Here is a 144,179-nt window from a genome sequence, read left to right on the forward strand (position 1 = left end):
CACTTTTAAAGTCAAGGTTGGTCAACAAATCAAAGTCAACGATTGGTTAAGAATTTGGTGATGTGAAGGCTAAAGTTTATGAAGATAATAAAGATGAAAGTTTTATAAATTTGATGGGTGTTATGATGGTTAGTGTGAAGATGCATTGTTTTGAAGATTTAATGAGTAAAAGTCAAAGGAAGTCAAAGTTGAGGAATTTTATGAAGAACTGTGGAAACTGCTTCTTTTTGCTGTCTTCAGGTATGTGTTTTAATTATATTATTGATTGTGTGTTTTGTGCAGGTAAACAGATAATAGTGTTTGATCCATTTTAGAGTAGGGTTTGGAATTGGTGAATGTATAGTTTTGAGATACTTTATTTTTTTAGGTTTTGATAAAATTGTATAGGTTCTGTTTTTTTATAGTGTATGGTATTTGTGTTAATTATCTGTTTTGTTTACGATACTATGCTTCATTCAGGTTCTAACAATTTCTTTATGTGTCCTTGCTGCTTTTACTTATTTACTTTCAAGGTTCATAGTTTCACATATTTTTGAGGTTGCAAAATGAGCGGGTTTGGGAAAGAAGTGAAAATGGTATTTTTGTGTAGATTGAAGTAAGTTGATCGAGTTGGGGCTCCCATATCATTGCAAAAGTTTTAGTGGATCAGTTGACACGTTTTACTTTATTTTGGGAGTATAATAGGGAGTAGTCAATGAGGTTAATGTGTAGATACCCGTCCTAATCCATCCAGACGAAGTCCATATCGATTATAAACGATTCACAACAGTTGATTACATCGCGAGGTACTTGACCTCTATATGATACATTTTACAAACATTGCATTCGTTTTTGAAAAGACAATCTTTCATTACATCGAAAGTTGACGACATGCATACCATTTTGTAATATATCTAACTATGAATGACTTAATAATAATCTTGATGAACTCAACGACTCGAATGCAACGTCTTTTGAAATATGTCATGAATGACTCCAAGTAATATCTCTAAAATGAGCAAATGCACAGCGGAAGATTTCTTTGGTACCTGAGAATAAACATGCTTTCAAGTGTCAACCAAAAGGTTGGTGAGTTCATTAGTTTAACATAAATAATCATTTTATAATTTTAATAGACCACAAGATTTCATATTTCCATTTCTCATAAACATACGTCCCATGCATAGAGACAAAAATATCATTCATATGGATTGAACACCTGGTAACCGACATTCACAATATGCATATAAGAATATCCCCATCATTCTGGGATCCTCCTTCGGACATGATATAAATTTCGAAGTACTAAAGCATCCGGTACTTTGGATGGGGCTTGTTGGGCCCGATAGATCTATCTTTAGGATTCGCGTCAATTAGGGTGTCTGTTCCCTAATTCTTAGATTACCAGACTTAATAAAAAGGGCATATTCGATTTCGATAATTCAACCATAGAATGTAGTTTCACGTACTTGTGTCTATTTCGTAAAACAGTTATAAAAATTGCGCATGTATTCTCAGCCCAAAAATATAAAGGGTAAAAAGGCAAATGAAACTCACCTAATGTATTTTGTAGTAAAAATACATACGACGACATTGAACAAGTAAAGGGTTGGCCTCGGATTCGCGAGCCTATATTATTCATATATTTATTAAAGCATAAACTTGAAATCGAACAATTTTATATATTACTAGTGATATAGTTGTTATATTTAATAACTTATAGGTTTTATTAATTAATTAGGTACATTTATTTTATATATACTTTATATAAATAATTATTATTTATTATAAACATATTAATATATTTATGTTATATGTATTAAATATAGTTTTTATATAACTTAATAGTTATTTTATAAAATAATATTAATGATAATAATTATAAGGTTAAAAATAATATTAATAATGATATTAATAATAAAAATGATAAACTAACCATAATAATAATAATATTAATAATTCATTTAAATTGTAACTTAAATGTAATTTTTATCATTTTCATATTAATATCCTTATTTATAATCTTTATATTTATATTCATAATAATATTAGTAATAATCTATTTTAATAATGGTAATAATGATAATAATAATAATAAGTAAAAATTCTACCTTAAAATGAAAAAGGCTTAAAGGAATGCCCCAGCCCAAGCTCGAACCCGCGACCTCCCGCTCACCCGCAAACATCTTAACCATTCTTCCATTTTCGTTTTTGTAATTATACCCCGTATTAAACCATATAATTTGTTATTGATCCGGCCCAACATTCTAAATTATGGAAGTCCAATAAGTTATTATTCAATAGCCCGCTAGATGAGTTGTTGGTTTGTGGTTTGGGATGATTTTGGTCACGACAGGAAATACAGGAAACCTAATTGATGGTTTCCTGCGTATCACTTAATATTGCAGCAGCTATTAGCAAACCCGACATCTCGGTTCACCATCGTATTTATCATCTTAGCATCTTCTAGCTTTATGTATGACCATCATCTATCTATCTATGATCTTCTCATCATGCTCGTTATCATCATTCATTAATCATCATCATCCTTCCGGCTCAATAACTAAGGGTTTGGCCCCACTCCATTATGCAAGCAAATTAGTTTAATCCACCACCTAATGTTCCTTTGGTGCTTTATCTCTTTATCCAAGTAGTGGTAGGGTTTATTTCATATTAAACAGAAATGTGGCCTAAGATGCATTCGATCGGTATCCAGCGTTTTCATAAAAAAATATATATTGTGTTTAGCTTTTGCAATCTTGACTGCCATTTAAGTTCCAAGTCTTAGTCCCACTTGAAAATGGTATACGTTCCACTTGCAAATATAAAATGATGTTCCACTTGCAATTTAAAATGATGTACGTTCCATATTTGACTCGTATGGCTTTTGTATATACCCAAAAAGCATCATCGTTTATTATTATCATTATTCGCTATCATTATCACTAAAGTGTGGATGTCGGTTGTTAAAAAAAAATATAACGGGTAGCAGTAGTAACTTGGGTTCATTGTAGGTGGTGTTTCATCGATTTGAAACAGAAAAGAAGGTGCAGCAGTAGGTGTTGGTGATGTGTGATGATGGTTTTAATGGTGGTGACGACATGGGTCATGGATAGGAATAAATACAACAACAAATGTGTTTTTGAGAGGGGTGAAGGTGGTGATGTTTGTTCTCGCTAGAAATAGAAAATATAAAGAAAATGTGGGTTAGAAAGTGGCGATTATTAATTCATGATGGTGGTGTGGATTGGTAGTTTGGGGTGGCGATGATATTGGTTTGAAGTGATGGAGTCGAGCAAGAGAAAGGAAAGAGAGAAATATAAAGTGATTGATGAATGAGGTGGTAGGGTGGTGACTTGTGGTTGATGAAAGTGGTTTTAGATGGTGTTCTACGGTGGTTAAAATATTAGAGATAGAAAACAAGGGGCGTTTATTGTGGTTATACATGTTGGTGTTTTGGGTTGAAGAGAGTAGTGGTGATGAGAGTATATATATCGTGGTGATCTAGAGGTTGAAGATGGTAATGGTGTTCGATTGATTCTTGTTGGTTGTTTATCCAAGAACAAGAAAACTGGAATGAAGATGGTTATGGTTAAAAAGTTACACGAATATAGGTTTTGAGCTGTTTCTTACTTTTCCTGCTTAATTCAATCGGATTGTAGCTTCTATCTGTAATTACAATTTCATATGCAAGTGAAAGAATTGAATGGTTTATGTCTAACGAGATAATCGTTTGTTTTATAATGAAAATGGTCGACAGAATATTAATCTAGGAAGAAGAATACAAAAAGAAAAAAAAATAATAAATAAATAAAAGAAGAAAAGACTGCTAACAGATTTTGTCTTGGTTGGTGATAATTGATTCGAGTTGTTCAAAGTTAACAGACAGATTGAGCAGCTCAGACAATGATAGGAAATTGAATACGCTTTTATCTAATTATTTATTTATGTATAAATCGTATCTACATACATACATATTTAGTTATACATGTAAATCCGTATTCTGCATTTGGATATATGTACAAGTATTTATTTATAAACTGTATATATATATGTACATATATCTGTTCTTATATCAGTATTTATATTTATAGATTATAATTTATAATTAACTTTATTGATAAATATAAATATAAATATAATTATAATAATAATACACATAATAATAATAATACAAATTCATAAAAATAATAATATTATTATTAATGATGATTATAATAATTACTATAATATGTATAACAATAATATTATTAATAATAATGATACTAATTATAATAATGCTAATTATAATAATATTAACATTAATATTATTAATGATAATAATAATATTCATAATAATATAATAATTTATACCTATCCAATTTCATATTTATATGTTACATATTTAATTCTAATTATTAATTTGTATTTTATTATTTCAACTTATTATTTATGCTTTTATTTATATTTAAATATATATATACATATATTTATTTACAACGATTGTTCGTGAATTGTCGAGAGCAGTCGAAGGTCAATTGAATGTATGACAACAATTCAAACTTTTTGAGACTTAACATAACATACTTTGCTTATCGTGTCGGAAACATAATAAGATTAAGTTTAAATTTGATCGAAAATTTTCGGGTCGTCAAATAATGTACGAAAATGAAATATTTTTATAAAAGTTAAAGACTGAAGATGGTCACTATACATATAGCTTATTCGAAGTATTTTATTATTTGGTATCCTCACTACTTCCAGAAAAATATTATAAGTCTAACAATTTTTGCAATTAGTGAATTTAATAAGGTACATTATATACTTCTTTCGTGACATATTTGTTTATGTTGTGTAGGTGACAATTTGGGTGGCAGGTGGACCTGTAACATAGAGAAATGTAAGATCTTCTTTCCAGTTGTATGGGACGCCGTCCAAGATAGTGGGACGCCATCCAACAAAGAAGGATTGGATGCCGTCTAGGAAGTTTGGACGCCGTCCAAATGATCTGGCGGGCCAGCTGTTTTACTTTTAGATATTTAAAGGGGGTAGTTTGGTCTTTTCACTTGTTGGCCGAATTTAAGGCACAAGATCAATTTTGGAGCATCATTTACTCCATCTTCAACTACCTCATCTCTTCCAAATCAATTTAGAGAGAAAGAGTTTTTAGTGTGAGAGAGCTCAAATCAAGGAGGAAGAAGGTTAATTTGGGTCAAAGCGCGAGTTTTAAAGTTGTTCATCTAGACCCTAGCTACGTTGTGATTGTGGTGGTAAGTCCTAATCTTGACTTCCTTACTTTAAATTAGTTTAAGGGTTATGGTTTGGGTTAGTGATGAACATAAAACCCATTTGTTAGTGATTTGGGGGTTTTTGGGTAAGATTGGGTCATGAGGACTCAAAGATGACTAACCTAGGGTTTTGAAATGATAAATGAGCTTATGAGTCTTAAATTGGTTAGTTGATTACTGACACATCTAGATATTAAGTAAATGGGTGTTATTTGGGTATGTTGGTGACCCAAATGGGTGTGTTAACCTTGAAATGGGTCAAATGAGTCTTGGGTGACCTAAGTTGTTTAATGAGTGTGAAGATGCCATATCCTTGTGTTAAAAAGTGTATTAAGACCATAATCAAATTGATGTTAGGGTTTTGGCATAATCCCGACCTAGTGTTAGAGTTAATGGTGCAAATGGATCACATTTGCACTATGGGTCAAAATGACACTTGGGTGGCGAGTGAGTTGGTTGACCAACTTGATGGTATGATTGATTATATGCATATTGTAATAGGTGTGTTACATTGAAGGTCTCGAGCTTGGTTTATCATTCACCGAAGGCGTTAAGGTGAGTGGAATAATTATGCATGTATGTATGTAGTGTATTTATTTGTATGTTCTGGCATGATCCACGAAGCCGGAAGTGCCATAGTATGGGCGGGTTCCATGATGTGAACCGCGAGCCGGTAACATCTTGAAATGGGGTCGATGCGAGTACCACGAGCCGGTAGCGTCAAAGTGTGAACCACGAGCCGGTAACACTAAAGTGTGAGCCACGAGTTGTAGCACTATAAAATGAAGTGTGAGCCACGAGCCGGTAGCACTATAAAATGAAGTGTGAGCCACGAGCCGGTAGCACTATAAAATGAGGTGTGAACCACGAGCCGGTAACACTAAAGTGTGAGCCACGAGCCGGTAGCACTATAAAATGAAGTGTGAACCATTGAGCCGGTAACACTATAAAAGAGTATGACTCAAATGCGTAGTGGCGTGAACCAAGAAGCCGGTAGCGTCATAGCATTTCGTATGGTGTGAACCATGAGCCGGTAGCACCATAGCGTTTATGGTTAACCATATAATTGTTTATGTGTACGTTGTAAAGTAGCATATTATATTGTTGGAGTATATGATATTGATTATGCTAGTTGCGGTAATTGGAGGTCATTAGCTTATACTTGGAGTTAGTATGCTATTTATATTGCTAGCGAATATGTGGTATGTGAGTAAGTGTTTGCAAGTAGGTATATTATATATGTATGTGTATAATTATTGCATTCACTAAGCGTTTTACTTACCCTCTCGTTGTTTACTCTTTTTAGGCTCCGGCGTGGACAAGGGAAAGGGTATTCGTTTGGATTAGTGGCCTCCCGCTTGTTTTGGATAGGGAATGCTTTTGGAGGTTTAGCTTTTGAAGTTCGACCAGGAATTGGGTAGTTTAACCCCCAAACCCCATGCTCTAGTGTCGTTTGGAATTTAAACTCATGTGGTCGAAACTTGTATTTTTGAACGAAATTCGTAAACGGTTCGATGCGGGCCCAGTGTTGTAAAACTCGGTTTTATTATGAAAACTTCTTAGTTTTACTTATTATAAAGTGTTGTGATAATTGGTTTTGTGAAAAAATGTTGGGAAGCGAGTTTTCCGTCCGCTTAAGTTGGACTGCTGGGACAGTCCCTGGTAGTTCATTTGGATGCTGTCCAGATCCTTTGGATGCCGTCCTGCCCTTCACATCTGGACGTCGTCCAGATACTGGACGCCGTCCAGATGGTATGTTTTTTAAAAAAAAAATTAAGGCGCGTTTATGGTAAAATGAGGTTGGGTCGTTACAAGTGGTATCAGAGCATGTTCTAAGGGATTTAGACGACTTGAGATAGGTGCCTAGACTTAGAATTTATTGTGTGTGCGCTTTATGCGAGACTTGTAGGATTTCGGGTCGGACCGGGTTTTGGTTAGTGCCTAGGTTTATGTGAACTATCCTTGCGCTAATAGTTTTGTGTTGTGTTTGCAATCATCGAGCGAGATAGAAGTTGTACTAGTAAGTTAATGTGACGTGCTTGTGTAACAATTACTAGCTACTGTTGTTACGAGTTCAAATCATGTCAAACAAGCGATGCACGACGATTGTTGAGCAAGATGGGGAGGTATATATATATATATATATATATATATATATATATATATATATATATATATATATATATATATATCGTTTCCTTTTCGTTTAATGGTTTAATCTATTTTATTTCTTAAGAATGAAGATGGAAGATGAATACGGAACGGAGGGGCCTACTCATGAAAGGACAAACGAGTTAACAGTAATGGTTGAAGCCGCGATTGAACAATGTGTCTCGGGTTTCACCAACGGAGTTAGTCAAGTAGTCAAGGAGTCAATCGAAGGACGAGTAACCGAGATGGTCCGAGACCAAGTTACTAAGGTCGTAAGGGAAGAGTTTGAGAAGAGGTTTTCCAAACCTCGAGGTAGTGGTGATGAAGAAGTACTTGCAAGGTTAGAGCCACATGGTGATCCGGGCAAGGGAATGTGCTACTATTGTCATAAAGAGGGGCACCAAAGGTCGGAGTATCCCTAGTTGTTTAATGATCAAGGTAAAGGTGTAATTGAGACAGCGAGTAGCATAAGGAAGGGAGTTTCGGGCTCCGGTGGGTCTAAATATTACAATCGTGGGCAACAGGGACATAAGTCTCGTGAGTGTCCGTCGGGCAAGACTGCATGTTTTTATTGTAAGAAGGAAGGGCACCAAAGGTCTGAGTGTCCTGATTTGGCTAGTAATCAGACTAAGAAGTTGGGAGGTTTTATGCCTACATGTTATAACTGTCTACAATGAGGTCATTTGGCACGGGATTGTATGGGTGTACCTTTGAACACGATCAGATGCTTTATTTTCCAGAAGGAGGGACACCGAAAGTCGGAGTGTTCTGAATTGTTTGTCGATCGGGTTAAGAGGTTAGAGCGTGACTATTTGATGGGTAGTGAAACACGGAAGTCCAACGATGCTGCTTCAGGTACTTACAGTGTAATATTGTACGATTGTTCGTTAGTAATAACATGCGGTGTATGTAAGTTTTAGCTAAACTTTATTCTCCTATGGAGATAATTCGTGGCGAGCGGGCGGTTTACGTTATGGTTTCGGGTTGCACTCGGTAGAGTGTGTAAGTAGTGTGTTGTGCCTTGACTCTATTGTGCGAGTCTTTGGGTGCTTAGGCGTTTGGTGGGTGTAGGGTCGTTAAGCTCGTTCGAGTGAGACCTTCAGGATTTCGATTGTGTTGTGCACTGTTGCTCGCGTATGAGTTTAAGAATTATTTGCGCGTGTGCTTATTGTGTTATAATTACGGGTTAAGGGATAGACGATTAGGCTTATCCATGCGGTGAGTGACTAGCTAGCTAAGATTAGTTCACTCAATGTGTGACGATCGCTCCAAATCCATATGGACGAACACGTCATTCATCGATTTCATTGCGAGGTATTTGACCTCTATATGATACGTTTATAAACATTGCATTCTTTTTAAAAGGCAAACCATATATGAATATTTAAATCAAAGATTTTCGACATCTGATGATTTCTACATATAGACAATCACCGTAAATAATAGTTTACAACAGTACTTTCGTTGACAATGCAGTCAAAATAAGATACATGGTGATGATTTGGTGAATGCAACGTTTTCTTGAAAAATATGCCATGTAAGACTCCATGCACATAGCTTGTCTATCATATAAGCAAACAGCGGAAGACTTATAGGAAACCTGAGAATAAACATGCTAACAAGTGTCAACACAAAGGTTGGTGAGTTCATAGTTTTAGTGTTTCGTATAATCTGTATATAAAAGTGGATCACAAGATTTCAGTTGTTTCATCCAGAAACGTTTATCAATAGATTCTACATAACAGAGCACCGTGGTAACTAAGCTTTAACGTTATAATGATAAATACCCCATTCGTTTTAATACACGTAAACCAACGTGTCCTAAACTCAAATAACACACGTCCGTTAAAAGGCTAGCACTCTAGCTCGGACGGGGATGTCAAGCCCTATGGATCCATATACTGTTATTCGCGCCCACCAGTCCATATCCTATGTACTGGCAGCTACTAGTTACCAAAGCTAAGAGATTTTCGGTTCAAACTCAGTGTAGAATTTAGTATGTACTTGTATCCATTGCGTTTAAAACAAATTGCATGTATTCTCAGCCCAAAAATATAGATTGCAAAAGCAATTAAAAAGGGAGCAATGAAACTCACCTTAGCAGCATATAAAGTCGTTCATCGTAATGTGATCGAAACTCGGAATATCAAATAATCGTAGATCTCAACCTAGAGAACATATGTTGGTCAATAAATATCTATCAAGCTAGGTCAGGTCATAGTGTATCAAAATCCTAATGCTCGAGATCGACATACAAAAGTTATCCAAAGTTGTTTCAAAAAGTCTATTTTGACAATAGTTCAACAAAACGAGATGTGTCTTATATAAGAATTCATTTTCTCGGCTGGTAATATTTAAAAATCCATTTTATCAATCTCGTAGACAAGCTGTTTAAATCTTAATTGCAGATTCAAAAGCAATTTCAATTAACGTCAATCATAATTCAGTTGATCATATCTTTTAATCCGTTCATCGAAATTATTCGATATCTAAATGAAAAGTTATTAATTTTTCGTCAACTTTCCAAAAACATGTATATCATATACCTTTTACCAGTAATATATGTATTTAATTCGTGATTCATTATAAACTGTTTAACGACGAAATTTAGCATACAATCATGTATAAATATATATACTCGAGCACTAGACATGGATACACAATTAATATATAAAAGATAAGATATGAATGCTCACGTATCAATATTATGATTCAATATTGCAGGAAAGTACGTAGACGTAACAGAGATGATAAACACTAGTTTTGACTTGCGAATATTACCCACGAATATTACCCATAACCTCCATAGCTATGACCCATAATTTCATTAGCTCTATCCCGCTCGAAAACCCATTTTGAAGGTGACACGCTCATAACCTCGTCGTAGTATTTTATGTACTAATACTACTAATAATAATAGGATTAATAATAATAATAATAATAATAATAATAATAATAATAATAATAATAATAATAATAATAATAATAATAATAATAATAATAATAATAATATAAATAACATAAATGATACGGAGTAAAAATGAGTGAGGAAAAGAAACTGGAACCAAATCGAGTTTTTATAGTATGTGGCCTGCTACAGTACCCCATGCGATCGCATGGGTTTTCAGTGCTTTTGACATGCGATCGCATGGGCGCCTGATCCGCTTTTGTTTGCTAGTTCGTCGACATAAAAAAACTGTAGCAAATAGTGTTTACTGTAGCAATAGTGTGTTAATGTAGCAAATAGTGTGTTACTGTAGCAAATAGTGTTTTACTGTAGCAAAGGCGTTTTCAATGTAGCACTGTAGCAAAGTCGTTTTTAATGTAGCAAATAGTGTTTTACTGTAGCAAATAGTGTTTTCATTGTAGCAGTGTAGCAAATAGTGTTTTACTGTAGCTTTTCGGGTACTGTAGCAATTCGAAAATACTGTAGTAAATTAGTGTTTTACTTGTTCATCTTAAACGTTTTAGTTAACTTATCTAAATATCAATCGAATGTTACAATCGTTTACTAAATAACTTGAAATCAAATATATCTAATTCTAACAGTTAATATTCCTTATTATTGTATGTGTCCAAATAACGTTATTTAAACAAACACTTTACCATTTATTCCGAATACTATTAAAAATGAATGATTTCCCAAATCAACGTGGACCTCATAATAGAGACCCGTAATAATATAATAATTCTTAAGAGACTCAATAAATATCCTTTCATTCAATCGTTTGGCATAATCTTTTAACTCCGTAGTTAAATATATAAATCAGATAATCAAACCAATAAGTTTAATGCACAGTATCATATACTTCACACTTTGTTACGTTTTCAAATTATAGTATATGTGTGACGACCCGGAAATTTCTGACCAAATTTAAACTTTATCTTTAAAATGATTTAATGTTTTCGACACGATAAGCAAAGTCTGTAATGATGAGTCTCAAGTTTTGGAACTATATTCATGTAATCAATTATTCTTTGACTGTTCTCGAAGATTTACGAACAATATATATATAACTTAATGTGCATATATATATATATATATATATATATATATATATATATATATATATATACATATATATATGATTTCAAGTTATTTAGTAAACGATAGTAACATTTGATTATTGATTCGATTGATATTTAGATAAGTTAACTAAAACGTTTAAGATGAACCAGTAAAACACTAATTTGCTACAGTATTTTCGAATTTCCACAGTACCCGAAAAGCTACAGTGTTTTCGAAAATCACTATTTGCTACAGTAAAAAAACTTTTCTGCAGTAACTTTGCTACAGTAAAACACTATTTTAAAATGAAAATGTATATATGTATATGTATATACTACGGGACGATGATTTATAGAAGCAAATAACCAAAACACTTAATTGATTGAAGCTACACTTCGAGTGACATAGTTTATCAATGATTAAGTTTAATTTTTGACAAAGGTACGAGTCACGAAACGTAAAGTGCGAGTTTTTTCAGCGTACGAAGGGACGTTCGAAAAAACGGAACCGTGACATAAGTCGAGGGACGACGTACGAGTCATCGGAATGAAAATTACAAGTCAACTATGTACATGAATTTCATATAATATATAATTAATTATATAAATTATATATTATATTTATATTATAAAATCATGTCGACGAGAATAAAAACAAAGGATTGTGAGCTGCAAAAGGCATCCATGCGATCACATGGAATTTGCCTTACTGAACCATGCGATCGCATGGCTGAGGAAATGAGGCCATGTCTTTAAATTCGAACGTTTTCGTTTCATTTGTGCACACACATATACATCCGATATATATTACTCCCTCTGCTCTCAATATTTTTATTATTTATATTATTATTATTATTATTATTATTATTATTATTATTATTATTATTATTATTATTATTATTATTATTATTATTATTATTATTATTATTATTATTATTAAGATTCATATTATTATTATTAGAAGTGTTATTATTATTAGTATTATTATTAGTATTATTACATAAAATACTACGTCGAGGTTCTGCTCGCATGTTTTCAAAACGGGTTTTATGAGCGGGATAAAGCTAAGGAAATTATGGGTTATAGCTATGGAGGTTATGGGTAATGTACGTGGGTATTATTGGCAAGTCAAACCTAGTGTTTATCATTTCTGTTGCGTCTACGTACTTCCCTGCAATATTGAATCACGATATTGATACGTGAGCATTCACATTTTATCTTTTATATATTAATTGTGTATCCATGTCTAGTGCTCGAGTATATATATTTATGCATGCTTGTATGCTAAATTTCGTCATTAAACAGTTTATATTGAATCATGAATTAAATACATATATCACTAGTAAAAGGTATATGATATACATGTTTTTGGAAAGCTGGCGAAAAATCAATAACTTTTCATTTAGAAATCGCGTAATTTCGATGAACGAATCAAAAGATATGATCAACTGAATTATGATTGACGTTAATTAGAATTGCTTTTGAATCTGCAATTAATATTTAAACAACTTATTTGTAAGATTGATAAATTGGATTTTTGAATATTACCAACCGAGTAAATGAATCCTTATATAAGGTACGTCTCGTTTTGTTGAACTATTGTCAAAATTGACTTTTTGAAACGACTTTGGATAACTTTTGTATGTCGATCTCGAGCATTAGGATTGTGATACATTATGATCTGACCTAGCTTGATAGACATTTATTGACCAACATATGTTCTCTAGGTTGAGATCTACGGTTATTTGGTAATCCGAGTTTCGGTCACATTTTGGTGAACGACTTTATATGCTGCTAAGGTGAGTTTCATTTGCTCCCTTTTTAAATGCTTTTGCATTATATATTTTTGGGCTAAGAATACATGAACTTTATTTTAAACACAATGGATACAAGTACATACTAAATTCTACACTGAATTTGAACCGAAAATCCCTTAGCTTTGGTAACTAGTAACTGCCAGTTATAAGAACTGGTGGGCGCGAGTAGTAGTATATGGATCCATAGGGCTTGATATCCCCGTTCGAGCTAGAGCGCTAGCCTTTTAACGGACATATGCTATTTGAGAAGCGTACACGTTGGTTTGCGTGTATTATTAAGATGATTATACAAAGGGTACAAATTATATATACGTTAAGTTTAGTTACCATGGTGCTCAATCTTGTAGAATATTTTGATAAACGTTTCTGAATGAAACAACTGAAATCTTGTGATCCACCTTTATGTACAGATTTTGCAAAACATTAAAACTATGAACTCACCAACCTTTGTGTTGACACTTGTTAGCATGTTTATTCTCAGGTTCCCTAGAAGTCTTCCGCTGTTTGCTTATATGTTAGACAAGCTATGTGCATGGAGTCTTACATGGCATATTTTTCAAAGAAATGTTGCATTCACCAAATCATCACCATGTATCTTATTTTGACTGCATTGTCAACAGAAGTACTATTGTAAACTATTATTTACGGTGATTGTCTATATGTAGAAATCATCAGATATCGAAAACCATTGATTTGAATATTCATTTATGGTGAGCCTTTTCAAAAGAATGCAATGTTTACAAAACGTATCATATAGAGGTCAAATACCTTGCAATGAAATCGATGAATGACGTGTTCGTTCATATGGATTTGGAGCGATCGTCACAGTTGGTATCAGAGCTGGTTTAAGCTGTGTCGTCGGCTTAATCGTAGAGGGGGTTCTCACAGTGTTACCTGTGACGAAGCATTGGCTCTTACTCCTCGCGGTCCGAATATGGTTGGTTTTGTCGAGAGGTGGGCCGTAAAATCAGTGTCTGAGGTACGCTCAGTGGTCACCAGGCGGTTAGCTGGGAAGGCACTGAGTGGGATGCGTCCCCAACTGAATCACAGTTGGTATCAGAGCGTTGGCCCTAGCGAACCAGGTCTTGCATGAGTGTGTCTAACTTATAGTTGTTAAGATGCATTAGTAAGTCTGGACTTTGACCGTGTCTGCATGTTAAAAGTTTTGCTTATCATTTCTTGTCAGAAATTACATGCTTATCATTCTTAAGTCTAGACACGTTTTCCTGCATTTATTGCATAAATAGTGTATAGACAAAAATTCATATATTAGCGTATCTGTTACTGTAAACTTTTCCTGACATCTTCCGAAAATTTCTCCGTGATTTATGGAATTTGGTATTATATATACATATGTAAATTATGTATTGAAGAATACCAAACTAAATTCTATAATCTAATTCATATCAAAAATCATCTCCCTAATTATACAAGATGGATCCCGTATCTAGTTCAAATTCCTTAAACTCCGACATCTATTCCGATATGGATATTTACCTGAATTCCGAAGACAGTGTAACCGGAATGGATCAACAAATCAGCCATCACCTATTCTGGATGAATTAGGGATGGGTTCGTAGCCTGCTTAGTCATTGGAGACAAGAAGAAGGTGATCCCTTCCATCCACCACATTGCCCTCTTGGCGAAGAATCTGAAGCACTTACCGGCGAACCTATTCGAGACACCATTTTCTCTCTCATTTCCAGAGTGTCTCGTCATGATTATATATTATCTCAAATTCTAGATCTTATTCGTCCACTCGTCCGAACCGAAAATCACCCCGGTGTAATAGAAGAAGTCAACGAGCTTCGCGCTCGGGTAGTGGCTTTGGAGAATGTGGTGCAAAGGTTACAAGCACCATCAGTAGCACCGGCAGCAACAGTACCACTATCAGCAACACCAACAGTACCATCACCACCACCAATAACAACATCCGCATCCCACACCTCAACATCACAATCTGTACCTCGAACATCAACGTCATACGCACCATAGATACCAAGGAATACCAACAACAATGAACGATGAAGTATTGATTCATAACTTCATCGAAGAAATATTTTGCAGAGAATATGTAGTTTCTAAAAGTTTTAGAGATTATATATTCTAGTCCTAGTTGAAAACCAGATGAGATTAATATTATGTTAACTCATTAAATCCATGATTACATCTAAGGAAAATATATATGTAGGTATATTTTCATAAAGATTGTAATTAAGAAAATTCTTTTGTACAAACTGTTAATGGTGAGAATATTTTAACGGGTAGGTAATACCCGAGAGATATATAAATTCACAATTAATATGTTACATTCTTCGATTCTGATTCAACAAATCATCAACTATACTCACTACTTTCACAACAATAAATATTCTTTTATAAAAATCAAAGCAACCATCCTCATCCAAATTTGATTACATATTTTAATTTTGACAAATCAAAATCCTTGTCAAGATTTAACAAAAGACATCATTCTTAGATTCCTACATCTTTCGAAGCTATACTTTGACTTCAAAACTGTGCTAGAACATCATAGAACCCAGAAAAGTATTTGTATCATTCAAATTCCTAGAACATCATATGAATATTAACGATTACAATCTATGTTCAAATCCCTCGAAATTCCCGAAGACACTTCAAATAATGAATCATCGAGATGATGATCCAACCACATGTTACCGCAGTCTTGTACCTGAAAAACCCTCAAAATCAAATTCATAGTTTAACACGCATCCGTGTCAGACCCTTTGGCATTTATTAGCTAAAATAACTTTTCAATCCCTTTTCAAAATAGACAGTTTTGTCACCTCTCCAGCAAAATCATCTTCAATTGTTCATTCGAATAAGCCTTATTATAACGATTACCCCTTCATCGTTGTTACCGGGGAACCTTTCGTATTCCACCACATTAGCATTAAACTTATCAACAACTTCATTGATCATTAAGCCTCTCCGAAAAATCACGATAATTATTCATTGAAACTCTATCAAGTACCCATATACAACTTGTAACAACAATTGTCATACCAACTACTGGGAATTAGCAAATCAGTATTTTGAATTTCGTAGCAATTTTTTTGCCAACAGTTATATATATACATATAACGTTTACCTTCAAGACTTACAGACTTCGAATGTGAGGTTTCTGAAAAACACCCTAAACTATGAACTAGTTCTCGAAATCTTAAAAAATGCTGATGAAGCAGCAAAAACTGTAAACGACTTTAACAGTCGAAAGTTTGATGATAAAGAGTAGTGTGTTGGAAAAGCACAGAAAAAGAGAAAATTTGGTACTGGAAAACAAGTTGAGCAAACCATGAAGGAGGCTATGGACAAATCACAAAGACTAAACCTGCCTTCAAAGAATTCAAATGATTCAGTGTCTGCTGAAGTCATTAACGAATACCTTGCTCCTGACTCTAAACTTTTACGGACAAAATCTTCTTCATCATCTTTCGATATTAGAAATTCTAAGATATCATCATATCTTTCATTATAAATATCTTCGATGTTTCTGAAGATATCTTCATAACTATTTTTATCCAAAATCATTTACTTCTTCGTGCTATCTGTGTAAAATCATAAAAGAAACTATTTTAGTTTCTAAATTCTGAAACCTTCGAGTTTAAAATATGAATGTTTCTGAAGTAGTGTTGGGAACTGAAGCATGAGTTAGTATAATATAATGACACTTGATCAACGTGATTATATTACAGTAAGTCATGCTAAGCTTCTAATGGAACGTGATAAAGGTTCACAGATCATACCCTCATCGTGAACCATGTTACATAACTCTTTCATTCTATTTAATCTCTAAATATATCAAGAAAATACTTTTCTTGATGATTTGGTCTTTCCAGATATTCTGGTAATTTGACAAATCAAGATCGTGCCATTACAATTTCTTTCTTAGAACATTAACTATGTTCATTCCGAAATGTATAGCTACGAATTCTGGACCATTATTCGCTTGACTTGAAGTCGGGAAAGAAAAACGAAAGCATGGAGCTCCTAAATATAAGGAAAAATATAAAGCCTGACAACAACACATATATTACAAATCGTGTATATCAATGCGTATAGCAAAATAAAGACACGGGAGAATGAAAAATACTATAACCCCAAGGTAATAGTAGAAGAAAATAACTTCCTCTGGTGGCAGATGAAAAAGAAGAATGACGGATACGATAGCCAAGAAAATATCAAGAATCAGAACTGGATTAAGCATTTCACAATCTTTTGGAAGTATGAAATAAGGAAGAAGTTGTAGGAGTGGTGAAAATAATGAAACGGAAGTGGTTAATTTATAGCAAAATATCAGACATAGCAATCGAGGCAGATTACGCATTTAAAGGAAATCTTAATTTCCTTAAATTTCGAAGAATCAAATCTTATTTAGATTATGAAGATTTTCTATTCCTTAAATTCCGGAAATCAATCGTAACTACGTCAAAAGTTAAGACGAATCTCTATTCTTTCATTTCACTCTTTTACGATAACTTCTCTCATACGCTTCGAGAAATCGGATTGTTTTATCCATATTATTCAACGGTGATAAAATTCTATTTACCAACTCATATTCGTCATGAAAACATTTTTATTGTTAGCCATGACGACCTCACTCAAATTTAGGGACGAAATTTCTTTAACGAGTAGGTACTGTGACGACCCGGAAATTTTTGACCAAATTTAAACTTTATCCTTAAAATAATTTAATGTTTTCAACACGATAAGCAAAGTCTGTAATGATGAGTCTCAAGTTTTGGAACTATATTCATGTAATCAATTATTCTTTGACTGTTCTCGAAGATTCACGAACAATATATATATAACTTAATGTGCACATATATATATATATATATATATATATATATATATATATATATATATATATATATATATATATATATATATATATATATATATATATATATATATATATATATATATATATATATATATATGATTTCAAGTTATTTAGTAAACGATAGTAACATTCGATTATTGATTCGATTGATATTTAGATAAGTTAACTAAAACGTTTAAGATGAACCAGTAAAACACTATTTTGCTACATTATTTTTGAATTTCTACAGTACGCGAAAAGCTACAGTGTTTTCGAAAATCACTATTTGCTACAGTAAAAAAACTTTGCTACAGTAACTTTGCTACAGTAAAACACTATTTTAAAATGAAAATGTATATATGTATATGTATATACTACGAGACGATGATTTATAGAAGCAAATAACCAAAACACTTAATTGATTGAAGCTACACTTCGAGTGACATAGTTTATCAATGATTAAGTTTAATTTTTGACAAAGGTACGAGTCACGAAACGTAAAGTGCGAGTTTTCTCAGCGTACGAAGGGACGTTCGAAAAACCGGAACCGGGACATAAGTCGAGGGACGACGTACGAGTCATCGGAATAAAAATTACAAGTCAACTATGCACATGAATTTAATATAATATACAATTAATTATATAAATTATATATTATATTTATATTATAAAATAATGTCGACGAGAATAAAAATAAAGGATTGTGAGCTGGAAAAGGCATCCATGCGATCGCATGGAATTTGCCTTACTGAACCATGCGATCGCATGGCTGAGAAAATGAGGCCATGTCTTTAAATTCGAACGTTTTCGTTTCATTTGTGCACACACGTATACATCCGATATATATTACTCCCTCTGCTCTCAATATTTTTATTATTTATATTATTATTATTATTATTATTATTATTATTATTATTAAGATTCAAATTATTATTATTATTAGTAGTGTTATTATTATTAGTATTATTACATAAAATACTACGACGAGGTTCTGCTCGCATGTTTTCAAAACGGGTTTTATGAGCGGGATAGAGCTAAAGAAATTATGGGTTATAGCTATGGAGGTTATGGGTAATGTACGTGGGTATTATTGGCAATTCAAACCTAGTGTTTATCATCTCTGTTGCATCTACGTACTTCCCTGCAATATTGAATCACGATATTGATACGTGAGCATTCATATTTTATCTTTTATATATTAATTGTGTATCCTTGTCTAGTGTTCGAGTATATATATTTATGCATGCTTGTATGCTAAATTTCATCGTTAAACAGTTTATATTGAATCACGAATTAAATACATATATTACTAGTAAAAGGTATATGATATACATGTTTTTGGAAAGCTGCCGAAAAATCAATAACTTTTCATTTAGAAATCGCGTAATTTCGATGAGCGAATCAAAATATATGATCAACTGAATTATGATTGACATTAATTAGAATTGCTTTTGAATCTACAATTAATACTTAAACAACTTATTTGTAAGATTGATAAATTAGATTTTTGAATATTACCAACCGAGTAAATGAATCCTTATATAAGGTACGTCTCGTTTTGTTGAACTATTGTCAAAATTGACTTTTTGAAATGACTTTGAATAACTTTTGTATGTCGATCTCGAGCATTAGGATTGTGATACATTATGACCTGACCTAGCTTGATAGACATTTATTGACCAACATATGTTCTCTAGGTTGAGATCTACGGTTATTTGGTAATCCGAGTTTCGGTCACATTTTGGTGAACGAATTTATATGCTGCTAAGGTGAGTTTCATTTGCTCTCTTTTTAAATGCTTTTGCATTATATATTTTTGGGCTGAGAATACATGAACTTTATTTTAAATACAATGGATACAAGTACATACTAAATTCTACACTGAATTTGAACCGAAAATCCCTTAGCTTTGGTAACTAGTAACTACCAGTTATAAGAACTGGTGGGCGCGAGTAGTAGTATATGGATCCATAGGGCTTGATATCCCCGTTCGAGCTAGAGCGCTAGCCTTTTAACGGACGTATGCTATTTGAGAAGCGTACACGTTGGTTTGTGTCATAACCCGTCCTTAACCATAAGAACGCGTTAGATAACGTATGATTTCATTGCGAGGTATTGACCTCTATATGAGACATTTTTGAAAGAAAACTGCATATATTATACATTACAAACCATAACCATTATTTTTGTTACAAGCTTAAGACAATAAAAAGAAGATTAACGTTTAGCGATAATCTTCGACTTACAAACTTTACAAATGATGACAACAACACGGTTTCTAGCATATTTTACAATACAACATCTCGGATATGCAGTTTTATTTTTGACACAAACATGCGTACGCAAGATCCTGGTTAGATCCAACATGATGCAGCGGAAGCTTTAGAAATCACCTGAGAATAGACATGTTTTAAAAAGGTCAACATAAAGTTGGTGAGATATAGGTTTAGTGCCGGCAGCAATATATATATAGACCACAAGATTTCGTATATAAACAGTTTAATAAAAGTATTCTAAGTGGTTGAGCACTTGGTAACCATACTTAACATTTTCACGTCGCATATTCCCTTTAATATGAAATCTTACTACACCGTACCAAGTGTAGTCACAAAACGAAGTACTGTGCAACCGTTGAATACTGGTCGTCCAGTCCGGTTGGGGTTGTCAGGCCCGATAGATCTATCAACAGGATTCGCGTTTACAATACCGCTGTAAATAATAGTTACCAAGCTACAGGGAAGTATGCCAGTGGTACAACTCAACGTAGAATATATTTTTCAGTTACTTGTGTCCATAACATAAAACATAAAATACATGTATTCTCATCCCGAAATACTTAGAGTTTAAAAGTGGGACTATATACTCACCCTTGTCTTGATGATATATATATTTTGACTCGGTCTTCCGGTTGATATCACGAACCTATCCATATATAATATATCAATATGTTTTCATTTTAAAACAAACGTTATATATATATATACTTGTTATACTTTTAATATTTTGAATATTTCCTTAGTCCGTAGTTAGCAGTTCGTTGTTAGTAATTCAATTTTAATGGTTCATTTTTAGATGTTTAATATACCCGCAATGAAATAAATAAAACCCCCAACGAAATAAATAAAACCCCATCGTATATGTATTGGTCGAGATTAATCTTGACCCATGGTACCGGTGTTGTCAAATGACGTGTTGCGTACATAAAGTACCGGTGTTGTCAAATGACGTGTTGCGTACAATCATGGGATCTTATGATTAATCTTCTCGTGTTGTTTACGGGTGATCCTGAACCATATGAAATTGAATTATGAGTACATATATATAAAATATCATGTTATCTTAGAAATATGTGATTTATATCTTTTTTTCCAATTGATCCCGTAGTTGAAATGATCTAGGATAACCAATTTTGTTTCGGTCATAGTTTCTTCGTTACAAGTCCGTTTTCGTTGATTCAAATTGCCATCTTCTTGGATCGAGTTCTTCTTTAAGACTATGAACTGTAAATACCTTGGTTTGTATTCAAAATCATACGGCATAAGTGAAACATTAGTGAAACATATGAAGTTAAACATTTTTGTTATAACAAAATCATTTAATGACCATTTTTCTAAAAATACTTATACTTTGAAAAACCAAGTTTTACCTTGTTAAATTAACATATAAATAAGTTATGTTACATGTCTTGAAGTATTTTAAAAGTTAAGTTAGAAGGATCTACTTAGTTTGCAAACAAGTTTGAAAACATTCAAACTATGTTCTTGTTGTTAAACTTTTGTACCACAAAATAAGATAGCTATATATATGAATTGAATAAGGTTATGAACATAGATTCTACCTCAAGTTCCTTGGATAAGTTTGCTGTAAAAGAGGAGTAAGAAGCTAGAATCAAAAGGGTGATAGAAGTGGATGAAAGATTGGAAGTAAGTTGGTGTTCTTGGAAGGTTTTCTTGAAGTGTTGTTGTAAGAGTTTTCTTATGGTGTTTTAGTATGGTTTTTATGGCTAGATCTTCTTGGTTATTTGCTGGATTGTTATGGAGTTTAGAGGGTAAGAAAGAGTGTGTGTTTTTGATAAGAAAATGGAAGTAAAAATGAAGCAAAATGATCATGTATATATATACACCAAAAACGTGTTCCATGGTGTATATGGACAAAAATTCCAAGTTATAATTTTATGTATCTAGTCCTAATTGCTTCCAAATTCAATTACCTAGCCCTCATGGCATGAATAATGGCTGGTTAGGTGGTGATTTTGATGTGTATTTACTATTAGTAAATACGTATAGGAGCTTGGTATGATACGAGTACAAATACTCTAGGTATACGTATAGAAATTTTGTGAAAAATGGAATGAGGATTCAAATATAGCTATCTTTTGTGAATACACTTATATGGTTTTATGTATTTAAGTCTTTAAAAGTGATTAAATACATTACTTATACAATATATGTATAAACATTATATGTCTTAAGTATTTATGTCAAATAACGTTACGTATAGTTATCGTTTTGAAAACTTAAGTTAGTAGTTTCAAAATACACATATAACTTGTTGTTATTAATACAAAATGAGACATTAAAACATTTATTAATCATGTTAAATATGTATATATACATTTATATACACAAACGTATAATTATCATATATTGTATAGTTCGTGATATCATTGGTCAAACTAGACGGTCAAACGTTGTGTAAAACTCTTTTCGGAAATATAAGTCTCGACAATTTGGATTGCTTATCATGTTGGCAAGGTTTAATTTATGTAAATATTAATCTTATAAGTATAGTATGATCGAAAAAGTGCGGGTCGTTACATTACCTCCCCGTTAAATAAATTTCGTCCCGAAATTTTAAAATTGTACCTATTTTGCGTCATCGAGAAAAAAATGCGGATACTTTCGTTTCATCTGATCCTCTCGTTCCCAAGTAAACTCGGGACCTCTTCTAGCATTCCAACGAACCTTAACAATCGGTATATTGCTCTGCTTGAGCTGTTTAACTTCACGGTCCATGATTTCGATTGGTTCTTCGACGAATTGTAGTTTCTCGTCGACATGGATTTCTTCAAGAGGAATGGTGAGGTCTTCCTTTGCAAGACACTTCTTAAGGTTTGAGACGTGAAAGGTATTATGTACTCCGGCGAGTTGTTGCGGTAACTCGAGTCGATAAGCTACCGGTCCAATGCGTTCGATGATCTTAAACGGGCCTACGTACCTTGGGTTCAGTTTACCCCTTTTTCCAAAACGTATCACACCTTTCCAAGGTGACACCTTTAGCATAACCATGTCCCCGACCTGAAACTCTAATGGTTTCCTTCGGACATCGGCGTAGCTCTTTTGGCGACTACGGGCTGTTTTCAATCTCTCCTTGATTTGCACTATCTTCTCAGTCGTTTCATGTATGATCTCGGGACCAGTTAATTGTCGATCTCCTACTTCATTCCAACAGATAGGAGATCTACACTTCCTTCCATACAATGCTTCGAATGGCGCAGCTCCAATGCTCGCATGATAACTATTATTATACGAGAATTCTGCTAACGGTAGATATTTATCCCATCCGTTTCCAAAATCGATCACACATGCCCTGAGCATGTCTTCGAGAGTCTGAATCGTTCTCTCACTCTGTCCATCGGTTTGTGGATGATATGCGGTACTCATATCCAACCGAGTTCCTAGTGCCTCCTGTAGTGATTGCCAGAATTTTGAGGTAAATCTACTATCACGATCGGATATAATGGAAATAGGTATTCCATGCCTTGAAACAACTTCCTTTATATACAATCGTAATAGTTTCTCCATTCTATCCGTTTCCTTTATAGGTAAGAAATGTGCAGACTTGGTGAGACGATCAACAATCACCCAAATGGTGTCGTATCCCCAGGCAGTCTTTGGTAACTTTGTGATGAAATCCATGGTAATACCATCCCATTTCCATTCTGGGATTTCTGGTTGTTGAAGTAACCCTGACGGCTTCTGGTGTTCTGCTTTGACCTTAGAACAAGTTAAACACTCCCCAACATATGTTGCAACGTCGGTCTTTAAATTAGGCCACCAATAACGTGTCTTAAGATCTTGATACATCTTTCCAACTCCAGGATGTATCGAGTATCTTGTCTTATGTGCCTCGTTCAATATTAACTTCCTTAATCCACCCAACTTCGGTACCCAAATACGATTTGCAAAATATCGAATTCCATCTTCCCGTATAACGAGTTGCTTCTCATACTTCTTCATTATTTCATTCTTTATGTTTTCTTTATTGAGTGCTTCTTGTTGAACTTCTTTGATTTGTGAGTTGAGATTCATGCGAATTTTTATGTTCATCGCTCGTACTCGAATTGGTTCTCGTTCCTTTCTGCTTAAAGCATCGGCCACCACGTTCGCCTTTCCGGGATGATAACGAATTTCACAATCATAGTCGTTTATTAACTCGACCCACCTACGTTGCCTCATGTTCAATTGTTTCTGATCAAAAATATGTTGAAGGCTTTTATGATCAGTAAACACAGTGAATTTAACCCCATACAAGTAGTGTCTCCACATCTTCAATGCAAACACGACTGCTCCCAATTCTAGATCATGCGTCGTATAATTTCGCTCGTGAATCTTCAATTGTCGGGATGCAAATGCAATAACTTTCTTCCGTTGCATAAGAACACAACCAAAACCTTGTCGCGAAGCGTCACAATATATTTCAAAATCATCGTTCCCTTCAGGTAACGATAAAATAGGCGCCGTAGTTAACTTCTTCTTCAGTAATTGAAATGCGTTCTCCTGCTCCGAGGTCCATTCGTATTTCTTCCCTTTTTGTGTTAATGCTGTCAACGGCTTAGCTATTCGGGAAAAATCTTGAATAAACCTTCTATAATAACCGGCTAAACCCAAAAATTGGCGTATCTGTGTTGGTGTCTTAGGAGTCTCCCATTTTTCAATAGCTTCAGTTTTTGCTGGATCAACCTGAATTCCTTTGCTATTAACAACGTGACCAAGAAATTGCACTTCTTTCAACCAGAAAGCACACTTAGAAAATTTAGCGTATAGCTGTTCTTTTCTCAACAACTCTAATATCAACCTTAAATGCTGCTCATGCTCTTGCTCACTCTTGGAATAGATAAGAATATCATCAATGAAAACGATAACAAACTTATCCAAATACGGACTACAAACTCGATTCATGAGGTCCATGAATACAGCTGGCGCATTCGTCAATCCAAACGGCATAACCAAAAATTCGTAATGACCATAACGTGTCCGAAAAGCAGTTTTCGGAATATCCTCTTCTTTGACGCGTAGTTGATGATAGCCCGATCTTAAGTCGATTTTCGAATAAACACATGATCCTTGCAATTGATCAAATAAGTCATCAATTCTCGGTAGTGGATACCGATTCTTGATAGTTAACTTATTTAATTCACGATAGTCTATACACATCCTAAAAGATCCATCTTTCTTCTTAACAAACAAAATTGGAGCTCCCCACGGTGAAGTACTCGGTCGTATGAATCCACGGTCCAGTAATTCTTTTAACTGACTTTGAAGTTCTTTTAACTCGGACGGTGCAAGTCTATATGGAGCACGAGCCACTGGTGCAGCTCCTGGTACTAAATCTATTTGAAATTCTACCGATCTAAATGGAGGTAATCCCGGCAATTCTTCCGGAAAAACTTCAGGAAAATCTCTTGCCACAGGCACGTCGTTGATGCACTTTTCTTTCTTTTCGACTTTATTAACATGTGCTAAAATAGCGTAACATCCCTTTTCTAAACACTTCTTGGCTTTCAAACAGCTAATGAGTTTTAGCTTTGAATTACCCTTCTCTCCATAAATCATCACCGGTATTTTATCCTTACCAGGAATACGAATTGCCTTCTTAGCACAAACAACTTCCGCTCCTATTTTGGACATCCAGTCCATGCCGACTATTACATCAAAACCTCCTAATTCTACGGGTATTAAGTCGATTTTAAACGTTTCTCCGGCTAGATTTATTTCACAATCACGACAAATTTTATCGGCTTTAATTAGTTTACCATTAGCTAACTCAATCAAGTACTTAGCATCCAGAGGTAATGATGAACAATTCAATTTAGTGTAAAAATTTATACACACGTAACTTCTATCGGCGCCAGTATCAAATAAAATAGATGCTGATAAGTTATTAATGGTAAACGTACCCGTAACAAGCTCCGGGTCTTCTCGTGCCTCTCTAGCATTAATAACAAACGCTCTTCCACGTGCAGGTCCGCCATTCTTCTCTTGATTCGGGCACTGACTCTTATAGTGACCTTTTTTTCCACACCCAAAACAAGTAATGTTAGCCAAAGCAGTTCTATTTGCGTTGGTGGCAGGAGTCTTGTTACCATTTGTAACGAGAGCCTTACAATCTTCAGCAAGATGTCCCTGTCTATTGCATTTAGTGCACAACACACTACAGTAACCAAAATGATGTTTGTGACAACGGTTGCATAAAGGACTTTGTCCTTTATAACCAAAGCTTGAACCACCACCTGCACCTTGTATGGTTTCTTGTTTCTTAAAAGATTGTTGTTGGTTACCTCGATCATAATTTCCATTCCACTTTCTTTTGTTACCTGATACCTTCACATCAGTATTGGATGCTTTCTTATCCAGAATGACCTGATCCATTAACTCGTTCGCCATGGTTATAGCTTCATGAATTGTCTTAGGTTTCGATGCTGTAACGTTTGCCTTGACCTTTTTGGGCAAACCACCTTTGTACATTTCAATCTTCCGTGCTTCGGTTGGAACCAATTCAGGACATAGTAAAACCAATTCCATGAATCGCTGATTGTAGTTGGTGATTTCAGTACCAACCACCTTCAAACTTCGTAACTCATCTTCTAACTTAATAACCTCATTCCTTGGACAATACTCGGTGATTATCATCGCTTTGAATTCTTCCCATGGAGTATCATAAGCTACATCTCCTCCTACCGCCTTCACATAATTCTTCCACCATGTGAGTGCACTATCTTGTAAAGTGCACGATGCAAACTTGGTCATGTCTTTTTCATCACAACCACTGATTTTGAACACCGTCTCCATCTTTTCTATCCATCGGGTTAAACCGATCGGTCCTTCCGTTCCACTGAATGATGATGGCTTGCAAGCTTGAAACGTCTTGTAGGAGCATCCTACACGAGGATTTGGGTTAACTGCAGCAGCTCTTGCAGCTTCGACCCATAGCATTCTATCGTTCACTCGCTGGTTGATGAGTTCCTCGAGTTCTTGTTCCGTCATTCGATTCAATCGCGCCATTTCCTAATGAAAGAAAATAATTATTCACATGGAATATTATAGATGTAGTGTGTATTTATAGTACATTTATAGCTTGTTAATAATATGAACCAGGTATTATTATAAAAGCCTTTTCTTCTTATTAGCGTTTTATAATTATATCTTGGGTAGTACCTACCCGTTAATGTTCATACTTAATAGCTTAGTACAGAATCAATTACTACAATCTAAATAATACTTAACCATGGAAAATTATTGCATTTCATACTTCGCTATTTTACATATGCTTATCTTACATCAAACTTTAAGCAAACCACACTAATAATATTATACAAAACATTATATGATTCCATGGCTTAATACGGCAGTGCATCGTTCGGTCTATTTTCTAGGGCGTTTAGTTCCAATGAATGGCCTAACGCTTATCCTAGCTGTCTGCCTACGTTTTGGCTGAGGAGCCGAAGAACTAGATGCGGGGATAGCACTAATAGGAATAGCGGGAATAGGGGTGGTAGTGTTGAGTGGAATTGGTGCTACGTCATTCTCACTAAGTTCGGGATTTGAATTTTCTAATTCATTCGCTTTTCGTTTCTTTCCTTGATCGAATTTTTCTTTCGTAATTTCTAGTATTTCTTCCTCGGGTTCACTTTCTTCTTCGGGTTCACTTTCCTCTTCGGGTTCACTTTCCTCCTCGGGTTCACTTTCCGATATTTCTATAGTTGGTTCATCCGGAAATTGTGAGTCTTCCCCAAAAATACCACTTTCGTCATCGGATATGTTAATGACTGAAACACAATCTGAAGGTTCTGATTCGGAGTCGCTGAATGTGATAATAAGTTTCGAGCCCGACATCTATCACACAACAACTAACCCATTAGTACTACATAATATTTACATATAAATTTTTAACCAACAGTGATAAGCAATGGTTTTTAAAATCAGACCCGGTCAAAGTCCAGACTTTACTAATGTATCCTAACGACTTCTTGGTTAGACACACTAATGCAAACCTGGTTCGCTAAGACCAACGCTCTGATACCACATGTCATAACCCGTCCTTAACCATAAGAACGCGTTAGATAACGTATGATTTCATTGCGAGGTATTGACCTCTATATGAGACATTTTTGAAAGAAAACTGCATATATTATACATTACAAACCATAACCATTATTTTTGTTACAAGCTTAAGACAATAAAAAGAAGATTAACGTTTAGCGATAATCTTCGACTTACAAACTTTACAAATGATGACAACAACACGGTTTCTAGCATATTTTACAATACAACATCTCGGATATGCAGTTTTATTTTTGACACAAACATGCGTACGCAAGATCCTGGTTAGATCCAACATGATGCAGCGGAAGCTTTAGAAATCACCTGAGAATAGACATGTTTTAAAAAGGTCAACATAAAGTTGGTGAGATATAGGTTTAGTGCCGGCAGCAATATATATATAGACCACAAGATTTCGTATATAAACAGTTTAATAAAAGTATTCTAAGTGGTTGAGCACTTGGTAACCATACTTAACATTTTCACGTCGCATATTCCCTTTAATATGAAATCTTACTACACCGTACCAAGTGTAGTCACAAAACGAAGTACTGTGCAACCGTTGAATACTGGTCGTCCAGTCCGGTTGGGGTTGTCAGGCCCGATAGATCTATCAACAGGATTCGCGTTTACAATACCGCTGTAAATAATAGTTACCAAGCTACAGGGAAGTATGCCAGTGGTACAACTCAACGTAGAATATATTTTTCAGTTACTTGTGTCCATAACATAAAACATAAAATACATGTATTCTCATCCCGAAATACTTAGAGTTTAAAAGTGGGACTATATACTCACCCTTGTCTTGATGATATATATATTTTGACTCGGTCTTCCGGTTGATATCACGAACCTATCCATATATAATATATCAATATGTTTTCATTTTAAAACAAACGTTATATATATATATACTTGTTATACTTTTAATATTTTGAATATTTCCTTAGTCCGTAGTTAGCAGTTCGTTGTTAGTAATTCAATTTTAATGGTTCATTTTTAGATGTTTAATATACCCGCAATGAAATAAATAAAACCCCCAACGAAATAAATAAAACCCCATCGTATATGTATTGGTCGAGATTAATCTTGACCCATGGTACCGGTGTTGTCAAATGACGTGTTGCGTACATAAAGTACCGGTGTTGTCAAATGACGTGTTGCGTACAATCATGGGATCTTATGATTAATCTTCTCGTGTTGTTTACGGGTGATCCTGAACCATATGAAATTGAATTATGAGTACATATATATAAAATATCATGTTATCTTAGAAATATGTGATTTATATCTTTTTTTCCAATTGATCCCGTAGTTGAAATGATCTAGGATAACCAATTTTGTTTCGGTCATAGTTTCTTCGTTACAAGTCCGTTTTCGTTGATTCAAATTGCCATCTTCTTGGATCGAGTTCTTCTTTAAGACTATGAACTGTAAATACCTTGGTTTGTATTCAAAATCATACGGCATAAGTGAAACATTAGTGAAACATATGAAGTTAAACATTTTTGTTATAACAAAATCATTTAATGACCATTTTTCTAAAAATACTTATACTTTGAAAAACCAAGTTTTACCTTGTTAAATTAACATATAAATAAGTTATGTTACATGTCTTGAAGTATTTTAAAAGTTAAGTTAGAAGGATCTACTTAGTTTGCAAACAAGTTTGAAAACATTCAAACTATGTTCTTGTTGTTAAACTTTTGTACCACAAAATAAGATAGCTATATATATGAATTGAATAAGGTTATGAACATAGATTCTACCTCAAGTTCCTTGGATAAGTTTGCTGTAAAAGAGGAGTAAGAAGCTAGAATCAAAAGGGTGATAGAAGTGGATGAAAGATTGGAAGTAAGTTGGTGTTCTTGGAAGGTTTTCTTGAAGTGTTGTTGTAAGAGTTTTCTTATGGTGTTTTAGTATGGTTTTTATGGCTAGATCTTCTTGGTTATTTGCTGGATTGTTATGGAGCTTAGAGGGTAAGAAAGAGTGTGTGTTTTTGATAAGAAAATGGAAGTAAAAATGAAGCAAAATGATCATGTATATATATACACCAAAAACGTGTTCCATGGTGTATATGGACAAAAATTCCAAGTTATAATTTTATGTATCTAGTCCTAATTGCTTCCAAATTCAATTACCTAGCCCTCATGGCATGAATAATGGCTGGTTAGGTGGTGATTTTGATGTGTATTTACTATTAGTAAATACGTATAGGAGCTTGGTATGATACGAGTACAAATACTCTAGGTATACGTATAGAAATTTTGTGAAAAATGGAATGAGGATTCAAATATAGCTATCTTTTGTGAATACACTTATATGGTTTTATGTATTTAAGTCTTTAAAAGTGATTAAATACATTACTTATACAATATATGTATAAACATTATATGTCTTAAGTATTTATGTCAAATAACGTTACGTATAGTTATCGTTTTGAAAACTTAAGTTAGTAGTTTCAAAATACACATATAACTTGTTGTTATTAATACAAAATGAGACATTAAAACATTTATTAATCATGTTAAATATGTATATATACATTTATATACACAAACGTATAATTATCATATATTGTATAGTTCGTGATATCATTGGTCAAACTAGACGGTCAAACGTTGTGTAAAACTCTTTTCGGAAATATAAGTCTCGACAATTTGGATTGCTTATCATGTTGGCAAGGTTTAATTTATGTAAATATTAATCTTATAAGTATAGTATGATCGAAAAAGTGCGGGTCGTTACAGTTTGCGTGTATTATTAAGATGATTATACAAAGGGTACAAATTATATATACGTTAAGTTTAGTTACCATGGTGCTCAATCTTGTAGAATATTTTGATAAACGTTTCTTGATGAAATAACTGAAATCTTGTGATCTACCTTTATGTACAGATTATGCAAAACATTAAAACTATGAACTCACCAACCTTTGTGTTGACACTTGTTAGCATGTTTATTCTTAGGTTCCCTAGAAGTCTTCCGCTGTTTGCTTATATGTTAGACAAGCTATGTGCATGGAGTCTTACATGGCATATTTTTCAAAGAAACATTGCATTCACCAAATCATCACCATGTATCTTATTTTGACTGCATTGTCAACGGAAGTATCATTGTAATCTATTATTTACGGTGATTGTCTATATGTAGAAATCATCAGATATCGAAAAGCTTTGATTTAAATATTCATTTATGGTGAGCCTTTTTAAAAGAATGCAATGTTTACAAAACGTATCATATAGAGGTCAAATACCTTGCAATGAAATCGATGAATGACGTGTTCGTCCATATGGATTTGGAGCGATCGTCACAATATGTATCTATTTACATATAATTGTTCGCGAATCATTGAGAACAATCGAAGGGTAATTGAATAGTTCAAAATTTTGAGATTCAACTTCATAGACTTTGCTTATCGTGTCGGAAACGTTAAAGATTAAGTTTAAATTTGGTCAGAAATTTCCGGGTCATCACAGTACCTCCCCGTTAAAGAAATTTCGTCCCGAAATTTGAGTGAGGTCGTCATGGCTAACAATAAAAATGTTTTCATGACGAATATGTGTTGATAAATAGAATTTTTATCACCGTTGAATAATATGGATAAAACAATTCAATTACTCGAAGCGTATGAGGGAAGTTATCGTAATAGAGTGAAATGGGGAAATAGAGTTTCGTTTTTAACTCTTGACTTAGTAACGATTGATTTCTGGAATTTAAGGAATAGAAAATCTTCATTATCTAAATAAGATTTGTTTCTTCGGAATTTGCGGAAATTAGGATTTTCTTTGATTAAATGCGTAATCTGCCTCGATTGTTATGTCTGATATTTCGCTATAAATTTACCTCTTCCGTTTCATTTATTTTCACCACTCCTATAATCTTCTTCCTTATTTAATACTTCTTAATAGATTGTGAAAATGCTTCATCCAGTTCTGATTCTTGATATACTCCTAACTTTCATATCTATCATTCTTATTTTTCATCTGCCGCCGGAGGAATCTATTCACTTTTACTATACTCTTGGCTTTATAGTGTTTTTAGTTCTCTCGTGTCTTTACGTTGCAATACTTATTGATATACATGGTTTGTAATTTATGTGTTTTTATCGGGCTTTACATTCTCCGTTATATTTCAAAGCTTCATGCTTTCGTTCTCTCTTCTCGCCTTCAAGTCAAGTGAATAATGGTCCAGAATTCATAGGTATGGATTTGAAATGAACATAGTTAATGTTCTAAGAAGGGAATTGTAATGGCGCGATCTTGATTTGTCAAATTACCAGAATATCCGAAAAAGACCGAATCATCAAGAAATATATTTTCTTGATATATTTAGAGCTTATATAGAATGAAAGAGTTATGTAACATGGTTCATGATGAGGGTATGATCCGTGAATCTTTATCACGTTCCATTAAAAACTCAGCATGACTTACTGTAATATAATCACGTTGATCAAGTGTCATTATATTATACTAACTCATGCTTCAATTCCCAACACTACTTCAAAAACATCCATTTTTCGAAATTTTCAGGATTTAGAAACTAAAATAGTTTCTTTTATGATGTAATACAGATAGCACAAAGAGATAAATGATTTCAGATAAGAATAGTTGTGAAAATATCTTCAGGAATATCGAAGATATTTATAATGAAAGATACGATGATATCTTAGAATTTCTAATATTGAAGGATGGTGAAGAAGATTTGTTCGTAAAGGTTTAGAGTCAGGAGCAAGGTATTCGTTAATGACTTCAGCAGACACTGGATCATTTGGATTCTTTGAAGGCACGTTTAGTCTTTGTGATTTTTCCACAGCCTTCTTCATAGTTTGATCAATCCGTTTTCCAGTTCCAAACCTTCTCTTTTTCCGTGCTTTTCTAACACACTACTCTTTATCATCCAACTTTCGACTGTTAAGGTCGTTTACAGTTTTGCTGCTTCTTCAGCATTTTTCCGAAATTAGGAGAACTAGTTTAGTAGTTTGGGGTGTTTTTCAGAAACTTCACATTCGAAGTATGTAAGTCTAAAAGATATGAAATGTCCCGTTCTTATTGATTAAAAACGTTCCATATTAATTGATTTCGTTGCGAGGTTTTGACCTCTATATGAGACGTTTTTCAAAGACTGCATTCATTTTTAAACAAACCATAACCTTTATTTCATCAATAAAGGTTTAAAAAGCTTTACGTAGATTATCAAATAATGATAATCTAAAATATCCTGTTTACACACGACCATTACATAATGGTTTACAATACAAATATGTTACAACAAAATAAGTTTCTTGAATGCAGTTTTTACACAATATCATACAAGCATGGACTCCAAATCTTGTCCTTATTTAAGTATGCGACAGCGGAAGCTCTTAATAATCACCTGAGAATAAACATGCTTAAAACGTCAACAAAAATGTTGGTGAGTTATAGGTTTAACCTATATATATCAAATCGTAACAATAGACCACAAGATTTCATATTTCAATACACATCCCATACATAGAGATAAAAATCATTCATATGGTGAACACCTGGTAACCGACAATAACAAGATGCATATATAAGAATATCCCCATCATTCCGGGACACCCTTCGGATATGATATAAATTTCGAAGTACTAAAGCATCCGGTACTTTGGATGGGGTTTGTTAGGCCCAATAGATCTATCTTTAGGATTCGCGTCAATTAGGGTGTCTGTTCCCTAATTCTTAGATTACCAGACTTAATAAAAAGGGGCATATTCGATTTCGATAATTCAACCATAGAATGTAGTTTCACGTACTTGTGTCTATTTTGTAAATCATTTATAAAACCTGCATGTATTCTCATCCCAAAAATATTAGATTTTAAAAGTGGGACTATAACTCACTTTCACAGATTTTTACTTCGTCGAGAAGTAAGACTTGGCCACTGGTTGATTCACGAACCTATAACAATATATACATATATATCAAAGTATGTTCAAAATATATTTACAACACTTTTAATATATTTTGATGTTTTAAGTTTATTAAGTCAGCTGTCCTCGTTAGTAACCTACAACTAGTTGTCCACAGTTAGATGTACAGAAATAAATCAATAAATATTATCTTGAATCAATCCACGACCCAGTGTATACGTATCTCAGTATTGATCACAACTCAAACTATATATATTTTGGAATCAACCTCAACCCTGTATAGCTAACTCCAACATTCACATATAGAGTGTCTATGGTTGTTCCGAAATATATATAGATGTGTCGACATGATAGGTCGAAACATTGTATACGTGTCTATGGTATCTCAAGATTACATAATATATAATACAAGTTGATTAAGTTATGGTTGGAATAGATTTGTTACCAATTTTCACGTAGCTAAAATGAGAAAAATTATCCAATCTTGTTTTACCCATAACTTCTTCATTTTAAATCCGTTTTGAGTGAATCAAATTGCTATGGTTTCATATTGAACTCTATTTTATGAATCTAAACAAAAAAAGTATAGGTTTCTAGTCGGAAAAATAAGTTACAAGTCGTTTTTGTAAAGGTAGTCATTTCAGTCGAAAGAACGACGTCTAGATGACCATTTTAGAAAACATACTTCCACTTTGAGTTTAACCATAATTTTTGGATATAGTTTCATGTTCATAATAAAAATCATTTTCTCAGAATAACAACTTTTAAATCAAAGTTTATCATAGTTTTTAATTAACTAACCCAAAACAGCCCGCGGTGTTACTACGACGGCGTAAATCCGGTTTTACGGTGTTTTTCGTGTTTCCAGGTTTTAAATCATTAAGTTAGCATATCATATAGATATAGAACATGTGTTTAGTTGATTTTAAAAGTCAAGTTAGAAGGATTAACTTTTGTTTGCGAACAAGTTTAGAATTAACTAAACTATGTTCTAGTGATTACAAGTTTAAACCTTCGAATAAGATAGCTTTATATGTATGAATCGAATGATGTTATGAACATCATTACTACCTTAAGTTCCTTGGATGAACCTACTGGAAAAGAGAAAAATGGATCTAGCTTCAATGGATCCTTGGATGGCTCAAAGTTCTTGAAGCAAAATCATGACACGAAAACAAGTTCAAGTAAGATCATCACTTGAAATAAGATTGTTATAGTTATAGAAATTGAACCAAAGTTTGAATATGATTATTACCTTGTATTAGAATGATAACCTACTGTAAGAAACAAATATTTCTTGAGGTTGGATGATCACCTTACAAGATTAGAAGTGAGCTAGCAAACTTGAAAGTATTCTTGATTTTATGAAGCTAGAACTTTTGGAATTTATGAAGAACACTTAGAACTTGAAGATAGAACTTGAGAGAGATCAATTAGATGAAGAAAATTGAAGAATGAAAGTGTTTGTAGGTGTTTTTGGTCGTTGGTGTATGGATTAGATATAAAGGATATGTAATTTTGTTTTCATGTAAATAAGTCATGAATGATTACTCATATTTTTGTAATTTTATGAGATATTTCATGCTAGTTGCCAAATGATGGTTCCCACATGTGTTAGGTGACTCACATGGGCTGCTAAGAGCTGATCATTGGAGTGTATATACCAATAGTACATACATCTAAAAGCTGTGTATTGTACGAGTACGAATACGGGTGCATACGAGTAGAATTGTTGATGAAACTGAACGAGGATGTAATTGTAAGAATTTTTGTTAAGTAGAAGTATTTTGATAAGTGTATTGAAGTCTTTCAAAAGTGTATAAATACATATTAAAACACTACATGTATATACATTTTAACTGAGTCGTTAAGTCATCGTTAGTCGTTACATGTAAGTGTTGTTTTGAAACCTTTAGGTTAACGATCTTGTTAAATGTTGTTAACCCAATGTTTATAATATCAAATGAGATTTTAAATTATTATATTATCATGATATTATCATGTATGAATATCTCTTAATATGATATATATACATTAAATGTCTTTACAACGATAATCGTTACATATATGTCTCGTTTAAAAATCATTAAGTTAGTAGTCTTGTTTTTACATATGTAGTTCATTGTTAATATACTTTATGATATGTTTTCTTATCATAGTATCATGTTAACTATATATATATCCATATATATGTCATCATATAGTTTTTACAAGTTTTAACGTTCGTGAATCACCGATCAACTTGGGTGGTCAATTGTCTATATGAAACATATTTCAATTAATCAAGTCTTAACAAGTTTGATTGCTTAACATGTTGGAAACATTTAATCATGTAAATATCAATCTCAATTAATATATATAAACATGGAAAAGTTCGGGTCACTACAGTACCTACCCGTTAAATAAATTTCGTCCCGAAATTTTAAGCTGTTGAAGGTGTTGACGAATCTTCTGGAAATAGATGCGGGTATTTCTTCTTCATCTGATCTTCACGCTCCCAGGTGAACTCGGGTCCTCTACGAGCATTCCATCGAACCTTAACAATTGGTATCTTGTTTTGCTTAAGTCTTTTAACCTCACGATCCATTATTTCGACGGGTTCTTCGATGAATTGAAGTTTTTCGTTGATTTGGATTTCATCTAACGGAATAGTGAGATCTTCTTTAGCAAAACATTTCTTTAAATTCGAGACGTGGAAAGTGTTATGTACAGCCGCGAGTTGTTGAGGTAACTCTAGTCGGTAAGCTACTGGTCCGACACGATCAATAATCTTGAATGGTCCAATATACCTTGGATTTAATTTCCCTCGTTTACCAAATCGAACAACGCCTTTCCAAGGTGCAACTTTAAGCATGACCATCTCTCCAATTTCAAATTCTATATCTTTTCTTTTAATGTCAGCGTAGCTCTTTTGTCGACTTTGGGCGGTTTTCAACCGTTGTTGAATTTGGATGATCTTCTCGGTAGTTTCTTGTATAATTTCCGGACCCGTAATCTGTCTATCCCCCACTTCACTCCAACAAATCGGAGACCTGCACTTTCTACCATAAAGTGCTTCAAACGGCGCCATCTCAATGCTTGAATGGTAGCTGTTGTTGTAGGAAAATTCTGCTAACGGTAGATGTCGATCCCAACTGTTTCCGAAATCAATAACACATGCTCGTAGCATGTCTTCAAGCGTTTGTATCGTCCTTTCGCTCTGCCCATCAGTTTGTGGATGATAGGCAGTACTCATGTCTAGACGAGTTCCTAATGCTTGCTGTAATGTCTGCCAGAATCTTGAAATAAATCTGCCATCCCTATCAGAGATAATAGAGATTGGTATTCCATGTCTGGAGACGACTTCCTTCAAATACAGTCGTGCTAACTTCTCCATCTTGTCATCTTCTCTTATTGGTAGGAAGTGTGCTGATTTGGTGAGACGATCAACTATTACCCAAATAGTATCAAAACCACTTGCAGTCCTTGGCAATTTAGTGATGAAATCCATGGTAATGTTTTCCCATTTCCATTCCGGGATTTCGGGTTGTTGAAGTAGACCTGATGGTTTCTGATGCTCAGCTTTGACCTTAGAACACGTCAAACATTCTCCTACGTATTTAGCAACATCGGCTTTCATACCCGGCCACCAAAAATGTTTCTTGAGATCCTTGTACATCTTCCCCGTTCCAGGATGTATTGAGTATCTGGTTTTATGAGCTTCTCTAAGTACCATTTCTCTCATATCTCCAAATTTTGGTACCCAAATCCTTTCAGCCCTATACCGGGTTCCATCTTCCCGAATATTAAGATGCTTCTCTGATCCTTTGGGTATTTCATCCTTTAAATTTCCCTCTTTTAAAACTCCTTGTTGCGCCTCCTTTATTTGAGTAGTAAGGTTATTATGAATCATTATATTCATAGATTTTACTCGAATGGGTTCTCTGTCCTTCCTGCTTAAGGCATCGGCTACCACATTTGCCTTCCCCGGGTGGTAACGAATCTCAAAGTCATAATCATTCAATAATTCAATCCACCTACGCTGCCTCATATTCAGTTGTTTCTGATTAAATATGTGTTGAAGACTTTTGTGGTCGGTATATATAATACTTTTGACCCCATATAAGTAGTGCCTCCAAGTCTTAAATGCAAAAACAACCGCGCCTAATTCCAAATCATGCGTCGTATAATTTTGTTCGTGAATCTTCAATTGTCTAGACGCATAAGCAATCACCTTCGTTCGTTGCATTAATACACAACCGAGACCTTGCTTTGATGCGTCACAATAAATCACAAAATCATCATTCCCTTCAGGCAATGACAATATAGGTGCCGTAGTTAGCTTTTTCTTCAATAATTGAAACGCTTTCTCTTGTTCATCATTCCATTCAAATTTCTTCCCTTTATGCGTTAATGCAGTCAAGGGTTTTGCTATTCTGGAAAAGTCTTGGATGAACCTTCTGTAGTAACCAGCTAGTCCTAAAAACTGGCGTATGTGTTTCGGAGTTTTCGGGGTTTCCCACTTTTCAACAGTTTCTATCTTTGCCGGATCCACCTTAATACCTTCTTTGTTCACTATGTGACCGAGGAATTGAACTTCTTCCAACCAAAATGCACACTTTGAAAACTTAGCGTACAATTCTTCCTTCCTCAATACTTCTAACACCTTTCTCAAATGTTCACCGTGTTCTTGGTCATTCTTTGAGTAAATAAGTATGTCATCAATGAAAACAATGACAAACTTGTCAAGGTATGGTCCACACACTCGGTTCATAAGGTCCATGAACACAGCTGGTGCATTAGTTAAACCAAACGGCATGACCATAAACTCGTAATGACCGTAACGTGTTCTGAAAGCAGTCTTTGGAATATCATCTTCTTTCACCCGCATTTGATGATACCCGGAACGTAAGTCAATCTTTGAATAAATAGACGAGCCTTGTAGTTGATCAAATAAGTCGTCGATTCTCGGTAGTGGGTAGCGGTTCTTGATGGTAAGTTTGTTCAACTCTCGGTAGTCGATACACAACCTGAATGTACCATCTTTCTTCTTGACAAACAAAACAGGAGCTCCCCACGGTGATGTGCTTGGTCGAATGAAACCACGCTCTAAAAGTTCTTGTAATTGGCTTTGCAGTTCTTTCATCTCGCTGGGTGCGAGTCTGTAAGGAGCACGAGCTATTGGTGCAGCTCCTGGTACAAGATCTATTTGAAATTCAACGGATCGATGTGGGGGTAATCCCGGTAATTCTTTCGGAAATACATCGGGAAATTCTTTTGCAATGGGAACATCATTGATGCTCTTTTCTTCAGTTTGTACTTTCTCGACGTGTGTTAGAACAGCATAGCAACCTTTTCTTATTAGTTTTTGTGCCTTCAAATTACTAATAAGATGTAGCTTCGTGTTGCCCTTTTCTCCGTACACCATTAAGGGTTTTCCTTTTTCTCGTATAATGCGAATTGCATTTTTGTAACAAACGATCTCCGCTTTCACTTCTTTCAACCAGTCCATACCGATTATCACATCAAAACTCCCTAACTCTACTGGTATCAAATCAATCTTAAATGTTTCGCTAACCAGTTTAATTTCTCGATTCCGACATATATTATCTGCTGAAATTAATTTACCATTTGCTAATTCGAGTAAAAATTTACTATCCAAAGGCGTCAATGGACAACTTAATTTAGCACAAAAATCTCTACTCATATAGCTTCTATCCGCACCCGAATCAAATAAAACGTAAGCAGATTTATTGTCAATAAGAAACGTACCTGTAACAAGCTCCGGGTCTTCCTGTGCCTCTACCGCATTAATATTGAAAACTCTTCCACGGCCTTGTCCATTCGTGTTCTCCTGGTTCGGGCAATTTCTAATAATGTGGCCTGGTTTTCCACATTTATAACAAACTACATTGGCATAACTTGCTCCGACACTACTTGCTCCGCCATTACTCGTTCCGACACCATTTGTTCCTTTCGTTCTATTAACCCCTGGTCCGTAGACCTCACACTTCGCCGCGCTATGACCATTTCTTTTACACTTGTTGCAAAATTTGGTGCAGAACCCCGAGTGATTCTTTTCACACCTTTGGCATAGCTGCTTCTGATTGTTGTTGTTGTTGCGGTTATTATTGTTGTTGGGATGATTGTTGTAGTTGCTGTTGTTGTTGTTGTTGTTGGGCCGTTTGTTGTAGTTGCGATTGATGTTGCGATTGTTGGGATAATTGTTGCGATTATTGTTGTAATTGCTGTTGTTGTTGTATTGGTGATTCTTATCACCGTTTTCCTCCCACTTTCTTTTGACTTGCTTCACATTGGCCTCTTCAGCAGTCTGTTCTTTAATTCTTTCTTCAATCTGGTTCACTAGTTTGTGAGCCATTCTACATGCCTGTTGTATGGAGGCGGGCTCGTGTGAACTTATATCTTCTTGGATTCTTTCCGGTAATCCTTTCACAAACGCGTCGATCTTCTCTTCCTCATCTTCGAATGCTCCCGGACACAATAGGCACAATTCTGTGAATCGTCTTTCGTACGTGGTAATATCAAATCCTTGGGTTCGTAACCCTCTAAGTTCTGTCTTGAGCTTATTGACCTCGGTTCTGGGACGGTACTTCTCGTTCATCAAGTGCTTGAATGCTGACCACGGTAGTGCGTGCGCATCATCTTGTCCCACTTGCTCTAGATAGGTATTCCACCATGTTAACGCAGAACCTGTGAAGGTATGCGTAGCGTACTTCACTTTGTCCTCTTCAGTACACTTACTTATGGCAAACACCGATTCAACCTTCTCGGTCCACCGTTTCAATCCGATCGGTCCTTCGGTTCCATCAAATTCCAAAGGTTTGCAGGCAGTGAATTCTTTGTAGGTGCATCCTACACGATTTCCTGTACTGCTAGATCCAAGGTTATTGTTGGTATGTAGCGCAGACTGTACTGCGGCTATGTTTGAAGCTAGAAAAGTACGGAATTCCTCTTCATTCATATTCACGGTGTGTCGAGTAGTCGGTGCCATTTCCTTCAAAATAGTTAAATGGAACAAGTTAATCATACAGAATATTAAGAGTAGTTAATAGTATTTCGTAGCATAATATGAACTCATTTATAAAAGCTTTTTCTTCATATTAGCGTTTTATAAGTTTAAATTCGGGTAGTACCTACCCGTTAAGTTCATACTTAGTAGCTAATATACAATTCAACTACTACAATTCTATATGAAAAACTGATTATAATAATATTTCGCGTTCAAACTTTTATACAATATTTTACAAACTTACAATACCGCTTATTTTACATAAAGCATGAAATATAGCACACAATAACTTTGATACAAGATAGTTGTGAAGACAATTCTAGCTAGTACACAAGTCGTTCAGCAAAGGCAATAAAGACACGTAATTCATACGTCCAGAAACAAGTCATGCATTCTGGTTTTACTAGGACTACTTCCCATCCTTGGTCTTGTGCAACATAACCGTTATGGCCGTTGATAAGACAGCGTGTTGTAACGTCATCAAAGGGATGAGGGTTACATAATGTCCAACAGTCCCGTAATAATCTAAAAACCTCATTTCTTACCCCAATTACTGACTCCGTCACTTGTGGAAACGTTTTGTTCAATAGTTGTAGCCCGATGTTCTTGTTCTCACTTTGGTGAGAAGCGAACATTACTAATCCGTAAGCATAACATGCTTCTTTATGTTGCATGTTAGCCGCTTTTTCTAAATCACGAAGTCCAATATTCGGATATATTGAGTCAAAATAATTTCTTAACCCGTTGCGTAAAATAGCATTTGGGTTCCCCGCAATATATGCGTCAAAGTAAACACATCGTAACTTATGGGTTTCCCAATGTGATATCCCCCATCTTTCAAACGAAAGTCTCTTATAAACCAAGACATTCTTGGAACGTTCTTCGAATGTCTTACAAACTGATCTCGCCTTAAATAGTTGTGCCGAAGAATTCTGGCCGACTCTAGACAAGATTTCATCAATCATGTCTCCGGGTAGGTCTCTTAAAATATTGGGTTGTCTATCCATTTTGTGTTTTTAAACTGTAAAATAGACAAGAGTTAGATTCATAAAAAAATACTTATTAATACAAGCAATTTTTACATATATCATAAAGCATAAGAACACTATATTCCATATATTACACCACACGAATACAACTATCTTATTCCGACTCGCTCGTTTCTTCTTCTTCGGTTTTGGTTCGTTTTGCCAAGTTTCTAGGGATATATGATGTTCCCCTAATACGAGCTGTCGTTGTCCACATTGGTTTAGAAAAACCTGGTGGTTTAGAGGTTCCCGGGTCATTGTTACAACTTAAGGACTTCGGGGGTTGACGATACATATAAAGTTCATCGGGGTTGGAATTAGATTTCTCTATTTTTATGCCTTTTCCCTTATTATTTTCTTTTGCCTTTTTAAATTCAGTTGGGGTAATTTCTATAACATCATCGGAATTCTCGTCGGAATCCGATTCATCGGAGAATTGGTAATCCTCCCAATATTTTGCTTCCTCGGCGGAAACACCATTGACCATAATTAACTTTGGTCGGTTGGTTGAGGATTTTCTTTTACTTAACCGTTTTATTATTTCCCCCACCGGTTCTATTTCTTCATCCGGTTCCGATTCTTCTTCCGGTTCCGATTCTTCTTCCGGTTCCGACTCTTCTTCCGGTTCCTCTTCGGGAACTTGTGAATCAGTCCACAAATCATTCCAATTTACATTTGACTCTTCATTATTATTAGGTGAGTCAATAGGACTTGTTCTAGAGGTAGACATCTATCACATAATATCAAACGCGTTAAGAGATTAATATATCACATAATATTCACATGTTAAAAATATATAGTTTCCAACAAAATTTGTTAAGCAATCATTTTTCAAGTAAACACGGTCGAAGTCCAGACTCACTAATGCATCCTAACAAACTCGATAAGACACACTAATGCAAAATTCTGGTTCTCTAAGACCAATGCTCTGATACCAACTGAAATGTCCCGTTCTTATTGATTAAAAACGTTCCATATTAATTGATTTCGTTGCGAGGTTTTGACCTCTATATGAGACGTTTTTCAAAGACTGCATTCATTTTAAAACAAACCATAACCTTTATTTCATCAATAAAGGTTTAAAAAGCTTTACGTAGATTATCAAATAATGATAATCTAAAATATCCTGTTTACACACGACCATTACATAATGGTTTACAATACAAATATGTTACAACAAAATAAGTTTCTTGAATGCAGTTTTTACACAATATCATACAAGCATGGACTCCAAATCTTGTCCTTATTTAAGTATGCGACAGCGGAAGCTCTTAATAATCACCTGAGAATAAACATGCTTAAAACGTCAACAAAAATGTTGGTGAGTTATAGGTTTAACCTATATATATCAAATCGTAACAATAGACCACAAGATTTCATATTTCAATACACATCCCATACATAGAGATAAAAATCATTCATATGGTGAACACCTGGTAACCGACAATAACAAGATGCATATATAAGAATATCCCCATCATTCCGGGACACCCTTCGGATATGATATAAATTTCGAAGTACTAAAGCATCCGGTACTTTGGATGGGGTTTGTTAGGCCCAATAGATCTATCTTTAGGATTCGCGTCAATTAGGGTGTCTGTTCCCTAATTCTTAGATTACCAGACTTAATAAAAAGGGGCATATTCGATTTCGATAATTCAACCATAGAATGTAGTTTCACGTACTTGTGTCTATTTTGTAAATCATTTATAAAACCTGCATGTATTCTCATCCCAAAAATATTAGATTTTAAAAGTGGGACTATAACTCACTTTCACAGATTTTTACTTCGTCGAGAAGTAAGACTTGGCCACTGGTTGATTCACGAACCTATAACAATATATACATATATATCAAAGTATGTTCAAAATATATTTACAACACTTTTAATATATTTTGATGTTTTAAGTTTATTAAGTCAGCTGTCCTCGTTAGTAACCTACAACTAGTTGTCCACAGTTAGATGTACAGAAATAAATCAATAAATATTATCTTGAATCAATCCACGACCCAGTGTATACGTATCTCAGTATTGATCACAACTCAAACTATATATATTTTGGAATCAACCTCAACCCTGTATAGCTAACTCCAACATTCACATATAGAGTGTCTATGGTTGTTCCGAAATATATATAGATGTGTCGACATGATAGGTCGAAACATTGTATACGTGTCTATGGTATCTCAAGATTACATAATATATAATACAAGTTGATTAAGTTATGGTTGGAATAGATTTGTTACCAATTTTCACGTAGCTAAAATGAGAAAAATTATCCAATCTTGTTTTACCCATAACTTCTTCATTTTAAATCCGTTTTGAGTGAATCAAATTGCTATGGTTTCATATTGAACTCTATTTTATGAATCTAAACAAAAAAAGTATAGGTTTCTAGGCGGAAAAATAAGTTACAAGTCGTTTTTGTAAAGGTAGTCATTTCAGTCGAAAGAACGACGTCTAGATGACCATTTTAGAAAACATACTTCCACTTTGAGTTTAACCATAATTTTTGGATATAGTTTCATGTTCATAATAAAAATCATTTTCTCAGAATAACAACTTTTAAATCAAAGTTTATCATAGTTTTTAATTAACTAACCCAAAACAGCCCGCGGTGTTACTACGACGGCGTAAATCCGGTTTTACGGTGTTTTTCGTGTTTCCAGGTTTTAAATCATTAAGTTAGCATATCATATAGATATAGAACATGTGTTTAGTTGATTTTAAAAGTCAAGTTAGAAGGATTAACTTTTGTTTGCGAACAAGTTTAGAATTAACTAAACTATGTTCTAGTAATTACAAGTTTAAACCTTCGAATAAGATAGCTTTATATGTATGAATCGAATGATGTTATGAACATCATTACTACCTTAAGTTCCTTGGATGAACCTACTGGAAAAGAGAAAAATGGATCTAGCTTCAATGGATCCTTGGATGGCTCAAAGTTCTTGAAGCAAAATCATGACACGAAAACAAGTTCAAGTAAGATCATCACTTGAAATAAGATTGTTATAGTTATAGAAATTGAACCAAAGTTTGAATATGATTATTACCTTGTATTAGAATGATAACCTACTGTAAGAAACAAATATTTCTTGAGGTTGGATGATCACCTTACAAGATTAGAAGTGAGCTAGCAAACTTGAAAGTATTCTTGATTTTATGAAGCTAGAACTTTTGGAATTTATGAAGAACACTTAGAACTTGAAGATAGAACTTGAGAGAGATCAATTAGATGAAGAAAATTGAAGAATGAAAGTGTTTGTAGGTGTTTTTGGTCGTTGGTGTATGGATTAGATATAAAGGATATGTAATTTTGTTTTCATGTAAATAAGTCATGAATGATTACTCATATTTTTGTAATTTTATGAGATATTTCATGCTAGTTGCCAAATGATGGTTCCCACATGTGTTAGGTGACTCACATGGGCTGCTAAGAGCTGATCATTGGAGTGTATATACCAATAGTACATACATCTAAAAGCTGTGTATTGTACGAGTACGAATACGGGTGCATACGAGTAGAATTGTTGATGAAACTGAACGAGGATGTAATTGTAAGAATTTTTGTTAAGTAGAAGTATTTTGATAAGTGTATTGAAGTCTTTCAAAAGTGTATAAATACATATTAAAACACTACATGTATATACATTTTAACTGAGTCGTTAAGTCATCGTTAGTCGTTACATGTAAGTGTTGTTTTGAAACCTTTAGGTTAACGATCTTGTTAAATGTTGTTAACCCAATGTTTATAATATCAAATGAGATTTTAAATTATTATATTATCATGATATTATCATGTATGAATATCTCTTAATATGATATATATACATTAAATGTCTTTACAACGATAATCGTTACATATATGTCTCGTTTAAAAATCATTAAGTTAGTAGTCTTGTTTTTACATATGTAGTTCATTGTTAATATACTTTATGATATGTTTTCTTATCATAGTATCATGTTAACTATATATATATCCATATATATGTCATCATATAGTTTTTACAAGTTTTAACGTTCGTGAATCACCGATCAACTTGGGTGGTCAATTGTCTATATGAAACATATTTCAATTAATCAAGTCTTAACAAGTTTGATTGCTTAACATGTTGGAAACATTTAATCATGTAAATATCAATCTCAATTAATATATATAAACATGGAAAAGTTCGGGTCACTACAAGATAGACATTATATGTATATATATAACTGTTGGCATAGAATTGCTGCGAAATTCGAAATACTGATTGCTAATTTCCGGTAGTTGGTATGGCAATTACCGTTACAAGATATAGATGAGTACATGATAGGGTTTTAATGAGTATAACGATTTTTCAGAAGGTCAGGGATTAATGAAGTTGTTGGTAAATTTACTGCTAATGTAGTGGAACATGAAAGGTTCCCCAGTAACAAGAACGTATATGTCAAGGTTATAATAAGGCTAATCTGAAAAGTCGAAGTTGACTGGTTGGAAGTGTGGTAAAACTGGATACTTTGAACAGGGATTGCAAGATTATTTTCAGTAATAACAATGCTAAAGGATCTTTCACAGTTTTGAAGTCAAAGTATAGCTTTGAAAAAATGTAGAGATCTAAGAATGATGTCACTTGTTAAATCTTGACTTGGATTCTGTTCTGTAATTAAATTTTAATAAGAATGGTTGTTCAGATTTCTATGAACGAATGTATAGCGTTGTGAAAGTAGTGGGAATAGTCAATAATTTTTTAATCAAAATTGAAGAATGTATAGTGCAACATATTAGTTGTGAACTTATATATTTTTCGGGTATTACCTACCCGTTAAAAATTTCACAAGTAATATTTTGTACAGAAGAATTTTACTACAGTCTTTATGAAAATATATGTATGAATATTTTCTTCAGATGTAATACAGATTTAATGAGTTAATATCATATTAAGCTCATTTGATTTTCAGCTGGAACTAGAAATGAATAATCTTTAAAACTTTAAAAATTTCGTAATCTTTGTGGATTATCTCTTCAACGTAAATGAAATTATGAATCAATACTTCGTTATTCATTTTTATTGATATTTCCTCGGCGAATGATATTAGTGCTCGTGGAATTCTTATGAACTTCATAAGATAAATGATGTTTTCTAGAAAGTTTCGAGTACATCGAAGATAAAAGTGTAAAATCAAACATGTAGTTGATTATTACACTAAGTTTATTATGAAATAGAATTCATTGAGTTGAAACAGAGATTGTAGTTAACGATTGTTAAGTCGTTAACGAAGGATGTACATCATAGCATATTAGTAATATGAATTAACCGAGTAGTACCTACTAGTTAAGATTCACACGTAATAGCTTAGTCCGAAAAGATTTATTTTGATTTGAAATTTCACATATATATATAAAATATACATATAATTTCTTTAGAGGAAATGAGTTAATACCTCATAACTCGTTAATACAATATATGCGTTGTTGATTTGTATTGATGTCCACGGTGCTTTCTTGAACTGGCGGAGCTTGTGATGTTAGAGACGATGTTGACAGCACTGACTGTGCTGGTGAGGCTAAGGGTACTGTTGATGCTGTTGGTAAAACAAGTCTAGCTTGTACCTTACACACCATTCCTGTCGGAGTTTCTATTCTCCTCTCTACTCATCTGATTTATGATTAGAACTGGGATAAATAATCTCTAAGATTTTAGAGATTACATAATCGCCGTAGAATATTTCTCCGATGAAGTTAATACTTCATCATTTATTGTTGTTGGTACCCCTTGGTACCTATGGTGCGTATGATGTTGATATCCGAGGTACAGGTTATGATGTTGAGGCGTGTGATAGGGATGTTGTTGTTGGTGGTACTGTTTATGCTGCTGGTGCTGCTGCTGGTGTTTGTAATCCTTGCACCATATTCTCCAAAGCCACTACCCAAGCGCGAAGCTCGTTGACTTCTTCTATTATACTGGGATGATTGGCGGTTCGGACAAGCGGATGAATAAGATTTAGAATATTGGATATTACGTAGTCGTTGCGAGCTGTTCTGGAAATGAGGGTGAAAATGGTGTTACGAACGGGTTCGCCGGTAAGTGCTTCAGGTTCTTCGCCAAGAGGTGAATGTAGTGGATGGAAGGGATCACCTTCTTCTTGTCTCCAACGATTAAGTAGATTACGAACCCATCCCCAATTCATCCAGAATAGATGATGGCTAATTTGTTAATCTATTCCGGTTACGCTGCTTTCGGAGCTTGAATGAAAATCCATATCGGAATAGCTATCGGAATCTGAGGAATTCGAACTAGATGCGGAATTCATCTTACACGGTTTGGATAAAGGATTTTTGATATGAAATGATTTTTAGATATCGGATGATATTCTAATTACATAGAATACCTATATATAGTACAAGGGATCCGTAAATTACGGAGGAACTTTCGAAAGCTGTCAGGCAAAGTTTACAGTAACATATACGCTAAGATATGAATTAGCAGATACGCTATGATACGAATTTTGTATATACACTATTCATGCAATCAATGCAGTAAGATGTGTCAAGACTAGGAATGATAAGCAGGTAATGTCCGACAAGAAATGATAAGCAAAACTTTTGACATGCAGACACAGTCGAAGTCCAGACTTACGAATGTATCCTAACAACTATCAGTTAGACATACTAATGCAAGACCTAGTTCACTTGGACCAATGCTCTGATACCAACTGTGACGATCGCTCCAAATCCATATAGACGAACACGTCATTCATCGATTTCATTGCGAGGTATTTGACCTCTATATGATACGTTTTATAAACATTGCATTCTTTTGAAAAGGAAAACCATATATGAATATTTAAATCAAAGGTTTTCGACATCTGATGATTTCTACATATAGACAATCACCGTAAATAATAGTTTACAACAGTACTTCCATTGACAATGCAGTCAAAATAAGATACATGGTGATGATTTGGTGAATGCAACATTTTCTTGAAAAATATGCCATGTAAGACTCCATGCACATAGCTTGTCTATCATATAAGCAAACAGCGAAAGACTTCTAGGAAACCTGAGAATAAACATGCTAACAAGTGTCAACACAAAGGTTGGTGAGTTCATAGTTTTAGTGTTTCGTATAATCTGTATATAAAAGTGGATCACAAGATTTCAGTTATTTCATCCAAAAAAGTTTATCAATAGATTTTACATAACAGAGCAACCTGGTAACTAAGCTTTAACGTTATAATGATAAATACCCCATTCGTTTTAATACACGCAAACCAACGTGTCCTAAACTCAAATAACACACGTCCGTTAAAAGGCTAGTGCTCTAGCTCGGACGGGGATGTCAAGCCCTATGGATCCATATACTGTTATTCGCGCCCACCAGTCCATATCCTATGTACTGGCAGCTACTAGTTACCAAAGCTAAGAGATTTTCGGTTCAAACTCAGTGTAGAATTTAGTATGTACTTGTATCCATTGCGTTTAAAATAAATTGCATGTATTCTCAGCCCAAAAATATAGATTGCAAAAGCAATTAAAAAGGGAGCAATGAAACTCACCTTAGCAGCATATAAAGTCGTTCATCGTAATGTGACCGAAACTCTGAATATCAGATAATCGTAGATCTCAACCTAGAGAACATATGTTGGTCAATAAATATCTATCAAGCTAGGTCAGGTCATAGTGTATCACAATTCTAATGCTCGAGATCGATATACAAAAGTTATCCAAAGTTGTTTCAAAAAGTCAATTTTGACAATAGTTCAACAAAACGAGATGTGTCTTATATAAGAATTCATTTTCTAGGCTGGTAATATTTAAAAATCCATTTTATCAATCTCGTAGACAAGCTGTTTAAATCTTAATTGCAGATTCAAAAGCAATTTCAATTAACGTCAATCATAATTCAGTTGATCATATCTTTTAATCCGTTCATCGAAATTATTCGATATCTAAATGAAAAGTTATTGATTTTTCGTCAGCTTTTCAAAAACATCTATATCATGTACCTTTTACCAGTAATATATGTATTTAATTCGTGATTCATTATAAACTGTTTAATGATGAAATTTAGCATACAATCATGTATAAATATATATACTCGAGCACTAGACATGGATACACAGTTAATATATAAAAGATAAGATATGAATGCTCACGCATCAATATTGTGATTCAATATTGCAGAAAAGTACGTAGACGTAACAGAGATGATAAACACTAGTTTTGACTTACGAATATTACTCACGAATATTACCCATAACCTCCATAGCTATGACCCATAATTTCCTTAGCTCTATCCCGCTCGAAAACCCATTTTGAAGGTGACACGCTCATAACCTCGTCATAGTATTTTATGTATTAATACTACTAATAATAATAGGATTAATAATAATATTAATCTTAATAATAATAATAATAATAATAATAATAATAATAATAATAATAATAATAATAATAATAATAATAATAATAATAATAATAATAATAATAATAATAATAACATAAATGATACGGAGTAAAAATGAGTGAGGAAAAGAAACTGGAATCAAATCGAGTTTTTATAGTATGTGGCCTGCTACAGTACCCCATGCGATCGCATGGCCTCCTGATCCACTTTTGTTTGCTAGTTCGTTGACATAAAAATACTGTAGCAAATAGTGTTTTACTGTAGCAAGTCGTTTTCACTGTAGAACTGTAGCAAAGTCATTTTTACGGTAGAAAATAGAGTTTTCACTGTAGCAAGTCATTTTTATTGTAGCAAATAGTGTTTTACTGTAGCAAATAGTGTTTTACTGTAGCAAATAGTGTTTTTTGAAAACACTGTAGCTTTTCGGGTACTGTAGCAATTCGAAAATACTTTAGTAAATTAGTGTTTTACTTGTTCATCTTAAATGTTTTAGTTAACTTATCTAAATATCAATCGAATATTACTATCGTTTACTAAATAACTTGAAATCAAATATATCTAATTCTAACAGTTAATATTCCTTATTATTGTATGAGTCCAAATAACGTTATTTAAACAAACACTTTACCATTTATTCCGAATACTATTAAAAATGAATGATTTCCCAAATCAACGTGGACCTCACAACAGAGACCCATAATAATATCATAATCCTTAAGGGACTCAATAAATATCCTTTCATTCAATCGTTTGGCATAATCTTTTAACTCCGTAGTGAAATATATAAATCAGATAATCAAACCAATAAGTTTAATGCACAGTATCATATACTCCACACATTGTTACGTTTTCAAATTATAGTATATGTATCTATTTACATATAATTGTTCGTGAATCATTGAGAACAATCGAAGGGTAATTGAATAGTTCAAAATTTTGAGATTTAACTTCATAGACTTTGCTTATCGTGTCGGAAACGTTAAAGATTAAGTTTAAATTTGGTCAGAAATTTCCGGGTCATCACACAATGAAGACTAGACTTGTAGGAGTAATCGTGAGATGTGTTTTGATTTGTTGTGTCAAGTATTATGGTGAGACCAATTAAGGCGTAACTGGAGTATAGTTGTACGTTTGACGTTATTAGCATGCTATGGTGTATATACATGATGAATGGTGGTTCAATTTCGTTGACCAATGAGCATGACGTGTTGAGTGAAGTCGTGAGATCTCCCTCTTCGCTAACCACAATGATGGTTAGTAATGTGTGGCGAGTGTTGTAAACTCTTGACGACCACACTTTTCTTTTATGTTATTGCAGGTATGCGTGGTATACCGTTCGAGAAGCATTTTCATTAACCACATGCGTGTGTGAGTAGAGTCACAAGTGTTGACCAGCTTCGAAGTGTGTTGATAACCGTGTTAACGGATGAGACGGTGCGAGTTAGGGTGTAAGTCTTGGTGTCCCCAAGCATCTCTATAATAAGTGAAAGGTCACTAGGCTCGCTTTGCGACCTAAATAGAGTGTGACCAACTGCTGACTGTTAGGGAGTTGTAGGCATTGAGCTATGAAGTTCGTTCGATTTTGAGGTATCGGGTGACGTGTTACATCGAGTGTGAATTCTAAAGGATAAGACTTAAAGTCTCAATGGTCATGGCGGGAGTTACATAACGCTGCGTCAGGTGCCCCTATATACCTGCTAGTATAATGTTAGACTCCGATGGTGTGATTGCTTTGTACTAGGGTGCCGACGGAAAACCCGAAAGCACGATGATGTTGGTGACGGTGTTTAGCGGACGCCAAAGATTAGACTTAGTTGAGACGTCGAGGTCCGAATACCTAATGAGTTGTTCGTGAAAAGGTGATGAAAGTGATCAACGTTGGAACTGTTCATTTGTAGTTTGGAAAGCTAAAATTTCGCGAGACGCTATGATCTTGGCGGTGAGGGTATGGGATTAAAGATCCTAAGTGGGGGAGTTAACTATCGAAGATCGCGATGTAGTCCCTAAATGGTGAACGTGATCGTGCGGACAAACGGAAGTCGTCCCGTAGGAGAACAATTGCGGAGCATAAAAGTGTAGAATCGACTATTGAGTTACATCTTGCGAATGCCATGTGTGAGGATAATGGTAACATGTTTGATTGAAGAGTCGATATTTACATGATTAAGCAAGCGAGTGTCGCTTAAATTGAGGATAAAGACTTTAAGAGTCCTCGGAAAAGTCTCGAGTTTGACTTTAGAGCGGATTGTGAAGTTAATTTTGCGACGATGGCTGAGATGGTGAGATCTCCAATTGTTGGTAACAGAAGATTCTAAGGATATGTCGGAATGATTCCCGAGAATTTCGTAAATGAGAGTGTGATGACGGAAATTGTGGGTGAGTTATGCTACCATTAGACGATTGTGAGTCGTAAAGTGCAAGACTGGATGCTCGGTGTCGAGGCAAACGGTCGCGGATGATTTTCTTGCGGGAGTTTGGTACGTGATGTCATTGATAAAGACCGGATGATGAAGCCACTGGAAGGACTTCATGAGTCCTACATTGAAATGTCCCGTTCATATTGATTATAAACGTTCCATATTAATTGATTTCGTTGCGAGGTTTTGACCTCTATATGAGACGTTTTTCAAAGACTGCATTCATTTTTAAAACAACCATAACCTTTATTTTATCAATAAAGGTTTCAAAAGCATTACGTAGATTATCAAATAATGATAATCTAAAATATACTGTTTACACACGACCATTACATAATGGTTTACAATAGAAATATATTACATCGACATATGTTTCTTAAATGCAGTTTTTACACAATATCATACAAACATGGACTCCAAATCTTGTCCTTATTTTAGTATGCAACAGCGAAAGCTCTTAGTATTCACCTGAGAATAAACATGCTTTAAACGTCAACAAAAATGTTGGTGAGTTATAGGTTTACCCTATATATATATCAAATCGTAACAATAGACCACAAGATTTCATATTTCAATACACATCCCATACATAGAGATAAAAGTCATTCATATGGTGAACACCTGGTAACCGACATTAACAAGATGCATATATAAGAATATCCCCATCATTCCGGGACACCCTTCGGATATGATATGAATTTCGAAGTAATAAAGCATCTGGTACTTTGGATGGGGTTTGTTAGGCCCAATAGATCTATCTTTAGGATTCACGTCAATTAGGGTGTCTGTTCCCTAATTCTTAGATTACCAGACTTAATAAAAAGGGGCATATTCGATTTCGATAATTCAACCATAGAATGTAGTTTCACGTATTTGTGTCTATTTTGTAAATCATTTATAAAACCTGCATGTATTCTCATCCCAAAAATATTAGATTTTAAAAGTGGGACTATAACTCACTTTCACAGATTTTTACTTCGTCGGGAAGTAAGACTTGGCCACTGGTCGATTCACGAACCTATAATAAATATGTACATATATATCAAAGTATATTCAAAATATATTTACAACACTTTTATTACATTTTGATGTTTTAAATTTATTAAGTCAGCTGTCCTCGTTAGTAACCTACAACTAGTTGTCCAACGTTAGATGTACAGAAAAAAAATTGATATATATTATCTTGAATCAATCCACGACCCAGTGTATACGCGTCTCAGGCTAGATCACAACTCAAAGTATGTATATTTTTGGAATCAACCTCAACCCTGTATAGCTAACTCCCACATTACTGCATATAGAGTGTCTATGGTTGTTCCAAATAATATATACACATGGGTCGATATGATATGTCAAAACATTTGCATACGTGTCTATGGTATCCAAAGATTACATAATATATTAGAATACATGTATAATACAATATAAGTTAGCTAAGATATGATTAATATAAATTTGTTACCAATTTTCACGTTGCTACAACAAGAAAAATTATCCAATCTTGTTTTACCCATAACTTCTTCATTTTAAATCCGTTTTGAGTGAATCAAATTGCTATGGTTTCATATTGAACTCTATTTTATGAATCTAAACATAAAAAAGTATAGGTTTATAGTCAGAAATATAAGTTACAAGTCGTTTTTGTAAAGGTAGTCATTTCAGTCGAAAGAACGACGTCTAGATGACCATTTTAGAAAACATACTTCCACTTTGAGTTTAATCATGATTTTTGGATATAGTTTCATGTTCATAAGAAAAATCATTTTCCCAGAAGAACAAATTTTAAATCAAAGTTTATCATAGTTTTTAATTAACTAACCCAAAACAGCCCGCGTTGTTACTACGACAGCGTATGTCCGGTTTACAGTGTTCTTCGTGTTTCCAGATTTTAAATCATTAAGTTAGCATATCATATAGATATAGAACATGTGTTTAGTTGATTTTAAAAGTCAAGTTAGAAGGATTAACTTTTGTTTGCGAACAAGTTTAGAATTAGCTAAACTATGTTATAGTGATTACAAGTTTAAACCTTCAAATAAGATAGCTTTATATGTATGAATCGAATGATGTTATGAACATCATTACTACCTCAAGTTTTCTGGATAAAGCTACTGGAAATGAGAAAAATGGATCTAGCTTCAAAGGATCCTTGGATGGCTTGAAAGTTCTTGAAGCAGAATCATGACACGAAAAACAAGTTCAAGTAAGATTTCCACTCGAAATAAGATTGTTATAGTTATAGAAATTGAATCAAAGTTTGAATATGAGTATTACCTTGTGTTAGAAAGATATCTTACTGTAAATAAGAAAGATTTCTTGAGGTTGGATGATCACTCTACAAGATTGGAAGTAAGCTAGCAAACTTGGAAGTATTCTTGATTTTATGAAACTAGAACTTGTAGAATTTATGAAGAACACTTAGAACTTGAAGATAGAACTTGAGAGAGATCAATTAAATGAAGAAAATTGAAGAATGAAAGTGTTTGTAGATGTTTTTGGTCATTGGTGTATGGATTAGATATAAAGGATATGTAATTTTGTTTTCATGTAAATAAGTCATGAATGATTACTCATATTTTTGTAATTTTATGAGATATTTCATGCTAGTTGCCAAATGATGGTTCCCACATGTGTTAGGTGACTCACATGGGCTGCCAAGAGTTGATCATTGGAGTGTATATACTAATAGTACATACATCTAAAAGCTGTGTATTGTACGAGTACGAATACGGGTGCATACGAGTAGAATTGTTGATGAAACTGAACGAGGATGTAATTGTAAGCATTTTTGTTAAGTAGAAGTATTTTGATAAGTGTCTTGAAGTATTTCAAAAGTGTATGAATACATATTAAAACACTACATGTATATACATTTTAACTGAGTCGTTAAGTCATCGTTAGTCATTACATGTAAGTGTTGTTTTGAAACCTTTAGGTTAACGATCTTGTTAAATGTTGTTAACCCAATGTTTATAATATCAAATGAGATTTTAAATTATTATATTATTATGATAATATGATGTATGAATATCTCTTAATATGATATATATACATTAAATGTCGTTACAACGATAATCGTTACATATATGTCTCGTTTCAAAATTATTAAGTTAGTAGTCTTGCTTTTACATATGTAGTTCATTGTTAATATACTTAATGATATGTTTACTTATCATAATATCATGTTAACTATATATATATATATATATATATATATATATATATATATATATATATATATATATATATATATATATATATATATATATGTATATATATATATATATATATATATATATATATATGTATATATATATATATATATATCCACATATAGGTCATCATATAGTTTTTACAAGTTTTAACGTTCGTGAATCACCGGTCAACTTAGGTGGTCAATTGTCTATATGAAACCTATTTCAATTAATCAAGTCTTAACAAGTTTGATTGCTTAACATGTTGGAAATACTTAATCATGTAAATAACAATTTCATTTAATATATATATATATAAACATGGAAAAGTTCGGGTCACTACATACATGGTGCATTCGCGTGGGGAGTTGGTGGAGAATCTCGATCGGAAGGATGTGTAAGGTATCGTTCATGATTGAATGATACATTCGTGTATAAAAAAATGAGAACAAGATCTCTAGAGTATTGAGGACTTATATGCGCGAGAAGTGACAAGATCATCCTTAAGGAACGATCGAAGTGATGTTCACGGGGTAATGGTGGACGAGTTGTGAGTCGTGCAAGGTTGCGTAGCAGTTGGAGTTATCGAAAAGCTTTCGGGAAATTCCATCACCGTGTGCGTGGTGCGGATGACCTGATTGAATTGACGGTTGGCGAGGATACTTTAAGTTGTAAATTAGAGTGTGTCAAGAAATTGTGAAGGATTGTTACATGGCGAAAACATTGCGTAACGAGGAGGTGTGACCGATAGGATGTAATGGTGGCATCAAGGAGATGTAGAGTTACGTTAGAATTCGAAATGTCGAGGAACCGATTGCCATTCTTGATGAAAAAGTTAAAATGTTGCGTAACAAAGAGGTTAGGACTTTTAAAGTCCAATGGCATCATCGGAAGGGTTTCGAGTTTACATGGGAGTCTGAAGAGTTTGTTTTGGTATATCTTCCTGCTTGTCATGCGGCTTAGATTGCGAGGACGCAATTCGGTTCAAGTGGGGGAGAGCTGTAAGATTCTGTTTCCAGTTGTATGGGACGCCGTCCAAGATGGTGGAACGCCATCCAACAAAGAAGGACTAGACGCCGTCCAGTAAGTTTGGACGCTGTCCAAATGATCTGGCGGGCTAGCTGTTTTACTTTTAGATATTTAAAGGGGGTAGTTTGGTCTTTTCACTTGTTGGCCGAATTTAAGGCACAAGATCAGTTTTGGTGCATCATTTACTCCATCTTCAACTACCTCATCTCTTCCAAATCAATTCAGAGAGAGAAAGAGTTTCTAGTGTGAGAGAGCTCAAATCAAGGAGGAAGAAGGTTGATTCGGGTTAAAGCGCTAGTTTTAAAGTTGTTCATCTAGTCCCTAGCTACGTTGTGATTGTGGTGGTAAGTCTTAATCTTGACTTTCTTACTTTAAATTAGTTTAAGGGTTAGGGTTTGGGTTAGTGATGAACATAAAACCCATTTGTTAGTAATTTGGGGGGTTTTTGGTTAAGATTGGGTCATGAGGACTCAAAGATGACTAACCTAGGTTTTTGAAATGATAAATGAGCTTATGAGTCTTAATTTAGTTAGTTGATTACTAGCATACCTAGATATTAAGCAAATGTGGTGAAGAAGTACGTTACCCCCATCGGACTACGAGTTAATTAAGGCATTGTCTGAAGATGATGATTATCCTGAAGAGCTGGAACTTCTTTTACAGAAGACCCTTTTGTTTAAGATAGATGTTAGTGGTTATAACAAAGAATGGGGAATTCGAAACTACACTGTTAAAGATGTGACCGATGACCCAACATGTTTTGAACTCTATGAGAATTTCAAGGTAACATTTAATACTGTTAGATGATTTTTTCATTTATTCAATATATAAGTTGTTTTATACGTACTCATTGTCTTTTTTTTGTATTATTATTCATTTTAACTTGCTGTTTGTATGATGTCTAAAATATCAATAATTTCTTAACCTATCTTTAATATCACTAAGGTCGGTCAATAAGTGGTTTTTGAAGATGTTGAGATTAAAGAATCATCTGAGAAACAGACTTCAGTTGAGAATGTTTGAATATAGTATATAATACTCAGTTCTAAATTATTTTCATATCACGGTCATTTTTAATAATCATTATTAAACTCCTTATAATTAACTTTGTAGTGTGCCTCTAATGCTTCTGGAAGTCAGACCGTTGATCTCGGTCATGATACCTGTTTCAGCCCACCTCTCAAAAAAATCAAACAAGAAGGAATCAAATCTCCAACATCTGTTAAGTCTTCACTAACCAAAGTTAAATCTCCGATCGTTCTAAACAATTACGCTCATCCGATTCATGATTTAAACAAGATACATTTGTTAACAATTATTTTTGGTTTTCTTCTATGGAATTCCAATGTTATGTAAACTATATAATTATGTTTTCCCTGCACTATTTCTCTTCTATATCCACCTTGATATGGATAACAATATAATTTATTTTGTTTTAATTTTATTGTGTTTTGTATTGATGTTTTTGTGTTGAGGTTTTTATTAGGATTGACCTCTTTTTATTATCCTAACACACTACCATTTTAATTAAAATGTGACTTTCCAATTTCCTTTATAAAATTAAATTTAGAAGGAAATTAAAGTTATAAATTTTGGAGCATTCATTGTAGTGCATACGTGTTAACCTACCAACTCGATTGAGTAGCCCCAAAATATACTTTAAACCCTTACTTGTCAGAAAGCAAGTTTCATTTTTCAAATACGTAAACCTCAACTTCATTTTCCATCCTTTGTTTATTTTTTTCAAATAAAACAAAAATGGATCAAGTTTCAAAGAATATTATAGATGCTCTTCCTAAAGACATACTTGGTGAAATATTGTCAAGAGTCGGTCAAGAATCATCGGTTCACTTGTCTGTTACCAGATTGGTTTGCAAAGACTTTCGTAAGCAATCCGAACATTATTTGGTTTATCGAAGGCTTTCCTTAGATCAGTGGCCTATCATAGCTTGGGGTATTCCGGAAATGGTCTATCTTCTCCATCAGTGTATGATAAATAAAAACCCTAATGCGATTTTTTGATTGGGTTTCTTAGGTTATTTCGATGGACTAAACACAGACTTAGGCTTCGTAATTTAGAAGAAGCTTCAAACTATGGTCTTAAACAGGCAGTTTATGTTTATGGTTTGATCATGTTTTCATCTCATGATTTGGAGGAAAAGGATAAGGGTTTAAAAATACTTAATGCCAGATTTCCACCATTGCCGGATTTGGTGGTTTCTATCAGAATGGATGTTTATGGTTTGTTACAGCAATTATGGCGAAGGAATCTCCATCATTTTGCTGACTTGGCAACCACTTGCCCTATATCCGGCCACATAGGTTATTTCCCATACGTTCATGGCTTTGAACTCACCATACCAGACTGTATGTCGTGTTTTTGGGCTTATTAGTTATGGCTGATTTTAAATCAATTTTGGTATAATTAAATTTATGTTATTATTATGTGAAAAATCTTTTGTTATTTTTTATAAAAATTACTCATCTACTATTATTATAAATTTTCATTATGATATTAGTATAAATGTTTAATTTTTCCTTCAAGTTTGGTATCAATTTAACTGTTATAATATGTTTAATTGATATTAGTATAAATGTTCCATCTAAAACAATTAATTGTTAAATAATGAAATATATAATATGTTTAGAAAATTGGACCATTTTTTGAGCCTTAATTCCTAAAATGTCTCTTCATATATAATTTATAATTATTATATAATATTTTACAACTATATTTTTATTTTAATTTTATCATCATACCATTGGACAAGTGTTCACATACCATGTCAATTTAGTAGCCCAAAAACTACTTTAAACCCATAATTGTCACACTAAAACAGTAAAACTTGCATCATTTTCAACTACTTTCATGTTCTACAATACCTATCAAGTGTCTACTTTACACAAAAATATCTATTTAACCTTTTCATGTTGAAATACTTTTTGTAAATAATATAACAAATATATCTCATTCAAAAGAATATTCTAGAACCCATTTATCCACCTATGTTGAGTCAAATCTTTTCTAAAAGTGTTAAATATTCGAATTTCCTTTTTATTTACTTTTAAAATAAAACTAAAAACTTATGTAAAAAATGTTTGCTTTTCAAATTAAAAAAATAAAATTACAAATATACTTTCCATATTCAGCCTTTTTTATAAAAGTATTTGAAAGATGTTTGAGGAAGTAACCATATCATCATTTAACTGCACATGTGTTCACATACCACGTCGCATCATTAACCCAAAAAAACAACTTTCAAGACTTACTTTTCAGGCGGCTAATATCATCATTCTGATCTTACTTTCTGCTGCTACAGAAGGTCTCAAGTACACACCATTCAAAAAAACTTCAACTTTATTTTTCAGATTTTATACCTTTTTAAAAATAATGAAAAAATTAAAATGAATAAGATCAACAATATTGTCGATCTTCTTCCTGATGATTTGCTTGGTGAAATATTATCAAGAGTCAGCCAAAATTGTTCGACTCAGTTGGGTGTTGCTCGATTGGTTTGCAAAACCTTTTTTGAGCAAGCCCAACATCCATTGGTTTATCAAAGACTTTCCTTTGATCGTTTACCTGTAGGGTCTTGGGGTATCCCTCTAATGGTTTATCTTTACCATCGCTGTTTGGTAAATAAAAACCCTAATGCGATTTTTCGCAGGGGTTTGTTATTTTATTTTGATGGAAAATACACCCAAGATGGGCTCCGTTATTTAAAACAAGCATCAAACTGCCAATTAGTAGAGGCTGTTTATGTTTATGGTTTGATGATGTTTGCTTCTCACGGTGTATATGAAAAGGATATTCGTTTAAAAATCTTAACCAGACATTCCCACCGATACCGGATTATGTGGTTGCTGTGAGAACAAAGGTTTATGACCTCATACATCAAACCTGGAGAAGGAACCACCATCCTTTTGCTAACGTGGAAATGAGGTGCCCTATATCCGGCCACAAAGGTTATTTCCCAAGAATTAATGGGTTTGAACTAAAGACACCAGAATGCATATCGTGCTTTTGGGCTTATGAGTTGAAGCTTTTTGTAAATCGATATGGGTTTAATTAGATATGTGTTTTTTTACCCTAAAATTACATTTATGTTAGTATTATGGGAAAAAATCTTTTTGTAACAACTATGGAAATTACTCCTGTAATATTAATATAAATTTATCTTTATATTATGATATCAGTGTTGGCACATTTCTTCTTCTTATTTTTTTGTCTTTTCAATTACTGTATTACTAACAGCACTATAGTTACTAACCAATTTAGTTAAGTATTGTATAATAAACTACTAAACACTAATATAAATAGTTATCACTTTATTAGAAACTGTGATTACTTTCAAACCAAATATACCATATTCTAATCCCTACAAATTATGGATGTAAATTACTGTTACCAATAAAGTCAAGTACAACACAAAACATTTCTTTATCCGTTGGTATTTAGTCAATAACCATAATCTCATTTTCAAATTTGAAATTTGATATTGTGGATCATAACAAACATAATCCTTCATTATCTTCAAAAACCTAAGTTTCCAGATAATTTTGATCAAACTTTATTGTCATGAATAATAACTTGAGAAGATCTTCACGTTTAAATAAATCAAATCAAAATGAGACAAATATTTCGGAACCAGTTACAAATAAACAAAAACACCCTACATGGATGAAGGATTCCTTTGATGTTAATGCATCAAATCCAGGTACTACTTACTATTTTTATTAATCTGAATTTTAGAGAAAGTTACTCTCGGCATATATTTTGAGATTTACTATTCAGCCATATTCACTATATACTATATTTAAATACTAATACATCTCTATTATTTTTAGAAATTTCTTCCACTACAAAGACAATCATTGGTAACATTATGATGAAACACAAAAAACAAAGTAGAACAGTAGCAATTGGACAACTATCCTCCCCATCGTATTCAATTCTAACACGTGTTTCATGCTATTACAACAAAATTTTTATAATCTATGGTGTATATATGAAAATAATATCTATTCAGAATTAATTCAAATCTTATACATTGATTATTCAGATATAACCAACACAACTCGATCAAAAGTGGTGACTTTATCTAGAACCCAATATACATCAAGTATGATGAAAGAAAACATTTTTGAACATACGAAAAATACAACGGATGAATGTTCATATAACATTGCAACTCCAGCACCGGTAACACCATCTCTGAGAATATCAAAGGAATCAGTTAATAATAGTGACAAATGTTACACTACATCATACAGTGTATCCAAAGGTAATTATTAGTGACATATATAATATTCAAACCTGTTTTATTTTTAAAATCTACATAATTACTTTTTTAAGTCGGCATTTTTACAAGTACGGTCAAAGCGGAATCAAAACAACAAGCATTGGAAGGAAAATATTACACCGATACCTTTTGACCTTGACCAAGCAAACACTGATGATCTTCAAAATAAATCATTCAAATGAACTTCAAAGGGTTGTTCTTATAACTTTTTTTAATTTGTTAAACTATGTTATATTTTATAAATTAAACCAATAAATTGTTATTTTTGGCAGACTATGTTGATTACGGAAATCTTAGTTATATATGTTCCGTTTGTGTGCTAAATTATGGCATAAAGAGATGAAAGTAGGGAAAAAAATACGGTTTCTCCCAGGCATTCTCACTTTGTTGTTTGAAAGATAAAATAGCGCTGCCCAAATTCAACAAAGCTCCTCCTAAACTAATTTGGGATCTATATACTAACAATCATCCCAAGAGTCAACATTTCATTGAGAATGTTCGACAGTACAACATGATTTTTGCATTTACTTCGATGGGTGGAAAGGTGGATGATCATGTAAACAAAGGTCGTGGCCCTTATACATTTTGTATTCATGGTCAAAATTGTCACCAATATGGAGGTTTATTACCAACGGATGGTCGAAAACCAAGATTCGGACAGTTATACATATATGATACTGTAAATGAAATAAATAATAGGAAAGAAGCAATCAGGTATGATTCGTGTAATTCATATAGATTAACATCAAATAAACAATGTAGTAAATAAATATATGAGAATATTAACATTGATATTTATGATTTGTTGATTTCATAACAGTGGAAAAAACAGAACAAAGGCTTCGTCTTCACGCTATTCACTCGGTGAGGATATCATTCGTTAAATAATGGAAGTTCTCGATGAACATAGTCCTCTTGTCAAGACGTTTTCCGATGGCTAGTGACCAGTTTCTAAAAACACCTAATATGCAGATGAAAATTAAGTTAATTGGTAGACGAACCAAAGATGGACGTAATTACAATCTGCCAATAGTAGACGAAGTTGCAGCACTTATTGTAGGTGATACCAATGTTTCTTCGTATGGCGAAAGAGATATTATAATCGATAGTCGTATTGAAGGGTTAAAAAGAATTTCTGAGCTTCATATCGAATATTTAGCCCTACAATATCCACTTCTGTTTATTTATGCAGAAGATGGGTCAGGTATGATGACCCGGAAATTTCTGACCAAATTTAAACTTTATCTTTAAATGATTTAATGTTTTTGACATGATAAGCAAAGTCTGTAATGTTGAGTCTCAAGTTTTGGAACTATATTCATGTAATCAATTATTCTTTGACTGTTCTCGACAATTCACGAACAATATATATATATATAACTTAATGTGCATATATATATATATATATATATATATATATATATATATATATATATATATATATATATATATATATATGATTTCAAGTTATTTAGTAAACTATAGTAACATTCGATTATTGATTCGATTAATATTCAGATAAGTTAACTAAAACGTTTAAGATGAACCAGTAAAACACTAAATTGCTACAGTATTTTCGAATTGCTACAGTACCCGAAAAGCTACAGTGTTTTCGAAAATCACTATTTGCTACAGTAAAAAAAACTCGCTACAGTAACTTTGCTACAGTGAAACACTATTTCAAAATGAAAATGTATATATTATATATATATATATATTAACAAATAGCGAGACGATGATTTATAGAAGTAAGTGACCAAAACACTCGAAAGTTTAAGATATACTTTGAGTGGTGTAGTTTATGGATAGGTTAAGGCTATATTTTGACAAAGGTATGTGTCACGAAACATAAAATACAAGTTTTCTAAGTGTACGAAAGGACATTCGAAAAACCGGAACCGGGACATAAGTCGAGTGACGACGTACGACTTATCGGAACAAAAATTACAAATCAACTATGCAAGTGAATTTAATATAATATATAATTAATTATATAATTTAAATATATTATATATATATATTATTATAACATGTCGACGAGAATAAAAACAAACATATATGAGCTGTGAAAAGGGGCCATGCGATCGCATGGGTTCCCCTCACATTCCCCATGCGATCGCATGGAGGCTGGGGACAGAAGACACTATAAAGCTCGATCATCTTTTGGCCAGTTTATAGGATCTCAATTTCGTTAAGTATAGTTAACAGGGTGCTCAATTTCGTAGAATATTTTGATAAACGTTTCTGGATGAAACAATTGAAATCTTGTGATCCACCTTTATATACATATTATGCGAAACACTAAAACTATGAACTCACCAACCTTTGTGTTGACACTTGTTAGCATGTTTATTCTCAGGTTTCCTAGAAGTCTTCCATTGTTTGCTTATATGTTAGACAAGCTATGTGCATGGAGTCGTACATGGCATATTTTTCAAGGAAACGTTGCATTCACCAAATCACCACCATGTATCTTATTTTGACTGCATTGTCAACGGAAGTACTATTGTAAACTATTATTTACGGTGATTGTCTATATGTAGAAATCATCAGATGTCGAAAACCTTTGATTTAAATATTCATTTATGGTGTGCCTTTTCAAAAGAATGCAATGTTTACAAAACGTATCATATAGAGGTCAAATACCTCGCAATGAAATCAATGAATGACGTATTGTCCATATGGATTTGGAGCGATCGTCACATCAGGACAGACATTCTTCATCGTGATATCGATGAGCATTCCACAAGAGTAAAAAAGAGGGTTAGTATGCGTGAATTCTTCGCATATAAACTTCAAGAACGTGTTGTTCCCACACTTGTGCACTTGGGTCGTAAGTTGTATCAACAGTTTGTAGTTGATGCTTACACTATGATTGAGGCCGAAAGAATCTCATACATCAGGAAAAATCAGAATATTCTAAGAGCAGATACTTTCACTAGCTTATTGAATTCAGCGGCGTCAGGTTCTACGGAGAATAGTATGATGGGAAATAGGATAAAACTTCCTTCCTCATTCACAGGGTGTGCTAGATATATGATTGAGAATTATCGTGATGCTATGGCACTTTGTCGTGTATTTGGCTATCCCAACTTATTTTTAACTTTCACATGTAATCCAAAGTTGCCAGAAATCATAAGAGAATTGGACGGGACCAGTTTTAAACCAGAAGACAAACCATCTTTTTGCGCAAGGATGTTTAAAATAAAGCTCGATCAACTGATGAAAGATACAAGGAAAAAAAATTATTTGGTACTGTTAAAGCAGGTTTGTCTATTACTTTTTAATTAGTTTTTGTATATAATCTTCTGTTAAACTATTTAGTTATATGTAATGAGTACATACTAATTGAATAACCACTAATATACAACAAAATTTTAGATTATTCAATAATATAAAACATCCTTATTAATAATTTGTTTCATTATTTTTCAGAAGTCTATACCGTGGAATTTCATAAACATGGTTTGCCTCATGCCCATATATGCTTATTTCTTGATGAAAGAAACAAAATGCCTCAACCAGAAGATGTAGATCAGTATATATGTGCTGAAATACCAGATGAAATCAAAGAACCAGAACTTTATCAACTCGTGTGTAACAACCCTGATTTTTCCGTTACTTTCGTTAACCTTCCATTAGTTTATTTAACGGTGATTATTTAACTTTTATGTGTTTACGTGTATTAAATGCGTACTTGACCTTTAGAGGGTTTCAATAATTGATATGGGTTGATATTAATTCAAATAAATATTTCGGATAATGAAATACGATAAAAACGATACGATTTTGATAATAGCTTTTTGAGCAGCGAAACGCTCGGGTTTATTTTAATAATTAATTTAATTAATTATTAACTTTTTAAAATATTTAATTTATTGGGTTTTTAATAAATTAAGCGATTGGTTGCGTTTAACGATCGGATTAGCGTTCCGAGCCTTCGGTACGACAAAACGACACTTAAACGGACCACAAATACACGGAATTGTAAAACGAGAACTCGGGAACCCATGGTGGGCCCCATTCGGCCGACCCCTCCCCCTCACCCCCTTATATTTCAATTTTTGTAAGTTTAGGGGCTTATGTGCTAATTTGTGAAACTAGGGTTAGTATAAATAGAAGTATTAACCTAAAATTAGTAAACCTTACACAAAAACTGCAGTCGATCTCTCCCTGACTCCTCCCCATCGTCGCCCAACATCACCATCATCATCACCTTCAATTTTTGATCTTTTGATAAAACCTTGAACACGAAAGTTGCAATTCTCGATCTCCTCTACGCGTTGGTGTATTTAATTTAGCGATCAAAGGTATAATTGCATGAACCCTAATTCTTAAAAATCTGAGTTTTATAAAGTTTCATAGTTATGTTGTCAATTGCCCAAGTCTATACGCGTACGTGTTAATTGTAATCGTTAATTTGATTGTTTGATGCGCTAGGGTTTAAAAACGAATTTGTATTTGTTTGATCAGAAAAATTAAGTTTTTCAAATGTTAATTATTATATTATAATCAGAATTCTTGCGAAAAACTATTGAGTTTAGGCTTTGGATTCGATTGATTTCGTTTCCGTATGATTAAGTTATGTCAATTTGAATTATCGTTGTGTTATTGTTGCTTGATCAGAAATATGGTAATGATAGAAAACAAATTGGCATGTGAGACTTATACCACTGGAAATATAATTTAAAAACACTCAAGTTAGACTAGGATATCATGTCGTTTCCTTATGTATAGCCCGAGATATGCTAGAATTAGTGTAAATGAAGTTTTATACAGCACTTGCATGAAAATAACCTTGTATGATAAAATGTGTTAACTTCTGTGATTTAAGCTTTGCATATTTGAAAAATAGACAAAAATTACTTCATCTTTCATGTAGATATCATAGGCCAATTGTATCTAGATCTTCGGATAATCGTATGCGAATGTGACTAACGAAATGGGATTCGAATCTGTAAATTGAACACGGTTTTGTACTTTGTGAATTTTGTATATTGATTGAGCATGTATGCTTCTTTAAAATGAAACTTAACATGATATGTGACTTATTGTTAGTTTATGTCAATCTCTGAAACCTTATGCATTGGGCACAATAGAGCCATACTTTATGTGAATTCTGATTTAAACTGAAAACTGAATGATCAATTTGCACGAATAAACTGTACAAATTGGCTAAACAAAAGTGGCTAGATTTTTTATATGTGTTACTTTGATTTGTCCTTGAACTATGGCCACTGGTCTTGTATCAATTTCATGTTTCTAACTCCGGTTATAGCCGAAATGAAATCAGTGCGCGGTCAGAAACTGACCTGGCAAACCCCAAATGAATTCCTTCTGATTCCTGACTTTTAATTGTCGTATGAGTCCCTGGCTGGACTTTTTGGAATATATTTTGAGTCTAATTATGATCTGGTGTTTGTCATATTTACTTGAATTTTTTACTATGAGATAATATGCTAAGTGTGCTACGTGTTCGTAAATTTTGTGCATGACGATAAACTGAAATTGTGAAAATGATTATTCATGACCTAAAACGTATTGTATGACTTAGTTTTGACATGTTGACCAATATTTGACATGAACCTACTGATGTTGACTTTAGTTGACTACTTTGACAAAGTTTGACTTTCGGTTTGACTTCAGTTGACTTTGTTTGACTTGCATGATATAGTTGACTTTTACTTTAAATCGCGTCGGGTCGAGCAATAAGAAAACGTACACTATGAAACCACACTTATATAAGATACATATATTGACCAACCTACATACGTATACTTAGGTTACATTACTCGGGTCTAAACCGTACAAGTCATTTGTCTTTCATTCCGAGCTTATTCAAAGGTGAGTCTACAGTCCCGCTTTTTACATGTTTTCAGGGATGAGAATACACGCTGTTATATTTACATTTTCAAATGCTTTATATTGACATGAGTACTACACATATGCATATTGAGTTTGTTCAAAAAGCCTCTAGCTTGAATACTTTTAATACCATTGGTAAGCACAATTTAGATGGACGGATCCGTTAGGTTGACAACCTCACCCACTATAAAAGCAGTGGTGCATTTACTTTGAACATTTAATACATCTGAACAATGTATAACATTTTACGAGGTAAGGTCGGGTGTAGTGGTTTCTATACTCGGGTTAATGCTAGTATTCAGGTGCTCGGTTTATGCTTGCGATAGAATCTTGTGGTCAATGAAATTAAACTATTTTCTGATAACTGTTTTTCAGACATTGTTACGTTACTTTAAACCTGTAGATTCACCAACATTATTTGTTGACCTGTTTTTACGTGTTGTTATTCTCAGGTCCTTAAGAGGTATGCTTCCACTGTGTTTGCTGCATATCTGGCCGTGGAGTCAGCATTTGATTTTAAAGAACATTATTTACTTTCGCATTTAAAACTTTTATACTGTTTAAATACTGTTGGCTTGTGGTTACGATCACAACAGTGTTTCTATTTTGGGATTTCTGACTTTTGTTTTTGAAAGTTATTATTTTAAATAAAATTAAATGCGATTGCTTTAAACGTCTCATATAGAGGGCGTAACTGTTAACTGTGGGACCGGAATTAACACGTCGTCAGATGGTATTTTGGCGGGGTGTTATATCGTGTCAGATTTAATGATTCACGGCCCTTGCGGTGAAAAGAATCCATCGTGCCAGTGCACTGATTCAGACAGAAAATGTACAAAAAGGTTTCCAAAACCTTTCTCAGATGTAACAAAAACTGATCAAGACGGTTATACAATTTACCGAAGAAGGGATAATGGAAGAACGGTAACAAAACAAGGTCATGAATTGGATAACAGAAGTGTGGTAGCTTATAATCCTTACCTCCTTAAAAGGTACCAAGTTCGTCTCAATGTTGAGTGGTGTAACTGTAACGACCCAACCCGTTATACAATCGAATACGCGTAATATTTTTTTTTAAACAGCTGCGCGCCGCGCACAAGGCCTGGCAGCCCGCTGTCCTGATTTTCCAATTTTTGATTAATGATCTCCCACTTCCATACACTTTTAGATGAAACGCTTTTCACAACACATTATAATACGTAAAAGTCACACGATTCAATAATAAAACAAGTTTTACGACACCGGGCCCACATCGACCCAAATTACGAGTTTCATACAAAATATACGTTTCGACCACATTAGTTTAAATTCCAAACGACACTATGAGCATGGTGTTTGGGGTTAAACTACCCAAATCTTGATCAAACTTCAAAAGATAATACTCCCAAAAGCTTCTCCTAACAAACGAAAAGCGAGATCACTAGTCCAAACGAATACACTTTCCCTTGTCCATGCCGGAGCCTATAAAAAGGTAAACAATGAGAGGGTAAGCTAAAGCTTAGTGAGTGCAACAACTATACACATACATATATAATATACCTACTTGCAAACACTTACTCACATACCGCATACATGCTAGCAACACAATTAGCTTATCATCTCAAGTACAAGCTATTAACCTCCAATACCACAAACTAGCACAACAATAGCATATATATATATATATATATATATATATATATATATATATATATATATATATATATATATATATATATATATATATATATATATATATAACCCGAACAACATAATATGCTACGGTACAACACCATAATCATGGTTAACCAATCATACAAGGAGATGGTACTCGCAATGGACCATCGGAGTTCTCAACATCCATTAGTGTACTTATCACCGCGTATCACTAACCCTAGGGTGGTGTCTTAACACCGCGACTTACCCACCTTTCGTGACAATGTGGTGTCTTAACACCGCGACTAACCCACATATCTTTCAAACCCGGAGTGGTGTCTTAACACCGCGACTAACCCACTCGTTACATAGAATGTGGTGTCTTGACACCGCGACTACCCCACATTTAAATTAAATTCCGGAGTGGTGTCTTAACACCGCGACTAACCCACTCATTTCGTATTATGTGGTGTCTTAACACAGCGACTACCCCACATTTCCCACCCCACAAATAAATACATTATATACATACGTGCATACTTATTCCACTCACCTTAACGATTTGGTGACGGTTTTATACTTTCGCAAGCTTCAAAGCAAAGTACCTAATACAATAAGTACTCAATCAACACACAAACTAGTTGGAATAAACACCAGCAATTCACTCATGTGCATTTAATGACTTAAATGCATTAAATGCCCCATTTACACCAAGACCATCCATTTAAGGTCAAGACCATCATAACTCACTAAAAGCTAGTGATTAAGGTCCAACATGTAAGACCTGAATAATTAGTGTACAGCGGTGTAAATATGGTACATGAAGTGTGGGTGGCATTGTAGAGCTAAACAGAGGTCAGAGCCTACTCAGGCCTGTGTGCACGCCGCGCAGGTGTAGGTGTGCGCGCCGCACACCTGCACTGTTGGCGGATTCCAGCTTTTTATTTAAGTTTAATAAGGGGTATTGTGGTCTTTTCACATGAGAATGAGAGATAGGGCATTAGATGGCCAGTTTGGTGGTGGTTGAAACACATTTAACTTTATCACCAACCTTATCTTCAACCCCAAATCAAATTCTAGAGAGATAAGAGTGTTCTTGTGAGAGAAAGCTTGAAACAAGGAGGAAGAAGCTTGATCCGGGTTAAAGCTCAAGTATTAAAGTTGTTCATCTCCTCACTAGCTACTTTGTGGTTGTGGTGGTAAGCTTTAATCTTGGTTTCCTTGTTTTGATTTGTTTAAGGGTTAGGGTTTGGGTTAGTGATGAACATAAAACCCATTTTTGGTGATTTTGGGTGTTCTTGGGTAAGATTGAGTCATGAAGACTCAATAGCAACTAACCTAGGGTTTCAAAGTGTTAATTGGTGATTTTGAGTCTTAATTGGTTAGTTAATTACTAGCACACCTAGTTAATTGGTAAATGGGTGTTAGTTGGGTTAGTGGATGACCCGAAATGGGTGTGTTGACTTTAAATGGTCAATTGGGTAATGATTGACCTAATTTGGGAAAGATGGGTGTGAGATACCTCGATTTCGAGGTAGTTAGTGTTGTTGGACCTTAAGCACTAGCTTTTAGTGGTTAATGATGGTCTTGACCTTAAATGGGCGATTTTGGTGAAAATGGGGCATTTAATGCATTTAAGTCATTAAATGCACATGAGTGAATGGTTGGTGTTTAGTCCAACTAGTTTGTGTGTTGATTGAGTACTTATTGTATTAGGTACTTGCCTTGAAGCTTTCGGAAGTATAAAACATTCACCGAAGGCGTTAAGGTGAGTGGAATGATTATATGCGTATGTATATAATGTATTTATTAGTATGCTATGGTATGAACCAAAGAGCCGGTAGTGCCATAGTATGTGCGATTGTGCTATGATGTGAACCAAAGAGCCGGTAGCGTCATAGTACGTGTGTTGTAGAGTGAACCAAAGAGCCGGTAGCGCTACGGCACGAGTTGTTAGAGTGTGAACCAAAGAGCCGGTAGCACTTTAACACGAGTATGACTCAGGTTGTGATGTGAACTAAAGAGCCGGTAGCATCATAACCGATGCGTATGGTGTGAACTAAAGAGCCGGTAGCACCATGATGCGAGAATGGTTAATCATGGTTGTGTATTGTATTGTAACATATTGTATTATGTCGATTATATGTTATTGTTTTCGCTAGTTGGGGGTTGCTGGAGATTATTAGCTTCGTACTTGAGTTGGTATGCTAATTGTATTACTAGCGTGTATGCGGTATGTGTGTAAGTGATTGCAAGTAGGTATATTATATATATATGGGTATAATTATTGCATTCACTAAGCTTTGCTTACCCTCTCGTTGTTTATCTTTTTATAGGCTCCGACGGAGACAATGGTAAGGGCATTTGTATGGATTAGAGATCCCGTTTGTCTGTTAGGGGACGCTTTTGGATGTTATAGCTTTTGGAGTTTGACCGAGATTTGGGTAGTTTAACCCCCAAACACCATGCTTATAGTGTCGTTTGGAATTTAAACTAGTGTGGTCGAAACTCATATTTTTTGTACGAAACTCGTATTACGGCATATGTGGGCCCAGTTTCGTAAAACTTATTTTATTATTGAATCGTGTGAGTTTTAACTATTATAACATGTTATGAAAAGCGTTTCGTCTAAATATTTCGGGAAGTGGGAGATCTTTATTTGAAAATTGACAAAACCGGACAGAACTGAAATGGGCTTGTGCGCGCCGCGCACCCTAGGGTGCTGCGCACCGCGCACCCATACTGTATAAAAAAAAATTTAGTTCGCGTGTTTGTTTGGATATTCGGTTGGGTTGTTACAAGTGGTATCAGAGCATGGTCTAAGGGATTTAGGCCACTTGAGATAGGTGCCTAGACTTAGACTTTATTGTATATGCTCGTTATGAGGGACTTGTTGGAGACGGGTTGGACCGGGAATTGGTTAGTGCCTAGGGTTAGGTGAACTAACTTTGCGCTAATTGTTTTGTGTTGTATTTGCAATCATTAAGCGAGATAGACGTTGTACTAGCAAGTTAACGCGACGTGCTCGCGTAACAATGATTAGCTACCATTGTTACGGGTTCAAATCGTATCAAACAAGCGATGTACGATGATTTTTAAGCAAGATGGGGAGGCGTGAGATGTACATATATGCTTTAAGTTACGTCTTTTCATTTCATTGTTTAACCTATTTTCGTTTTATAGTATGAAGACGAGAAACGGACCCGAGAACAATGAAGGGGGTACGAGTGAGGATGTCGAGTTTACGGCCAAGGTTGAGGCCATTATGCAAAGGCATCATGCGGCCTTCCTAGACGATGTTAAGAAGATGTTCTTGGATTCGATTGACGAACAAGTAGTCAATGTAGTCAAGGAACAAGTTAAGATTGTTCTTAAAGAGGATAACGCTGGAAGGCGAGACTTCCACTATAAAAACTTCAAAGATGCTCAACTTCCTGCCTTTGAAGGTGAACGAGACCCACTCAAGAGTGCTCGATGGATCTCCGATATGGAGGGGGCTTTTCGTACTAGTGAGTGCCCTCTCGATAAAAAGACGAGGTTTGGTAGTGGCATGATGAGGGGTGATGCCAAGTTGTGGTGGGACGCGAAAATCCGACTTTATGGCAAAGAACAAAGTATGAGTTTGATGTGAGACGAGTTTAAAGAAGAATTTTTCAAGGAGTACCTCACTTCGGCCGATCTTTCAAAGCTTAAGGACGAGTTACGTACTTTAAGGCAATGGTCAATGGATTTGAACACTCTCAAGTCCACTTTCTTATCAAAGACCCAATTTTTCCCGGAGTATGATGGGAATGATCATATGTTGAAAGAATATTTCTACCGAACCTTGAATGATAACTATCAATAAAGGATTAGTAGGAATTCGACGAAGACTTTTGATGAATTGTTTGATATCGCTAAGGGTTTTGAGTCGCTTGCTCCAATAAATAGTGACTTCACCTTTGGCAAACGAAAATTTGAAGCTACTAGCCACTCGAACAAGAAGAGCAAGAGTGTGACCGAGAGTGTCGGTAGTGTGAGAAATGGGGCTTCTAAGAGTTTTGGACCCATGTGCTACAATTGTGGTCGACAAGGGCACTTGGCCCGTGATTGTACGAACTCATCTTCCAACAAAATCGTTTGTTTTAATTGTAATAAAGAGGGTCACCGAAGGACGGAATGTCCCGATTTGAGGGGTGATCAATTTAAGAAGCTAGAAAAGGCGGCGGGGACGGCGAGGGGACGAAATTACTTAATGACCCATGATGAGGCCAAGCAATCAAACGAAGTTGTCTCAGGTTTTTTCATGGTTAACTCTAATCCGGCAAGGATCCTATTTGATAGTGGTCCTAATTTATCATTTGTTTCTCCAAGATTCGTGTCTAAGCTTGATAAACCGCTAGCTAAGTTGAGTCATCCGGTAGAAGTTGAAATAGCAGATGGTAAGACGGTGCTAGGGGTTGATGTTTGTAACGATTGTGATATTGTGTTTGGTACCGAAACATTTAAAATTGATCTTATCCCGATGACCTTGAGTGAATTCGATATTGTCGTTGGTATGGATTGGCTCGATCGTCATAGAGCCGATATTGCATGCCATGAAAAATCTATTCGTGTGAAGACCCCAAGTGGGGGAGAGTTAATTATTCACGGCGAGAGACGGAGAAGACTTGTGCCATTATGCACTTATGCACGGGAACGTCATTTTCTTGTTAGTGGTGGCATGACTTTTCTTGCTCATGTAGTTGATACTCATGAAGAGCCACCATCCATTCATGAAATTCCGGTGGTTAGTGAATTCGAAGACATTTTTTCGGATGAATTACCGGGTGTTCCGGTGAAAAGACAAGTTGAATTTCGCATTGAGTTTGTTTCGGGGGCTACTCCTATTGCTAAAACTCCTTATCGTTTAGCACCAATGGAGATGCAAGAGTTGTTAAATCAAACCCAAGAGTTTCTTGAAAAGGGTTTTATTTGACCGAGTGCTTTACCATGGGGCGCTCCGGTTTTATTCGTGAAGAAGAAGGATGGTAGTATGCGGATGTGCATTGATTATCGTGAGTTAAACAAGGTGACAATCAAGAATCGTTATCCATTGCCTCGGATTGACGATTTGTTTGATCAACTCCAAGGCGCGACTTTCTTTTCTAAAATCGACTTACGGTCTGGCTATCACCAAATGCGGGTCCGTGAGGAAGATATTGAGAAAACGGCTTTTCGAACGCGTTATGGGCATTCTGAGTTTGTAGTTATGCCTTTCGGTCTTACGAATGCACCGGCGGCATTCATGGATCTTATGAACCGTGTGTGCCAACCTATATTAGACAAGTCGGTGATTGTGTTCATTGACGACATACTTGTCTATTCGAAGAGTATGAAGGAACATGAACATCATTTGTGTGGTGTGTTGAAGACGTTGCGGAAGGAGAAGTTGTATGCAAAATTCTCCAAATGTGAATTTTGGCTAAGGGAAGTTCAATTCCTTGGCCATATTGTTAATAAAGAGGGGATTCAAGTAGATCCAGGGAAGATTGAGACGGTGAAGAGTTGGGGACGACCGACTACACCTATGGAAATTCGAAGCTTTCTCGGATTGGCCGGTTATTATCTTTGATTTATCCAAGACTTTTCTAAGATCGCTTCTCCTTTGACGAAGTTGACTAGAAAGAACGCGAGATTTAATTGGGAGAACGAGCACGAAATTGCTTTTCAATTGTTAAAAGAGAAGTTATGTCAAGCTCCGGTGTTAGTGTTGCCGGAAGGGGTAGAAGACATGACGGTTTATTGTGATGCGTCTTTAAATGGGCTCGGGTGTGTTCTAATGCAAAGAGGTAAAGTCATCGCTTATGCCTCTCGACAATTAAAGGAACACGAAACGAGATACCTGAATCATGATCTTGAGTTGGCGGCGGTGGTGCATGCGTTGAAAATTTGGCGCCATTACTTGTATGGTGTAAAGTGTACGATTTATTCGGATCACAAGAGCTTAAAACATCTTTTTGATCAATGAGATTTGAATTATCGTCAATGTAGATGGATGGATGGATGTGGTGAAAGACTATGATTGTGAAATACTTTATCATCCGGGTAAGGCGAATGTGGTCGCGGAAGCGTTAAGTCGAAAGAGTCAACATCCGGCGATACGAGTAGGATCATTACGCATGATTATTAGTAACGATTTTCTTGTAAAGCTTGGCGAGACTCAACTCGAAGCTTTTGTTAACAATAAGCATGAGGAACGAATCTTGGGACAAATGGAGTTTATTACCTTAGGTCCGCATGGTTTATTATCTTTTCAGAAGAGTGTGGGTGCCTAAAATGGGTGATCATCGACGAGTGCTACTTGATGAAGCACATAAGTCAAGGTATTCCATTCACCCAGGCGCGACGAAAATGTATCTTGATTAGAGAAAAGAGTATTGGTGGTCGAGCATGAAATGTGATGTTGTTAAATATGTTGAACAATGCGTCACGTGTTTATAAGTTAAAGTCGAACACCAAAAGCCGTATGGTAAGTTGCAATCGTTAGAAATCCTGAAATGGAAATGGGAGCACATTACCATGGATTTCATTACAAAGCTACCAAGGACGGTGAGAACCCAATTTGATTCGATTTGGGTGATAGTTGATCGGTTGACGAAAAGTGCCTTGTTTCTTTCCATTCGGGAAACGATATCATCGGAGACTTTGGCTAAATTGTTTATCAAGGAGGTGATATCGAGGCATAGGGTTCCAATATCTATTGTTTCGGATCGAGACACTCGTTTCACATCTCGGTTTTGGAATAAGTTTCATGAAGATATGGGCACACAATTGAGAATGAGCACGGCATACCATCCTCAAACGGATGGTCAAACCAAACGTACGAATCAAACCTTGGAGGATATGTTATGGGCGTGTATTATCGATTTCGGTGGTAGTTGGGATGAGCACTTGCCCTTGGTGGAATTCTCGTACAATAATAGTTATCACAGTAGTATCGGGATGCCACCTTATGAAATGCTCTTTGGGCGTAGATGTCGAACCCCGATTTGTTGGGGTGAAGTGGGTTAAAGAGAAATTGGGAGTACCGATTTGGTTTTAGAGGCGAATAGCAAAATTGATATGATACGGGCTCCTTTGAAAGCGGCTCAAGATAGACAAAAGTCGTATGCTGACAAACGTAGGCGATGGATTAAGTTCCAAGAAGGTGACATGGTGATGCTTAAGGTTTCGCCATGGAAGGGTATTATTCGATTTCGAAAACGGGGAAAGTTAGCTCCTCGGTTTATTGGGCCATTTAAGATTTTAGCTCGTGTTGGTGAAGTTGCTTATCGTTTGGAATTACCCGAAGAGCTTGCGGGGATCCATAATACATTTCATGTTTCCCATCTCCGTAAGTGTCTTGCGGATGATTCTTCATGGATGCTGTCAGACGAGATCGAGCTAAACAACAAGTTAAAGTATATTGAGGAGCCGATTGCTATACTCGATGAAAACGTGAAAAGGTTGAGGAATAAAGAGGTGAGAACTTATAAAGTTCAATGGCATCGTAGTAAAGGTTCCGAGTTTACATGGGAGCCCGAAGAGTTTGTGTTGGTGTATCTTCCCTCTTGTCATGCGGCTTGGATCGCGAGGACGCGCTCCGATTCAAGTGGGGGAGAGTTGTAAGACCCGAATAATTAGTGTACATAGGTGTAAATATGGTACATGAAGTGTTGGTGACATTGTACAGCTAAACAGAGGTCAGAGCCTGCTCAGGCCTATGTGCGCGCTGCGCAGGTGTAGGTGTGCGAGCCGCGCACCTGCACTGTTGGCGGATTCCAGCTTTTTATTAAGTTTAATGAGAGGTATTGTGGTCTTTTCACATGAGAACGAGATAGGGCATTAGATGGCCAGTTTGGTGGTGGTTGAAACACATTTAACTTCATCACCAACCTTATCTTCAACCCCAAATCAAATTCTAGAGAGAGAAGAGTGTTCTTGTGAGAGAAAGCTTGAATCAAAGAGGAAGAAGCTTGATCCGGGTTAAAGCTCAAGTATTAAAGTTGTTCATCTCCTCACTAGCTACGTTGTGGTTGTGGTGGTAAGCTTTAATCTTGGTTTCCTTGTTTTGATTTGTTTAAGGGTTAGGGTTTGGGTTAGTGATGAACATAAAACCCATGTTTGGTGATTTTGGGTGTTCTTGGGTAAGATTGAGTCATGAAGACTTAATAGCAACTAACCTAGGGTTTCAAAGTGCTAATTGGTGATTTCGAGTCTTAATTGGTTAGTTAATTACTAGCACACCTATTTAATTGGTAAATGGGTGTTAGTTGGGTTAGTGGATGACCCGAAATGGGTGTGTTGACTTTAAATGGTCAATTGGGTAATGATTGACCTAATTTGGGAAAGATGGGTGTGAGATACCTCGATTTCAGGGTAGTTAGTGTTGTTGGACCTTAAGCACTAGCTTTTAGTGGTTAATGATGGTCTTGACCTTAAATGGGTGGTTTTGGTGAAAATGGGGCATTTAATGCATTTAAGTCATTAAATGCATATGAGTGAATGGTTGGTGTTTAGTCCAACTAGTTTGTGTGTTGATTGAGTACTTATTGTATTAGGTACTTGCCTTGAAGCTTTCGAAAGTATAAAACATTCACCGAAGGCGTTAAGGTGAGTGGAATGATTATATGCGTATGTATATAATGTATTTATTAGTATGCTATGGTATGAACCAAAGAGCCGGTAGTGCCATAGTATGTGCGATTGTGCTATGATGTGAACCAAAGAGCCGGTAGCGTCATAGTACGTGTGTTGTAGTGTGAACCAAAGAGCCGGTAGCACTACGGCACTAGTTGTTAGAGTGTAAACCAAAGAGCCGGTAGCGCTTTAACGCGAGTATGACTCGGGTTGTGATGTGAACCAAAGAGCTGGTAGCATCATAGCCGATGCGTATGGTGTGAACCAAAGAGCCGGTAGCACCATGACGCGAGAATGGTTAACCATGGTTGTGTATTGTATTGTAGCATATTGTATTATGTCGATTATATGTTATTGTTTTCGCTAGTTACAGGTTGTTGGAGATTATTAGCTTCGTACTTGAGTTGGTATGCTAATTGTATTGCTAGCGTGTATGCGGTATGTGTGTAAGTGATTGCAAGTAGGTATATTATATATATATATATATGAGTATAATTATTGCATTCACTAAGCTTTGCTTACCCTCTCGTTGTTTATCTTTTTATAGGCTCCGACAGAGATAAGAGTAAGGGCATTCATATGGATTAGAGATCCCGCTTGTTTGTTAGGGGACGCTTTTGGATGTTATAGCTTTTGGAGTTTGACCGAGATTTGGGTAGTTTAACCCCCAAACACCATGCTCATATTGTCGTTTGGAATTTAAACTAGTGTGGTCGAAACTCAAATTTTTTGTACGAAACTCGTATTACGGCATATGTGGGCCCGGTTTCGTAAAACTTATTTTATTATTGAATCGTGTGAGTTTTAACTATTATAACATGTTGTGAAAAGCGTTTCGTCTAAATATGTCGGGAAGTGGGAGATCTTTATTTGAAAATTGACAACTGGACAGAACTGAAATGGGCTTGTGCGCGCTGCGCACCCTAGGGTGCTGCGCGCCGCGCACCCATACTGTATAAAAAAAAATTAATTCGCGTGTTTGTTTGGATATTGGGTTGGGTTGTTACACAACAACAACACTAATACACAATTAGGGTATTTCATACCTATCTTTCTCAACTAGGTCAATTGTTACCCATTTGACCCTTTTAAAGTCAATACACCCATTTCGGGTCATCCACTAACCCAAATAACACCTATTTGCTTAATAACTAGGTGTGCTAGTAATTAACTAACCAATTACGACTCATAAGTTCATTTATCATTTCAAAACCCTAGGTTAGTCATCTTTGAGTCCTCATGACCCAATCTTACCCAAGAACACCCAAAATCACTAAATATGGGTTTTATGTTCATCACTAACCCAAACCCTAACCCTTAAACAAATTAAAATAAGGAAATCAATATTAGAGCATACCACCATAATCACAATGTAGCTAGTGATTAGAAGAACAACTTTAACACACGCGCATTGCCCGTAATCAACTTCTTCCTCTTTGATTTGAGCTTTCTCTCTCTCAAAGTGTTTCTCACTCTAGAACTTGATTTGGGAGAGATGATGTGGTTGGTGATAAGGTTGAATGTGTTTCAACCACCACCCAACAGGCCATTACAGCCCCAAACTCGTTCTCATGTGAAAAGACAACAATGCCCTTCATTTAACTTTAATTTAAAAAGCAGAAAACTGGCATAGGTACAGTGCGCGACGCGCTCTCTTAGGTGTGCGCGGCGCGCACAAGTGTCTGGACAGCTTCTGACTTCTGTCTAAATACACAATGCTATCCACACTTTATATACCCTATATACATCTCTGTACAATAATTATTCGGGTCTTACAGTAACCAAGTTGCTTTAATTAGTTATTTATTTATATATATCAACAAAGGTAATGATAGGATTACAGCGCAGCTCTGTAATAAACTGATGAAATTCAAAAATACTACGATTGTCGATATATTTCATCGTGTGAAGCCATTTGAAGGATTTTGAAGTTCGATATACATCATCATTACCCCAGCGTTATAAGACTACCGTTCCATTTGGAGGGACAACAGCAAATCATTTTTGATGAAGATGAATTTATTGATGAGGTATTAGAAAAACCATCAGTCAATACGTCAATGTTCATCGAATGGATGAATTGTAACACTTCAAACCAAGAAGCACGCGAATTGACTTATGTTGAATTCCCGACAAAGTTCATTTGGAATAAAGATAAATAGAGTTGGATTAGGCGTAAAAGAAACACTGGTGCAATTGGTCGTATTCATCATGTGGAACCAGCGTCTGGAATTCTTTTTTTTTTCTTAGAATACTTCTCAACAAGGTTAAAGGTCTATCTTCCTATGAAGATATCCGCACGGTAAATGGTCAGGTATTTAATAGCTACAGAGACGCCTGATACGATTTAGGTTTATTGGATGATGATAAGGAGTATATAGAAGGTATACAAGAGACGTTTTTTGGGGAGGGTGGTCATTTCGTCAGAAAATTATTTGCACAATTACTATTATCTAACACTATGAGTCGACCTGAAGTTGTATTTGAGAAAACATTTCGATATTTGTCGGTGGATATCGTTCATCCGCACAAAACAGGTAAGGATATTTAAATTATATTATACTTCAATTGTCATATTGGAGTATATTATTAAATTAAATTTAATTCATTGCAGGGACACAAATTGAGATTTAACTATTAAAAGATTTGACTTTACAAAAGATTGACAAACTACTTCAACGCAATAGTAGTTCATTGAGAAGTTTCAGTTTAATGCCATGCCCATCGAATCATATAAGGAATATTTCAGAAATCATCTTATTATAGATGAGCTCTCCTACGACAAAAGTACACTTATAAATCAACATTCAGATTTCATTACAAAGTTAACATCCGAACAAAAGGATGCATATGATCAGATAATGAAAGCGGTTGATCAGAGCAAAGAAGGTGTGTTCTTTTTGTACGGTTATGGTGGTACTGGAAAAACCTTCCTTTGGAAAACACTCTCAGCTGCATTGCGCAGTAAAGGAGAAATTGTTTTAAATGTTGCGTCAAGTGGGATAGCATCTTTGCTATTATCTGGAGGTCGGACGGCTCATTCACGTTTTCACATACCGCTTCATCCTACGGATGAGTCATTTTATACTATTTCTCCAAGCAGAAAATTGGGTGAGCTCATTCGGAGAACAAAACTGTTTATTTGGGATGAGGCCCCGATGGTTAACAAGATGTGTGTTGAAGCACTGGATCGTTCTGTCACACCCCCAAATAGGGCCTGGGGTATTTGTGACTAATTATATCAAATCACAGTTGTATAAACGAGAATGACTCTATATGAGACGTTTTATTGAGTTTTGCAGCGGAAGATAAATAGATTACATTGTATTTAATAAACAACGCATTAAATATCTTTAATTGATATGATATGTAATGAAGACTCCAAGCATAGCAAGCAATCATCATCAAATTAGCAAATTCAAGTCCTTCAAATTATCCATGAATGACTCGTTGAAATGTTGCTTTCAATTAGCAAATACACAGCGGAAGCATTATGTAGGACCTGAGAATAAACATGCTAAATAGTGTCAACCAAAAGGTTGGTGAGTTCATAGGTTTATCATAAATAATGATTTCAATAATAGTGTTAGACCACAAGATTTAATAAGAGTTGATAGATATAGAAATATCAATCTAAAAGTATTGCTGAGTTTGTAATATCGTGACTAAACAAAAGTTACCCTGTGACACTTGTTATTCATGTCGTTGAATCATTATTATGTAGTCAAGACCAACAGTCAACTGACTAGAGACGTCACTCTCAGTAGCGCTACTCACAATAACTAAGCTTACATCTTATACCTCAGCAATTAACGATATTACGGTAGGGATTTAGCATGACAAAGCACGTATATAGCATAAAAGTTTGAGTACTTGTGTCTAAACGTAAAACAGTTATAAAAGTTGCGCATGTATTCTCAGCCCAAAAATATATATAAAAAGGGAGCTATGAAAACTCACAATACTGTATTTCATATTTCGTAGTAAATATGTGTATGATGGCACTGAACAAGTGCAGAGTTGTCGTCGGATTCACGAACCTATATCAAATATATATATTAACACATATACTCGTAATCGAATAAGTTTATATATATATTATTTCAATTGTTATATATTTCTGTGTATATACTTTTATACATATTCTATATAAAAGTATTTATTTGATAAAATGATATTAATAATGATAATGAATAATGAGTTGTATTATTTTGTAATAATAATAATAATAATATTCATAATGATAATGGTACTGGTAATAAAAATGTTAATAATAATAATGATATAGTTTTAATGATAGTAAAAATGATTATTTTTGTAAAAATGATAATAACGATAATAATTTTAATAATAAATAAAATATAATTTACTTTAATAATATAATGATAATAATAATAATAACTGTGTTAATAATAATCAGATTTATCATAAACTTCGTGTTTAATTTCTAAACTTATAACTACAGTTTCTATATCTTTAATTCATAACCATATTCGTAATTGTTTGTATTCGTGTACTTATAACCATTTTCTAATATTCTACCATAACAACTTTTATTATAATATAAAAGTTAGTAACATATTCATAATCATGTTAATAATAATAATAATAATAATAATAATACTATTAATAATAATGTTAGTAATGATAATACTAATAATTTTTAAATGATAATAGTAATAATAATACTTATATTAATAATAATAATAATAATAATAATAATAATAATAATAATAATAATAATAATAATAATAATAATAATAATAATAATAACAATAATAATAATAATAATAATTAAAAAAATAAACTACCTTTAAAAAGGTCTCCTAAAAAGAAATGTCTCAGACCAGGCTCGAACCCGCAACCTCTTGCTCACCCGCTAACACCCTTAACCATTTCACTGAATCTGTTTTTCTATTTTAACCCATAACCATAAATATATAATCCGTATTACTGTCTGTTTCTTTTCTTCTTCATCACAATTCGACCAGAGATCGAATTAATTATAATTTTCTGACAATTAAATTTGTTTAGGACTTGTAAACGACACAGAGACAATTGGTTGGGGTATTTGAATCAAACGAACGAAAAGAAGAAAAAGAAACTGAGCAGCACAGTGATGAACAGTTGAAAAAAACTCAAACATTGATTAAGGTTTCTGGACGTTTTTAGGCTATGTTTCCTATATGAAAGAGGTAGTAATTCACTCATATAAACTTCTATGATCATCAATTGATCTTGAATTATAACAGGGAACTCGAATTTATTCGAAGAACACTCGTTTGACTTTTTAATTCGAAACTTTGACCTCGAAATTAAGACTCGATATCAAAAATTGGAACCTAGGATTTTGGAGAAAGTTTACTCAAAGGATTCCTAACACATCTGCGTTATTACATTTTGAAATGGATTTCGTTTTGAGTTTTGGCAAAGAATGGATCAAGAACAGGGTACCGACGGGTAAAAAAAATATAATATATCTGTTAAAAATTTATAATTGATGAGAGAAAATCGACTGGTTTAATCAACAACACGATAACCATTTGATTTATAATGGGATGGAGTCAACAGGATCCAAAATAAGAACCAGTAGAGGAATAAAAATAATCAGGATAAAAAAAATAATACTGGATCACGTTTATATAAAAAATTCAAATACCTAATCATAATTTGTATTTGTCTGTATGATTTAATATTAATAAATAAGTATAAATATATTAATAATAATAATTCTATTAATATAAATAATAATAATAATAAATAATAATAATAATAATAATAATAAAGATAATAATAAATATTAATATTAGTTAATAATAATACAAATAATAATAATAACATTAATGATAATAATAATAAGTTGTAAAATAACAATACTTATAATAATTTTAATAATCTTAGTAATAATAATAATGTTATAATATTGATAGTAAAAATGATATTAATATGACAATATTAATAATAAAAATGATAATTTTAATTTTAATTAATAATAATGATAATAATCATTATAAATGTTAATAACACTATTAATAATAATAATATTATTAATAATAAGTTTTATTAATAATAATGATATTTATAATAATCTTATCACTTTTAGTAAAAGTGATAATATTAATAATATTAATGATAATAATAATTAATAATAATAATAATAATAATATTAATAATATTGAGAGTAATAATACTTGTAAATGAGGATAAATGATATATTAAAAATGATATTAATAATAATATTAATATAACGAATTAATATTAATGAATAATGGTTCGTGAATCGTCGGAATTTGTTCGAAGTTAAATGAGATCATATAATGATTTTGTTTAAATTTTGTCGAAAATTTCCGGGTTGTCACAGTATCCCCCTGTTAATAGAAATTTCGTCCCGAAATTTAGTTGTTGCCATCAGTCGGCGTTGTTTGTAAACAGGTGAGGATATTTTTGTTTTATTGGTCTTCACGTTCTCAGATATGCTCGGGGCCTTGCGTGAATTCCAACGGATAGAATATTGTTCTGTTTTAAGAGTTTAAATCATACAAACCATAAATTCTACAGGTTCTTCCATGAAGTGCATTTTATCATTAATGCGGTGGTTATCTAAAGATTAACAAGAGTGTCTTGATTAGGTTATCCTCAAAAGGGATGATGGTGCTACACAAGCATTTTAGTAAACTGAACACATGAAATGTGTTATGAATAGTATTGACCTCATTTAAACCTTGAGCGTATTATGCCACAATATTAGGGCAGACAAAATAGAGAGCAGTTCGTGAAAATCACAGTCATGAACTTTGATAGAGATCTTCATTGTTTACAACAAGAGTATTTTAATGATGAATATGAGTTGAAAAATAGAGTTTTTATCAACATTGGGTAATATGGATGAAACAATTCGATTGCAGGAAGAGTATAAACGAAGCTATCACAAAAGAGTGAAATGAGAAAATTAAATGTTCGCTTTAACTTTTGACGTAGTTAAAGTTGATTTCCGGAATTCAAGGGATTTAAAGAAATCTTCGAAATCTATAAGATTTGATTCTCCGGTAATTAACGAAATTAGGATTTTCTTTAATTAAATGTAGTGAATTGCCTCGATTGCTGTGTCTGGAATTTCGCTATAAATTAGCTTCTTCCGTTTCATTATCTTCACCACTTCTATACTTTCTTCCTCAATTCATACTTCTAAAGAAAATGCTTAATCCAGTTCTGATCCTTGTTATTATAATGACCATATATACAGTCTTTCTTCTTTTTCATTTACCACCAGAGGAATTTATTTTCTTCTACTATTCCCTTGGGGTTATAATGTTTTTAATTCTCCCGTGTCTTTACGTTGCAATACGTATTGATATACAAGGTTTGTAATTTCGGTATCGTTATCGGGCTTTATATTTTCCCTTATATGTCGGAGCTCTTTGCCTTTTTATTCTCTTCTCGACTCTAAGTAAAGCGAGTAATGGTCCAGAATTTGTAGGTATGAAGTTTCGAATGAACTTAATGTTCTAAGTAGAAAAGAACATAATATCATGATTTGATTTGTTAAATTACTAGAATTTCTGAGAATAGAACTATCAAGAATATATTTTATTGATATGTTCCGAAGTTAAGTAGAATGTAAGAGTCGTGTAACATGGCAAATGATGATTATAAAGTCTTATGAATCATCATCTTCCATTAAAAATTTAGCATGACTTACTGTAATATAATCACGTTGGCCTGACGTCATTATATTATATTAACTCATGCTTCAATTCCCAACACTTCTTCAAAATATTTATAATTTAAACTTGAATTTTATAGAATATAGAAACTAAAACAGTTTCCTTTATGATGTGATAAAGATATCCGAAGAGATAATTAATTGTGAATAAGAATCGTTATGAAGATATCTTCAGAAATATAGAGGATATTTATAACGAAAGATACGATGATATCTTAAAATTTTCTAAGATCAAATGATAATGAGGAAAATTCTCCTGTAAGGATTTAGAATACTTAAAGAGATCTTTTGTGGTTTTCATCAGAAATCGAATCATCTAGATTCTTGGATTATAGTTTTAGTCCTTGTGATTTGTCCACAGCTTCCTTCATGGTTTGCTCAATCCATTTTTCAGTACCAAATTTTTCATCGAGCGTTTCTAATACCCCATTCTTTATCATCAAACTTTTGGCTATTTAGGCCATCTACAATTTTGCTGTTTCCTTTGCATTTAATGCAGCCATAATTGAATCATCGGTTATCAATCCGAGATGGTTTCAAGAAATTTCGTTTTTAGATGATTAAACGCTGATTGTGATCGTCAAGATACAAAGGATGTTTTCAAGAATTTTGAATTTGAAGTGTTTAAGCGTAAGATGTATCCATCAATGGATCTAACGGTTGATGAAGAAATGTTGTGATTTTCAAAAGTAAGGAATGGTAAGTTCGGTGGTTTGATGTAATAATTCATCATAGAATACGAATGAATATAATTCATGAATGTAGTGATCTTTAGAAAGATAACATCTGTTAAAGCTTTACTTGAATTCTGTAGTGACCCGAACTTTTCCATGTTTATATATATTAATTGAGATTGATATTTACATGATTAAATATTTCCAACATGTTAAGCAATCAAACTTGTTAAGACTTGATTAATTGAAATATGTTTCATATAGACAATTGACCACCCAAGTTGACCGGTGATTCACGAACGTTAAAACTTGTAAAAACTATATGATGACATATATATGGATATATATATATAGTTAACATGATACTATGATAAGTAAACATATCATTAAGTATATTAACAATGAACTACATATGTAAAAACAAGACTACTAACTTAATGATTTTTAAACGAGACATATATGTAACGATTATCGTTGTAAAGACATTTAATGTATATATATCATATTAAGAGATATTCATACATGATAATATCATGATAATATAATAATTTAAAATCTCATTTGATATTATAAACATTGGGTTAACAACATTTAACAAGATCGTTAACCTAAAGGTTTCAAAACAACACTTACATGTAACGACTAACGATGACTTAACGACTCAGTTAAAATGTATATACATGTAGTGTTTTAATATGTATTTATACACTTTTGAAAGACTTCAATACACTTATCAAAATACTTCTACTTAACAAAAATGCTTACAATTACATCCTCGTTCAGTTTCATCAACAATTCTACTCGTATGCACCCGTATTCGTACTCGTACAATACACAGCTTTTAGATGTATGTACTATTAGTATATACACTCCAATGATCAGCTCTTAGCAGCCCATTTGAGTCACCTAACACATGTGGGAACCATCATTTGGCAACTAGCATGAAATATCTCATAAAATTACAAAAATATGAGTAATCATTCATGACTTATTTACATGAAAACAAAATTACATATCCTTTATATCTAATCCATACACCAACAACCAAAAACACCTACAAACACTTTCATTCTTCAATTTTATTCATCTAATTGATCTCTCTCAAGTTCTATCTTAAAGTTATAAGTGTTCTTCATATATTTTACAAGTTCTAGTTACATAAAATCAAGAATACTTTCAAGTTTGCTAGCTCACTTCCAATCTTGTAAGGTGATCATCCAACTTCAAGAAATCTTTGTTTCTTATAGTAGGTTATCATTCTAATACAAGGTAATAATCATATTCAAACTTTGGTTCAATTTCTATAACTATAACAATCTTATTTCAAGTGATGATCTTACTTGAACTTGTTTTCGTGTCATGATTCTGCTTCAAGAACTTCGAGCCATCCAAGGATCCGTTGAAGCTAGATCCATTTTTCTCTTTTCCAGTAGGTTTATCCAAGGAACTTAAGGTAGTAATGATGTTCATAACATCATTCGATTCATACATATAAAGCTATCTTATTCGAAGGCTTAAACTTGTAATCACTAGAACATAGTTTAGTTAATTCTAAACTTGTTCGCAAACAAAAGTTAATCCTTCTAACTTGACTTTTAAAATCAACTAAACACATGTTCTATATCTATATGATATGCTAACTTAATGATTTAAAACCTGAAAACACGAAAAACACCGTAAAACCGGATTTACGCCGTCGTAGTAACACCGCGGGCTGTTTTGGGTTAGTTAATTAAAAACTATGATAAACTTTGATTTAAAAGTTGTTATTCTGAGAAAATGATTTTTATTATGAACATGAAACTATATCCAAAAATTATGGTTAAACTCAAAGTGGAAGTATGTTTTCTAAAATGGTCATCTAGACGTCGTTCTTTCGACTGAAATGACTACCTTTACAAAAACGACTTGTAACTTATTTTTTCGACTATAAACCTATACTTTTCTATTTATATTCATAAAATAGAGTTCAATATGAAACCATAGCAATTTGATTCACTCAAAACGGATTTAAAATGAAGAAGTTATGGGTAAAACAAGATTGGATAATTTTTCTCATTTTAGCTACGTGAAAATTGGTAACAAATCTATTCCAACCATAACTTAATCAACTTGTATTGTATATTATGTAATCTTGAGATACCATAGAAATGTATACAATATTTCGACCTATCATCTCGACACATCTATATATATTTCGGAACAACCATAGACACTCTATATGTGAATGTTGGAGTTAGCTATACAGGGTTGAGGTTGATTCCAAAATATATATAGTTTGAGTTGTGATCAATACTGAGATACGTATACACTGGGTCGTGGATTGATTCAAGATAATATTTATCGATTTATTTCTGTACATCTAACCGTGGACAACTAGTTGTAGGTTACTAACGAGGACAGCTGACTTAATAAACTTAAAACATCAAAATATATTAAAAGTGTTGTAAATATATTTTGAACATACTTTGATATATATGTATATATTGTTATAGGTTCGTGAATCAACCAGTGGCCAAGTCTTACTTCCAACCGAAGTAAAAATCTGTGAAAGTGAGTTATAGTCCCACTTTTAAAATCTAATATTTTTGGGATGAGAATACATGCAGGTTTTATAAATGATTTACAAAATAGACACAAGTACGTGAAACTACATTCTATGGTTGAATTATCGAAATCGAATATGCCCCTTTTTATTAAGTCTGGTAATCTAAGAATTAGGGAACAGATACCCTAATTGACGTGAATCCTAAAGATAGATCTATTGGGCCTAACAAACCCCATCCAAAGTACCGGATGCTTTAGTACTTCGAAATTTATATCATATCCGAAGGGTGTCCCGGAATGATGGGGATATTCTTATATATGCATCTTGTTAATGTCGGTTACCAGGTGTTCACCATATGAATGATTTTTATCTCTATGTATGGGATGTGTATTGAAATATGAAATCTTGTGGTCTATTATTATGATTTGATAATATATAGGTTAAACCTGTAGCTCACCAACATTTTTTGTTGACGTTTTAAGCATGTTTATTCTCAGGTGATTATTAAGAGCTTCCGCTGTCGCATACTTAAATAAGGACGAGATTTGGAGTCCATGCTTGTATGATATTGTGTAAAAACTGCATTCAAGAAACTTATTTTGTTGTAACATATTTGTATTGTAAACCATTATGTAATGGTCGTATGTAAACAGGATATTTTAGATTATCATTATTTGATAATCTACGTAAAGCTTTTTAAACCTTTATTGATGAAATAAAGGTTATGGTTTGTTTTAAAATGAATGCAGTCTTTGAAAAACGTCTCATATAGAGGTCAAAACCTCGCAACGAAATCAATTAATATGGAACGTTTTTAATCAATAAGCACGGGACATTTCAGTTGGTATCCGAGCGTTGGTCTTAGAGAACCAGAATTTTGCATTAGTGTGTCTTATCGAGTTTGTTAGGATGCATTAGTGAGTCTGGACTTCGACCGTGTTTACTTGAAAAATGATTGCTTAACAAATTTTGTTGGAAACTATATATTTTTAACATGTGAATATTATGTGATATATTAATCTCTTAACGCGTTTGATATTATGTGATAGATGTCTACCTCTAGAACAAGTACCATTGACTCACCTAATAATAATGAAGAGTCAAATGTAAATTGGAATGATTCGTGGACTGATTCACAAGTTCCCGAAGAGGAACCGGAAGAAGAGTCGGAACCGGAAGAAGAATCGGAACCGGAAGAAGAATCGGAACCGGAAGAAGAGTCGGAACCGGTGGGGGAAATAATAAAATGGTTAAGTAAAAGAAAATCCTCAACCAACCGACCAAGGTTAATTATGGTCAATGGTGTTTCCGCCAAGGAAGCAAAATATTGGGAGGATTACCAATTCTCCGATGAATCGGATTCCGACGAGAATTCCGATGATGTTATAGAAATTACCCCAACTGAATTTAAAAAGACAAAAGAAAATAATAAGGGAAAGGGCATAAAAATAGAGAAATATAATTCCAACCCCGATGAACTTTATATGTATCGTCAACCCCCGAAGTCCTTAAGTTGTAACAATGACCCGGGAACCTCTAAACCACCAGGTTTTTCTAAACCAATGTGGAAAACGACTGCTCGTATTAGGGGAACATCATATATCCCTAGAAACTTGGAAAAACGAACCAAAACCAAAGAAGAAGAAATAAGCGAGTCGGAATAAGATAGTTGTATTCGTGTGGTGTAATATATGTAATATAGTGTGCTTATGCTTTATGATATATGTAAAAATTGCTTGTATTAATAAGTTTTTTTTTATGAATCTAACTCTTGTCTATTTTACATTATAAAAACACAAAATGGATAGACAACCCAATATTTTAAGAGATCTACCCGGAGACATGATTGATGAAATCTTGTCTAGAGTCGGTCAGAATTCTTCGGCACAACTATTTAAGGCGAGATCAGTTTGTAAGACATTCGAAGAACGTTCCAAGAATGCCTTGGTTTATAAAAGGCTTCCGTTCGAAAGATGGGGGATATCACATTGGGAAATCCATAAGTTACGATGTGTTTACTTTGACGCATATATTGCGGGGAACCCAAATGCTATTTTACGCAATGGGTTAAGAAATTATTTTGACTCAATATATCCGAATATTGGACTTCGTGATTTAGAAAAAGCGGCTAACATGCAACATAAAGAAGCATGTTATGCTTACAGATTAGTAATGTTCGCTTCTCACCAAAGTGAGAACAAGAACATCGGGCTACAACTATTAAACAAAACGTTCCCACAAGTGACGGAGTCGGTAATTGGGGTAAGAAATGAGGTTTTTAGATTGTTACGGGACTGTTGGACATTACGTAACCCTCGTCCCTTTGACGACGTTACAACACGCTGTCTTATCAACAGCCATAACGGTTATGTTCTACAAGACCAAGGATGGAAAGTAATCCTAGTAAAACCAGAATGCATGACTTGTTTCTGGACGTATGAATTACGTGTCTTTATTGCCTTTGCTGAACGACTTGTGTACTAGCTAGAATTATCTTCACAACCATCTTGTATCAAATTTATTGTGTGCTATATTTCATGTTATATGTAAAATAAGCGGTATTGTAAGTTTGTAAAATATTGTGTAAAAGTTTGAACGCGAAATATTATTATAATCAGTTTTTCATATAGAATTGTAGTAGTTGAATTGTATATTAGCTACTAAGTATGAACTTAACGGGTAGGTACTACCCGAATTTAAACTTATAAAACGCTAATATGAAGAAAAAGCTTTTATAAATGAGTTCATATTATGCTACGAAATACTATTAACTACTCTTAATATTCTGTATGATTAACTTGTTTCATTTGACTATTTTGAAGGAAATGGCACCGACTACTCGACACACCGTGAATATGAATGAAGAGGAATTTCGTACTTTTCTAGCTTCAAACATAGCCGCAGTACAGGCTACGCTACATACCAACAATAACCTTGGATCTAGCAGTACAGGAAATCGTGTAGGATGCACCTACAAAGAATTCACTGCCTGCAAACCTTTGGAATTTGATGGAACCGAAGGACCGATCGGATTGAAACGGTGGACCGAGAAGGTCGAATCGGTGTTTGCCATAAGTAAGTGTACTGAAGAGGACAAAGTGAAGTACGCTACGCATACCTTTACAGGTTCTGCGTTAACATGGTGGAATACCTATCTAGAGCAAGTGGGACAAGACGATGCGTACGCACTACCGTGGTCAGCATTCAAGCACTTGATGAACGAGAAGTACCGTCCCAGAACCGAGGTCAATAAGCTCAAGACAGAACTTACAGAGTTATGAACCCAAGGATTTTATATTACCACGTACGAAAGACGATTCACAGAATTGTGCCTATTGTGTCCGGGAGCATTCGAAGATGAGGAAGAGAAGATCGACGCGTTTGTGAAAGGATTACTGGAAAGAATCCAAGAAGATATAAGTTCACACGTGCCCGCCTCCATACAACAGGCATGTAGAATGGCTCACAAACTAGTGAACCAGATTGAAGAAAGAATTAAAGAACAGACTGCTGAAGAGGCCAATGTGAAGCAAGTCATAAGAAAGTGGGAGAAAAACGGTGATAAGAATCACCAATACAACAACAATAGCAATTACAACAATAATCGCAACAATTATCCCAACAATCGCAACATCAATCGCAACTACAACAAACGGCCCAACAACAACAACAACAACAACAACAACAGCAACTACAACAATCATCCCAACAACAATAATAACCGCAACAACAACAACAATCAGAAGCAGCTATGCCAAAGGTGTGAAAAGTATCACTCGGGGTTCTGCACCAAATTTTGCAACAAGTGTAAAAGAAATGGTCATAGCGCGGTAAAGTGTGAGGTCTACGGACCAGGGGTTAATAGAACGAAAGGAACAAATGGTGTCGGAACGAGTAATGGCGGAGCAAGTAGTGTCGGAGCAAGTTATGCCAATGTAGTTTGTTATAAATGTGGAAAACTGGGCCACATTATTAGAAATTGCCCGAACCAGGAGAACACGAATGGACAAGGCCGCGAAAGAGTTTTCAATATTAATGCGGCAGAGGCACAGGAAGACCCGGAGCTTGTTACGGGTACGTTTCTTATTGACAATAAATCTGCTTACGTTTTATTTGATTCGGGTGCGGATAGAAGCTATATGAGTAGAGATTTTTGTGCTAAATTAAGTTGTCCATTGACGCCTTTGGATAGTAAATTTTTACTCGAATTAGCAAATGATAAATTAATTTCAGCAGATAATATATGTCGGAATCGAGAAATTAAACTGGTTAGCGAAACATTTAAGATTGATTTGATACCAGTAGAGTTAGGGAGTTTTGATGTGATAATCGGTATGGACTGGTTGAAAGAAGTGAAAGCAGAGATCGTTTGTTACAAAAATGCAATTTGCATTATACGAGAAAAAGGAAAAACCCTTAATGGTGTACGGAGAAAAGGGCAACACGAAGCTACATCTTATTAGTAATTTGAAGGCACAAAAACTAATAAGAAAAGTTTGTTATGCTGTTCTAACACACGTCGAGAAAGTACAAACTGAAGAAAAGAGCATCAATGATGTTCCCATTGCAAAAGAATTTCCCGATGTATTTCCGAAAGAATTACCGGGATTACCCCCACATCGATCCGTTGAATTTCAAATAGATCTTGTACCAGGAGCTGCACCAATAGCTCGTGCTCCTTACAGACTCGCACCCAGCGTGAAAGAACTTTTAGAGCGTGGTTTCATTCGACCAAGAACATCACCGTGGGGAGCTCCTGTTTTGTTTGTCAAGAAGAAAGATGGTACATTCAGGTTGTGTATCGACTACCGAGAGTTGAACAAACTTACCATCAAGAACCGCTACCCACTACCGAGAATCGACGACTTATTTGATCAACTACAAGGCTCATCTGTTTATTCAAAGATTGACTTACGTTCCGGGTATCATCAAATGCGGGTGAAAGAAGATGATATTCCAAAGACTGCTTTCAGAACACGTTACGATCATTACGAGTTTATGGTCATGCCGTTTGGTTTAACTAATGCACCAGCTATGTTCATGGACCTTATGAACCGAGTGTGTGGACCATACCTTGACAAGTTTGTCATTGTTTTCATTGATGACATACTTATTTACTCAAAGAATGACCAAGAACACGGTGAACATTTGAAAAAGGTGTTAGAAGTATTGAGGAAGGAAGAATTGTACGCTAAGTTTTCAAAGTGTGCATTTTGGTTGGAAGAAGTTCAATTCCTCGATCACATAGTGAACAAAGAAGGTATTAAGGTGGATCCGGCAAAGATAGAAACTGTTGAAAAGTGGGAGACCCCGAAAACTCCGAAACACATACGCCAGTTTTTAGGACTAGCTGGTTACTACAGAAGGTTCATCCAAGACTTTTCCAGAATAGCAAAACCCTTGACTGCATTAACGCATAAAGGGAAGAAATTTGAATGGAATGATGAACAAGAGAAAGCGTTTCAGTTATTGAAGAAAAAGCTAACTACGGCACCTATATTGTCATTGCCTGAAGGGAATGATGATTTTGTGATTTATTATGACGCATCAAAGCAAGGTCTCGGTTGTGTATTAATGCAACGGACGAAGGTGATTGCTTATGCGTCTAGACAATTGAAGATTCACGAGCAAAATTATACGACGCATGATTTGGAATTAGGCGCGATTGTTTTTGCATTAAAGACTTGGAGGCACTACTTATATGGGGTCAAAAGTATTATATATACCGACCACAAAAGTCTTCAACACATATTTAATCAGAAACAACTGAATATGAGGCAGCGTAGGTGGATTGAATTGTTGAATGATTACAACTTTGAGATTCGTTACCACCCGGGGAAGGCAAATGTGGTAGCCGACGCCTTGAGCAGAAAGGACAGAGAACCCATTCGAGTAAAATCTATGAATATAATGATTCACACTAACCTTACTACTCAAATAAAGGAGGCGCAACAAGGAGTTTTAAAAGAGGAAAATTTAAAGGATGAAATACCCAAAGGATCGGAGAAGCATCTTAATATTCGGGAAGACGGAACCCGGTATAGGGCTGAAAGAATTTGGGTACCAAAATTTGGAGATATGAGAGAAATGGTACTTAGAGAAGCTCATAAAACCAGATACTCAATACATCCTGGAACGGGGAAGATGTACAAGGATCTCAAGAAACATTTTTGGTGGCCAGGTATGAAAGCCGATAATGCTAAATATGTAGGAGAATGTTTGACATGTTCTAAGGTCAAAGCTGAGCATCAGAAACCATCAGGTCTACTTCAACAACCCGAAATCCCGGAATGGAAATGGGAAAACATTACCATGGATTTCATCACTAAATTTCCAAGGACTGCAAGTGGTTTTGATACTATTTGGGTAATAGTTGATCGTCTCACCAAGTCAGCACACTTTCTACCAATAAGAGAAGATGACAAGATGGAGAAGTTAGCACGACTGTATTTGAAGGAAGTCATCTCCAGACATGGAATACCAATCTCTATTATCTCTGATAGGGATGGCAGATTTATTTCAAGATTCTGGCAGACATTACAGCAAGCATTAGGAACTCGTCTAGACATGAGTACTACCTATCATCCACAAACTGATGGGCAGAGCGAAAGGACGATACAAACGCTTGAAGACATGCTACGAGCATGTGTTATTGATTTCGAAAACAGTTGGGATCGACATCTACCATTAGCAGAATTTTCCTACAACAACAGCTATCATTCAAGCATTGAGCTGGCGCCGTTTGAAGCACTTTATGGTAGAAAGTGCAGGTCTCCGATTTGTTGGAGTGAAGTGGGGGATAGACATATTACGGGTCCAGAGATAATACAAGAAACTACCGAGAAGATCATCCAAATTCAACAACGGTTGAAAACCGCCCAAAGTCGACAAAAGAGCTACGCCGATATTAAAAGAAAAGACATAGAATTTGAAATTGGAGAAATGGTCATGCTTAAGGTTGCACCTTGGAAAGGCGTTGTTCGATTTGGTAAACGGGGGAAATTAAATCCAAGGTATATTGGACCATTCAAGATTATTGATCGTGTCGGACCAGTAGCTTACCGACTTGAGTTACCTCAACAACTTGCGAATGTACATAACACTTTCCACGTCTCGAATTTGAAGAAATGTTTTGCTAAAGAAGATCTCACTATTTCGTTGGACGAAATCCAAATCAATGAAAAACTTCAATTCATTGAAGAACCCATCGAAATAATGGATCGTGAGGTTAAGAGACTTAAACAAAACAAGATAACGATTGTTAAGGTTCGATGAAATGCTCGTAGAGGACCCGAGTTCACCTGGGAGCGTGAAGATCAGATGAAGAAGAAATACCCGCATCTATTTCCAGAAGATTCGTCAACACTTTCAACAGCTTAAAATTTCGGGACGAAATTTATTTAACGGGTAGGTACTGTAGTGACCCGAACTTTTCCATGTTTTTATATATTAAATGAGATTGATATTTACATGATTAAATGTTTCCAACATGTTAAGCAATCAAACTTTTTAAGACTTGATTAATTGAAATAGGTTTCATATAGACAATTGACCACCCAAGTTGACCGGTGATTCACGAACGTTAAAACTTGTAAAAACTATATGATGACATATATATGGATATATATATATATATATATATATATATATATATATATATATATATATATATATATATATATATAGTTAACATGATACTATGATAAGTAAACATATCATTAAGTATATTAACAATGAACTACATATGTAAAAACAAGACTACTAACTTAATGATTTTTAAACGAGACATATATGTAACGATTATCGTGGTAAAGACATTTAATGTATATATATCATATTAAGAGATATTCATACATGATAATATCATGATAATATAATAATTTAAAATCTCATTTGATATTATAAACATTGGGTTAACAACATTTAACAAGATCGTTAACCTAAAGGTTTCAAAACAACACTTACATGTAACGACTAACGATGACTTAACGACTCAGTTAAAATGTATATACATGTAGTGTTTTAATATGTATTTATACACTTTTGAAAGACTTCAATACACTTATCAAAATACTTCTACTTAACAAAAATGCTTACAATTACATCCTCGTTCAGTTTCATCAACAATTCTACTCGTATGCACCCGTATTCGTACTCGTACAATACACAGCTTTTAGATGTATGTATTATTGGTATATACACTCCAATGATCAGCTCTTAGCAGCCCATGTGAGTTACCTAACACATGTGAGAACCATCATTTGGCAACTAGCATGAAATATCTCATAAAATTACAAAAATATGAGTAATCATTCATGACTTATTTACATGAAAACAAAATTACATATCCTTTATATCTAATCCATACACCAACGACCAAAAACACCTACAAACACTTTCATTCTTCAATTTTCTTCATCTAATTGATCTCTCTCAAGTTCTATCTTCAAGTTCTAAGTGTTCTTCATATATTCTACAAGTTCTAGTTACATAAAATCAAGAATACTTTCAAGTTTGCTAGCTCACTTCCAATCTTGTAAGGTGATCATCCAACCTCAAGAAATCTTTGTTTCTTACAGTAGGTTATCATTCTAATACAAGGTAATAATCATATTCAAACTTTGGTTCAATTTCTATAACTATAACAATCTTATTTCAAGTGATGATCTTACTTGAACTTGTTTTCGTGTCATGATTCTGCTTCAAGAACTTCGAGCCATCCTGTAAGACCCGAATATTTATTTTGTATACTTGTTTATAAAAGACATATGAGATCGGGCTTTGTTTAATATTTATATGGAATTAATATGCAAAGGAATCTGGTTCAGCTGTGTTGCGCGCCGCGCAGGGTTGGGGCGCGCCGCGCCGATTGCTGCTGACAGAACCCTCTTTATTTTTAATTGCTTTAATGAGGGGTAAAAGGGTAAAATCACATGGGGCCAGATTTGTGAGGCTTATGAGCTAGTTTGGATCAGTTTTGGATCCCATTCACATCCACTCATCATCTTCATCCATTCTTAGAGAGAGAGAGAGAGGCTTAGAGAGAGATTGAAGGTTTTGGTGAGGAAGAAGCTCGAATCGTTCAAAGTCTCGGATTTTAAAGTTGTTCTCCTCGTTCCTAGCTACGTTGTGGTGGTATTGGTAAGCTCAAACTCCGAATTTCATTTGTTTAACTTGATATTCAATTTAGGGTTTTGAGTTAATTTGTTGAGTAACCCACTTAGGTGATGAAATGGGTTTATGGTGACTAGTTATTCTTGTCACTTGGCGGGTTTTGGGTTGGATGAAGTTTTGGCCTTGATTAGGCTTTGGTTTGGAGTTTAATCACTTGGATTAGTGATTATGGAAGTATTGGAACCCATTTAGGGTAATTTGGGTGACTAATTGTGACTTTGGGTCAAATTAGGTTTTGGTGGTAATTATGACCCGATTGGCGAATTAAGGAGGTTTATAAACTTAAAATGGATTAAGTTGAAGTATTAAACCGAGTTAAATGTGTTTTGGTGTCAAACTTGTAAAGGATGAGATTTTGACCTTTATGGGTCAAAATTAGGGTTTAAGTGTCAAAATGGGTATGACACGTGTTTAACACATGAGTTCGGGTTTATTTAGCATATTATGACCATTCTCACTTGTGTTAGTGATTATTGGTTAGTTCGGATACGGTTTGTGCTTGGAAGTGCATTTGGGTCGAAATTGCACTAAGGGTCGAATTGGGTGGTTTGTAAATCCATCCTAATTGTGTTGTGATATTTGTGATAATGGAATAGGTACTTTCCATTGACGAGTTGCGGATTACTTGGAAGCTTTCTTCAAGACTTCAAGGTGAGTGATAATATCCTATGTGCATATGTATGTGTAGGATGGGTGCGGGTCGGGTGAAGTGATTCTCGGTTATAGAGCTCACTTCACATATAGGTGGACTTGATGGACTTGTGTATAAGTCCAATTGGCACGGTTGTGCGTTTTGGTTGACCATCTTTGGCGAGGTGCACATTTTGTGTGCACATTATCACACATGGTTGTGATTTGGTTGTTATAACCCTAATGGCGAAGGGTTGATATGGTTGTGTTGTGGATGACCCCGATGTGGTGGATTTTATAATCCCGTGACCGTGGGCTTTAGTAATGAGAAATGAATCTCGGGTAGTGCGGATTCATGGTGACTCGGGTTGTTCGGTCACCTTATTGAGGTAGTGGATCTCGGGTAGTGCGGATTCACGATGACTCGGGTTGTTCGGTCATCTTATGGTTGAGAAGTGAATTTCGGGTTGTGCGAATTCACAAGGCTCGGGTTGTTCGGCCAATGTTCGTGTGATTGAGGTTAAGGGGTTAACCTTGTGTATTATTATTATTGTATTATATTAATGTGTTGTTGTGTTGTAGCTAACCCTCCGGGTGTAGCTATTTGGCGATGTTTACTTTGTCGTTGGTGGACTATCTTTTGTGTTGTATCTTTAGCTCATTGCTTAGATCGTACGGTATGCTTAGTGTAGATGCTTTATACTTGGATGCTTCGGTATGCGGTATTTGTTTTGTGTGGCGTATTCATTTTATACATATATATGTATGTAGTATATTATCATTCACTAAGCATTAGCTTACCCTCTCGTTGTTGACTCTTTTTATAGATTGCATGCGGATGGTGGCTCGGGTAAGCGCGAGGACTAGAAGACTTGCATAGTTGCTTTAGTGACTTGCTTTTGGATTGTTTAGGATTAGGTAGTGTATTCCCGATCACCATGCTCGGCTTTGTTTTGTATTAAATCTTAAAGTCGAAAATTGTATTTTTGGTACTTAAGGTGGTAATATGGGTCGATGTCGGACCCACTCCGTAAACTTAATTTTATTAATTAAACGTGCTAGTTTTATATATATGAATTCATGGTTGAAAGCGTTTTGGCTAAAAATGTCGGGAACTAGCCGAACATTTTCGTTAAATTGACTTCCGGGGACAGCGGGCTGTCCAGGTGGTTTGGCGCGCCGCGCACCCACCTGGCGCGCCGCGCAATTGAACTGCACCAGAATTTTTTTTTTTTTGTTGTAAAATTTAACGGGAATTGTCGTGGTTTGGTTTGGGTTGTTACACATCCAAGGATCCGTAGAATTGTCGTGTGTGCTTCTATCGCGTAGAATTTTGTTTGTGTTTGTTTATAGCATCGAGCGAGGCGGTCGTTGTACTAACGAGTCGATGCGGCGTGCGCGCGTAATAAGAACTTGCAGACCTTATTACGGGTGCAAATCGTGTCTAACAAGTGATGTACGACGAGTGTTTAGCAAGATGGGAGGGTGTTGTGCGTGTCGTTTTATACGTGCGTGGACTAATCGTTTTGCCTTCTTTAGAATGACGACGCGAAACGAGACCGAGACGAACGACACGGAATTTAACGCTAGAGTTACGGCCGCCGTTGCGGAGCAAATGAGGGCGTTTCGAGAAGAAATGGATGGGAAGTATTCCGAATTCCAAAATAGGGGTGAAATGGAGCGTTGTCTTAAGAGCTTCATGAGGACTAAACCCCCTATGTATGATGGGAAACCGGATCCTTTGGTGAGTACGACTTGGGTTTCGGATGTCGAAGGGTGTTTTCGTACTATGGAATGCCCACCCGAAAAAAAAAAAGACGAGACTCGCTACTAGTTTGTTGCGAGGTAGGGCGAAGGATTGGTTGGATGGCAAGATTGATCTTGTCGGTGGTGAGACGTTTATGGCATTATCATGGGACGAATTTAAGGAGGAATTCTTCGAGGAGTTCCGAACTTCAGCCGATTTATCGGAATTGCGTTGTGAGTTGCGAAATTTGCAACAGGGTTCTATGGACTTGAATACTTTAAAGACGACTTTTATGTCGAAGGCTCGTTTTTGCCCGGAATATTTGGGGAACGATCGTTTGTTGATGGAGGATTTCTATCGAACTTTGAGCGATGACTTGAAAAGCAAAATTAGCCGGGGTTACGCGAAGTCGTTTGCGGAGTTATTTGCGGTGGCTAGAGGTTTCGAGTCTTATACGCGATCGAAAAAGGCCGAACCTTCAAGTGAGAGAAGGGTTATTTCTTATGGTGCTCCGAGTAAGAGGACTAAGGGTCCGAGTGCGAGTACGAGTAATGTGGTAAAGGGCGCGGTGGATTCTCGTGCGCCTAGGTGTTTCAATTGTGGCGTTAGGGGTCACAAGTTGTGGGAATACACAATGCCGAGAAGTGATGACGGAATGTGCTACTATTGTCATAAAGAGGGACATCGCAAGCCGGATTGTCCCGAGTTGGCGGCGGCGAATGCCGCAAGGAGACGTTGAGGTACGTTTCGTTTTAATAAATATGTCTTTTGAATATTTATTTATGTGGCGTTTAGGTTCGGATTTGTTAGATGCATTGTGTTGTGCATGTTATTGTTAAGGGTGACGTTCCTAATGGAAGTACCCTGTGACGATGTTTGATTTTTGGGACGAAGGGCGTAAGACTTGGTGCAACCAAGCATTCCTTAGTATTTGGGAAATGTTACTACCAAGCCACGGAAATGGATTTGGTGTTCGATTGTTAAGCGCGTGTTCGCTTCTGTGTTGAAGTGATGAACCATGGGGTTCGTCGGGTGATTGGAACCTTTGAGATCGAGTGTTTAAAATCTTGACGTATGTTGGTAATGGAGTCTTTATGACGCGACATTAGGTGCCTCTTTTATACCTACTAGCGTGGTGTCGACTCCGATTGTGTTGTGGTTACATTGTACTTAGGGTCCCGGGAGAAACCCTTAGGTACATGAGTGACTAAGTGAAACTTGACAAACTAAAGCAATTGGATAATTGCGAGGGTATGGTTTGTGTAATCGTGCTACACTTTTCGTTCGAAGTGTTTAAGGATTGATTGAAATCCTTTGTATGCTCAAGGTTGGAGCAAGGTGTAGTGATGGGTCGTGTGTACCCAATCGTCGGTAAAGTCTACCTTTGGTAGCATTGTACGGTTGTACGATTTGTGAGATAGGAACGTGGTTCCAAGTGGGGGAGTCGCACTCCCGCACGAGGAAGTTTTAGTGTGATATTTCGGATGATGCTTTTGGTAGATCCGGAAATTTTTGTCGAGACCTAGTTTTGGTCGATTTGTGGTAGGGTACGATTTCGGATAAATTGTACTTATGGTTTGGATTGGAATTACCACCGAGGTGGTAATGTGGTAAATCTCGTTGAGAGATAATGGACGTGTTTGGTGAGCAAGGTGAAATCCTTCGGTTAAGGAAGGTGTGTGTCGGGTTCTCTTTTGGAGAATTCTTGTTCGGTACCTATGCTTGATATAGGTGGTTCTTGCTCGATTATGGTATGTGATTGATGAAGCATGACTTTCGGAGTCCGCTGACTTCATCATGGGATTGACGATTAATGAAGCATGATCTTCGGGTCCGCTGACTTCATTATGGTATGGTTGATTGATGGAGCATGATCTTTAGGGTCCGCTGACTTCATCATGGGAGTACGTGATTGATGGAGCATGATCTTTAGGGTCCGCTGACTTCGTCATGAGCGTGGTGTTGAGATCGGTGAAGCATGATCTTCGGGTCCGCTGACTTCATCCGGTATTGAGATTGGTGGAGCATGACCTTCGGGGTCCGCTGACTTTATCAAGAGAGTTGTGTTGTGGGACGTGAATATCGGGTTGTTCGTATTCACAATATTTCGGGTAGTACGATTGTCCCTGTCGGTTGGGCTCATAGTTTGAGGTAGTGAATGTCGGGTAGTTCGGATTCACTAAGGCTCGGGTTGTACGGCCATCCTCGGTTACACTATGTGGCAGTGGTAGTGAATATCGGTTTGCGCGTATTCACGATGACTCGGGTTGTGCGGTCATTCTGTCGTGAGATATATGGATTGGGTTGGTGGATTTTGGGTTGTGCGAATTCACTAAGGTTCGGGTTGTTTCGACCATCCTCCATATGTGTTTTGGCTCGGGTTGTTTCAGCCATGTTGAGTTGTGATCTATTGGTTGTTTTATACGCCGGTAGTGGGGTCGTGAGGACCATGTTGTGTGATTAGTGATGCGATAGCCGTGTTTCGCTCACATGTTGTCACGGGTGTGACGAGAGTTGATTTTGTACACCTTCGGGTTTAGCGTTGCCATAGTCGTTTTGGACGCTATTGGTTTCTAACCGTTGGATTATTATGTTACAGTAGTGGCGTATTGGTCGTATAGCGCACTACAAAGGATGTCTAGTGATTGGTGTTATCCGCAAGGATTCGTTTGGTTCGGTCTTCATCGTTTCGGATTGTTGACTTTAGGTTGAGACTTGGTTGCTTTTAGCGTTGTACTCGGTAATAGTACACTAAGGAATTAATATCTCGGTATGAGATTGGTTGGGTTTTTCCCAGTGTTAGGGAATGAGCATGGTGTTAGTGCTCGGATTGTGGATTTGATAAATCGCGGGTGACGATTTAGTTGTGGAAGGCGATTCGTTGGGAAAAATTGCTTAGGAAAGTCGGATTGGACTTATGTTGAGGACCGTAAAGTGGAGTCCGTTTGGTCAAGTGATGAGGATCACGAGGACGTGATCGAGTTTAAGTGGGGGAGAGTTGTAAGACCCGAATATTTATTTTGTATACTTGTTTATAAAAGACATATGAGATCGGGCTTCGTTTAATATTTATATGGAATTAATATGCAAAGGAATCTGGTTCAGCTGTGTTGCGCGCCGCGCAGGGTTGGGGCGCGCCGCGCCGATTGCTGCTGACAGAACCCTCTTTATTTTTAATTGCTTTAATGAGGGGTAAAAGGGTAAAATCACATGGGGCCGGATTTGTGAGGCTTATGAGCTAGTTTGGATCAGTTTTGGATCCCATTCACATCCACTCATCATCTTCATCCATTCTTAGAGAGAGAGAGAGAGAGAGAGAGAGAGAGAGGCTTAGAGAGAGATTGAAGGTTTTGGTGAGGAAGAAGCTCGAATCGTTCAAAGTCTCGGATTTTAAAGTTGTTCTCGTCGTTCCTAGCTACGTTGTGGTGGTATTGGTAAGCTCAAACTCCGAATTTCATTTATTTAACTTGATATTCAATTTAGGGTTTTGAGTTAATTTGTTGAGTAACCCACTTAGGTGATGAAATGGGTTTATGGTGACTAGTTATTCTTGTCACTTGGCGGGTTTTGGGTTGGATGACGTTTTGGCCTTGATTAGGCTTTGGTTTGGAGTTTAATCACTTGGATTAGTGATTATGGAAGTATTGGAACCCATTTAGGGTAATTTGGGTGACTAATTGTGACTTTGGGTCAAATTAGGTTTTGGTGGTAATTATGACCCGATTGGCGAATTAAGGAGGTTTATAAACTTAAAATGGATTAAGTTGAAGTATTAAACCGAGTTAAATGTGTTTTGGTGTCAAACTTGTAAAGGATGAGATTTTGACCTTTATGGGTCAAAATTAGGGTTTAAGTGTCAAAATGGGTATGACACGTGTTTAACACATGAGTTCGGGTTTATTTAGCATATTATGACCATTCTCACTTGTGTTAGTGATTATTGGTTAGTTCGGATACGGTTTGTGCTTGGAAGTGCATTTGGGTCGAAATTGCACTAAGGGTCGAATTGGGTGGTTTGTAAATCCATCCTAATTGTGTTGTGATATTTGTGATAATGGAATAGGTACTTTCCATTGACGAGTTGCGGATTACTTGGAAGCTTTCTTCAAGACTTCAAGGTGAGTGATAATATCCTATGTGCATATGTATGTGTAGGATGGGTGCGGGTCGGGTGAAGTGATTCTCGGTTATAGAGCTCACTTCACATATAGGTGGACTTGATGGACTTGTGTATAAGTCCAATTGGCACGGTTGTGCGTTTTGGTTGACCATCTTTGGCGAGGTGCACATTTTGTGTGCACATTATCACACATGGTTGTGATTTGGTTGTTATAACCCTAATGGCGAAGGGTTGATATGGTTGTGTTGTGGATGACCCCGATGTGGTGGATTTTATAATCCCGTGACCGTGGGCTTTAGTAATGAGAAATGAATCTCGGGTAGTGCGGATTCATGGTGACTCGGGTTGTTCGGTCACCTTATTGAGGTAGTGGATCTCGGGTAGTGCGGATTCACGATGACTCGGGTTGTTCGGTCATCTTATGGTTGAGAAGTGAATTTCGGGTTGTGCGAATTCACAAGGCTCGGGTTGTTCGGCCAATGTTCGTGTGATTGAGGTTAAGGGGTTAACCTTGTGTATTATTATTATTGTATTATATTAATGTGTTGTTGTGTTGTAGCTAACCCTCCGGGTGTAGCTATTTGGCGATGTTTACTTTGTCGTTGGTGGACTATCTTTTGTGTTGTATCTTTAGCTCGTTGCTTAGATCGTACGGTATGCTTAGTGTAGATGCTTTATACTTGGATGCTTCGGTATGCGGTATTTGTTTTGTGTGGCGTATTCATTTTATACATATATATGTATGTAGTATATTATCATTCACTAAGCATTAGCTTACCCTCTCGTTGTTGACTCTTTTTATAGATTGCATGCGGATGGTGGCTCGGGTAAGCGCGAGGACTAGAAGACTTGCATAGTTGCTTTAGTGACTTGCTTTTGGATTGTTTAGGATTGGGTAGTGTATTCCCGATCGCCATGCTCGGCTTTGTTTTGTATTAAAATCTTAAAGTCGAAAATTGTATTTTTGGTACTTAAGGTGGTAATATGGGTCGATGTCGGACCCACTCCGTAAACTTAATTTTATTAATTAAACGTGCTAGTTTTATATATATGAATTCATGGTTGAAAGCGTTTTGGCTAAAAATGTCGGGAACTAGCCGAACATTTTCGTTAAATTGACTTCCGGGGACAGCGGGCTGTCCAGGTGGTTTGGCGCGCCGCGCACCCACCTGGCGCGCCGCGCAATTGAACTGCACCAGAAATTTTTTTTTTTGTTGTAAAATTTAACGGGAATTGTCGTGGTTTGGTTTGGGTTGTTACACATCCAAGGATCCGTTGAAGCTAGATCCATTTTTCTCTTTTCCAGTAGGTTTATCCAAGGAACTTAAGGTAGTAATGATGTTCATAACATCATTCGATTCATACATATAAAGCTATCTTCTTCGAAGGCTTAAACTTGTAATCACTAGAACATAGTTTAGTTAATTCTAAACTTGTTCGCAAACAAAAGTTAATCCTTCTAACTTGACTTTTAAAATCAACTAAACACATGTTCTATATCTATATGATATGCTAACTTAATTATTTAAAACCTGAAAACACGAAAAACACCGTTGTCTATCCAAGATTTCATCAATCATGTCTCCGGGTAGGTCTCTTAAAATATTGGGTTATCTATCCATTTTGTGTTTTTATACTGTAAAATAGACAAGAGTTAGATTCATAAAAAAAAATACTTATTAATACAAGCAATTTTTACATATATCATAAAGCATAAGCACACTATATTACATATATTACACCACACGAATACAACTATCTTATTCCGACTCGCTTGTTTCTTCTTCTTCGGTTTTGGTTCGTTTTGCCAAGTTTCTAGGGATATATGATGTTCCCCTAATACGAGCCGTCTTTTTCCACATTGGTTTAGAAAAACCTGGTGGTTTAGAGGTTCCCGGGTCATTGTTACAACTTAAGGACTTCGGGGGTTGACGATACATATAAAGTTCATCGGGGTTGGAATTAGATTTCTCTATTTTTATGCCCTTTCCCTTATTATTTTCTTTTGCCTTTTTAAATTCAGTTGGGGTAATTTCTATAACATCATCGGAATTCTCGTCGGAATCCGATTCATCGGAGAATTGGTAATCCTCCCAATATTTTGCTTCCTTGGCGGAAACACCATTGACCATAATTAACCTTGGTCGGTTGGTTGAGGATTTTATTTTACTTAACCGTTTTATTATTTCCCCCACCGGTTCTATTTCTTCATCCGGTTCCGATTCTTCATCCGGTTTCGATTCTTCTTCCGGTTCCGACTCTTCTTCCGGTTCCTCTTCGGGAACTTGTTAATCAGTCCACGAATCATTCCAATTTACATTTGACTCTTCATTATTATTAGGTGATTCAATGGGACTTGTTCTAGAGGTAAACATCTATCACATAATATCAAACGCGTTAAGAGATTAATATATCACATAATATTCACATGTTAAAAATATATAGTTTTCAACAAAATTTGTTAAGCAATCATTTTTCAAGTAAACACGGTCGAAGTCCAGACTCACTAATGCATCCTAAAAAACTCGATAAGACACACTAATACAAAATTCTGTTTCTCTAAGACCAACGCTCGGATACCAACTGAAATGTCCCGTTCTTATTGATTAAAAACGTTCCATATTAATTGATTTCGTTGCGAGGTTTTGACCTCTATATGAGACGTTTTTCAAAGACTGCATTCATTTTAAAACAAACCATAACCTTTATTTCATCAATAAAGGTTTAAAAATCTTTACGTAGATTATCAAATAATGATAATCTAAAATATCCTGTTTGCACACGACCATTACATAATGGTTTACAATACAAATATGTTACAACAAAATAAGTTTCTTGAATGCAGTTTTTACACAATATCATACAAGCATGGACTCCAAATCTCGTCCTTATTTAAGTATGTGACAGCGGAAGCTCTTAGTATTCACCTGAGAATAAACATGCTTTAAACGTCAATAAAAATGTTGGTGAGTTATAGGTTTAACCTATATATATCAAATCGTAACAATAGACCACAAGATTTCGTATTTCAATACACATCCCATACATAGAGATAAAAATCATTCATATGGTGAACACCTGGTAACCGACATTAACAAGATGCATATATAAGAATACCCCCATCATTCCGGGACACCCTTCGGATATGATATAAATTTCGAAGTACTAAAGCATCCGGTACTTTGGATGGGGTTTGTTAGGCCCAATAGATTTATCTTTAGGATTCGCGTAAATTAGGGTGTCTGTTCCCTAATTCTTAGATTACCAGACTTAATAAAAAGGGGCATATTCGATTTCGATAATTCAACCATAGAATGTAGTTTCACGTACTTGTGTCTATTTTGTAAATCATTTATAAAACCTGCATGTATTCTCATCCCAAAAATATTAGATTTTAAAAGTGGGACTATAACTCACTTTCACAGATTTTTACTTCGTCGAGAAGTAAGACTTGGCCACTGTTGATTCACGAACCTATAACAATATATACATGTATATTAAAGTATGTTCAAAATATATTTACAACACTTTTAATATATTTTGATGTTTTAAGTTTATTAAGTCAGCTGTCCTCGTTAGTAACCTACAACTAGTTGTCCACAGTTAGATGTACAGAAATAAATCGATAAATATTATCTTGAATCAATCCACGACCCAGTGTATACGTATCTCAGTATTGATCACTACTCAAACTATATATATTTTGGAATCAACCTCAACCCTGTATAGCTAACTCCAACATTCACATATAGAGTGTCTATGGTTGTTCCGAAATATATATAGATGTGTCGACATGATAGGTCGAAACATTGTATACGTATCTATGGTATCTCAATATTACATAATATACAATACAAGTTTATTAAGTTATGGTTGGAATAGATTTGTTACCAATTTTCACGTAGCTAAAATGAGAAAAATTATCCAATCTTGTTTTACCCATAACTTCTTCATTTTAAATCCATTTTGAGTGAATCAAATTGCTATGGTTTCATATTAAACTCTATTTTATGAATCTAAACAGAAAAGGTATAGGTTTATAGTCGGAAAAATAAGTTACAAGTCGTTTTTGTAAAGGTAGTCATTTCAGTCGAAAGAACGACGTCTAGATGACCATTTTAGAAAACAAACTTCCACTTTGGGTTTAACCATAATTTTTGGATATAGTTTCATGTTCATAATAAAAATCATTTTCTCAGAATAACAACTTTTAAATCAAAGTTTATCATAGTTTTTAATTAACTAACCCAAAACAGCCCGCGGTGTTACTACGTCGGCGTAAATCCGGTTTTACGGTGTTTTTCGTGTTTCCAGGTTTTAAATCATTAAGTTAGCATATCATATAGATATTTAGTTAATTTTAAAAGTCAAGTTAGAAGGATTAACTTTTGTTTGCGAACAAGTTTAGAATTAACTAAACTATGTTCTAGTGATTACGAGTTTAAACCTTCGAATAAGATAGTTTTATATATATGACTCGAATGATGTTATGAACATCATTACTACCTCAAGTTTAGTAGGTAAACCTACTGGAAGTGACAAGAAATGATCTAGCTTCAAAGGATCTTGGATGGCTTGAAAGTTCTTGAAGTAGGATCATGACACAAAAACAAGTTCAAGTAAGATTTTTACTCGAATTAAGATAGTTTATAGTTATAGAAATTGAATCAAAGTTTGAATATGAATATTACCTTGAATAAGAAAGATAACCTAATATATATAACAAAGGTTTCTTGATCTTAGATGATTACTTGGAATGGATTAGAAAGCTTGGAAGTAAATTAGTAAACTTGAAGGGATTTTTGAAGTGTTCTTGAAGTGTTCTTCCTATGATGATTATAGCTTGATTCTTGAAGTGATTTTTGATGAAGATGATGATTAACTACTGGAAAAATACGTTCATAATAGTGTGTGTGTGTGTGTGTGTGTTGAGAGAGAATTAGAAAGAGAATTGGAAGTGAAATGGAGTGAATGATGAGTGGTAATTGGTGAGTGGTGAGTGGGGTTAAAAGGAGTTCTAGTTAGTTGACTAGCTCATGGTAGAAGTTAAAATTGATTATTCATACATGACATAATCAAGAGTGGAATCCCATGCTAGTTCCTATTGGTATATACCCATAGTAAGTACGTTTTGAAGCTGTGTATAATACGGGTAAGAATATGACTAGAATTCTTGATGAAAGAAAAGAATGGGAAAGTAACTGTAACCATTTTCGTTAAGTATGAGTGTTTTGATATATGTCTTGAAGTCTTCCAAAAGTATTTTAATACATCTAAATACACTACATGTATATACATTTTAACTGAGTCGTTAAGTCATCGTTAGTCGTTACATGTAAGTGTTGTTTTGAAACCTTTAAGTTAACGATCTCAATTAATGTTGTTAACCCATTGTTTATTATATCTAATGAGATGTTAAATTATTATATTATCATGATATTATGATATATTAATATATCTTAATATGATATATATACATTTAAATGTCGTTACAACGATAATCGTTACATATATGTCTCGTTTCGAAATCCTTAAGTTAGTAGTCTTGTTTATATGTATATAACTCATTGTTAATATACTTATGGAGATACTTACTTATAATAATCTCATGTTAACCATATGTATATCCATATATATATATCGTCATGTCGTTTTTACAAGTTTTAACGTTCGTGAATCGCCGGTCAACTTGGGTGGTCAATTGTCTATATGAAACATATTTCAATTAATAAAGTCTTAACAAGTTTGATTGCTTAACATGTTGGAAACATTTAATCATATAAATATCAATCTCAATTAATATATATAAACATGGAAAAGTTCGGGTCACTATAGTACCTACCCGTTAAATAAATTTCGTCCCGAAATTTTAAGCTGTTGAAGGTGTTGACGAATCTTCTGGAAATAGATGCGGGTATTTCTTCTTCATCTAATCTTCATGCTCCCAGGTGAACTTGGGTCCTCTATGAGCATTCCATCAAACCTTAACAATTGGTATCTTGTTTTGCTTAAGTCTTTTAACCTCACGATCCATTATTTCGACGGGTTCTTCGATGAATTGAAGTTTTTCGTTGATTTGGATTTCATCTAACGGAATAGTGAGATCTTCTTTAGCAAAACATTTCTTCAAATTCGAGACGTGGAAAGTGTTATGTACAGCCGCGAGTTGTTGAGGTAACTCAAGTCGGTAAGCTACTGGTCCGACACGATCAATAATCTTGAATGGTCCAATATACCTTGGATTTAATTTCCCTCGTTTACCAAATCGAACAACGCCTTTCCAAGGTGCAACTTTAAGCATGACCATCTCTCCAATTTCAAATTCTATATCTTTTCTTTTAATGTCAGTGTAGCTCTTTTGTCGACTTTGGGCGGTTTTCAACCGTTGTTGAATTTGGATGATCTTCTCGGTAGTTTCTTGTATAATCTCCGGACCCGTAATCTGTCTATCCCCCACTTCACTCCAACAAATCGGAGACCTGCACTTTCTACCATAAAGTGCTTCAAACGGCGCCATCTCAATGCTTGAATGGTAGCTGTTGTTGTAGGAAAATTCTGCTAATGGTAGATGTCGATCCCAACTGTTTCCGAAATCAATAACACATGCTCGTAGCATGTCTTCAAGTGTTTGTATCGTCCTTTCGCTCTGCCCATCAGTTTGTGGATGATAGGCAGTACTCATGTCTAGACGAGTTCCTAATGCTTGCTGTAATGTCTGCCAGAATCTTGAAATAAATCTGCCATCCCTATCAGAGATATTAGAGATTGGTATTCCATGTCTGGAGACGACTTCCTTCAAATACAGTCGTGCTAACTTCTCCATCTTGTCATCTTCTATTATTGGCAGGAAGTGTGCTGATTTGGTGAGACGATCAACTATTACCCAAATAGTATCAAAACCACTTGCAGTCCTTGGCAATTTAGTGATGAAATCCATGGTAATGTTTTCCCATTTCCATTCTGGGATTTCGGGTTGTTGAAGTAGACCTGATGGTTTCTGATGCTCAGCTTTGACCTTAGAACACGTCAAACATTCTCCTACATATTTAGCAACATCGGCTTTCATACCCGGCCACCAAAAATGTTTCTTGAGATCCTTGTACATCTTCCCCGTTCCAGGATGTATTGAGTATCTGGTTTTATGAGCTTCTCTAAGTACCATTTCTCTCATATCTCCAAATTTTGGTACCCAAATCCTTTCAGCCCTATACCGGGTTCCGTCTTCCCGAATATTAAGATGCTTCTCCGATCCTTTGGGTATTTCATCCTTTAAATTTTTCTCTTTTAAAACTCCTTGTTGCGCCTCCTTTATTTAAGTAGTAAGGTTATTATGAATCATTATATTCATAGATTTTACTCGAATGGGTTCTCTGTCCTTCCTGCTCAAGGCATCGGCTACCACATTTGCCTTTCCCGGGTGGTAACGAATCTCAAAGTCGTAATCATTCAACAATTCAATCCACCTACGCTGCCTCATATTCAGTTGTTTCTGATTAAATATGTGTTGAAGACTTTTGTGGTCGGTATATATAATACTTTTGACCCCATATAAGTAGTGCCTCCAAGTCTTTAAAGCAAAAACAACCGCGCCTAATTCCAAATCATGCGTCGTATAATTTTGTTCGTGAATCTTCAATTGTCTAGACGCATAAGCAATCACCTTCGTTCGTTTGCATTAATACACAACCGAGACCTTGCTTTGATGCGTCACAATAAATCACAAAATCATCATTCCCTTCAGGCAATGACAATATAGGTGCCGTAGTTAGCTTTTTCTTCAATAACTGAAACGCTTTCTCTTGTTCATCATTCCATTCAAATTTCTTCCCTTTATGCGTTAATGCAGTCAAGGGTTTTGCTATTCTGGAAAAGTCTTGGATGAACCTTCTGTAGTAACCAGCTAGTCCTAAAAACTGGCGTATGTGTTTCGGAGTTTTCGGGGTTTCCCACTTTTCAACAGTTTCTATCTTTGCCGGATCCACCTTAATACCTTCTTTGTTCACTATGTGACCGAGGAATTGAACTTCTTCCAACCAAAATGCACACTTTGAAAACTTAGCGTACAATTCTTCCTTCCTCAATACTTCTAACACCTTTCTCAAATGTTCACCGTGTTCTTGGTCATTCTTTGAGTTAATAAGTATGTCATCAATGAAAACAATGACAAACTTGTCAATGTATGGTCCACACACTCGGTTCATAAGGTCCATGAACACAGCTGGTGCATTAGTTAAACCAAATGGCATGACCATAAACTCGTAATGACCGTAACGTGTTCTGAAAGCAGTCTTTGGAATATCATCTTCTTTCACCCGCATTTGATGATACCCGGAACGTAAGTCAATCTTTGAATAAACAGACGAGCCTTGTAGTTGATCAAATAAGTCGTCGATTCTCGGTAGTGGGTAGCGGTTCTTGATGGTAAGTTTGTTCAACTCTCGGTAGTCGATACACAACCTGAATGTACCATCTTTCTTCTTGACAAACAAAACAGGAGCTCCCCACGGTGATGTGCTTGGTCGAATGAAACCAAGCTCTAAAAGTTCTTGTAATTGGCTTTGCAGTTCTTTCATCTCGCTGGGTGCGAGTCTGTAAGGAGCACGAGCTATTGGTGCAGCTCCTGGTACAAGATCTATTTGAAATTCAACGGATCGATGTGGGGGTAATCTCGGTAATTCTTTCATAAATACATCGGGAAATTCTTTTGCAATGGGAACATCATTGATGCTCTTTTCTTCAGTTTGTACTTTCTCGACGTGTGCTAGAATAGCATAGCAACCTTTTCTTATTAGTTTTTGTGCCTTCAAATTACTAATAAGATGTAGCTTCGTGTTACCCTTTTCTCCGTACACCATTAAGGTTTTCCTTTTTCTCGTATAATGCGAATTGCATTTTTGTAACAAACGATCTCTGCTTTCACTTCTTTCAACCAGTCCATACCGATTATCACATCAAAACTGTAGTGACCCGAACTTTTCCATGTTTATATATATTAATTGAGATTGATGTTTACATGATTAAATGTTTCCAACATGTTAAGCAATCAAACTTGTTAAGACTTGATTAATTGAAATAGGTTTCATATAGACAATTGACCACCCAAGTTGACCGGTGATTCACGAACGTTAAAACTTGTAAAAAAACTATATGATGACATATATATGGTTATATATATAGTTAACATGATATTATGATAAGTAAACATATCATTAATTATATTAACAATGAACTACATATGTAAAAACAAGACTACTAACTTAATGATTTTGAAACGAGACATATATGTAACGTTTATCGTTGTAACGACATTTAATGTATATATATCATATTAAGAGATATTCGTACATCATAATATCATGATAATATAATAATTTAAAATCTCTGTTGATATTATAAACATTGGGTTAACAACATTTAACAAGATCGTTAACCTAAAGGTTTCAAAACAACACTTACATGTAACGACTAACGATGACTTAACGACTCAGTTAAAATGTATATACATGTAGTGTTTTAATATGTATTTATACACTTTTGAAAGACTTCAATACACTTATCAAAATACTTCTACTTAACAAAAATGCTTACAATTACATCCTCGTTCAGTTTCATCAACAATTCTACTCGTATGCACCCGTATTCGTACTCGTACAATACACAGCTTTTAGATGTATGTACTATTGGTATATACACTCCAATGATCAGCTCTTAGCAGCCCATGTGAGTCACCTAACACATGTGGGAACCATCATTTGGCAACTAGCATGAAATATCTCATAAGATTACAAAAATATGAGTAATCATTCATGACTTATTTACATGAAAACAAAATTACATATCCTTTATATCTAATCCATACACCAACGACCAAAAACACCTACAAACACTTTCATTCTTCAATTTTCTTCATCTAATTGAACTCTCTCAAGTTCTATTTTCAAGTTCTAAGTGTTCTTCATAAATTCCAAAAGTTCTAGTTTCATAAAATCAAGAATACTTTCAAGTTTGCTAGCTCACTTCCAATCTTGTAAGGTGATCATCCAACCTCAAGAAATCTTTGTTTCTTACAGTAGGTTATCATTCTAATACAAGGTAATAATCATATTCAAACTTTGGTTCAATTTCTATAACTATAACAATCTTATTTCAAGTGATGATCTTACTTGAACTTGTTTTCGTGTCATGATTTTGCTTCAAGAACTTTGAGCCATCCAAGGATCCATTGAAGCTAGATCCATTTTTCTCTTTTCCAGTAGGTTCATCCAAGGAACTTAAGGTAGTAATGATGTTCATAACATCATTCGATTCATACATATAAAGCTATCTTATTCGAAGGTTTAAACTTGTAATCACTAGAACATAGTTTAGTTAATTCTAAACTTGTTCGCAAACAAAAGTTAATCCTTCTAACTTGACTTTTAAAATCAACTAAACACATGTTCTATATCTATATGATATGCTAACTTAATGATTTAAAACCTGGAAACACGAAAAACACCGTAAAACCGGATTTACGCCGTCGTAGTAACACCGCGGGCTGTTTTGGGTTAGTTAATTAAAAACTATGATAAACTTTGATTTAAAAGTTGTTATTCTGAGAAAATGATTTTTATTATGAACATGAAACTATATCCAAAAATTATGGTTAAACTCAAAGTGGAAGTATGTTTTCTAAAATGGTCATCTAGACGTCGTTCTTTCGACTGAAATGACTACCTTTACAAAAACGACTTGTAACTTATTTTTCCGACTAGAAACCTATATTTTTTTTGTTTAGATTCATAAAATAGAGTTCAATATGAAACCATAGCAATTTGATTCACTCAAAACGGATTTAAAATGAAGAAGTTATGGGTAAAACAAGATTGGATAATTTTTCTCATTTTAGCTACGTGAAAATTGGTAATAAATCTATTCCAACCATAACTTAATCAACTTGTATTATATATTATGTAATCTTGAGATACCATAGACACGTATACAATGTTTCGATCTATCATGTCGACACATCTATATATATTTCGGAACAACCATAGACACTCTATATGTGAATGTTGGAGTTAGCTATACAGGGTTGAGGTTGATTCCAAAATATATATTGTTTGAGTTGTGATCAATACTGAGATACGTATACACTGGGTCGTGGATTGATTCAAGATAATATTTATCGATTTATTTCTGTACATCTAACTGTGGACAACTAGTTGTAGGTTACTAACGAGGACAGCTGACTTAATAAACTTAAAACATCAAAATATATTAAAAGTGTTGTAAATATATTTTGAACATACTTTGATATATATGTATATATTGTTATAGGTTCGTGAATCAACCAGTGGCCAAGTCTTACTTCCCGACGAAGTAAAAATCTGTGAAAGTGAGTTATAGTCCCACTTTTAAAATCTAATATTTTTGGGATGAGAATACATGCAGGTTTTATAAATGATTTACAAAATAGACACAAGTACGTAAAACTACATTCTATGGTTGAATTATCGAAATCGAATATGCCCCTTTTTATTAAGTCTGGTAATCTAAGAATTAGGGAACAGACACCCTAATTGACGCGAATCCTAAAGATAGATCTATTGGGCCTAACAAACCCCATCCAAAGTACCGGATGCTTTAGTACTTCGAAATTTATATCATATCCGAAGGGTGTCCCGGAATGATGGGGATATTCTTATATATGCATCTTGTTATTGTCGGTTACCAGGTGTTCACCATATGAATGATTTTTATCTCTATGTATGGGATGTGTATTGAAATATAAAATCTTGTGGTCTATTGTTACGATTTGATATATATAGGTTAAACCTATAACTCACCAACATTTTTGTTGACGTTTTAAGCATGTTTATTCTCAGGTGATTATTAAGAGCTTCCGCTGTCGCATACTTAAATAAGGACAAGATTTGGAGTCCATGCTTGTATGATATTGTGTAAAAACTGCATTCAAGAAACTTATTTTGTTGTAACATATTTGTATTGTAAACCATTATGTAATGGTCGTGTGTAAACAGGATATTTTAGATTATCATTATTTGATAATCTACGTAAAGCTTTTTAAACCTTTATTGATGAAATAAAGGTTATGGTTTGTTTAAAAATGAATGCAGTCTTTGAAAAACGTCTCATATAGAGGTCAAAACCTCGCAACGAAATCAATTAATATGGAACGTTTTTAATCAATAAGAACGGGACATTTCAGTTGGTATCAGAGCGTTGGTCTTAGAGAACCAGAAAATTTGCATTAGTGTGTCTTATCGAGTTTGTTAGGATGCATTAGTGAGTCTGGACTTCGACCGTGTTTTCTTTAAAAATGATTGCTTAACATTTTTGTTGGAAACTATATATTTTTAACATATGAATATTATGTGATATATTAATCTCTTAACGTGTTTGATATTATGTGATAGATGTCTACCTCTAGAACAAGTCCCATTGACTCACCTAATAATAATGAAGAGTCAAATGTAAATTGGAATGATTTGTGGACTGATTCACAAGTTCCCGAAGAGGAACCGGAAGAAGAGTCGGAACCGGAAGAAGAATCGGAACCGGAAGAAGAATCGGAACCGGATGAAGAAATAGAACCGGTGGGGGAAATAATAAAACGGTTAAGTAAAAGAAAATCCTCAACCAACCGACCAAAGTTAATTATGGTCAATGGTGTTTCCGCCAAGGAAGCAAAATATTGGGAGGATTACCAATTCTCCGATGAATCGGATTTCGACGAGAATTCCGATGATGTTATAGAAATTACCCCAACTGAATTTAAAAAGGCAAAAGAAAATAATAAGGGAAAGGGCATAAAAATAGAGAAATCTAATTCCAACCCCGATGAACTTTATATGTATCGTCAACCCCCGAAGTCCTTAAGTTGTAACAATGACCCGGGAACCTCTAAACCACCAGGTTTTTCTAAACCAATGTGGACAACGACGGCTCGTATTAGGGGAACATCATATATCCCTAGAAACTTGGCAAAACGAACCAAAACCGAAGAAGAAGAAACGAGCGAGTCGGAATAAGATAGTTGTATTCGTGTGGTGTAATATATGGAATATAGTGTTCTTATGCTTTATGATATATGTAAAAATTGCTTGTATTAATAAGTATTTTTTTTATGAATCTAACTCTTGTCTATTTTACAGTTTAAAAACACAAAATGGATAGACAACCCAATATTTTAAGAGACCTACCCGGAGACATGATTGATGAAATCTTGTCTAGAGTTGGCCAGAATTCTTCGGCACAACTATTTAAGGCGAGATCAGTTTGTAAGACATTCGAAGAACGTTCCAAGAATGTCTTGGTTTATAAGAGACTTTCGTTTGAAAGATGGGGGATATCACATTGGGAAACCCATAAGTTACGATGTGTTTACTTTGACGCATATATTGCGGGGAACCCAAATGCTATTTTACGCAACGGGTTAAGAAATTATTTTGACTCAATATATCCGAATATTGGACTTCGTGATTTAGAAAAAGCGGCTAACATGCAACATAAAGAAGCATGTTATGCTTACGGATTAGTAATGTTCGCTTCTCACCAAAGTGAGAACAAAAACATCGGGCTACAACTATTAAACAAAACGTTTCCACAAGTGACGGAGTCGGTAATTGGGGTAAGAAATGAGGTTTTTAGATTATTACGGGACTGTTGGACATTACGTAACCCTCGTCCCTTTGATGACGTTACAACACGCTGTCTTATCAACGGCCATAACGGTTATGTTGCACAAGACCAAGGATGGGAAGTAGTCCTAGTAAAACCAGAATGCATGACTTGTTTCTGGACGTATGAATTACGTGTCTTTATTGCCTTTGCCGAACGACTTGTGTACTAGCTAGAATTGTCTTCACAACTATCTTGTATCAAAGTTATTGTGTGCTATATTTCATGCTTTATGTAAAATAAGCGGTATTGTAAGTTTGTAAAATATTGTATAAAAGTTTGAACGCGAAATATTATTACAATCAGTTTTTCATATAGAATTGTAGTAGTTGAATTGTATATTAGCTACTAAGTATGAACTTAACGGGTAGGTACTACCCGAATTTAAACTTATAAAACGCTAATATGAAGAAAAAGCTTTTATAAATGAGTTCATATTATGCTACGAAATACTATTAACTACTCTTAATATTCTGTATGATTAACTTGTTCCATTTAACTATTTTGAAGGAAATGGCACCGACTACTCGACACACCGTGAATATGAATGAAGAGGAATTCCGTACTTTTCTAGCTTCAAACATAGCCGCAGTACAGGCTGCGCTACATACCAACAATAACCTTGGATCTAGCAGTACAGGAAATCGTGTAGGATGCACCTACAAAGAATTCACTGCCTGCAAACCTTTGGAATTTGATGGAACCGAAGGACCGATCGGATTGAAACGGTGGACCGAGAAGGTTGAATCGGTGTTTGCCATAAGTAAGTGTACTGAAGAGGACAAAGTGAAGTACGCTACGCATACCTTCACAGGTTCTGCGTTAACATGGTGGAATACCTATCTAGAGCAAGTGGGACAAGATGATGCGTACGCACTACCGTGGTCAGCATTCAAGCACTTGATGAACGAGAAGTACCGTCCCAGAACCGAGGTCAATAAGCTCAAGACAGAACTTAGAGGGTTACGAACCCAAGGATTTGATATTACCACGTACGAAAGACGATTCACAGAATTGTGCCTATTGTGTCCGGGAGCATTCGAAGATGAAGAAGAGAAGATCGACGCGTTTGTGAAAGGATTACCGGAAAGAATCCAAGAAGATATAAGTTCACACGAGCCCGCCTCCATACAACAGGCATGTAGAATGGCTCACAAACTAGTGAACCAGATTGAAGAAAGAATTAAAGAACAGACTGCTGAAGAGGCCAATGTGAAGCAAGTCAAAAGAAAGTGGGAGGAAAACGGTGATAAGAATCACCAATACAACAACAACAGCAATTACAACAATAATCGCAACAATTATCCCAACAATCGCAACATCAATCGCAACTACAACAAACGGCCCAACAACAACAACAACAACAACAACAGCAACTACAACAATCATCCCAACAACAATAATAACCGCAACAACAACAACAATCAGAAGCAACTATGCCAAAGGTGTGAAAAGAATCACTCGGGGTTCTGCACCAAATTTTGCAACAAGTGTAAAAGAAATGGTCATAGCGCGGTGAAGTGTGAGGTCTACGGACCAGGGGTTAATAGAACGAAAGGAACAAATGGTGTCGGAACGAGTAATGGCGGAGCAAGTAGTGTCGGAGCAAGTTATGCCAATGTAGTTTGTTATAAATGTGGAAAACCAGGCCACATTATTAGAAATTGCCCGAACCAGGAGAACACGAATGGACAAGGTCGTGGAAGAGTTTTCAATATTAATGCGGTAGAGGCACAGGAAGACCCGGAGCTTGTTACGGGTACGTTTCTTATTGACAATAAATCTGCTTACGTTTTATTTGATTCGGGTGCGGATAGAAGCTATATGAGTAGAGATTTTTGTGCTAAATTAAGTTGTCCATTGACGCCTTTGGATAGTAAATTTTTACTCGAATTAGCAAATGGTAAATTAATTTCAGCAGATAATATATGTCGGAATCGAGAAATTAAACTGGTTAGCGAAACATTTAAGATTGATTTGATACCAGTAGAGTTAGGGAGTTTTGATGTGATAATCGGTATGGACTGGTTGAAAGAAGTGAAAGCGGAGATCGTTTGTTACAAAAATGCAATTCGCATTATACGAGAAAAAGGAAAACCCTTAATGGTGTACGGAGAAAAGGGCAACACGAAGCTACATCTTATTAGTAATTTGAAGGCACAAAAACTAATAAGAAAAGGTTGCTATGCTGTTCTAGCACACGTCGAGAAAGTACAAACTGAAGAAAAGAGCATCAATGATGTTCCCATTGCAAAAGAATTTCCCGATGTATTTCCGAAAGAATTACCGGGATTACCCCCACATCGATCCGTTGAATTTCAAATAGATCTTGTACCAGGAGCTGCACCAATAGCTCGTGCTCCTTACAGACTCGCACCCAGCGAGATGAAAGAACTGCAAAGCCAATTACAAGAACTTTTAGAGCGTGGTTTCATTCGACCAAGCACATCACCGTGGGGAGCTCCTGTTTTGTTTGTCAAGAAGAAAGATGGTACATTCAGGTTGTGTATCGACTACCGAGAGTTGAACAAACTTACCATCAAGAACCGCTACCCACTACCGAGAATCGACGACTTATTTGATCAACTACAAGGCTCGTCTGTTTATTCAAAGATTGACTTACGTTCCGGGTATCATCAAATGCGGGTGAAAGAAGATGATATTCCAAAGACTGCTTTCAGAACACGTTACGGTCATTACGAGTTTATGGTCATGCCGTTTGGTTTAACTAATGCACCAGCTGTGTTCATGGACCTTATGAACCGAGTGTGTGGACCATACCTTGACAAGTTTGTCATTGTTTTCATTGATGACATACTTATTTACTCAAAGAATGACCAAGAACACGGTGAACATTTGAGAAAGGTGTTAGAAGTATTGAGGAAGGAAGAATTGTACGCTAAGTTTTCAAAGTGTGCATTTTGGTTGGAAGAAGTTCAATTCCTCGGTCACATAGTGAACAAAGAAGGTATTAAGGTGGATCCGGCAAAGATAGAAACTGTTAAAAAGTGGGAAACCCCGAAAACTCCGAAACACATACGCCAGTTTTTAGGACTAGCTGGTTACTACAGAAGGTTCATCCAAGACTTTTCCAGAATAGCAAAACCCTTGACTGCATTAACGCATAAAGGGAAGAAATTTGAATGGAATGATGAACAAGAGAAAGCGTTTCAGTTATTGAAGAAAAAGCTAACTACGGCACCTATATTGTCATTGCCTGAAGGGAATGATGATTTTGTGATTTATTGTGACGCATCAAAGCAAGGTCTCGGTTGTGTATTAATGCAACGAACGAAGGTGATTGCTTATGCGTCTAGACAATTGAAGATTCACGAACAAAATTATACGACGCATGATTTGGAATTAGGCGCGGTTGTTTTTGCATTAAAGACTTGGAGGCACTACTTATATGGGGTCAAAAGTATTATATATACCGACCACAAAAGTCTTCAACACATATTTAATCAGAAACAACTGAATATGAGGCAGCGTAGGTGGATTGAATTATTGAATGATTACGATTTTGAGATTCGTTACCACCCGGGGAAGGCAAATGTGGTAGCCGATGCCTTGAGCAGGAAGGATAGAGAACCCATTCGAGTAAAATCTATGAATATAATGATTCATAATAACATTACTACTCAAATAAAGGAGGCGCAACAAGGAGTTTTAAAAGAGGGAAATTTAAAGGATGAAATACCCAAAGGATCGGAGAAGCATCTTAATATTCGGGAAGACGGAACCCGGTATAGGGCTGAAAGGATTTGGGTACCAAAATTTGGAGATATGAGAGAAATGGTACTTAGAGAAGCTCATAAAACCAGATACTCAATACATCCTGGAACGGGGAAGATGTACAAGGATCTCAAGAAACATTTTTGGTGGCCGGGTATGAAAGCCGATGTTGCTAAATACGTAGGAGAATGTTTGACGTGTTCTAAGGTCAAAGCTGAGCATCAGAAACCATCAGGTCTACTTCAACAACCCGAAATCCCGGAATGGAAATGGGAAAACATTACCATGGATTTCATCACTAAATTGCCAAGGACTGCAAGTGGTTTTGATACTATTTGGGTAATAGTTGATCGTCTCACCAAATCAGCACACTTCCTACCAATAAGAGAAGATGACAAGATGGAGAAGTTAGCACGACTGTATTTGAAGGAAGTCGTCTCCAGACATGGAATACCAATCTCTATTATCTCTGATAGGGATGGCAGATTTATTTCAAGATTCTGGCAGACATTACAGCAAGCATTAGGAACTCGTCTAGACATGAGTACTGCCTATCATCCACAAACTGATGGGCAGAGTGAAAGGACGATACAAACGCTTGAAGACATGCTACGAGCATGTGTTATTGATTTCGGAAACAGTTGGGATCGACATCTACCGTTAGCAGAATTTTCCTACAACAACAGCTACCATTCAAGCATTGAGATGGCGCCGTTTGAAGCACTTTATGGTAGAAAGTGCAGGTCTCCGATTTGTTGGAGTGAGGTGGGGGATAGACAGATTACGGGTCCGGAGATTATACAAGAAACTACCGAGAAGATCATCCAAATTCAACAACGGTTGAAAACCGCCCAAAGTCGACAAAAGAGCTACGCTGACATTAAAAGAAAAGATATAGAATTTGAAATTGGAGAGATGGTCATGCTTAAAGTTTCACCTTGGAAAGGCGTTGTTCGATTTGGTAAACGAGGGAAATTAAATCCAAGGTATATTGGACCATTCAAGATTATTGATCGTGTCGGACCAGTAGCTTACCGACTTGAGTTACCTCAACAACTCGCGGCTGTACATAACACTTTCCACGTCTCGAATTTGAAGAAATGTTTTGCTAAAGAAGATCTCACTATTCCGTTAGATGAAATCCAAATCAACGAAAAACTCCAATTCATCGAAGAGCCCGTCGAAATAATGGATCGTGAGGTTAAAAGACTTAAGCAAAACAAGATACCAATTGTTAAGGTTCGATGGAATGCTCGTAGAGGACCCGAGTTCACCTGGGAGCGTGAAGATCAGATGAAGAAGAAATACCCGCATCTATTTCCAGAAGATTCGTCAACACCTTCAACAGCTTAAAATTTCGGGACGAAATTTATTTAACGGGTAGGTACTGTAGTGACCCGAACTTTTCCATGTTTATATATATTAATTGAGATTGATGTTTACATGATTAAATGTTTCCAACATGTTAAGCAATCAAACTTGTTAAGACTTGATTAATTGAAATAGGTTTCATATAGACAATTGACCACCCAAGTTGACCGGTGATTCACGAACGTTAAAACTTGTAAAAAAACTATATGATGACATATATATGGTTATATATATAGTTAACATGATATTATGATAAGTAAACATATCATTAATTATATTAACAATGAACTACATATGTAAAAACAAGACTACTAACTTAATGATTTTGCAACGAGACATATATGTAACGTTTATCGTTGTAACGACATTTAATGTATATATATCATATTAAGAGATATTCGTACATCATAATATCATGATAATATAATAATTTAAAATCTCTGTTGATATTATAAACATTGGGTTAACAACATTTAACAAGATCGTTAACCTAAAGGTTTCAAAACAACACTTACATGTAACGACTAACGATGACTTAACGACTCAGTTAAAATGTATATACATGTAGTGTTTTAATATGTATTTATACACTTTTGAAAGACTTCAATACACTTATCAAAATACTTCTACTTAACAAAAATGCTTACAATTACATCCTCGTTCAGTTTCATCAACAATTCTACTCGTATGCACCCGTATTCGTACTCGTACAATACACAGCTTTTAGATGTATGTACTATTGGTATATACACTCCAATGATCAGCTCTTAGCAGCCCATGTGAGTCACCTAACACATGTGGGAACCATCATTTGGCAACTAGCATGAAATATCTCATAAGATTACAAAAATATGAGTAATCATTCATGACTTATTTACATGAAAACAAAATTACATATCCTTTATATCTAATCCATACACCAACGACCAAAAACACCTACAAACACTTTCATTCTTCAATTTTCTTCATCTAATTGAACTCTCTCAAGTTCTATTTTCAAGTTCTAAGTGTTCTTCATAAATTCCAAAAGTTCTAGTTTCATAAAATCAAGAATACTTTCAAGTTTGCTAGCTCACTTCCAATCTTGTAAGGTGATCATCCAACCTCAAGAAATCTTTGTTTCTTACAGTAGGTTATCATTCTAATACAAGGTAATAATCATATTCAAACTTTGGTTCAATTTCTATAACTATAACAATCTTATTTCAAGTGATGATCTTACTTGAACTTGTTTTCGTGTCATGATTTTGCTTCAAGAACTTTGAGCCATCCAAGGATCCATTGAAGCTAGATCCATTTTTCTCTTTTCCAGTAGGTTCATCCAAGGAACTTAAGGTAGTAATGATGTTCATAACATCATTCGATTCATACATATAAAGCTATCTTATTCGAAGGTTTAAACTTGTAATCACTAGAACATAGTTTAGTTAATTCTAAACTTGTTCGCAAACAAAAGTTAATCCTTCTAACTTGACTTTTAAAATCAACTAAACACATGTTCTATATCTATATGATATGCTAACTTAATGATTTAAAACCTGGAAACACGAAAAACACCGTAAAACCGGATTTACGCCGTCGTAGTAACACCGCGGGCTGTTTTGGGTTAGTTAATTAAAAACTATGATAAACTTTGATTTAAAAGTTGTTATTCTGAGAAAATGATTTTTATTATGAACATGAAACTATATCCAAAAATTATGGTTAAACTCAAAGTGGAAGTATGTTTTCTAAAATGGTCATCTAGACGTCGTTCTTTCGACTGAAATGACTACCTTTACAAAAACGACTTGTAACTTATTTTTCCGACTAGAAACCTATATTTTTTTTGTTTAGATTCATAAAATAGAGTTCAATATGAAACCATAGCAATTTGATTCACTCAAAACGGATTTAAAATGAAGAAGTTATGGGTAAAACAAGATTGGATAATTTTTCTCATTTTAGCTACGTGAAAATTGGTAATAAATCTATTCCAACCATAACTTAATCAACTTGTATTATATATTATGTAATCTTGAGATACCATAGACACGTATACAATGTTTCGATCTATCATGTCGACACATCTATATATATTTCGGAACAACCATAGACACTCTATATGTGAATGTTGGAGTTAGCTATACAGGGTTGAGGTTGATTCCAAAATATATATTGTTTGAGTTGTGATCAATACTGAGATACGTATACACTGGGTCGTGGATTGATTCAAGATAATATTTATCGATTTATTTCTGTACATCTAACTGTGGACAACTAGTTGTAGGTTACTAACGAGGACAGCTGACTTAATAAACTTAAAACATCAAAATATATTAAAAGTGTTGTAAATATATTTTGAACATACTTTGATATATATGTATATATTGTTATAGGTTCGTGAATCAACCAGTGGCCAAGTCTTACTTCCCGACGAAGTAAAAATCTGTGAAAGTGAGTTATAGTCCCACTTTTAAAATCTAATATTTTTGGGATGAGAATACATGCAGGTTTTATAAATGATTTACAAAATAGACACAAGTACGTAAAACTACATTCTATGGTTGAATTATCGAAATCGAATATGCCCCTTTTTATTAAGTCTGGTAATCTAAGAATTAGGGAACAGACACCCTAATTGACGCGAATCCTAAAGATAGATCTATTGGGCCTAACAAACCCCATCCAAAGTACCGGATGCTTTAGTACTTCGAAATTTATATCATATCCGAAGGGTGTCCCGGAATGATGGGGATATTCTTATATATGCATCTTGTTATTGTCGGTTACCAGGTGTTCACCATATGAATGATTTTTATCTCTATGTATGGGATGTGTATTGAAATATAAAATCTTGTGGTCTATTGTTACGATTTGATATATATAGGTTAAACCTATAACTCACCAACATTTTTGTTGACGTTTTAAGCATGTTTATTCTCAGGTGATTATTAAGAGCTTCCGCTGTCGCATACTTAAATAAGGACAAGATTTGGAGTCCATGCTTGTATGATATTGTGTAAAAACTGCATTCAAGAAACTTATTTTGTTGTAACATATTTGTATTGTAAACCATTATGTAATGGTCGTGTGTAAACAGGATATTTTAGATTATCATTATTTGATAATCTACGTAAAGCTTTTTAAACCTTTATTGATGAAATAAAGGTTATGGTTTGTTTAAAAATGAATGCAGTCTTTGAAAAACGTCTCATATAGAGGTCAAAACCTCGCAACGAAATCAATTAATATGGAACGTTTTTAATCAATAAGAACGGGACATTTCAAAAACTCTCTAACTCTACTGGTATCAAATCAATCTTAAATGTTTCGCTAACCAGTTTAATTTCTCGATTCCGACATATATTATCTGCTGAAATTAATTTACCATTTGCTAATTCGAGTAAAAATTTACTATCCAAAGGCGTCAATGGACAACTTAATTTAGCACAAAAATCTCTACTCATATAGCTTCTATCCGCACCCGAATCAAATAAAACGTAAGCAGATTTATTGTCAATAAGAAACGTACCCGTAACAAGCTCTGGGTCTTCTTGTGCCTCTGCCGCATTAATATTGAAAACTCGTCCGCGGCCTTGTCCATTCGTGTTCTCCTGGTTCGGCCAATTTCTAATGATGTGGCCCGGTTTTCCACATTTATAACAAACTACATTGGCATAACTTGCTCCGACACTACTTCCTCCGCCATTACTCGTTCCGACACCATTTGTTCCTTTCGTTCTATTAACCCCTGGTCCGTAGACCTCACACTTCGCCGTGCTATGACCATTTCTTTTACACTTGTTGCAAAATTTGGTGCAGAACCCCGAGTGATACTTTTCACACCTTTGGCATAGCTGCTTCTGATTGTTGTTTTTGTTGCGGTTATTATTGTTGTTGGGATGATTGTTGTAGTTGCTGCTGCTGTTGTTGTTGTTGTTGTTGTTGTTGGGCCGTTTGTTGTAGTTGCGATTGATGTTGCGATTGTGGGATAATTGTTGCGATTATTGTTGTAATTGCTGTTGTTGTTGTATTGGTGATTCTTATCACCGTTTTCCTCCCACTTTCTTTTGACTTGCTTCACATTGGCCTCTTCAGCAGTCTGTTCTTTAATTCTTTCTTCAATCTGGTTCACTAGTTTGTGAGCCATTCTACATGCCTGTTGTATGGAGGCGGGCTCGTGTGAACTTATATCTTCTTGGATTCTTTCCGGTAATCCTTTCACAAACGCGTCGATCTTTTCTTCCTCATCTTCGAATGCTCCCGGACACAATAGGCACAATTCTGTGAATCGTCTTTCGTACGTGGTAATATCAAATCCTTGGGTTCGTAACCCTCTAAGTTCTGTCTTGAGCTTATTGACCTCGGTTCTGAGACGGTACTTCTCGTTCATCAAGTGATTGAATGCTGACCACGGTAGTGCGTACGCATCGTCTTGTCCCACTTGCTCTAGATAGGTATTCCACCATGTTAACGCAGAACCTGTGAAGGTATGCGTAGCGTACTTTACTTTATCCTCTTCAGTACACTTACTTATGGCAAACACCGATTCGACCTTCTCGGTCCACCGTTTCAATCCGATCGGTCCTTCGGTTCCATCAAATTCCAAAGGTTTGCAGGCAGTGAATTCTTTGTAGGTGCATCCTACACGATTTCCTGTACTGCTAGATCCAAGGTTATTGTTGGTATGTAGCGCTGCCTGTACTGCGGCTATGTTAGAAGCTAGAAAAGTACGGAATTCCTCTTCATTCATATTCACAGTGTGTCGAGTAGCCGGTGCCATTTCCTTCAAAATAGTCAAATGGAACAAGTTAATCATACAGAATATTAAGAGTAGTTAATAGTATTTCGTAGCATAATATGAACTCATTTATAAAAGCTTTTTCTTCATATTAGCATTTTATAAGTTTAAATTCGGGTAGTACCTACCCGTTAAGTTCATACTTAGTAGCTAATATACAATTCAACTACTACAATTCTATATGAAAAACTGATTATAATAATATTTCGCGTTCAAACTTTAATACAATATTTTACAAACTTACAATACCGCTTATTTTATATAAAGCATGAAATATAGCACACAATAACTTTGATACAAGATAGTTGTGAAGATAATTCTAGCTAGTACACAAGTCGTTCAGCAAAGGCAATAAAGACACGTAATTCATACGTCCAGAAACAAGTCATGCATTCTGGTTTTACTAGGACTACTTCCCATCCTTGGTCTTGTGGAACATAACCGTTATGGCCGTTGATAAGACAGCGTGTTGTAACGTCGTCAAAGGGACGAGGGTTACGTAATGTCCAACAGTCCCGTAACAATCTAAAAACCTCATTTCTTACCCCAATTACCGACTCCGTCACTTGTGGGAACGTTTTGTTTAATAGTTGTAGGCCGATGTTCTTGTTCTCACTTTGGTGAGAAGCGAACATTACTAATCCGTAAGCATAACATGCTTCTTTATGTTGCATGTTAGCCGCTTTTTCTAAATCACGAAGTCCAATATTCGGATATATTGAGTCAAAATAATTTCTTAACCCATTGCGTAAAATAGCATTTGGGTTCCCCGCAATATATGCGTCAAAGTAAACACATCGTAACTTATGGATTTCCCAATGTGATATCCCCCATCTTTCGAACGAAAGCCTTTTATAAACCAAGGCATTCTTGGAACGTTCTTCGAATGTCTTACAAACTGATCTCGCCTTAAATAGTTGTGCCGAAGAATTCTGACCGACTCTAGACAAGATTTCATCAATCATGTCTCCGGGTAGGTCTCTTAAAATATTGGGTTGTCTATCCATTTTGTGTTTTTATACTGTAAAATAGACAAGAGTTAGATTCATAAAAAAAATACTTATTAATACAAGCAATTTTTACATATATCATAAAGCATAAGCACACTATATTACATATATTACACCACACGAATACAACTATCTTATTCCGACTCGCTTGTTTCTTCTTCTTCGGTTTTGGTTCGTTTTGCCAAGTTTCTAGGGATATATGATGTTCCCCTAATACGAGCCGTCGTTTGCCACATTGGTTTAGAAAAACCTGGTGCTTTAGAGGTTCCCGGGTCATTGTTACAACTTAAGGACTTCGGGGGTTGACGATACATATAAAGTTCATCGGGGTTGGAATTAGATTTCTCTATTTTTATGCCCTTTCCCTTATTATTTTCTTTTGCCTTTTTAAATTCAGTTGGGGTAATTTCTATAACATCATCGGAATTCTCGTCGGAATCCGATTCATCGGAGAATTGGTAATCCTCCCAATATTTTGCTTCCTTGGCGGAAACACCATTGACCATAATTAACCTTGGTCGGTTGGTTGAGGATTTTATTTTACTTAACCGTTTTATTATTTCCCCCACCGGTTCTATTTCTTCATCCGGTTCCGATTCTTCATCCGGTTCCGATTCTTCTTCCGGTTCCGACTCTTCTTCCGGTTCCTCTTCGGGAACTTGTTAATCAGTCCACGAATCATTCTAATTTACATTTGACTCTTCATTATTATTAGGTGAGTCAATGGGACTTGTTCTAGAGGTAGACATCTATCACATAATATCAAACGCGTTAAGAGATTAACATATCACATAATATTCACATGTTAAAAATATATAGTTTCCAACAAAATTTGTTAAGCAATCATTTTTCAAGTAAACACGGTCGAAGTCCAGACTCACTAATGCATCCTAACAAACTTGATAAGACACACTAATGCAAAATTCTGGTTCTCTAAGACCAACGCTCGGATACCAACTGAAATGTCCCGTTCTTATTGATTAAAAACGTTCCATATTAATTGATTTCGTTGCGAGGTTTTGACCTCTATATGAGACGTTTTTCAAAGACTGCATTCATTTTAAAACAAACCATAACCTTTATTTCATCAATAAAGGTTTAAAAAGCTTTACGTAGATTATCAAATAATGATAATCTAAAATATCCTGTTTGCACACGACCATTACATAATGGTTTACAATACAAATATGTTACAACAAAATAAGTTTCTTGAATGCAGTTTTTACACAATATCATACAAGCATGGACTCCAAATCTCGTCCTTATTTAAGTATGCGACAGCGAAAGCTCTTAGTATTCACCTGAGAATAAACATGCTTTAAACGTCAACAAAAATGTTGGTGAGTTATAGGTTTAACCTATATATATCAAATCGTAACAATAGACCACAAGATTTCGTATTTCAATACACATCCCATACATAGAGATAAAAATCATTCATATGGTGAACACCTAGTAACCGACATTAACAAGATGCATATATAAGAATATCCCCATCATTCCGGGACACCCTTCGGATATGATATAAATTTCGAAGTACTAAAGCATCCGGTACTTTGGATGGGGTTTGTTAGGCCCAATAGATCTATCTTTAGGATTCGCGTAAATTAGGGTGTCTGTTCCCTAATTCTTAGATTACCAGACTTAATAAAAAGGGGCATATTCGATTTCGATAATTCAACCATAGAATGTAGTTTCACGTACTTGTGTCTATTTTGTAAATCATTTATAAAACCTGCATGTATTCTCATCCCAAAAATATTAGATTTTAAAAGTGGGACTATAACTCACTTTCACAGATTTTTACTTCGTCGAGAAGTAAGACTTGGCCACTGTTGATTCACGAACCTATAACAATATATACATGTATATTAAAGTTTGTTCAAAATATATTTACAACACTTTTAATATATTTTGATGTTTTAAGTTTATTAAGTCAGCTGTCCTCGTTAGTAACCTACAACTAGTTGTCCACAGTTAGATGTACAGAAATAAATCGATAAATATTATCTTGAATCAATCCACGACCCAGTGTATATGTATCTCAGTATTGATCACAACTCAAACTATATATATTTTGGAATCAACCTCAACCCTGTATAGCTAACTCCAACATTCACATATAGAGTGTCTATGGTTGTTCCGAAATATATATAGATGTGTCGACATGATAGGTCGAAACATTGTATACGTGTCTATGGTATCTCAAGATTACATAATATACAATACAAGTTGATTAAGTTATGGTTGGAATAGATTTGTTACCAATTTTCACGTAGCTAAAATGAGAAAAGTTATCCAATCTTGTTTTACCCATAACTTCTTCATTTTAAATCCGTTTTGAGTGAATCAAATTGCTATGGTTTCATATTGAACTCTATTTTATGAATCTAAATAGAAAAAGTATAGGTTTATAGTCAGAAAAATAAGTTAAAAGTCGTTTTTGTAAAGGTAGTCATTTCAGTCGAAAGAACGACGTCTAGATGACCATTTTAGAAAACAAACTTCCACTTTGAGTTTAACCATAATTTTTGGATATAGTTTCATGTTCATAATAAAAATCATTTTCTCAGAATAACAACTTTTAAATCAAAGTTTATCATAGTTTTTAATTAACTAACCCAAAACAGCCCGCGGTGTTACTACGACGGCGTAAATCCGATTTTACGGTGTTTTTCGTGTTTCCAGGTTTTAAATCATTAAGTTAGCATATCATATAGATATAGAACATGTGTTTAGTTAATTTTAAAAGTCAAGTTAGAAGGATTAACTTTTGTTTGCGAACAAGTTTAGAATTAACTAAACTATGTTCTAGTGATTACGAGTTTAAACCTTCGAATAAGATAGTTTTATATATATGAATCGAATGATGTTATGAACATCATTACTACCTCAAGTTTAGTAGTTAAACCTACTGGAAGTGACAAGAAATGATCTAGCTTCAAAGGATCTTGGATGGCTTGAAAGTTCTTGAAGTAGGATCATGACACAAAAACAAGTTCAAGTAAGATTTTTACTCGAATTAAGATAGTTTATAGTTATAGAAATTGAATCAAAGTTTGAATATGAATATTACCTTGAATAAGAAAGATAACCTACTGTATATAACAAAGGTTTCTTGATCTTAGATGATTACTTGGAATGGATTAGAAAGCTTGGAAGTAAATTAGTAAACTTGAAGGGATTTTTGAAGTGTTCTTAAAGTGTTCTTCCTATGATGATTATAGCTTGATTCTTGAAGTGATTTTTGATGAAGATGATGATTAACTACTAGAAAAATACGTTCATAATAGTGTGTGTGTGTGTTGAGAGAGAATTAGAAAGAGAATTGGAAGTGAAATGGAGTGAATGATGAGTGGTAATTGGTGAGTGGTGAGTGGGGTTAAAAGGAGTTCTAGTTAGTTGACTAGCTCATGGTAGAAGTTAAAATTGATTAGTCATACATGACATAATCAAGAGTGGAATCCCATGCTAGTTCCTATTGGTATATACCCATAGTAAGTACATTTTGAAGCTGTGTATAATACGGGTAAGAATACGACTAGAATTCTTGATGAAAGAAAAGAATGGGAAAGTAACTGTAACCATTTTCGTTAAGTATGAGTGTTTTGATATATGTCTTGAAGTCTTCCAAAACTATTTTAATACATCTAAATACACTATATGTATATACATTTTAACTGAGTCGTTAAGTCATCGTTAGTCGTTACATGTAAGTGTTGTTTTGAAACCTTTAAGTTAACGATCTCAATTAATGTTGTTAACCCATTGTTTATTATATCTAATGAGATGTTAAATTATTATATTATCATGATATTATTATATATTAATATATCTTAATATGATATATATACATTTAAATGTCGTTACAACGATAATCGTTACATATATGTCTCGTTTCGAAATCCTTAAGTTAGTAGTCTTGTTTATATGTATATAACTCATTGTTAATATACTTATGGAGATACTTACTTATCATAATCTCATGTTAACCATATGTATATCCATATATATATCGTCATGTCGTTTTTACAAGTTTTAACGTTCGTGAATCACCGGTCAACTTGGGTGGTCAATTGTCTATATGAAACATATTTCAATTAATCAAGTCTTAACAAGTTTGATTGCTTAACATGTTGGAAACATTTAATCATATAAATATCAATCTCAATTAATATATATAAACATGGAAAAGTTCGGGTCACTACATAAACCTATACTTTTCTGTTTAGATTCATAAAATAGAGTTCAATATGAAACCATAGCAATTTGATTCACTCAAAACGGATTTAAAATGAAGAAGTTATGGGTAAAACAAGATTGGATAATTTTTCTCATTTTAGCTACGTGAAAATTGGTAACAAATCTATTCCAACCATAACTTAATCAACTTGTATTGTATATTATGTAATCTTGAGATACCATAGACACGTATACAATGTTTCGACCTATCATCTCGACACATCTATATATATTTTGGAACAACCATAGACACTCTATATGTGAATGTTGAAGTTAGCTATACAGGGTTGAGGTTGATTCCAAAATATATATAGTTTGAGTTGTGATCAATACTGAGATACGTATACACTGGGTCGTGGATTGATTCAAGATAATATTTATCGATTTATTTCTTTACATCTAACTGTGGACAACTAGTTGTAGGTTACTAACGAGGACAGCTGACTTAATAAACTTAAAACATCAAAATATATTAAAAGTGTTGTAAATATATTTTGAACATACTTTGATATATATGTATATATTGTTATAGGTTCGTGAATCAACCAGTGGCCAAGTCTTACTTCCCGACGAAGTAAAAATCTGTGAAAGTGAGTTATAGTCCCACTTTTAAAATCTAATATTTTTGGGATGAGAATACATGCAGGTTTTATAAATGATTTACAAAATAGACACAAGTACGTGAAACTACATTCTATGGTTGAATTATCGAAATCGAATATGCCCCTTTTTATTAAGTCTGGTAATCTAAGAATTAGGGAACAGACACCCTAATTGACGCGAATCCTAAATATAGATCTCTTGGGCCTAACAAACCCCATCCAAAGTACCGGATGCTTTAGTACTTCGAAATTTATATCATATCCGAAGGGTGTCCCGGAATGATGGGGATATTCTTATATATGCATCTTGTTAATGTCGGTTACCAGGTGTTCACCATATGAATGATTTTTATCTCTATGTATGGGATTTGTATTGAAATATGAAATCTTGTGGTCTATTATTATGATTTGATAATATATAGGTTAAACCTATAGCTCACCAACATTTTTTGTTGACGTTTTAAGCATGTTTATTCTCAGGTGATTATTAAGAGCTTTCGCTGTCGCATACTTAAATAAGGACGAGATTTGGAGTCCATGCTTGTATGATATTGTGTAAAAACTGTATTCAAGAAACTTATTTTGTTGTAACATATTTGTATTGTAAACCATTATGTAATGGTCGTATGTAAACAGGATATTTTAGATTATCATTATTTGATAATCTACGTAAAGCTTTTTAAACCTTTATTGATGAAATAAAGGTTATGGTTTGTTTTAAAATGAATGCAGTCTTTGAAAAACGTCTCATATAGAGGTCAAAACCTCGCAACGAAATCAATTAATATGGAACGTTTTTAATCAATAAGAACGGGACATTTCAAATTCTGATATGTCAAAATCAAAATATGTAATTGAATTTGTATGAAAATGGTTGTTCTTTGGTGAACATATACATATATCTGTGGATGTAAGTAGAATAGTTACTGACTATTGACTCAGAATTGAAGAATGTACAATGTAACGTATTAATGTGAGAGATAAATATTTCTCGGGTATTACCTACCCGTTAAAATATTTTCATAATTATCAGTTTATACAAAAGAGTTTTTAATTACAATATTTATGAAGATATATATTCATATATATATTCTTCAGATGTAATCATGGATTTAATGAGTTAATATAATATTAAACTCATTTGATTTACAATTTAAATGAGAATAAATAATCTCCAAAACCTTAGAGATTTTATAATTGTCGCGAAATATTTCGCTAATGAAGTTATGAACCAATGCTTCATTGTTCATTGTTATTGATATACCTCGGTATATGATGTTGATGCTCGTGGAATCCTTGTGAACTTCGCAAGGCACGAATAATGTTTTCTAAAAAGTTTCGAGTACATCAAAATAGAAGTGTAAAATCAAATATGTATTTGAATAATACACTCAATTTATTTTGAAATTTTATTGTGCTGAAGCAGTGATTAATGATTGTTAAGTCATTAATGAACGATATACATCATAGCATATTAGTGATATGAATTAACCAAGTAGTAACTACCAGTTAAGATTCACACGTAATAGCTTAGTATGAAAAGATTTATTATTGTTCCAAATCATATATATATATATATATATATATATATATATATATATATATATATATATATATATATATATATATATATATAAAGTATACATATATAATTCTTCAGGAAGAATGAGTCAATACATCTTAACTCATTATTACTAATATTCCTTTGTATCTATGGGGCGTATGATGTTGATATCCGAGGTACTGAGTGTGATGTTGAGGCGTGAGATGCGGATGTTGTTGTTGGTGATGCTGATGCTGTTGGTGGTGCTGGTTATGCTGCTGGTGCTGCAGCTGGTGCTCGTAGGTTTTGCACCATATTTTCTAAAGCCACTACTCGAGCGCGTAGCTCGTTGACTTCTTCTATTATTCAGAGATGATTGGCGGTTCGGACGAGTGGATAAATAAGATCTGAAATTCTAGATATTATATATTCGTGACGGGATATCCTGGAAATGAGGGAGAAAATAGTGTTCCGAACGGGTTCGCCGATAAGCGCTTCAGGTTCTTCGCCAATAGGGCAATGTGGTGGGTGAAAAGGATCACCTTCTTCACTTCTCCATTGATTAAGTAGACTACGAACCCACCCCCAATTCATCCAGAAAAGGTGATGACTAATTGGTTGGTTCATTCCGGTTACGCTGCCATTGGAGCTCGAGGAATCTGTTGAGAAATCCATATTATGTAATTGGAATAAGGGTTTCGATATGAGATGAGTGTTGAATACTGAATGATATATTTGTCTCCTTGAATGTGTATATATAGCAAAAAGATTTCCGTAATTTACAGAGGAAATTTAGGAAAAGTGTTAGACAAATTCTATTGAGGTAGATATGATAAGATATGATTTGTCTATACTCCATTTATGCAATAATTACAGTATGACGTGTCGAGATAAAAATTTTAAGTATGTAACCAGATAATGATTAAAGACTTTAATTTCGTAATGGCCTATTCAGGTCTAGGGGCTTGAGCTATAGGATCCTTTAAATCGGTAATCCAAACCCTTCCATTCTAGAGTTTCGTAGACGCCACTCGTCAAGAAAATTTAATGATCAATAATAACGAGAAAGCAAAGATTTAAAAGTAACGAATGTGAATAGTGATGACATTATAATGTCTTTGAGATTCTCGATAACCCAATGAGATTTTTAGGTTCGTAAACCGATGCATAAAGATATAAGGCATTTAGGTACGTGATATAACAGGGAGTTATATACGTTTGAGTATGAATAGTAACAAATATAGGAGTTTCAAAAATCATGGATAATATTTCATGTAATACATATGTAATACACAAAAACATGATAGATGACATAGGAATGTCGAGAATTTCAGAAATCTTGGTGTCGCATTTAAATGTAGTGGCGTAATTGAATAGTACTTAGGAAAGTGAGCAGAGTTCTTAGATTGGCTTGACATTCTAAGGAAGATTAAAGAATTTAATAAGCATAGTTTCTATGGCATAGTGTAGCATTTAACAATTAAAGGCAACAATTAAAGGCACTATGGTCAAGGAAAGTTGTAGTCCTACATTGCTAAGGTACCTAATTGTATAAGGCACACATAAAATGCAATCCTGGTTCTCTACAACAAACTGCTCTGATACCAATCTATCACACCCCCAAATAGGGCCTGGGTTTTTGTGACTAATTATATCAAATCACAGTTGTATAAACGAGAACGACTCTATATGAGACGTTTTATTGAGTTTTGCAGCGGAAGATAAATAGATTACATTGTATTTAATAAACAACGCATAAATATCTTTAATTGATATGATATGTAATGAAGACTCCAAGCATAGCAAGAAATCATCATCAAATTAGCAAATGCAAGTCCTTCAAATTATCCATGAATGACTCGTTGAAATATTGCTTTCAATTAGCAAATACACAGCGGAAGCATTATGTAGGACCTGAGAATAAACATGCTAAATAGTGTCAACCAAAAGGTTGGTGAGTTCATAGGTTTATAATAAATAATGATTTCAATAATAGTTTTAGACCACAAGATTTAATAAGAGTTGATTGATATAGAAATATCAATCTAAAAGTATTGCTGAATTTGTAATATCGCGACTAAACAAAAGTTACCCCGTGACACTTGTTATTCGTGTCATTGAATCATTATTATGTAGTCAAGACCAACGGTCAACTGACTAGAGACGTCACTCTCAGTAGCGCTACTCACAATAACTAAGCTTGCATCTTATACCTCAGCAATTAACGATATTACGGCAGGGATTTAGCATGACAAAGCACGTATATAGCATAAAAGTTTGAGTACTTGTGTCTAAACGTAAAACAGTTATAAAAGTTGCGCATGTATTCTCAGCCTAAAAATATATATAAAAAGGGAGCTATGAAAACTCACGATACTGTATTTCGTATTTCGTAGTAAATATGTGTATGATGTCACTGAACAAGTGCAGAGTTGTCCTCGGATTTACGAACCTATATCAAGTATATATATTAACACATATACTCGTAATCGAATAAGTTTATATATATATTATTTCAATTGTTATATATTTCTGTGTATATACTTTTATACATATTCTATATATAAGTGTTTATTTGATGAAAATGATATTAATAATGATAATGAATAATGCGTTGTATTATTTTGTAATAATAATAATAATAATATTCATAATGATAATGGTACTGGTAATAAAAATGTTAATAATAATAATGATATAGTTTTAATGATAGTAAAAATGATAATTTTTGTAAAAATGATAATAGCGATAATAATTTTAATAATAAATAAAATATAATTTACTTTAATAATATAATGATAATAATAATAACTGTGTTAATAATAATCAGATTTATTATAAACTTCGTGTTTAATTTCTAAACTTATAACTACAGTTTCTATATCTTTAATTCATAACCATATTCGTAATTGTTTGTATTCGTGTAATTATAATCATTTTCTAATATTCTACCATAACAACTTTTATTATAATATAAAAGTTAGTAACATATTCATAATCATGTTAATAATAATAATAATAATAATAATACTATTAATAATAATGTTAGTAATGATAATACTAATAATTTTTAAATGAAAATAGTAATAATAATACTTATATTAATAATAATAATAATAATAATAATAATAATAAAAATAATAATAATAATAATAATAATTAAAAAAATAAACTACCTTTAAAAAGGTCTCCTAAAAAGAAATGTCTCAGACCAGGCTCGTGTAGTGACCCGAACTTTTCCATGTTTTTATATATTAAATGAAATTGATATTTACATGATTAAATGTTTCCAACATGTTAAGCAATCAAACTTGTTAAGACTTGATTAATTGAAATAGGTTTCATATAGACAATTGACCACCCAAGTTGACCGGCGATTCACGAACGTTAAAACTTGTAAAAACTATATGATGACATATATATGGATATATATATAGTTAACATGATATTATGATAAGTAAACATATCATTAAGTATATTAACAATGAACTACATACGTAAAAACAAGACTACTAACTTAATGATTTTGAAACGAGACATATATGTAACGATTATCGTTGTAACGACATTTAATGTATATATATATCATATTAAGATATATTAATACATCATGATATCATGATAATGTAATAATTTAACATCTCATTTGATTTAATAAACAATGGGTTAACAACATTTAACAAGATCGTTAACCTAAAGGTTTCAAAACAACACTTACATGTAACGACTAACGATGACTTAACGACTCAGTTAAAATGTATATACATGTAGTGTTTTAATATGTATTCATACACTTTTGAAAGACTTCAAGACACTTATCAAAATACTTCTACTTAACAAAAATGCTTACAATTACATCCTCGTTCAGTTTCATCAACAATTCTACTCGTATGCACCCGTATTCGTACTCGTACAATGCACAGCTTTTAGATGTATGTACTATTGGTATATACACTCCAATGATCAGCTCTTAGAAGCCCATGTGAGTCACCTAACACATGTGGGAACCATCATTTGGCAACTAGCATGAAATATCTCATAAAATTATAAAAATATGAGTAATCATTCATGACTTATTTACATGTAAACAAAATTACACATCCTTTATATCTAATCCATATACCAACGACAAAAAACACCTACAAACACTTTCATTCTTCAATTTTCTTCATCTAATTAATCTCTCTCAAGTTCTATCTTCAAGTTCTAAGTGTTCTTCATAAATTCTACAAGTTCTAGTTTCATAAAATCAAGAATGCTTCCAAGTTTGCTAGCTTACTTCCAATCTTGTAGAGTGATCATCCTACCTCAAGAAATCTTTATTATTTACAGTAAGATATCTTTCTAATACAAGGTAATACTCATATTTAAACTTTGATTCAATTTCTATAACTATAACAATCTTATTTCGAGTGGAAATCTTACTTGAACTTGTTTTCGTGTCATGATTCTGCTTCAAGAACTTTCAAGCCATCCAATGATCCTTTGAAGCTAGATCCATTTTTCTCATTTCCAGTAGCTTTATCCAGAAAATTTGAGGTAGTAATGATGTTCATAACATCATTCGATTTATACATATAAAGCTATCTTATTCGAATGTTTAAACTTGTAATCACTAGAACATAGTTTAGTTAATTCTAAACTTGTTCGCAAACAAAAGTTAATCCTTCTAACTTGACTTTTAAAATCAACTAAACACATGTTCTATATCTATATGATATGCTAACTTAATGATTTAAAACCTGGAAACACGAAGAACACTGTAAAACCGGACATACGTCGTCGTAGTAACACCGCGGGCTGTTTTGGGTTAGTTAATTAAAAACTATAATAAACATTGATTTAAAAGTTGTTCTTCTGGGAAAATTATTGTTCTTATGAACATGAAACTATATCCAAAAATCATGGTTAAACTCAAAGTGAAAGTATGTTTTCTAAAATGGTCATCTAGACGTCGTTCTTTCGACTGAAATGACTACCTTTACAAAAACGACTTGTAACCTATATTTCCGACTATAAACCTATACTTTTTATGTTTAGATTCATAAAATAGAGTTCAATATAAAACCATAGCAATTTGATTCACTCAAAACGGATTTAAAATGAAGAAGTTATGGGTAAAACAAGATTGGATAATTTTTCTTGTTGTAGCAACGTGAAAATTGGTAACAAATCTATATTAATCATATTCTAGCTAACTTATATTGTATTATACATGTATTCTAATATATTATGTAATCTTGGGATACCATAGACACGTATGCAAATGTTTTGACATATCATATCGACCCATGTGTATATATTATTTGGAACAACCATAGACACTCTATATGCAGTAATGTGGGAGTTAGCTATACAAGGTTGAGGTTGATTCCAAAAATATATATATTTAATATATATACTTTGAGTTGTGATCTAGCCTGAGACGTGTATACACTGGGTCGTGGATTGATTCAAGATAATATATATCAATTTTTTTCTGTACTTCTAACGTTGGACAACTAGTTGTAGGTTACTAACGAGGACAGCTGACTTAATAAACTTAAAACATCAAAATGTATTAAAAGTGTTGTAAATATATTTTGAATATACTTTGATATATATGTACATATTTGTTATAGGTTCGTGAATTGACCAGTGACCAAGTCTTACTTCTCGACGAAGTAAAAATCTGTGAAAGTGAGTTATAGTCCCACTTTTAAAATCTAATATTTTTGGGATGAGAATACATGCAGGTTTTATAAATGATTTACAAAATAGACACAAGTACGTGAAACTACATTCTATGATTGAATTATCGAAATCGAATATGCCCCTTTTTATTAAGTCTGGTAATCTAAGAATTAGGGAACAGACACCCTAATTGACGCGAATCCTAAAGATAGATCTATTGGGCCTAACAAACCCCATCCAAAGTACCGGATGCTTTAGTACTTCGAAATTTATATCATATCCGAAGGGTGTCCCGGAATGATGGGGATATTCTTATATATGCATCTTGTTAATGTCGGTTACCAGGTGTTCACCATATGAATGATTTTTATCTCTATGTATGGGATGTATATTGAAATATGAAATCTTGTGGTCTATTGTTACAATTTGATATATATAGGTTAAACCTATAACTCACCAACATTTTTATTGACGTTTTAAGCATGTTTATTCTCAGGTGATTATTAAGAGCTTCCGCTGTCACATACTTAAATAAGGACAAGATTTAGAGTCCATGCTTGTATGATATTGTGTAAAAACTGCATTCAAGAAACTTATTTCGTTGTAACATATTTGTATTGTAAACCATTATGTAATAGTCGTGTGTAAACAGGATATTTTAGATTATCATTATTTGATAATCTACGTAAAGCTTTTTAAACCTTTATTGATGAAATAAAGGTTATGGTTTATTTTAAAATGAATCCAGTCTTTGAAAAACGTCTCATATAGAGGTCAAAACCTCGCAACGAAATCAATTAATATGAAACGTTTTTAATCAATAAGAACGGGACATTTCTGGACGTTTTTAGGCTAAGTTTCCTATATGAAAGAGGTAGTAATTCACTCATATAAACTTCTGTGATCATCAATTGATCTTGAATTATAACAGGGAACTCGAATTTATTCGAAGAACACTCGTTTGACTTTTTAATTCGAAACTTTGACCTCGAAATTAAGACTCGATATCAAAAATTGGAACCTAGGATTATGCAAAAAGTTTACTCAAAGGATTCCTAACACATCTGCGTTATTACATTTTGAAATGGATTTCGTTTTGAGTTTTGGCAAAGAATGGATCAAGAACAGGGTACCGACGGGTAAAAAAAATATAATTTATCTGTTAAAAATTTATAATTGATGAGAGGAAATCGACTGGTTTAATCAACAACACGATAACCATTTGATTTATAATGGGATGGAGTCGACAGGATCCAAAATAAGAACCAGTAGAGGAATAAAAATAATCAGGATAAAAAAAATAATACTGGATCACGTTTATATAAAAAATTCAAATACCTAATCATAATTTGTATTTGTCTGTATGATTTAATATTAATAAATAAGTATAAATATATTAATAATAATAATTCTATTAATAATAATAATAATAATAATAATAATAATAATAATAATAATAATAATAATAATAATAATAATAATAATAAATAATAAAGATAATAATAATTATTAATATTAGTAAATAATAATACAAATAATAATAATAATAATAACATTAATGATAATAATAATAAGTTGTAAAATAACAATACTTATAATAATTTTAATAATCTTAGTAATAATAATAATGCTATTAATATTGATAGTAAAAATGATATTAATATGACAATATTAATAATGAAAACGATAATTTTAATTATAATTAATAATAATGATAATAATCATTATAAATGTTAATAACTGTAGCGACCCCGACAAATCGTCAAGTGACGGCGTCGGCTACGTGGGTCCCATTACCTGATTATAAGTCTTTAAGATAACGTTTGACCAAAATATGTCGCCTTCATTTCAAAATAAAGATTGTTTCAAAGTTTACAAGGATTGTTCAACCAAAAGTTAAGTTACAACGTTATAAGTACGATTGAAATCTGGGCGACACGGTTTAAAGTAAAGTCAAAAGACGCTCCATGAAATGCATGTATACTCGACATCGGATGCAAGTATCAAATAGTAAGCGGAAGCATGTTTCACATATCGTGCATGACCTGAGAAAAACATAGAAATCTGTCAACGAAAACGTTGGTGAAATCATAGGTTTAAGTAAGTAAGTACAAGTGAACCACA

The 144,179-nt window shown here is 34.5% G+C and overlaps 1 protein-coding gene across 1 annotated transcript; it reads left to right on the top strand.

Annotated features, from left to right (window-relative positions):
- The first annotated feature begins 81,514 nt into the window (after positions 1–81,514).
- On the top strand, positions 81,515–83,969 carry LOC139846174 (uncharacterized). The gene is made up of 2 exons (XM_071835945.1): positions 81,515–81,958; positions 83,850–83,969. The coding sequence occupies exons 1-2, from the start codon at positions 81,515–81,517 to the stop codon at positions 83,967–83,969; spliced, it is 564 nt and encodes a 187-aa protein (XP_071692046.1).
- The last annotated feature ends 60,210 nt before the right edge of the window (positions 83,970–144,179 follow it).

Source organism: Rutidosis leptorrhynchoides, chromosome 1, assembly GCF_046630445.1.
Source record: "Rutidosis leptorrhynchoides isolate AG116_Rl617_1_P2 chromosome 1, CSIRO_AGI_Rlap_v1, whole genome shotgun sequence".
Taxonomy (NCBI): Eukaryota; Viridiplantae; Streptophyta; class Magnoliopsida; order Asterales; family Asteraceae; genus Rutidosis; species Rutidosis leptorrhynchoides.

What these genes read in the sequence shown, in the direction of transcription:
- LOC139846174 (XM_071835945.1), top strand. Translation starts at nt 81,515, where the DNA reads ATGCCCATCGAATCATATAAGGAATATTTCAGAAATCATCTTATTATA. An exon ending in TTTGGGATGAGGCCCCGATG is followed by an intron (nt 81,959 to 83,849) that starts GTTAACAAGATG and finishes TAAACGACACAG; the next exon opens with AGACAATTGGTTGGGGTATT.